Source organism: Lutjanus erythropterus, chromosome 20 (assembly GCF_056507025.1).
Source record: "Lutjanus erythropterus isolate fLutEry1 chromosome 20, fLutEry1.hap2, whole genome shotgun sequence".
Taxonomy (NCBI): domain Eukaryota; kingdom Metazoa; phylum Chordata; class Actinopteri; order Lutjaniformes; family Lutjanidae; genus Lutjanus; species Lutjanus erythropterus.
In genome coordinates this window covers 16490700-16625192 of record NC_139336.1, presented here as the reverse complement: position 1 = coordinate 16625192, position 134493 = coordinate 16490700, and the positions used below count along the sequence as shown (strand labels likewise).

The window sequence follows — 134493 nt, the reverse complement described above, 5'->3', positions numbered from 1 at the left end:
TAAATTAATAAATTCTGCCTTGTGTTTTCTTAGTGACTATTCTAAATTAAATTTTGCGTCTAATCAACAGAGAAATTAGTTGCCATTGAACATCCCTAGTACACACACTCAAGCAAGCACGCCTGTGGTGTTGGTGTGCAGCAGTGAAATGGGTCCCTGCTGAAACAGTTTCCCGCTGCGCACGTTCCAGACGTTGTTTGGGCTATTCACCGGTATGGCGGTATATGAAAAATTCATATCATAACGAAAATAAACACCGGTTTTCGGTACGAACCAGTATACCGCCCAGCCCTAGTGTCACGGTTGGCTTTGTTAAGTTGTGTTAAACTGCCTTTTCTGTATTGGTTTTACACAAGTTTACATTTGGCCCACCAAAAATGTGGACATACTAGCATCTATCCCTGGAGTTAAATAGGGATGCGCGATATTTGATTTTTGACAATATCCAGTGTGCTGATTTTTGGCTCACACTGACATGCACATATTTTTTCCACCTAATTGTAGAGAGGACTGAGAGCAGTTTTTTTCACTGATGCCTGTTTCTCTTTGTTCTTCACAAATTCATCATCTTGATCATGATGGCAGCTCTTAAGATAGTCAATTAAACATGTAGTGTTAAAGGAATGTAATTTGTCTTCACCTTGCAGAACTGACGGAGCAATCGTAACAAATAACAACTTATTTAATTTGGACACTTCAAAAACCCTCCACACCGCAGACATACTTGCTATGCATGCGCATAAGTGTGCATCCGCCTATCCATCCATCCATCCTATCCTAAAATAAATGAAGTTTTAGCACTAAATCAATGCTTATTAGGAATATTTTGCTGGTAATATTTATTTACTTTTATGAGAGAGACATTTTGTAAGCAAGACTTACTTGTTTATATTGTGGCGTTGACAACTTTACAGTTGAGGATTTAAATACTTATCTCACCTACATAAACAGAATACAGTATGTTTTCTCTTCTGCTCACATAGACTCACTTACCTTTCCTTTCCCCTTGATTACTCACTTGTGCAGATATTTGGATGCTTGAAGCGGCTCTTTAAGGTGAACGCCTGAGTGTTGAATCTTGTTAGTTCCATCGGTGTTATTTGTTCAGGAGAGGAGTGTGAACAAAGTAGAGCCTCCACCTGTTCAGAAGAGATATTTGTCTCAGTAAATAGTTCACACTTCTCTGCTGTGTCCAATCACTTTGCTATCATTTCCCTCGTAATGGAGAGGTAAGCCTGAAGGTATTCTCAGGGAGAGAGACACAATTTTCTTAATCCATGACATATGATTACCATAGTCATGGTCCTTAGGTTAGATGTGTTGAGAGAGGTAATGAGAACCTCCTCTCTGAAGCATTTGTACGTCTTGATTTTTGACATCTAATGGACTCTATCCCTTCTCACATCATCTTTAGTGGGGAAATCTACAAAAACTGCACCTTTTTAACATTGCATTTTCAAACAGATGAGCTGCCAGTGTACATTAGAATAAGATTTTAAGTAGACTTGCACCGATTAATCAGCAATACTTCAATGCTTGAAGATGGTGTTAGCAACAGATTTCAAGAACAGGATAAAGAGAAGACAGACAGTCTACAATGAGACAAAGCAGCTGACAATGTTGCAAAACAGCCATAAACTCTCTAGCTCTTCTGGCTGATGTTAGCCAGCAGCAGACTGCTGTTCACAGACTCAATAAAATCTCACCTCCTGTTCTGGCTGAAGAATAAACAACCTGTTGATGCGTCTCCTCAAACATTTTCTCATCCAGACTCGTTTAACTTGTGCGTCTGTTTTTCTCACTGCAAAGTTTTACTGCAGAAAACTGTTGCACCGCGTCAGTCTCTGGTTTGTTTACATCTGCTTCCACAGGAGATCACGTGAAATTGCATCCTGAGAAATCCTTTGATATTCCATGATCTCACCCAATTGATAATCTTAATATAAAACTATAATAAGGCCTGGCTGTAACCTGGAGGACTTTGTAGAAAATTTAAATAGTATTTAATGAATATTTAATAATCAGTGTCTTATTATGAACATCCAATATCAATAACAAGACTGAAAATCGGAATCGGCCAAAATCGGAATCGGCAGGTCAGACCCTTCAAAAAAAAAAAAAAAATCGGAAATCAGAATCAGCCAAGAAAATTGAAATTGGTGCATCTCTAATTGTAAGTGATCACAGTTATATGAATTTGGTTGTAGTAAAACTTCCCCCAATTTTTAATCAACATTTATTTTAGCACTCATAATTAACTCCATGTTTTGATGCACACGACAGTTTTCTGTACCAATTATTCCACCTGACCGCCTTGGTTTAATACCAATTTTCTTCCACTAAACTTAATTAAAATCAGTGCCGTTGTTCTCCAGCTAAGAGTGTTTAAGGTCGCACATGTCAAAAGCAGGGTGCAAAGAAGTGTTACAGCAGTAAAGAGTTTGCACAGATAAAAATCTATTATCCAGACTTCAAACATACCAGCTCGCTTGGTTAAAAAAACATAGTGAGGGTTTAAATTTGTAGCAGTAGAGAGAAGGAGACGACAAGGCTGTTTAGCAGCTATGTCAAACTGCACAGTGTGTGGAGGAGCAAGGGAAGGTTAGCACTGACTTCAGCATATGAACTTCCCGAAGCTGAATTTCATCATTAATTAGAACCAAATAAGTTGGGTCTTTTTGTTCATTACAAGTGGAGTTATTAAAAAAGATGCCCTGTAGAGTTTTCCTGTAAACAAACAAAAGATTTGTTTGAATTCTGTGTTTCTTACCAAAAACCCAAACCAAAACAGGTTGAACTGTAACACACAAGGTGCCTTTTATCAATTAAAACAGCAACAAACTTTTTTTTAGCAGAAATGTCTTAAATCAAAGTTAGGCATGAGTGTTGTAGGTGGAGGAGTAGATTTGGACCTAAACTTGTTTTGTTCTGTTAATCCTGAAGTCCCACTGTCTGGATTTTCCACCTTAAATGTCTCAGATCAAGCAGCTTGTGGTTTCAAATGTTATTTGAGTGAACGAAATGGGTGGAATATGTATACATGGTCCTTTTCTCCGTTTTACGAGTGGTTATATTCCTACGTATTTCTAAAATTCAGTAAAATGTCAGTCACAAAAACACAAACAACAGCTCTTTTATATTCACATACAGTAAGCCGTAACAGCATGACATGTGAGTCAGCATCCTGAACCTGCTAAATTAATTCAGTCATTTGATTATTTACACCTCTGCCTTACCTGCTGTGACATGTCAAAATGTTTTCTGTGGGAAAGGGCCTATTGTTCCACACTCAGTACAATTTTACAAGTAGCCTTTTCTTTAACAAATCTCTGGTATACTCAGAAATCACAAAATATTTACTGCATTCAACAGGTTTAAAACACAAACAGACTGATTTACAGATTGCAAGCCCTTTGTGACAAGTTCAGAATTTGGTTTGGTTTTTTGAGGTTCTTAGTCAATGTATTACCCACTGCAGATGGAGGTCGACATGCCCCCAGTTCGGAGAAGCAGCAGCAGCACAGATGTAGATGTATTGAAAAAGACAGTTCACCCAAAAATGATATTTAACCCAATATCTACTCTACCAAGATCTCCAGTTCACAAAACACTCCTGGAGCTTCAGAGGAAAACAGCATTGCAGCCAAATCCAGTACAATTAAAGTGAATGGTGACCACCTTTTTAAAAAAAAAAAAAGAACAAAAAAAACCACAAAATGTCTCCATACTGCTCACGTAGTGTAATCCAAGTGTCTGTAAGCCAACACATTAATATTTTTGGGTGAACTATCGCTTTAAGTGTACATTATGTTTAAAATATTTTCACTGCTCTACCTTTCCAATGGGAAACTGCTGTAATATAAGTCAAATATCACTCTCTCCAAACCAGACTCCAGTTGGCAAAATCAGTAATTTTACATCACAGAACACAGGAACCGCTGGTCTGATCTGTTTGTTTTTGTTAGTGTGACTTCTGTGAATCCTAACTATCCTTGTAAAACACCAGAGGAGTCTGGTTCAATGCTGGCATTACTATCTGCTTCTACAAAGTGAGAGCGTGCCGACCATCATCTACCATAGGTAATACACAAACTATGGATTAGTACAGCATACAAACCCACTTCATAACCTTAACCTGAACTATCCCTTTAAAATCCATATTGTTTCAATTTTAAATGGATTTGCACAAATTTCTTTAGCACACCTTGTAACAATCAATTTTCTAATTCTTGTTGCTGTGGTTACAGTTTTTTTTTAATATGCTGTCTGTTCAAAGTGGGAAAAAGCAAGAGGTGCACATTAGCTTTTTATTTTACTTTCATGTTTCTAAATAAACAACACCCACCCTGAAAAAAAAAGCTAATAACATAAGTGTCCAGCATGAACTCATCCTGACTTTCATGACAGAGAGAAGCAACCCTAAAACTTGTTTCTGAATAACAAACACTTACCCTCTGTTGTCTTGTAGCTTGCTTTTGCTTCTTGGTAGCCAGTTGTAGTTGCTAGCTTGATACACAGCAGCTAGCAGCATCGCATTTTCATGTCGAAAAAAAAATAGTAATATGTCCAAAGAAACGTCTAAAATCACTACTCCAGTTTTATCCACTGACTTGTTGTCCGTCCTCATGCTCCGTTCAACTCCAAACCAGTTACATATTCGCCAAAATGCGCTAAAATTATCACAGGACTTTGGTTTTCAGTAGAGCGGTTAGCTCGCTAATCAGTGGTGAAGCGCACAGGTGTTCACGTACGTCAGACCCTACGTCACCACGTAGTTTGACGGAGCTACTGCAGAGTTACGAAGACTTTTTAACCTGACATAATGAAACAGTGCTGTTGTCTGTTTCACATCACAATGCAATATCGAAGGTACTGCGCTATTTTATTTAATCTCAGGTTGTTAGATCATATTTACTAATATTTATACATATAAAATTACCATAAATACACTTTATATGCAGGGCCGTACTAGGGGGTAAACCCAAGTAAACTCAGTTTATCCACATCTTTGAAAGGAGACTAAGAGTTAACTCATCTATTTTCAGATCAACTATCAATCAATTAGGGAAAACAACATGATCTATGCACATTATATGTGCATTTTATATATGCATTTTATACAATCAGAGGCATACACGTTATCCATTCATATGTGTACTGTGCAATCATCCATATATACGGTATATCATTTTATATATATATCATATCATATAGTCTCTATATGCTTATATATTTATATAATACATACAGTAAATACTTTAAATACTTTAACTTGTGAATTTCCCATTTGTATGCCGTGCAATGTAATCTCTGTGCAACTATCCATTTGCAATGTTATTTTTTCTACTTTCTTTTTTTTTTCTTAGTATCATGCTTCACACCATGTGCATATTATGAATCAATGTCCAATCAATCAGAGGGAACTACATTGAAAACTCATTTTACACTGTATCCTTGCATCAAAGAATGTGTGCAATTATACCATACAGTTATCCATATATCTGTATAGGTGAATGGTGTATATAGTCTTTTATTTCACTCTTCTCCTACCTCCTCATTTAATTCTTGAACTGCCGTAAAGACTGAATTTCCCCAGTGTGAGGCCAATAAAATTTATCTTATCTTATCTTATCTTATCTTATCTTATCTTATCTTATCTTACAGCTATATAATTAGACAGCACTTGTATTGATTTTGTTTACTTTGTTTATAGGTCTTGTTAAATCTTCACCAGCAATGTTGTTTCCTATAAACAGGCACTGAAGTCCTGTGTCAGGAGTGAAGGAATAAGTCCTGTCAAATTAATCTGATTTGTGAGCATATCACAGCAGCTTCCTGTTACCAACTGAAATATAACACGAGTCATACTAAGAAGTTGTCAGCGGTCCAAGGTCATTTATTGCTCTACAGTGTATGAAACTGGACCGTGTGTGCAGATGCCTCTGGTATACTGTGTCTTATTGGTTTTCCAGATTAGTGTGTACATAACTGTAAGATCAGACAATGTGATGTGACAGTGAGAAGAAGTTTTATCGTCAAACTGTGATCTGATATATTTCTATTTCTAATTGCCCTCCTGCATTAGCTTTTTTAAGAGCACTGGAAGCTCTTTTTTTTTTTTTTTTTTTTATATTTTACACTACATGGTTGTTTTGTTGTATTTAGGATTTATTGTGTCGATGGATGTCAAGGCATGAAGCATAGCACTACATTCAGATTTTTGACACCTTTATCTGCTTTTTCTTTATTTTTGTTACATTGTAGGAAAAAAAACACAATAAAAAATAAGTATAAATTGATGCAGTGAGAACTGAACTGCCAAATCTGACACAATCCACTGATATCAGCTAAATAGGGTTTAATTTGTCAGGATAACTGTCACTGGCTGGAGAGTTTAATCCTCATCCTCTCTGTCTCGTTTGCTTTCCCTCAGACAAAAGCACTTTTTTTTTTTCAGTTGCTCCTTTTCTTTTTCTGTGCACAAACACACACTCATTGCCGTGCAGGATGATTGGCGGCTGTGGCTGTGTGCTGCTGGTGTTGACTGCTGGAGATGTCACTGGATACTCGGACTCAGCCTTCAGCAGTGCTGCTCTAAATATGATTGACAGCTCATGCTGCTGAATCGCCGCCATGTGCTGAAACTCTTCGCAGGCAAACTTGCCAATTATCGCCCATAAACTTGACTGTGTGATTATAGTATGACATAATGACACCTGTATTATCACTAGTACCAGAGGTGTCAGAATGTAGCCTGAACAACGTGGGCATTTTAAGGTGGAACTGTAAAATAAATTGTCAGTGTATCATACAAAACTAAAGCAAAATATTGTGGTTTTGGGAATGGTGCACCCTAAATTATACAGCTCACTAAAAAAAGGACAAATTGAAGACTTGATGTGTTATACAAAATCAGCTACATAATTTACTTTACAAAGTAAATGTTATATTAATGGTAGGTTCTGGGAGAGTTTTTTGATAGTATTTCTAATGAAGACTTCTACTCTAGAATTAATTTAATTTCTAAATTCTCCCCACATTTGCATATAAATATGACACTGAATCCTATTTAGCCATGCTGTCAGTCCACTACTTTGGACTGAAATATCTTAAGAATTGGATGGATTGCCATGAAATTTTACAAAGACATTCATGTTCTCTTTAGAATGGATTGTAGTGACTTTGTTGATTTGTGATTCATTAATCTAACACCATCATCAGGTCAAAATTTTAGTCTAATTTCAGTACGTTGGTTTATGACCTACATACCTGTAAATTTAATGACATCCAATCCAATCATCTTTACCGCTAATTAGCAAATGTTAGCATGCAAACATGCTAAACTAAGGTTGTAAACTTGGTTAATATTATACCTGTTTAACTTCAACATGCTAGCATTGTCAGTGTTAGTGTGCTGACATCAGCACTTAGCACAAAGCACTGCTATACTAAAGTGCCTGTGTCCAAAATCAGTCATTACTCAATAAATGGACCCTTGTATTTTGATTTTGCCATTTTGTGATGCTGTCAAAAGTTTGGTCTATTTACACTGAAAATTATCACACCCTATATAGTGGTCTGAAAGTATCCCACAATGCATTGTGAAAAGTAGTGTACAGCTGATGGTCACTTTCCAAGCACAACATACTATCATGCATTGTGCTGAAAGAAAAACAGACAGCAACGATATAATTCACAGCACAGAGCATATAGTCTGAAAGTGTCTCTTCTTCATAGTGAGCTCACTGTGTAGTTCTCCACATAAAAATTCCCTGATGGTGAGTAGGAAGTAGTAAATGAGTGAATCATTGCAGATAAAACCTTTGTCTACTTTGAAATATTTAGGCTACATTCTAATCATTTGCACTACACCTTTTAAAAATACAATATGATCAAGATAACTTGCAATTTGTCTGATTTCTCCTGATTTTATACTTAATTTTTTTGTTATGTTTTGTCTTCCTGTGTTTTCTGGAAACAATTAAAGGTCCGGTGTGTAAGATTTGAAGGGATCTATTGACAGAATATGGTATAAATTAAATATAATATCCATCAGTATGTTTTCATCAGTGCATAATTACCTGGGAATAAAAATGGTTGTGTTTTCATTACCTGTGTGTTATTATTTCCTCCAGCTCGTTTACATGCTGCTGATAATACCCTGTTTTTTGTAGTCTGTATCATGTCCTGTAGTGTTATGTTGTAGCACAGTATGGTAAACACCCCCAAAGTTACACCCCCAGCGTTTTTATTTAGGGAATCCCCCGAACGTTGGACTACATTCTCACGCCTTTGCTCATCATCATTCAGTTCTGTCACTCAGTCAGTTCATCCGTTTTCAGAGGAAAAAAAAGACTCACATAGAGTTTCAGCACTTTCTCCGATTTATTTTCAGTTCCTCAAGCATAGATTATGTCAAAAACAGTGACAACCACAGATCATCACTGCTGTGAATGTTGCTACTAGTCAAAGCGATCAATACAGCGAGTTCAGATGACCCCTCTCATCTACTGTCATCGTTCTCTGTTCACCTGCGAGACTCTCACCCTGTTGTCGTCATTACACTTCACATAATTTTACTTTGATAATTTCATGGATGTAACAGATTCTGTGGACAGATATCACTTCATAGTTTCATAGGCAGCATCGTAAAGCAGTTTCTTTTACTCCCCTTTTTGTCAAAAATAAAATAAAAAAATCATATTTACAAGAAAAAGTAATCACTCGTCACTCATAAAACGCTACTTTTGTCAAAACATCATAAATAAAAATTGAAAAAGGGGAAAGAAATATGAATCCTAACAGGGTGGATGCGCCCAAAACAGCTCTCACACACAAGTAGTTCAAAAGATATATAGATGTATATATATGTATGTATCCATATATATTCTGTATATATGCTTCTCTACAAAAAAGCAAGTTTACTCTTTCTATGAGTAAATACATTCTACTCTACAATCACTAGAACAACAGTGTACATTCCCAACCAAAATGCTTTGATCATTTATCAGGAGGATATTGGACTTAAACAATCGGTGGACCATGACCAGGACGTATGCAACAACATGCTCAATGCGACTGCAGTATTGTCTGTATTTGTGTGTGTGTGTGTGTGTGTGTGTGCGCATATGGGTGTGAAATAGCTTCCCACCCCCTCTGAACACACAAATGCACACATTTCCCCCCACAACACACATGCACACACACCCAGAGAAAATGATCCATTCAGCAGTTAGTCTGTTTAACTCTGCCACGGCATCTGAAACGTGATCCCGGATCTATTTCTGCAACTTGTGGATGGACTGTCCAGCTCTTTCTGCACCTCTTCTCAAATTTAGCACAACTCCCAGACTCAAACCCCAACTTTCTGTGCTAATGCAATAATGAGCAAGACAGTTTTCCTCCGGAGACTGGATCTACACACAGCAGAGCTATTTTCTTTTTTACCTGACATTTCATAACTGTCTAGACGGTGAATATCAGATCTCACGCCGTATGTTTTCTCACTTCTGAGATTTGCCGGGATGATCAGATTTGTGCAACAAAGGCTTCAGAGTCTTTGGTGTCTGGATAAATCCCAACCCGCAGAACAAACCAGAACCCGCTTTCCCAAAAGCATCTCTGCATCTCTCCCTTTCTGACCTTTTTGACCTGGCAGGGGGATGAAGAGGCGCCTTAGGGAAACTGGGCTCCACAGAGAAAGTCCAAAAACCTGACGTTACCTGGCAACGAAAGCACTCAGAACCCTTTAACCACTGAACATATTGCAGCATCCGAAAAAGCGTGAAGCTCCCGCATTCTGGTGCCAAAAAAAAAAAGTTTTTTGATGACCACACTCCTCCCTCTTTTCTCCTGACAGCAAAGCTCGAGTTGTTCATGGATAACTGCTGCTTCTCCAAAAAAGCAAACGTAAATGTAAAATCCATTATGTACAGTGCTACAGACCGTTATAAAGCACCAAGATAACAGATGAGGGAGGTGTTTTCTCAGCTATACATGGCTCAAATCCTAAAGTACAAACAAGGCCTGACTCTCACTACGTACAGTACAATCTTAAGTGTAATATACGAACCACAGAGCAACGGATGTCATGCTGTCTCAATGTGCTCGGCTGTTATTGTCGGTGAAATATTTACATATATGATTACATGTGTGCTTGTGTGTGTGTTTATCTATCTATTTGCATACATGTATGTGTCAGGTGGCCCTGAGAACGAGTGTGTGCTTTGTGCTTCTTAGATTTACAGGTGTAGTTGCCCAACGAGAGGCAGTGTTTGTGCAGGGGAGGGTGTGTGTGTGTGTTTATAATGGCTGCCATGTTTTCCTGGTTCATAGTGATCTCTTAGAGACATTTCTGGGAAACTGATACAGGAAAAACATCCATCAGAAAACTCAACGGGACCCTGAATCCAGCACAAACTGCTATTACTCTCGAAAAAAGGACATTACCTGTCCAAGCTTTTAAACTCGGCTGTTGTGAGCGTGTTTCTTCAATAATGTTCCCTATTCTTAGACATTTCAGAGTGGAGTGCGGCCGGTATTGTCAGCTTCCTGATGGAAGATGTCGAGCCTGCTTCTGTGCCTCTTTTCTATTTCTCCTTGTACTGAATAAAGCTTTTTTATATGGACCATGAAAGGAGCAGCATTAGGTTAATTTCATTTACATAGTCAATTTTTTCTTTTCCCTGTGATAATGCCTATTAGACCACAAACAACTTGGCTGCTTACAGTGGAGTATATATTTTTAAATCAAACCTCAGGCTGATTCCTCTTTTGCATCTAATCTTATCACATTTACAAGAAACATGGGGATCTCAGAATAAAACTGTGAATGTCTTTCCTCACATTTCACTGTAAACCCTAAAAAGAAACACATCCCAGTGAGCACTAACTGGGATTTCAACATTTATTTCTAGTTGAAAACTAGTTAATATTCAGTCTGAATGTCTCTTTTCACCCTCTTTTCAACCAGGGTTGACAGAAATAATAATATTGATTAGTGTGAGGGCATTACTTTTTAGTTATATTTCACTGGTAGGTTAAATGTGGTCCACAATGTACAAGAATATGTCATTTCAAAGCATTAAATGTTTCATAGAAAATGTGATAAATTAGGAACTATTAAAAGCTGTGTGCCAGGAAGCTTCCAGGACATCACAATAATTGGGCAAACTGGTTAAAACTCTGACTACTCCAAAGGTACATGCACTGGGACTTATGCTATTGGGAAAAGTTACTCTTAAGACTTTTCTGATAGAAAGTTTTCTGCCAGAAGTGCCAGACAGTTTTTGGTGAAACTGCTGTAGGAAGTCAGGTTACATAGCATAAAGAGCGACAAATAAATTCAAATATGCAGAAAGATGTGACACATAAACAGCTTAAACCCAGAACTTTCATCCAGGAGACTGAGGTTTCGAGTCCTTAATTTGGTTGTAGTATTTTTTAGTTTGGATATGGCTTTTAACCTAGGGGCCAGAGTAATGACAGGCTATTATTTACACATAGCAGAGAGTGAAAAATGTCACTATTGCAAATCCATGTTACACATGGTCTAAGTTTGAATGTTCAATCAACATCTTCAAATAATCTGTGAAAAAAAATTCACTTTTGAGCCACTTCTTAAAGTCTTTTTACCAGTGACCATCGTTGTAGTTTTAAGTGTCTTTTCAATGGAAAAATACTCACTGGGATGTCAGACCTCTGCCTAACAAGGATACAACTCCCCAGCCTGCACGGTCCCACCAGACCGCCTGTGCCAGTTTTAGCCTCTAACTCTGCCACCCTTCCTGTGAACGCGGTCGTCCAGCCAACGGACCAAGAGGACGGGGTCAGCAGTCAGGGTGACTCCTCTTGCGTGTCTGTTCAGTCTGAGGGGGAAATGAAAAGGTTGCTCACTGAGGTATGACTGTCTGCCTTATTAATGTGGGCCATCTGGACAGAGAGGACGGGGGCAGAGGGAGAGAGACAGAGAGAGGGCAGAGGGGAAATGAGGAGAAATTCTTAGTTGATAGAGAAGGTCTGTTTCCACACAGTCAAGCTCCAAGTTATTCACCTCCCTGTGAATTTCACATGAGGATGAAAAGTCAGGACAAAGCACAGCCCAGACTTTGGGAGATGAGTCGACTCAATGCACTCTGAGATTTGAATGAAAACCACGGTCAAAAGATGCTGCAAAACCCGCAGCAAAGAAGACACACCGTAAAGATCCAGTCAATAAACACGATCTAGTTTCTACAAGACATCTTCATATGTTAATGCTGCTGCATGTCAGAGAAGTAAGACGATTCTGACACTAATATATTCCTATACATTCCAGCTGGATGTGGTTCTTACATGTAAACAAAAAATAGCAGATGAGATAACTGTATGGCGTGGCAGCCTGGGGGTTCCTACAGGTTTTGAAAAGACAGTGAGACTTGTAATTGACCCCTCCTGAGTCTCACCCCACGTCAACATTGTGATCATATAACAGCTGAGCAAGTCTGGTACCCATCAGAACCTCGGTCAACTTTCTCCTTTCCTGTAAATAGATAAACCATGTGCTAAGCTTGTTTATGTTGAAAAGAAAAAAAAAAAAACATTTTGAACATGGTTCAGAGATATTGCAGGGCTACCTGTAAAAGCATATCTTAGGTTAGCTAATGTTAGCAAAATGCTAGATAACTAGCTTGCTAATCTACAACAGTTGTTCTGTGCTCCAATAACAGTTAAGCAGCTTGGTAAGAAAAACAGATTTTGTTTAAAGACACACACACAGTGATATTTAAGACAGGGCATTAGCTAATGTTAGAAAAATACTAGCTACCTAATGATTGATGTTGATTAGCCAATTAGCTGGCATTTTGCTAACATGAGTTAACTTAAGATGTGACTATATGTATGTCGCTTTTACAGGTTCCCCCTGCAACATCTTTTAACCGTCTTTAAAAAGTAGTTTTATTTTCAACAAAGACAAATCTAACACATGGCATGTCGAAGTACAGGAAAAAGGAGAAAGTTGTCTGGGGTTCTGCTGGGTAGCAAGCTTGCTCAACTGTTATTGGAGCACACAGCAAAAAGGGGCAGAATGACACAAGGGTTGTTAGGGTTGGATACTGAAACCTGGTGCCAGTCCGGTGGTACTGGTTCCTATATGTCTGGTATCTACCAGGCCAAATCATAACACAGATTTCAGTGCCTCATTTCAGTGCCAGTTAAACATGTGAGCTGTCGAATATTTACATTACAGGCAACAGAAGCATCACCATGTGTCTTCGCTAGTCAATATTCCACTTGTTCTGATGGCAGCAGGTAGCCTAACATTAACTAGCAGCTACTATAAAAGCACAGCTAAAATGCCCAAATCTAAATGGTACAAAGGTTGGTTGTATTTCACTTGAAAGGATTCCAACCGGGATGTGCAACAAATGTTTAAAAACGGCTTCAAGGCTTAATTAGGCACAGATACCGTTTAAAAACCTAAATGATACCTAACCCTATGTATAATAAAGATTTATAGATTAATTTCTCTTGGGAAAAGGATACCATATGGACATTTCAGTAAGACTCCTGCTAAGATCATTTGTTGAATTTGAGGAACCAACTGTTCAAACGAAATTTTGACCAAAATCATGTTGACTTCAACACACAAGACACAAAGCAAAGTACACAACAGTTTATATCCAACCGCGCAATCACAGCTTGGTGGCATAATTTCATCCCAAAACTCCCAAATTCTCCTCACTGTCAGCTTGGTGGTGTCACAAAATCAAACTCTAATTTGACTTATTGTCTTGAAAAATGGGCTCTGGGGCCTTCGACTATTGTCTCTTTCTCAGACTTCGCTTTTGTTGAATCAAAGCCGGCACAAACACAGGAGATCAAACTGGTGCCCAGATGAAGGCGAGTGTGAGGCGAATCAAAGCCTTTTGATGCACATTCTGTTTGATTTGGCCTCTGCTGACTGACATCTCGTATCTATTAAAGGCTAAAAATATTTAACAAAAAAAAAAAAACTGATGAAGAGCTTTCAGAAGCATGTAAGCACCACAGAAATTCACATAAATCTCACACAATACAGAGTGAGTGCAATGTGCATGCTGTGACTGCTATCTCAGTGTGTATAGTGTCGTTACACCTATTTGGCTCCAAGAATACCAATATAGAGTATCTCTGCTCTCAGTATAATCATTACTGAATTTACTATGTGCTTTAGCAGGGTTAAATCCACAATACTACAACCACCCAGTCAACTACTACTAAGCAATATATTTGTATTTTTTAGAATAACAATGATGACTAATTCAATCTTCCACTACTCTCTCCTGAGCAGATTAACAACTTTATGATCAGCACTGAGGCCAGTACAGAAGAGCCTTCAAATGCAGAAACGTGAATCGTATTTGGCTTCAAATCCTCAAAAAGACCCAACTTCTGTCTCAAAACACAAAGGCAGTATACCTTTTCTGAAACTAAGATGTTCTGATCTTAAAAGCTAACTTGTGTCTCGGTGGATATGCTGAGAATCACTGTTCAGCTAAGAGCATGTTAATGTGTATGTTCGCTTGATTGACATGTGCCTCTGCCTCAACCCATCACAGGCAGCCACGGTGGCTAAAACTAAGGATGCAACTTTCCAACCTTTTGTCTCCCAATATGATTTTTTCAACTCAGGGTATCTGCCGATACTGAGTACCAATCTAATAGTAAAGCTGTCTTTTTTTCTAAATTTAAAATCTGTAAATCTGATTACTGTGGTCGATACTGATATGTCCATAGCTGAAACTGTCTCAGTCCACCACACATTGGCCAATGGCAGAACCCCACTCCAAGTTTCAAAACATCTACAGGTGACTTCTCGAAACATGGACTACATTTACATGCACAAAACAATCTGTTTTTTGACCTTATTCTGAAAAAGACAATATTCCCACCAAGCTGTTTACAGCTAATGAAAATGAATATTCCACTAATCTTCCCATTTAAATAAAGCCATGCATACTGCTTTTTTTTGAAAAGTGGAGCCACCTGACTCATTTTGCTTTTTCACGGCGAAATTGTATTTTTTTAAGTTTGCCACTGGTAGTGGACTTGTTCAAGTTGTTCACTTGTGCAACACGGTCTTCCTCTTTCATTCATTCAATCACCTTCTTAAAAAGGTCAGCTTTGCAATATTTGTACATATCCAAAAACCTGTTGATATTCTTGTTTCATAATGCTTAAAAGTTGCCTTGCATTGGTTTGTTAACAACACAACGCTGACCAATAACAGGCAAGAGGCTATGGTGCAAACTGCAGTAAAAACCTCAAATGACACGCTGTCCAAAGAAGGCTCCCAGAACCTGTACAATACCATCTATCTATACCACCACCATATATCTCACGTGTATTAAGCAGAAAGCATAACATTCAGAATGAGGCCTGATTAAAAATATCCAATCAGAGTATCAAATTCAGAATATTCTCTATCTATTATTCTGAATAATAGTGGGAAATTAGTGTGCACATAAACGTAGTCAGTCCTAAAATCCTGTAGCATTGGAGAGATCGGTTCCTCCAAATGATGATGGTGATGCTCAGACAGGAACATATAAATCCAGTTCAGGGTCCCACTTTTGTTTGCTGGACTTTAATTAGTAAGCCAGTTTGTGCTGTGTCTTTCCCCTTGTGTAACAAAGCTGTTTCTGGCACCTGCAGCATCACATCCATACAGTAGAGAATTGCCACAGGAGGGCGGAGGGAAGGGTGTGTGTGAATGTGTGTGTTTGCAGACAGTGGGAGTGGTAATGGGTGTGACAAAAAAGCTGTGCTTTTGGTCCCTAAGGCGAGCGGGACAGAGCTGACGACTGTTCTGACTGTTGATGGGTGCGTCCGGTAACGTGTGGTGATAATAGGCGGAGGGGAGGAGCGGGTACATCAGAGTATACACATACTATACACATACAGTACTGTATTTGTAACAACAGTATTCCCTGCCAGCAGTGAGACTATAGAAAATGTGCTTTCTGACAGGAAAAGTGTGTGTGTGTGATTCGGTTATGAGTGTGTTCAGTAGGGAGCACCTCTGGTCCGGGCCACATAAACAAACCTCGGGCAACAGAGATTGTACTCAGAAAGGCTCAGAGAGACATCAAAGATAGAGGGAAAGTTTGAAGGAAAGAGAGGAAGGAAGCATTATTATTCTAACAGCACAGGTTAATAGGAATACCAAAGATAATATTGCATCTCCTAGAACTAGCTTCAATTGCTCAGTGTATATAAAATTGGAAGAAAGCTATACTGTGATATTACAGTTACAGTTATTTCACTTTATAATTCTAAAATAATTTATACCAACAATAGTTATATTTTGTAGAATATTTACATAAATACATCATCATATAGTAATATTATCGTCAACACATCGTTATAGAAACATACACCATACATATATGTGTATATAGTCATGTTATAGCCACACGTACACACACATACAATGAATATACAATCAACATGAGCTATTGCAATGCTGTGTGGGGCAAAACTCCATCGGACATTCACATCTTCTCAAGTAAGTAAGCTCGAAGAGAGGAGTTCAGGTGTATTGCTATAAGAAAGACCAAAGTTCAGCCCAGCGTCGCATCAGTCGCAGCTGAACGTTTCTCGTAAAATCCGAGTATTGCTTCGTAAAATTAAAGTTACTCTCCTCTGAACTGACAATCTGGGCGGAGAGTAGAGAAAACGCAGAGAGGAGCTTTGAGACTCTCGGTCAATAGGTGAGACAGTTTCTGCCACTGATGTAGGGCAAGACGAATTTTTTTTTCCAGAACCAAGAGTTTTGGACCTGTGAGTCCCATCACCTGGATAGAAAGGCGGCCCGCTTAGACGGACAGAAAAAAACAGGTGTCCTGTGTACGCAGACAGGTAAGTGTGAGGAGCGTATCCAATAACCTGCTGCGACTAGAAGTCGGAGAAGAGATCCTGGGGACCCAGATGGATGATAAAAGGAGCGATGGTCCGTGGCTGGTAGAAGGGATTGTCGATAAAAAGACCACCTGCAATGAGATGAAGAGCAGAGACAAAGAGAGCAGGAGTCATTATTATAAACACAACATAAGGCTTCTATACATTCTTCACTTCTTTGACAACAATATGAGTTTGACAAAGATTTAATGCCTGTGAATGTCACACAGGCAATCATGTAGGGACAAAGGACAAGGTTACTTCAAGTCCTCGCAAGTGGTACTTGGAAATGTTCCAGTGAAAAAAAGTATTACCTGGCTGGCATTAATAGCATTAAGTCTTCTATATGGGAATGACGAGATTAAATTAAAGCAATAGTTTGACATTTTGGGAAATATGCTTTTTTTGCTCTCTTACTGAGGTTTAATGAGAAGATAATATGATCATTCAGATTTTCCATATTGTAATTTTGCCATTTTGGTGTATTATATACATATATAAAGTTTTGAGTGTAGATCCAAGACAGTAGAGTGAGAATCACAGAAAAAGTCCCACTGACAAATTTGACTGTGTGATGGATTTATCAATACACAGCACATCACACTGATATTTCAGAGCCATGATCAGGGCCACAGATTCTAACTTGCATCTCAATGAGTCAGGAAGATTAGACAAACATGCTGAACTAAACAACCTCTCAGTCCTGCACTCTATTAGGGGAAGGAGAGTGGGGATGCATTTTGGTCATTTTGCTTACAAGGGGGATGGTATCTTGTTCAAAAGTGAGGGTAAACTGCAGTCTGAGATCAACAGACGGATTGGTGCATGTTGACAGTAATGCAGGCGTTGTGATGAAAAGTTGATCTATGTTCCAACCCCCATCTTTGGTCATGAGCTTTGGGTAGTGACTGAAAGAATGGGTTTGCAGATAAAAGTGGCTGAAATGAGTTTCTTCCTTCGGGTCCTTCAGGCCTTTTCACACCGCCATGTGGTAATCAACCTGACAACTGCCTACCTGCAAGAGCTTTTCCCCCCAAAAGTGGCTGCTGCTTTTGCGGTCCAAGGCTGCGATGACAGGCAGGTGCTTCGGTCATACAACATCATAGCATTGGTACAACCCACTCCAAAGTCCACGACAAATATATTTGTTAGTTTGATGCAAATGGACATTTTTTCCTCTGATTGGACTTGTGCATCCCTAGCCCTTCTTAAGACCTTCTTCTTTTAGACCTCACAATGCCTGCCATGTCCGTGATGCTCACCCACTACTATTTCATTGGCCAAAGCCAGGTGGTTACCACCACAAGTTCAGCACAGCGATTGCTAAGCAGCAGAGCAAAATCTGTGTGCATTCACATTGGCAGCAGCCACTTCTTATCCCTACTGCTGTGATGGACACCGCTTCCCCTTTTCCACAATCCCCTAACTGAAATGACTAGAGGCACTGAGTTCCCGTGCTGTGCTGTTAAAAGGCCTTTAGAGATGGGGTAAGGAGCCCAGACATCTTGAGGGAGCTCAGAGTATAGTCACTGCTTCTTTGTGTCTGAAGGAAAACAGCCTCGCTATCAGTGCCTCTTTGCAGGCCAACGACATCTAACATCAACAGAGCCAGGCTAGTTGTTCCCCCATTCTACTCTTTATGCTAAGCTATGCTAATCAGCTGCTGGCTGCAGCTTCATATATTTAGCATACAGACATGAGTGGTATCAATCTTCTCATCTATTTCTTGGCAAGCATGTCCCAAAATGATTAACTGTTCCTGCATTTTACAGCTATTCCAGTCATGAACACACAGTAGTAGCTGAATGAAACGCCTAATTACAAATATTAAATCAAAGATTTGTGCAGTGATGGTAAGATGCTAGCAGCAAATGTAAAGATTGAGAATGAGATCAGAAACAGGTATTGATGGTTAATACTCTCTCTGGGGCATCAGCTATGAGAAATTAATTTAATCTTGAACAGAAGAATAAGAGAAAAACAGACAGAATGCAACATCTGGAAATTAATCTTCTGTCCTGTGAGATGGAAGTAAAGCTTCGGTAATGTCAGACAGATTTCAAGGTTTTACAACAACTCAATGGAGTTCAACCAACCATTGGACAAGATATTGGGTCTTCTCATCCAATGGCTGCGCCTCATAGCTGTAACCATGGAGACGTCTTCAGTGGGTTATCTCTCGCTGGTTGGATGACCAAGATGTGGGGAAGGGCATAACTCTTGACTGGCACTGATTGCCTGACAATGAAGCATTTCCTCTTTGTAGTCAAGTTCCTCATAGTCTTTTATTGCTTTTAGAATAATAGTTCATTCCTACAGCAAATCTTAAAGGGATAATTCAGATTATCTGCTGTGGGGTTGTATGAGGTACAATACTGCTGTCCAGTTATGCTGTAATACAGCGTATTAAGTAGAGTAGATGGTGGTCGACAGGCCGCGAGGTAGTAGAAGCTGAGAGGGGCACCAGCATGGACGCTAAGCAATGAACTGTTGTGGATGGGGTCAGCAATGAAAGGTTTTCTTAGCCAGTTAAAAAAGGTTCATCTTAAAAATAAAAAGAAAAGTAAGTTTGAGTGTAGGCTACATTTAGAATATTTTCACCTACTAACCACACTCTACAGCTGAAATCAGTCATTTTACCTCACAGAGCACAGGAGTTTCTTGTCTACTGCTGTCTCAATCTGTTAGTTTGCTTGTGTTACTGTGTCACTTTGGTGAATCCGAACGGTCCTTTAAACACCTTTTCAAACACGTCATACCAGAATTGCTGATCTTGCCTGTCGAGTTTGGTTGGTTTGGTGAGAGCGATATTTCACTTATATAACACAGGTCATTGTTTAGCTTCCATGCTGATGCCCCTGTCTGCTTCTCCAAATTTGGAGGGTGCCATCTACCGTAGGAAATACACAGACTATTGATAAGTACCTCATACGACCCCACTTCAAATAATCCAAACTGTCTTTAAGAACTTATTTGAAACAGAGACTAAGTTAAAGGGACAGTTTTGAGCTAAAGTCTCTCAGTTTGTGCTGATTCTTATTTGAAGGCTGAGAAAAAAAATGCAAAAACAATAAATACAGCAATGATACTGAAACAATGAAACAATAACAACAACATAGAACACAGTGAGGACTGAATTCGTGTGAGGTCCTTATTTTTGTTTAGGTATAGTCTAGGTCTAGATAATATGTTTTATCTTTATTATTTTTGGGCCATTTTATGTCATTTGAATTCAATGTATTGAGCTCTGAAATTGCTGTGAGAAGGCTGCAGGTGGCTTATGTTCATCTTCATATGTACTGTAGGTGATACCTCTAATAGCTTTGGGAAACCTGCCAAATATTAATCCACGTGAGGTAATGAGATCGTGCAGCTGAATGCAAGATGCGGGATCTGACAAGAGCTTTCTAAATTCATCCTTTGTCTTCTCGCCTTTCTCTCTGAATATCTATAAGCCGAGGGTCAAAAGGATGTAACAAGACGTTCCAAGGTACGTGGACAGATTGAAATTCAATCTATGTGTGTGCATGAGGATGGAATATTAAAGATAAATGTAGGTTTAGGTCACAGTATCATATGCAGGTTGAATTTTGAATTAGTGGGTATAAATCTGTCTGAATGTTAAGTGACATAACTGTCCTAAAAAAAAAAATCAAAATCCAATCAAGATAAACACCAGACAGTGTTCAGCTTTTATATGAGATAAACTTTATTAATTTTTCCAACATTATTATTTATTTATTCCTATACATCCTTCACACAGCTCACATTATTATTTTCTTTTTACAGAGAATGTGTGTGTTGTGTGTGTTTCATATTGCAAAAGGCTATCGTCTTTCTACAAAGAATAAACACAAAAACAAAAGGCTGATATAGACTCAAAGAATGAGGTCACAATTCACAGTACAAATCCTTCAAGTTTTTGTTTATCTCTTAAGAACTTAAACCTGCAGTATTATTTCATATTCATAGAAGTTTTGGAACAGTAAGAAAACAAAAACAAAACAAAAAAAAGCATAAAAGAGCTTTTACAAATCTTCAGCTCAAGTCCTTAATCCTTTCCCCATCACTGATATCATAGAAAAAAATAAAACAGACTGAGTTTCCCTTCTAGAAAAATCGAATTGTTGGAAATTGGGTTTGGTATGTATGAAAAAGCGTTTGGTATGTATGTCTCCTGTGCTAAAAGAAGTGGTAGTGAGGGACGGGGTAGGCGGGCACTTTCATGACAGGCAACAGAAGCATTCTCTTGGGCAAACCTAGAGGGGAGACACGAGAAGAGCACAGCTCTGCATGAGTCCAGGGCAACAAAAACCATGTTTTTCTATGTTCACTACACTACACACTATGCTACGTCTATGTCCAAGCAAACACCGCTCGCACTACACACAACAAGGCTCCTGGAGGAGAGAGTGTAAGTGTGTGAGAACAGGCAGGAGGGGACACTCCACATGGGTGGTTAGGAGAACCGAGAAGGAAAGAGATTCAGAGTTAAAAAGAAGAAAACAAAAAATGGCCAAAGTTAAAGATTAATTTTGCCTGATTAGAACTTCGGTCTTATTTATGTAATTCTAGCAATCATTGCTCATGAAAACATTGTCCTCAAGTTGACTGCTGAGATGCTGGAACTCAGTGACTTTGCTGCAACAACGTCCGAGGGGACAGGAAAACAGCTAACAGTTTAGCCAGATTATGTGTCACTACATCAAGTGATTTTAAAGTCAGTACTAACCCTGCTTTGCACAGAAAGACGGCAGGCATGCACAGTGCTGCAGGTCAATGTTGGAACATTTGCCTTTATTGGAAATAAGTTTGGCTAATCTGGGGTTTAGTTCTTTTAAATGATGGAACCACATTGGCAGATCTCAGCAATTAACCTGATAAATACAATGTTGTTATTGCTGATACCAGTGAGAAATTTAGAACCGAAGTTGTAATAAACACGTCAGTTCTATGTTCAATGATCTAATGTTCTGTGTTCTATGTTCTTTGATATAATTTCTATGCTATATGATATCAGGTTCTTGGTTCTATGATATAATCTTTTGTGTTCTTTTTTATAACGTTACACATTCTATGATATGACATTGTGTTTAACAGTATGATCTAATGTTCTGTGTTCTATGATATAATATTCTGTGCTCCACAGAATGTTCTAGTGAGCCCAGCAGCATTCTAGGTTGCGTTCTAAGTGTTTGCCAACAAGAAAGCCCAGAGCAGTGCTGGTGCCAGAGCACAGTGAAAAAGCAAGAAACAGGATGAAAGCTTTCCCAGTGTCATGTGGCTTTTTTCTCCCTTGATTGAAATGTAAGTCCCAATGGGGGTCTACCCAAAGATTTTTCTCCCCCTCTTATTCTGGCAAGTAAAAGTCAGGAAAAGTGGATTTAATATTTAAAACAAATATCTATTTCCTGACTTGCATCTCAGAGTCTTATCACTCATCTCACTCTTCTCTTCATCTACAGCTCTGTATCAGAAGTCAGCTGGGTTAGGGGTTATCCATGCATAACAGAGACAAACAGCACCACAGCCAAGTCTCAATATACATGCTCAGTGCTGACGCAAGTCTAGTTTTAATGTCTAACTTTTCCTTTACAAATAACCTGAATTGAACCTGATCTCCTACCTACATGTGGGAGTTTACAGCTCAGGGTCAGCTGACCTCACAATGATCGCCCACTAGGTTACATGACATACCGATGAGTAATGGGGCAGAGATGCAGCTTTTCTTTGGCGGGGCATGAAGCAGCCTACTTTCTCAAATATTTAGGCTGACATAGCCATCAACAAGCCTTAAAGGGAAAATTCAGATGTTTTTAAGTGGGGCTGTATGAGGTACCTATTGATAGTCAGCTATGGTAGATACAGGTTGGCACACCCCCAGTGTGGATAAGGACAGAGATACACCAGCATGGAGGCAATGACCTGCTGTGGACACGGTCAGCAGCAAAAGGTGTTTTAGCCACTTAAAAAAGAGGTCCACCTTAAAAATTCAATATCAGTTAAAATGTAAGCCATTTTTAGAATAGTTTCTCCAGTTTCTCCAAACTAACCAGACTCAATTGATGAAATCAGTAATTTTACCTTGACCTGCCTCAATCTATGAGTTTGTTTGTGTTATTCTACCAACACCAATGGAGTCTGGTTAGTCTGCAGAGAGTTATATTTGGCATGAATAACAGTGGTTTGTCATCAGAAATGGTTGTCTCACATCAAGATAAGGCTGCATAAATGTTCAAAATATGTGTACACTGATACAGTTTTTTTTGTTGCTGACTGTCCACAGCAGTTCATTGCTTAGCTTCCATGCTGATACTTCAAACTGGGGGTGTGCTGATCGGCATCGACTGAAGTTAATACACTGACTATCAAGAAGTACCTTGACAACCCAATCGATATAACCCTACATCCTACATCAAATAATCTGAACAATTCTTTTAAAATAGTAAGTATAACATATTAGCCTGAATTCAAACACTGAAATCTTCTAGTTAGATGTAAGTAAGAAACTACCATTGAGTATTTCAGTTAGCACTGCAGCCACAATAACAAGAAAGGTGTGTGGATGCCAGGGACTGAAACGAAACACCTCAAATGAGCGCAGAGGTCCAGCTCCACCATAAACAGAAAAACTGAGGCGCACTTCATATTCAGGGCTGCTGGGGTCTCAGGGGGGTACTGAACGTCTGCCTCGGGCCCCAGACCAGTTTCTTCCAGCACATAAGACCCATTGAAACTACTCAAGCAGTAGGATGGACAGAGAGGCCTCCCAATACTATGTGCGTGCACTCACTACACAAGGCTGAGTCTGTTGAAGTAAATATGACTGTGTGACGGAGGGACGTATGGGCACCTATGTTGTTAAAGGTCAGATTTTAGCCTATAAGTGTCTATAATTCCTGTGTATAAATGAGGACATGGAAACCCCTCAGCAGTGGCAACATGACAGGAGTACTGCTGCAGTGGCAAAGCTGCCCAGCCACCCTGTCTTAAATAACAGCGCGTAACGTGAGGAACTCACACTATGTGTCCCGCTAATCTGAACAGAAATGAAGATGACGACAGCAGAAGCAGTGGGTCTGGGTTAAAATAAGGCCAGGAGAGCTTGTATAGTTAGTTAAGGATTGGCTGCTCAATGACTGCAAGTGCAGGTGTGCGTATGTCTGTGTCTGTCGTCATGATTATGATGAGTTTCTGGCAGTTTTGAGATAATAGCACTTTACTGACAGCAGCTTTTTACTGACAGAGAAGTGGTCCAACCATAAGAGATGAGGGAGTGAATGGCAACAAGCAGATTAACAAACAAGTGGTGAGCAGACAATTAGCTAAAGCACAGACAGATTAGCTTGAAGCACGTAACAAAGAGGTTTAAAGAGATAATTTGGATTATTTGATGTAGGGTTACATGAGGTACTTATTGATGGTCAGTCTATTACCCACAGTAGATAGAGGCTGGCATGCCTAGTAAGGAGAAGCACAGAGGAGTATCAGCATGGAAGCTAAGCAATGTACTGCTGTGGACAGGTTCAGCAACAAAATGTATTTCAGCCACTGAAAAAAGGTCAATCTAAGAAAAATCAATATTAGTTTATGTGTACACTGTGTGTGAGTGAGTGTGTGAGTGAGTGGGTCATTATTGTGAAATACAACAAAAGGGAGGGGTGGTGAAGGCAGCAGTTGACCAGCGACTCCCATGTTCTGTGATGTAAAATGACTGATTTCGCCTATGGAGTTTGATTGGTTTGGAAATAGTGATATTTGGCTTCTGTAACTGCGAGTCGCTGACCTCACAGCGGTTCATTGCTAAGCTTCTGTGCTTTCTGTGCCTCCCTGCTTTTTCTAAATGGGGGCATGCTGCCTGGCATCTACCGTAGGTAATGCACTGAGTCTCGAGAAGCACCTCATACAACCCTATATCAAATAATCCAAACTATCCCTTTAATTACTATGACTGAAACTCCCAGCAAAACTCTAAAACCTGTTTTGGGTTTTACAGTCACGTTCGGAAAAGGGGAGAAATTGAAACAAAGGAAGTTGAGAGAAAGGATTGTAACTGATAACTGATGGTTAGCAGTTATGGTATGTTGGATTAGGGAGGAACTGAATAGAGAAAAGATAAGGTGGAAGTAGATCAGAGGCAGGGAAAAGAAATAAGCACATACCGTATGCAGGAGCAGCTGCTGCAGCTGGGCTGTAGCCATACGGTGTCCCGAAGCCTGTTGGGGACGAGGTTACAGGGTCAAAATCAATTGCACACTTGTTTAATTCCTGGCTGCACTTTTTAACATCTTCGGTAAGTTTAGAGGAATGTTTTGGCCTCAAAAGACAGCTGTAAGGCTCAGGGTAAGAGACCTGAATGGATGAATGGACACACCGTCCTAACAACATCAACATGAACCTGAACATGCAAATGCTGTACACATGCACATGCCACAGCATCATATATTAATAAAAGGTTTAATTTTCTGTATGATCCGTTACTGAGCTGTCAGATAGTCATGCATCAGTGTAACAACTCTCCCCTGCACTGTATGTTGCTGCAGGATATTTCTGAAAGCCTGTGATATTTCCGATACAACTGCAGGGGAAAAATGGAAGCTTATTTCATTCTAAAGCAGAAGAAAATGTCAGTACTATAGAGCCGACAGCAAAAGTAAATGTCAATGCTGCACAAACAACCATGTTAAATATAAAAATAAAATAAAATACAGTATAGAACTCAAATTCTAAAAGACTATAATGACCCCCAACCCACCTATAAAGAGATAATATATTTCTAAAAGGTATCGGGCCTTCTTTTGATAGTAAAGGTTCATTTCTCCAAGGCAGGACATTGAGAGAGAGGTTTTTTCCAGCCACTGACTGATAGTTGGCTTTCTGGGTTATTACATGTTTAGCGTGAGAGAAAATCTCACACAGTTTACACACAGTTTTAAGTGAATCTTTTCAAAAAATTGTAATCTTTGGGCAATCCAATAAACAGTGAAACAGTGTGCCCTTATCAGCACTGCATTTGGCACATTAATCTGGATTATGGCAACAAAATGGTGTAGTAGGGACACATGAGTATGCACATTTGTACTGCTGTGAATCTAAATCTGAGTTCAGGCCATGTTCCCATTCATCTTTTGTTATCTCTGTATCCAAGTCACTACACCAGGCAAGTCTCCTATTCTCTGAGGACTCCATATTTAGTTTTAAGTTGGTCATAGACTGAAGACACTTTGCCATGACCACTAGAGTGATGTACAAGATAATACATAAAAAAAAAAAAAAAAATCACAGAAAACACTTAACTAAAAACAACAAAACCACACACAACAATCCTCGCACTACCTGGTGTGACATATCCAGGTGCAGCTGCACTGACGAAGGCTCCTCTTGCAAGGGCTGCTCTTCCTCTTCCTCTGGCTACCTGAGCTGCTACTGCTGAGGCTGCTGCTGCCGCAGCCAGGGCTCCTTTAGTCTGAACACAGTACATACTATGTGTAAGTAGTGTGTTTAAAACATTTATGATACACAGTATTAAGATACACAGAAAGACAGATGAGTGTTTGCATAAATGTGTTGCTCAGAAATAAGAAATAAAACACATACAAGACAATCATCAAATTTATTATGGGCTTCATTGTTCACAAATCTGTGAACTGACAACATAAGTGGAGGAGTGGTGATCTGATAACTGTCAATTATTGATCTGATTAGACATGCAGTGCCATTGATTACAGATGGGTGAACAAAGTGGACAAACTACCACACAGCTCTACAGAGGTGATACTGATCAGAAAATGTGTTTTAGACATAGTCTTTTTTAAAGCTGCACTGACAGTTTGGCTCTTAAGGAAAACAGATTCCTTTGATTATATGTTGTTGTTTCATTCTGTGTGTGTATAATGCATGTGCCCTCTGTGTCTGGTATGTACTGCATGTGTGTGTGTCTCCTTACCTGAGGCAAAATCTTTTTTTTCTTGTTTGCAGCTGCGTTGGGACCAGAGAAGAGTTTTTCCAGAGCTGCCAGAGCAGCACTGGCCTTTGCTACTTTTTTGTTGGGGCCTGCCCCACGAAACTTCTGCCCATCGACCTCCACCTGATGTGCACACACACACACACACACACACACACACACACACACACACACACACACACACACACACACACACACACACACACACACACACACATAAATACACTTATCAGTCATCAGCAAGTCAGGCAGTGAGTCTGGCTGAACGGGACAGCTTGTTTAGCGATGCCCTGCTGTCAAGCAGGCCTGCTAATCAATCAGCAGAGCGATGGAGCAGCCAGGCATGTCGGAAAACAACACACCCCACAGAGAACAGGCCAGCTCCAGGAACCAGGTTGACTGATTGACTCTACCGGTGATCAGTCGGTTTCTGAGCATGTGTGGCTTAACCTCTGTTTTCTATATTTTTTTATTACTTTACATTACTCCACACTCTTTTACATGTATATGCATATTTCATAATCTACTTGTGTGCAAATGAAGCTCTCACCTCCATAACAAAGCGTTTGTCGTGGCTTCCTCCACTTTCAGAGATGAGTTCGTATTTGAGGCCTCGTCTCTTTTCGTTTAGCTCCATGACGGGGTTCTTCCCACTCGCCGTCAGTATGGGACCCTGAGTTCGCACCTGTGGGGTGAAAAGATTATTCCAGAAATTAAATTTCAAAACATCTTTATAGTTTTATTAGAAAGCACACTGTGGACAGTAAACCTGGGTGCAGGCTTAACAAATTTTGGAAACCTTTTACGTTCTTAAACGAGAGTTAATGTTATATTTTAATAATTCAAGGTGAGACACTACAGGCAAAAACAGTTTCCTCTCTCTAGTCTATATGGTTCTCTATTCTAATTTCAGACTAGTTTTTAATAAAACATTTATAATGCACATTTAGAAGCTTATTTTACTACACTTTGTTTATTTGTTTGTTGGATTTCTCCTAAATTGACCAAAAGTTGACATCAGATATTGCTTCATTAGCATGTTTAAACACAACATTTCAGAAAGCTTGTAGTAAAAAACACTGTCCTAATATAACTAAACAATTGGAGAACTTTCATGGTGATACCAGTCTGTTAATTTTTTTATCCCATTCAACAGCAATTTGAATGAGCGTATGCATTTGTGTATCAGTGCCAATTCTCAATCCTCACCTCCAGTGTGTTGGAACTGTCCGAGGAGTGTGTTGGGTTATTGCTAGTGTGTGATGACGTTTCGCTCTTCCCCTCACCATCCGACTTCTCGTCTGAACTCATGGGGTCCAAGTCTGAGTCAAACCCTGTCGGATAGCCCATCGCCTGGAGAACCTTGAGGGAAGATGATGATAAAGTGACAGGAATTGGCAGGAAAGAAAAAAGCAAACAAAAAAAAAAACTTGTTGATTCCAAGCATGAAAAATTAAAGCCTTTGTGTGTGTTGAGCCTGTTTTGAACAGACTTTATGGGCATTATCAGCCATAAAAATAGAGAAGGGCAATGAGAATGAAAAGCGTAAAAGAAAAATGAAAAAGAGAAGGCAATCTTTCGATATCGAATCAGGATTGGCTGGATGTGTGTATATTCCAGGCTGTGGAAAAGCACCAACACTCATATGTGGCAGGAGTTTATGTGGAAGTCTTCGTTTCTTTATTACACTGAAGCAAAAAGCACATTTTGCTGGAAATTATGCTGAATTTTGGACAGAGTGTGGGTTTGGGAAGCCAATCACTCGCATATATTTTGTTTAAATTTTCTGTATTTTAAACAAGAAAGAAAATCTTCCAGAAGCAGCAATACCACAGCACACTGTCATCTTGACAGGATAGAACTGAATCTAACTCACACAATGGTTACAATAAAGCTATTACAAGACATGAAAAGTCACATGAGCCTACTGTAAGTCCTCGACAGCACACAGAGCAGCAAAGTGATTCAGAACAATAAAGTAGGCAGACGAGAAAAAGGAGAATGACAAGTTTTTGACCCAAATGGGTGATTGTGTTACAGCTGCTGAACCAGCCCCTCCACTGACGGAGAGAAACAGAAACAGAGAGAGAAGGGGAGATCGAAAGATGAGTAGAAGAGAGAACGAAAAGTGAGTGAGAAGGAGAATGGAAAAGGGGGAGAGAGATGGGGAGAAAGAGCCTTTTATGGGAATGGAGCGGATAGCGGATTATCCCGGCTCTGTGCTCTGGAGAGCCTCTTTGTTCACAACCACTTTGGGATTACATGGATTTGCCCACCTCCATCCCTCCTCACACACACACACACACAAACACACACACCAATAGGCATACACAGACAAAACATATTTATAGACACACACAGGTTTGACTACAGCTGAAGCTTAGAAAGTTCTTCAGGTAACCAAAAAAAGAATCAGCTCTCTTTTTTTATTAGTGGACCTTTCATTATTTTTAGATAGATAGATAGATAGATAGATAGATAGATAGATAGATAGATAGATAGATAGATAGATAGATAGATAGATAGATAGATAGATAGATAGATAGATAGATAGATAGATAGATAGATAGATAGATAGATAGATAGATAGATAGACAGACAGACAGATTAATTTTTAGATAGATTAGATTAACTGTGCCTTCTTACCTTAACAGCAACGTGGAGCTTGGCGGTCTTCTTTGAGGATCCAGATGCCTCATAAATGGTTCCATCCAGATCCACAGACATGGTGAAGACCGGAGCGTGAACCGGGCCCGACTGGGACAGCAGGCGATACTGCAGCCCCGGCCGGATCTGGTTCAACCGCATCAGGGCGTTCATTGGCTGGTTGGAGTCTATGGTTTTACTGTCTAGGACTAATGTAAAGACAAAGATGGGGGTATGGTTACAGTAGAAAGTAGAGCAGATCAGGATAAATTTAATAAGGGTTTGTAGGGGGTGTACCAATTATCCAGCTGGAATTGGACAGACTGGGCCACTTCAGAAATACTGTATGTAATAAATCATATTTTAAAAGGTTCTCAGCACTCTTGCTAGTTGTTGTTTTCATGATGAATAAAGGAGCCCCTCTATTTTCTTTCTCTTTCAATCACTTTCCTCCAGTTTGCCAATATCTAAAAATGCCTCTCTGTCTCCATTAGTCGTGGTTCATCTTCTCCTTGTATGAAGAAAGAGCTGGGGATGGTTGGGTGGCCTACTAAAACGTTAGCAATCAATACTATTGATCTGCCTCCAAGGGATGGAAGGAAGGAGAGGAGCAGACAGGGAAAAACACAGAAAGAGAATAGATACAAGGGGAAAAAGGAGCAAGGCTAAAGCATCTCTAAGTATTGTGCTGCTTTGTTTTCAGTGGTTTTAATAAACATTTTTAAAAAATGTGATGATGAATGAAAATGGTATTTATTCTCATTCCTGCTCTATAGGAGTCACCCTGTAGAAGCTAAGCAATGTAAAGGGCCTGAAGCAAAACAGATTTTAGCTGCCTAAAAAACATGCCAAACTACAAAAACAAATATCAGTTTAAGTGTATGCTATATTTAGAATATTTTCACTGCTTTACCCTGTTGTCAGACAGCTTTTTCATATAAGCCAAATATTGCTCCTTCCAAACCAACCAGACTCTATGGGTGAAATCAGAAATTTTACGTCGCAGAATACAGGACCTGCTGGTCTACCACTGCATTGATCTGTTGGTTAGTTTGTCTTGTTGTGTGACATCTGTGTTTTAACAGGTTAGTTTGGATGGACCAGGGTCACACAATAACACAAACAAACTAACCGATCGAGGCAGTTAGACCAGCAACTCCTTAAATTACTGATTTTGCCCATGGAGTCTGTTTAGTTAGTTTTCTCATTGAAAAAGGCTGTTAGACTGCAAGGAAAAGCAGTGAAAATATTCAGATATCAAGGATAAACTAATGTTAGTTTTTTTTTAGTTTGCTAAAATACGTTTGCTGCTGACCCTGTCTATAGCAGTGCATACCAGAGCTTCCTATGCTAGGACTCCTCTCTGCAAGTGGGGGTGTGCTGACCAGCATCTACTGTAGCTAATACACTGACTATCAATAAGTACTTCGTACAACCCCACTTCAAACAGTCCAAACCATAATAGATTGGGGACAGAACAGAACAGAACAACAGAACAAGAATTACCTTTCCTCAGATTCCTCTTCATCTTCTTGATAAGGTCCTTGTCATCCATTGCTCCATCCTCATATGGCCTCTTCAGCCCTAAGCCTGGAGAGACAACAAGGCAGCCAGGTACAGAGAAAAACATGAAGAGAGTTGATAATCAATCAGTAGCTACAAGAGATGTTTATATGAACACACAAAGCCATTTGTGTGTGACAGAGAGAAAAATGAAGAGAGTTGTCTGGGGGCAATGGCCAATGGCCAATGTTTTGGGGCTTCTGGTGTCGCCAGCAGACATCCAGATGACATATCTGGATCAAGACTTTCTTCTTTTGTGCACTGGTCATCGTTTACAGTCCAATTAGCAACTTGAGACTTTGTCAGCAGCTACTCAGTGTCTTTAAACAGATATCTGTATATGAATGCACATAAATTAAAAAAGCTAATGAAAAGCTAAATACGAATCAAATGATAGCCGCTGGGTTCCAAGATTTTGGCCAATGCTTTCTGTCTCTTTGGTTTCCAAATGGACTGTTAACCTGTGTACAACCAAAGCCCATTCAGATGGAAACCAGAACACTACACTACCAAAATCTTGCCCCTTGCCTACAGATTCTGCATTCATATGCAGATATCTGTTTATAAAGATCACTAATCAATCACTGACTACAGGAGATGTTTATATGAACACACAAAGGCACTTGTGTGACAAAGAGAAGGGGGGGCAAAGCTGCAGAGAACAAGCAATATGAGGGCAAGCATAAAGATGGATAAATGGACAGACAAGATAAACAGGACCCACAGGCAGACCAGCAAACAGTCAAACAATGAGGAAGACATATAAGCTCCTTTCCTACATGCACCCTAATCTGTAAATGCTCTGGCAATTCTCCATGTCAGCATCATGTGGTACTAAAAGGCTTGGGTTGATAGTTTATGAAAGTCGCTTTGAAAATTTGCCAACTTTCACTTGTGTGAAGAAAAGCAGAATAAACCATGCACATTTCAATACATGTCACTATGACATTTCACAAGGCCACTGTGTTTTTGGTGCAAAGCTGACAGCAGAAAAAGCAGGCAAAATATCAAAAAACATCACATCTTAAGCATATTTTTGTGATGTTTCACATGTCAGCAATATTGACAATGTTGTCAGCGCTGGTGTGTAGAAAAAAACAAAGGTCATGTCATGTGTGACCCAGATAACTGAATCCAGAAATGCTGACAGACCAACAGACAAGCCTTCACACAGACAGATTAACAGAGACAGGGTGAAACATGGACACATATAGACAGAAAGACAGAAAAACAGCCAGACGAGGACAAAAAGACAAGACATGTTGGGGATATAGTGGACAGAAGACAGGAAACAGAGACAGACAGGTACACACACCTTCTTTATCAGACCAGGGGTATTTCTGTGATGGTTTATTTGAGGGAAGAGGCTCCATCTCCAACACCTTGTAGATCTGTCCGAATGCCATGAGTCTGAGAGCATGCTGTTGAATACCAAACACACACACACACGGTGAAAGAAAGAAAATCTTTAGAAAACTCTTAAGAAAACTCTTTTAAAAAAAAAAAATTCAAACTGTATTGACAGTATAGACCTTAAAGGGACAGCTCACCCCAAAAATCCAACTTATCCATCTACTGCCAAAAAATACCTCTCTTCTATGAGTAGATGTATGTTTCATTCTGAACGATGACATAGTTGACAGGTGTAGTTTGATAAAAAGAAAATATTTGCTACATTAAACTGCTCATAACAAGGTCTGTGGATTATCTTGAGTAATTGGGTCATGGTTTCTGGAAAGAGAGGCTGGTGTTGAGTTTTTCAAATGTATTTTTGTCGCTTAAGCACCACAAGCCAAGTGCAATGTAGTTCCATTACATTCAAGAGAAGGGAGACATCTCTATGGTATATATCTCCAAATCTCACACCAAAACTATCTAGATGGACAAAATAGTACAAAGGTAAGAGGAAAAATATATATATTTGATTTTGGGGTCAACTGTCCCTTTAACAGAATGAAATTATTTGTTTTTCTCGTGCTATTAAAGAGCTGCTTCAGCAACTTGGCATTGCACTTACTTAAAGTTGGATTTTGCACTTCCCATAATGCAACTTGATAACGTTTGTATCAGCCCTTCCCTGCCTCCTAAATGCCCACTTCTTTCAAACCTCTATGATTCCAGTTTGCAACACAGGCTTTCTGTTACAGACATTTAAGTCTCAAGACCAAGCTGAGAAACTTCTAAATCTAATTAGAAATGTTATCCGTAAGCATTTTATTGTCTAGCTGACTCACTGATCAATTTAACTCATCATGCAGGCTGATGCAAAGAAGGAATCACATTCTGTCTTTATACTGTGAATTTAATTGATTGCCCTGCAGTTTTTTTATGTATATCCAAGATTGATTTTGACAGACATGCGATCACATAAATTCTGTTGTAGAGTTTTTCATTAAATTTGAAGTGAAGTTTCAGTGCTAATGATGCTTGTAAATTATGCTTGAAAAACTGAGAGAAAAGCTAGAATATTCAGGCTGATTCATCCTCACAAATATTAGGGTCTATTATGATGTATTAAACCATGTACAAACATAGAAGCACATGGGCAAGGTACAGAAAGGAACAGAAACTGATACATGAACACTAAAACCCCATTCACACATGCAGTCTATCCCTTCAATGTTCAAGGACATTTCTTGCATGGGGTCATGTGTGAATGGGAGCAAGGATCAATATTCAGGGAAATCTGTACCTCCAATTTCCCACCTAAAGACCAAGTAACATTTCAGGGAAATGCCTGTTTGGCTGTGTTATGTATGAAAGCAGTAACATTGCAGGGATAAGCATGTAAAGGGTTATGTCTGTCTGACAGTGCAGACTGAGGGAGGACAAAAAGAGACCAGAGAAATACATGCATTATGTTCATTCTGAGACAACATTTTATCTGTCACTCATTGCTGAAAGTACATAACACAATGAAAAACTAATATGTTTATACATAATAAAGCCATATAAACTGAGCAGCTTCACTGGTCATGATTGAAGGCCCTATATTGCAGGACATGGCATGTTCAGGTGTTGGTTGAAAGAAAAAGTTTCTTGCCATACCTCCCCTTGCCTGTCACTAATCTTGCTCCCCAACTTTAAACAGAGAATATGCATGCTGGACTATTCCAGCACTGCCATGGCATGTGTGAAAAGGCACAAGACTCAAATGTTTCTGAATGAAGCTGCATGTGTGAATAGTGAAAATAAAAGTAATTTCCTGGTAACTATGTGTGAAAAACGCTGACGCCTAGGCCAAATCTGTGCATTAAAGGACCAGTGCGTAGGATTCAGTGACATCTCGCAGTGAGCTTGCAAGATGCAAACACATTGCATCACCCTTCCCATTTCAGCCGTGTATGAGAACCTACTGTGGCTGTGAAACTGAAAAAACACATGCAAGGCCTTATCTACAGCCAGTTTTTGGTTTGTCCTTTCTGAGCTACTCTAGAAACATGGCAGTGCAGCCCCTGTGGAAGAGGAACCTTGCAGATCTGCAGATATAAAATGCTCATTTTTTACCAGGCCAGATTTGAAAAAGATAAAACAATGTAAACATCCAAAAACTAAGAATGTTAACAGGTTATTTAAATAAAATCTAAATGATATACATTTTTCTCAAATTTATAATTGATCAACAGGCCAGTTTGAGGTAGTTAAAGGGCCAGATTCAGCCAACGGGCCAGCAAATGAATCTGCTTGTTCTAAGGTCACAAAAAAGCGATTCTGATTTTCAGGTGATTAGACACTAATGACAACATACTGATGAATATTATAGTTAATTTCTACCATATCCAGCCAATAAATCCCTCTAAATCTCACACAATGAACCATTAATGAATGTCAACACATATCTATAAAAACCTTAAGTTTTCTTGCAACACACAACATCAAATTTGTCCTAAAAGATAACCGGAGCAGACACTTTTTTCCCCCCTCTTAGCCTCAATGATATCAGCACACATACTGACCAGTGCGTCTGTGTGTTAATTTATCGTTCTTGACCTACTGTACACATCCTCAATCTACACAAACAATCAGAACGATAACCTGAACGGCACACAGTGGCTCTGCTAATATAAATCCATTAGGGAGGCAGAGTGTCTCAGATATTCATGAGGCTCGGCGTAGCTCATTGACAGAACAGCTCCCTCTCTCCTATCTGCTCGTGTATCTGCTCCAATACAATTATCCCCATTGACATTCCAGCCTCGTTCAGGCTGCCTTCAAAGGAAATGGACGGCAGGATTCACTAAGCCATGCGGCTCGAAGGCTGCCCTGCTCACTCGAGTGTGTGTGTGAAGGAGAACATGACAGCACGCACGCCCACAGTGCATGCACGCAAATACTGTCCTCGGGGTGTCAGAGATGGATTTATAGCTCACAATGGCAATAGTTTCCCACACCAATCATTAAAATGCAGCACCACACGGCTCTTGGAGATGCGTGTGTGTGTGCGTGTATGTGTGAGTGTATGTGCATGCAGATTGTGAGGTTGGGGTGGTGATGGGGTCTTTCTGTCTGGTAATAGGCGTGTTGCTTACTGATTCCCACACTCTGACAGCTCAGGGCGAGTACAGCCGGGTGATAACAACGGTGTCTTTAAGCTGACGTGTGAGAGTGTGTGTGTGTATGTGTGTGTGTGTGTGTACCTGTGCACTGTAGGTAATGGCCTCAGCCTGCTGGTCGGTCATGTTGGCGAGTGTGTTTGTTGGCTCTTTCTCACATGGGTCGTGTAAACCTGGACCACCTGGGGGAAGCGACAGAGGATCAAACACACACACGCACAAACACACACACACACAGTCAGTTGCTGTCACTTTATGCGGTGACACTGCCGCTCAGCAACATTTAATTAGGCTTCACTGTCAGAAAATGAGCACCAAAGGAAATCCTGACTATTAAATTGGACAACAGCAGCAAACAGAAAATGTAACTGGTCAAACTGGCTGTCAGCTATTCAAACCAGTCTATTAATTTAAAAGGGAAAAAATCCTCAAACTTTAATTGTGCCACATTTGTCTTAAATTTAATAACTGGGTCAGGAAATTGTCTCTTATCTGCTACCGTCAGTCTGGGTTTTGCATCAAATCAATTTTTTTTGGATTAGGTAAAATGAAAAGCAGCTTTTACATACTTTGGAATAATTGAATTTTTTTTCCAAGGATGCACATAATTTTGTAAAGAAAGCCTTCAGCTGCTCCTAATTAAGATGCTCTCGTAATGACGGCTTTGCTCAGACAGCTGTGCACTGCCGGGTCATTGATCATGTCTTGACCTCTCTTAGAGAAACAGCTCAAAAATGTTCTTCAACGTATCTGCTCATTTACTCAAATTAAGCATGTTCCCTGGCTCTGTACACCGGCAATGCCAATTTGCCTGAAAATACACAATGCTTTCCAACATGTATATTCATGCCTCCATCACGGCTCTGTACCTGGTAGCAGTATGCCTGAGGCCAGACACTCCATGACTCGACGCAGGGCTTCTCCAGCCCCGAGAGGTCTGTTGCAGGTGGCTATTGCCTTCTCGCAGATAAGCTCTAAGGGCTGAAAGAACACACACACACACGGACACAGCTGAACATACAACTGTAAAGAAAACACCATTAAACCTTTTAACACAATATCTGTGGGATAGTGGGTAGGCAGCAGTAAGGAAGTAATATAATAATAATAACATGAATAATAATAATGGGATTTTTGTAATATCATTACATTTACTACGTCATGTAATGAGGTACCAAAGGCACCACCTTTTTTTTAAGAAGAGGGAGACCCACAAAGTGCCTTAAATAGTTGCAAAATACAGCTGGTGTTAAGACATCTAACAGCTATCTCAATAATGGTTAAACTATAAACAAGCACAAAAATGCCAATTACCAGCATGAAACACCATGTTCTGAACAGACAAATTACAAACACAAGCTAATATTTGCATTTTGAAAATGAAAACAGGAAACCTCTTAATCCAGACTAGGCCTGATGGGAAATGTGGGCCGTCTGCTAGATTACAAAACCGAAGCAGAGAGCAGCACACTCTGCTCTGCCTAGGTTGCAAAACGTAGATAAATATCTTTATCCAGGGCATTTTTTATGGGGCTTCAGCCTCAAGTTTATGCATTTATTGTCAAAAAATAGACTTGGAGCATAAATAAAGGTGGTGGTGACTACAACTGTGAGACACAGCTGAAATGCAAGCCTTCATAGCTGGTGCAGATACAAGGTGACAGGAGGAATGATTGAAATGTCTTTCTATTGTCAGTTCTGCAATATAAGAACCTTTACAGAAATACCACTATGAAACTACATTACAGTCCTCCATTCTATGACGTGTAGTCATACATTTTGAAAGTAAGTGGTTTTCTCATTAAACAAAATGAATGTTTCTTCAAAACAAGAATAATAGATAGTCAGGATTTACTGAGACTATTTTATGGTGTACACTGAACTCTGTATCAGAAGTCTTCAGCATACAGCACAATTTTTCACATTTTGATAGAAATATGAATTTCCCATTACAGCAGGGAGATGGAGGACATTTTATAATAATGCACAAATACACATAATAAAATAAACATGTATAAATATTCAAGGGGCAGAACACATTCTTTTTATTTCTTGTATTAACACTTAAACACAGGTAATTACAGCAAAAGACTCACCCATCCCTTGAGAGGCTCCCAGACAGGGTGTCTATTGCACATGTCTCTAAGTATCCTGAGAACGATAACGCAGGACTTGAGCCCATTCACTCGAGCCTGGGAAGGATAGAGGGATGGAGAGATGGGAGAAGAGGGAAAGTCGGAAGGTTGCAAGACGGAAGATTAAACAGAAAGAGGGGGAAAGGGAACAAATTGAGCACAAGAGGAGTGGTATTTGTGTACACAAATAACAGCCTGCTTTACACCACAGAGCCATATAATGGAGTGATTGTATCTGTCTAAAAGTCTGCATGAGCTCCCCACAGTTTTAAGACATTCTGAATTTAGTTTACTGAACATTTTACTAAAAATGTTGTTTCTGTTTTCAGAAAATACCTACATTCTGAACTTGAACAATGTTTTTTGTCAGTAAGTTAAGTGAGTTGGGAGATAGATGGGGAAGGGTATGGGAGGGGAATCAAAAGGGAAGCATTGACATACTGTACAGAGCAGGCAGGTTCACATAATAGCCAAAAAGAAAAACAAGTCTCAACAATTGCTTTTGTAGCCTCACGATACTTTTTACATTCATCTTTTCCCCCAGTTCATATATAAGTGGGTGGAGTGCAACAGCAAAATTCACTTTCTGGGTCTCAGACTGGGTTGCGCCAACAAAAATCAACTAAAATTAGTTCTAATCCATAGCAAACTTGTTTTACAGTGACTTTACAATGGCTTTAACTTTCAATTCTCTGTATTCCTTAACAACATGTTTGCTAAACTGACTAAAAAGTTAGTTGGCCTAGTTAGCCTACTCATGGTGGCTCAATAGAGAAGCTCTAATTTCTTGTCCTTTGGGACAAACCTTTTGGACGAACTATCTACTGGGGTGAAGAAAAGAAGAGAAGCATCATAAAACACAACTGGGCTAAGTCTACCCCTTAAGTCTGTCCCTTAAGGTGCAACAGAAATAAATTTAATCTAAGTTTAAAGTAAAGTCTAAACTGAGGTTTGAGGAGAGGTTTAAATCCATCTTAATTTTAAGCTGGTTAAACAGTTTTGTGCAACATAATTTAAAGTTAAGCCATGATTTAATCTGAGTTAAAAATTAATACTTGTTGGTGCAACCCAGCTTGAATGCATTTTTGTTTTGTTCATGATGCTGTAAAACAACATCCTGCAAACTGAACTGGAGATGAGAAAGCATGAAAACATATGTTAATCAGCCATATTGCCTTCAATTATTAATTGAATAATCATTAACAAATTGAGGCAATTTGTAATACTTTCTGACATATAGATGAAAAATTTGTCAGTAGAAATTTGCAATTTGTGCACACTTTTGTCTATTCTTGATTTGTCTAAACTGAATGGGCATAATAAGCACCACCATGTCATCTGACAGTGAGTAGATTCCCTCTGGCTGAATCGTCAGGCTACAATAAGCATCGGGCAGGAAGACAGGAAGTGAGTGGGTGCCGACCTGGAACCACTTGGCGTGTCGCAGCGCTGCCAGGGCCAACAGACATCTGTGTCTATCCAGCACCTCCCCCTCCTCCTCCTCCTCCTCCTCAGCCTCCACTCTCTGCGCAGCAGCACCCAACACTGCCACAAAACAATAACAACCCAATATAGAGAACGTAAAACACACACACATCATTGTCTGAGTGTGTGTGTTTGAATATTGCGTATGTGAATGTATGCAGACACACTTGGAAATGTGTGTGTGAATGCACACGTACACACACACATGCATGGATATTTTGGTACATACAAGGTGCTTTTCATGCCATAAAGTTGTTTCTCTCCTTGTAGAAAGTGCCAACTCTCTACAGTTCACACATCTGTGATGAATGCTTATTAAAAATGTCCTCACTCTTTAAACGGTGTGTCATTTTCAACACTGTGATCAGCCTAACGTGTTAACTGCATCACATGTTGACATCCTCAGCACGTAGTAATACAGGATGCGCTGTCCCCCGTAGACATATACGTGTTGAAAATTACACACGCAATTCAACAGTGATTTACATCCATCCAGTCACTGGCAAAACCAGTGAAAGGGAGAGCATATGGGGTCACGTGGGAAGAGACAACTTTGTGGGATGGAGAGCTGCCCAGAGACATACACCAAACAAATACCTAAGGAGTGTTTGATTTAATGTGTGGGCATTGTTGGGACACATCTGACTGTGCCCAGCAAGGTAAATCAATCTCTCCTTCATGTATTTGAAGAGGATTTCATTTATTTTGATCCAGTCTGCACCAGGCAGGAGTCAAAATAGGTGTTTATTTTTGTTCTGGATTACTTAAGGTGCACTTGATTTAGAGAAATGGTGCAGAGAAAGCAATTCAACACCTTGTCTGGGCAAACAACAGAATCAAGCGCTCCTAAAGTAGAACTGAAAAGAAAAAAATAATCTAAGAAAGTTTGACCCAGTCTCAGACAAACACAACACAAGAGGGATCAAGGCAGGGTTTAGTCAGAGCATTGTGGTTGGTAAAAGAGGAGCATTCTTTACGCTTTTTTATATGTGAGCATTTGATTCATGCTGCCCAACACACCAGGCTAGTTGAGTTACTACACTCACCCATTCTGCTACTTGAGAATTAGCATGGAGCCGATGATATGCAAGGCGAGCTGAATCAAACGCAGCTGTGTATGAATGAGTGCGGTTATGTGGGGTTTAAGAGGGTTTATTGTGTGCAGGACCTACTGGAAGTGACATAAAACACACCAAAGAGCTCCTTTGGGTCTCTATGAAACACACAACTAGGTAAATATTTTCCTCATCACTCTCCCGTGAACAGAAAATCCTACCCTCAAGAGGTATTAAGCTGAAATGTCAAATGCATCTAACGTGTGGTAGCAGCACAAGGACATCTATCTCACATTATCTCTGAACTCATCTGGCTGTTATTGCAGTGTAGCTCTTTCTCGAGGAGTGATGTACACAGGGGTGTGTATTTGTGTTTCTGTGTGATGTATAATGGTGTATCTCAAGGTCTGTCAGAGTGAACCCAGCTGCACGGGGACCGATCCGCTGCTACTGGATCATTATAGTCGTTCTCCACTTGCTTGTCCTCCCACTGTTCTATCAAAACACTCTGCTGGCCACTTCCTCACTCAGCACTGTTCTTTTATCATTATCTCTTTCTGTGTTGTCTGATTTAAAAATGTCCCTTTGCTGTTGTTGCTCCTCTAACTTACTCTCACAGCACCCTTTGTGACCACACGGAGCAGCAAACTGTATCTGAGCTTAAAGGAGCATGCATGCAAAATGTGTGTGCACAGACACAAGTACAACTTACATTCATAAGATAGCCACAGCTTATTGACACATTACGCACACAGGGCTATTCTAAAGCGGAAGTGGGTAGCTTTTAATCTTGTTAAATGTGGAAGCCCCCTGTTGTGTATGAGTTATGAATGAAACAAGTCCAAAGACAAGGAATTATAGGGGTTGCACTCTCCTGGTTATGCAGCTACATGGAGAATAAGTACCAACACGATCAAATAAATGACTTCAAATCTTCTGAGGCTCACTTGTTGGGTTCCCCAAGGCTCAGTATTGGGACCACTGGTTTTTATTACACATTTATAACATATGTGAGGTCTCCAAAATACTTAGGACTAGAGAGCTGATTATTTATCAACTATTAAATTCATCGCTGACACATTTTTAAACAAAAATTGTCTCAAAAATGCCTGTCTTACCTTTTTAAATGCATCTTTTTTATCTCTTTGTTCCTCTGTTACAGTAAACTGAATATCTTTGGGTTGTGGACAAAACAAGACAAAACAAGACATTTGTGGACATCACAGATTAATTGATTTAGCTGCAGCCTTAAAAGACTATTATTCACAAATGGTACATTTTATTCTGTTGTGGAAAGAATTTGGAACAACTTTTGGTTACAGTGGGAAAAGAACTAAAAATTCTTGATAGGTGGCTTGATATTAATGAATGAACACTGAATTGAAGTAAAATGAAATTTATAATCTTTGGGAATTATCTGATTTCATTTAGTTGTGTATCGTGAAAACTGAAGCAAAGAGAATATTCAAGCTTAACATAAAGTTTATTGATCAAATATAAAAAACGGTAGGATATGATGATTATTCACTTCTTCCTGCTCCTTTTTTTTTTTCTTTTACTCATTTAGATTATTTTTTTAATGTCTGAAATAAAAGTCTAAATCTAAATCTAAATCTAAATCGGATGTTACTAATTAAGTTCTGACCAGGCAGGAGCAGCCATAGTTTTAAGAGAGCCAGACAAGGTGCTGACATTGGACAGCACCACAGGTATCCGTTCCTGTCGATGCATGTGTTAATGTGTAAGAGTATTAGACCCTGCCTTTTAAATATACCACCCTATTAGACAGACTGGCCCACATCCCTCAGCCTCTACGGGTGCCTGGAGAAAACTCAGCAATTAGATAACTGGGGTGTGACAGGCTTCTCTATCCGTCAGGTACAAAATATGTGTGTGCATGGCTTCTCCTCTGTGTGGTCGCATGCCTGTGTGCTCTTTATGGTGCGCACGAGTGAAAATACGAGCGGTCTTCTCCATCTTGCTGCGGCACGTGGCATGATGTACGGCTAACCTTCATGCTATCTCTCATCTCTCTCTGAGACCTGAGTGCCTAGTTGGACGGGAGCCACAGGATGGATGGGCAGCTCTCTGCTGCTCCGTTATTGATTTTGCTGGCCTGCTGGCCTTGCTCTCCCGTTCCCACCTCCCACAACCAATTATAACCAGTTCCTGCTACCCATGAAACCAGGGGGATGGGGAGGGAAGACTGTTATTAGACTGAAAGCTCGCTCCTGTGTGTTTCAGCTTTGTATCTGTCTTGTCCTGTGTCAGCATCAGTTAATGAGGTCAAACCTCTTTTTTAAGGATAATAAAAACAATTGAGTTTTATAACATATAAAAGTACAAAATAAAATGAATTTGTGTGTGTGTGTGTGTGTGTGTGTGTGTGTGTCTGTGTGTTGTGATGTGGACTGAGAAAGAGAGACAAAACTATAACTTGTGTGTTTTCAAATCTCTGTGCTCCTACCTCGTCCGTTCTTCTCCTGCTCTTCCTCTTGCTCCTCTACTTCTTCCTCCTCCTCCACCGCCTCCTCCTCCTCCACTCCTTCCTCCCCGTTCTCCAGCTCTTCTTCCCCTTCCTCCTCCTCCTCCTCCTCCTCCTCCTCCTCCTCTTCTTCCTCGTCTTCCCTCATAGCTGGCGAGGTGAGGGTAATCTTGAGCGTGAGTTTGGGCTCTGTTGTAGTTCGTACCAAGATGGCTGCCTCAGGCAAGGAGCTTGTGACCTCATATTTCTCTTCTGTCAGCTTCTGTCATGTGTCAAACAGACGTAACTAGGTGGTCAGAGGCCAAGGTCACAACATGACTCAGTAAGGATGAAAAAGAAGAAAAAGCAAAATATATCTGAGCATGCTGCTGCTTCCAGACACTGCAACAACATCACATAGTATGACAGCAGAAACACTGAGCAAATAACATGCAAGAGAAAAAATGTGGAGAATCTGATTAACCTTGCAGACACCTTATCTCTAGTTATTTTCAAACGGGGCTATTCTGGATGTTACTGATATCCTGAACAAAACCAGCATTTTGAAATGTGAGAAGTATCTCTAACCTGCTTCTCCATATGGCAAAAACACAGACTTTTTTTTTAAAAGTCACATTTCTACCTACAACACTACATACATATCAATTACACTCACGGTAACAAGCAAATTAATAAAGGACACTGATTTTTTTGAGAAACTATGCTAGAATTTTAAAGTAAAATAACAAAAAGAAAGAAAGAAAGACAATAAAATAAAAACCCAAACATGGAAAAGTGACTGAAATTTTTGCTGATAAATGAATGATGAATATAAAAGTAGGCTTGAATCCTTCAACAGGTATCATTACAGGAAACAACTCTCACTGGACATAAGTTAACCAGTGACCTTAATAGTTTAAAACAGGCTAACTGACCTTTTTCACAGTAGTCATACTGATATGAAATAGTCGGGTAAACGCAGGTGTTACCAAGACTAATTAAGTTTCTGGTCCATTTAGTGTATCAGAGCTGTTCCAGTAAGCTAACATGCACAATAGCAGCACCCTGTTTCTGTTCAACCTTCAAGAACTTTAATTAGTATCATTGCCAATACCTGTGTTTACCTTCTATGTGATGTCAAAATGCTGCCATGAACAAAGGTCTATTAGGTCCAATCAACACAGGTAACATTATTTTGTAAAATAAATATTGTATTAATAAATTATGCAAAGCATACGAGATGAATTTATTGTAAAAAGGATGACAGAGAAAGAAAATCATGAAAAATTATTTAATGATGTGTAGTAAGAAACCTGGTATGATGTGTGTGTAGTTTATGTCTCTACCCATTTGTGAAATTGTCTACCTGTATGTGCACTCTGCTTCATTCAGCCTCCATTCTGAAAGAATCAATTACTGCTGATCTCTGTGGTCAGGACCAAGAAGTACTGATGATAATGAATTCATGTCAGTCCACATGGCAGCCACATTTGTCACTTGATACACACGTATTTATTTTTCTAACTACTTCGACTCCTACATTTTAACACAAATATTTGTACTTTCTATTCCTTACATTTTCAAAAAGGGCTTGTTACTTTAGTTTTAATGTGCTTGAGGGAAAATATTGGTTATTTTTATTTTGAATCATTTCACGCTGCCTTCCCAACAAGACTTATTTCAACCTAAATGGATGGGACAGTTCCACATATAAAACATGAATCACTGACGTATTCATCAGTGCATATCACACACAACAGACACAACAAGACAAAAAAGGGTCATAAAAGACACAACAAGATGAAAAGGACAAGAGAGGGAGACTCAACCATGGGTAAAGGTGAGGTTCAGTTAGCTTTACACATGAGCAGTCAGAAATGTCCTTCAGAGGGCTCGTTTTTACTTTTATACTTTGAGTACATATCAGATTCTACTTTTTCCCTTTAACCTAAGAAAGACATTGAATCAGTACTTCTACTTTTACCAAGAATTTAAATGAGTATTCCTATTTTTATCAGAGTTATTATCTGTACTGCTATTTGAATAAAGAATGGGTGTACTTTTGCCACCTCTGCTCATGCAATAACAACAGAACTCTTCTGCAACAACAACCTGCCAACACTTAAAGAAATGAACTCACACAGATTACCTCCACAGGCAGAAACAGGTACACACAGACTCACAAAAACATATAAAGTCATGAAAGCCTATAAACGCTGGATAAACAGATAATGTGAACTAAAAAACAGCATAAGTTGTTTCTGTTGTACAGTGCTCTTGCCCTATTTGCAAGTGGACTGGGTTTATATATATATATGTGTGTGTGTGTGTGTGTGTGTACTTTCAGTACTTACATGAATATGGAATAATTAGGATTAGGGTAAGTGTAGGGTAGGCAGTTATGGTTAGAGTTAGAGTAAACTTCCTGAAAATTAAGAGAAGTCCTATGTCCTCCTAAGCGCTGATAACAAGTGTGTGTGTTTGTGTGTGTGTTTCCGGCAGTGCCTAAGTGAGCAGTGAGTCGCAGAGGGCCCATCTACATCCCATTTGGCTCTGATGAGAAAATCAGAATCTCTGGTCACTGGGCCGAGACATGAGATTACCTCCCTGCCCACACATACACATAGATGTTTCTTTCCTGCCATTCCCTCTCACACCACTTAACTGCTAAAGAGAACAAGCAGAGAGGAGGCAGGGCCGAATTTATTCATTGAGTAATTTCTGCACTAGCTGGACAGGTTGGGGAGTTTTTACCATGTACATAGTCATTTCTAAATACTTTCCCTGAAAAAATATTTTCAGCAAATGGAAAAATTCATCTGACTGCCACAAAACAAATATATCTATCACATTATTTAAGACATTTACAAGGGGGACTGAAAAGTAGAATACAATTTAATTACTATATCATTTAACATGGCAAGCAAACAAGTCCAAGAGTCAATGTCACAGCATGTGCCAGCACTCTGTGTTTTGTACCCTGTGTGTGTATGAACATCGGGAGCTTAATTTCTGTGCCATGACTTGTTAATGAAGACACATGACACTGACGTAGTGACGAGAGCATTAATCACACATGACTCATACGTACTAAAACACCTCTCAACTTCACACTTGACGACAATGCTGTCACTTGCCAACACTCACAGAGCTTCTCATTACACTTACACGTGAACTTATACACACACACACATGCATACATACACACACACACACACACACACACACACACACACACACACACACACACACAGACAGAAGTGAGAGTTGGCAAATTCAAGCAGAAACGCTCTTAGGCGTATCCAAACAGCTTAATTTCTGACATTGGAGAGGACTGTGCAATCAAACAGAACTTTTTGGACAGAATTTGGCAGACTATGAAGATGCGATGCAAGGCTAGGATGCAATTGTGTGCGTATGTCAGCAGGATGTTTGCAAACAAGTGTGTGAGCAAAAACAAAGACAGAAACTAGGGAGAAGCAGCATTATGTGTCTGCACACATGCATCTGTGTGTGTCTCTAACCTCTATCTGTGTGGGTAAATTGTGACAGACAGTGTCCAGCAGTGTCTGTGTGGGTTTGTCTCTGCACATCAGCACGAGCTCCAGGTCCATGTCGCCTTTGATCAGGAGGCCTTTGGCCACCAGGCCAATCCTCATCACTCCACACAGTATGCCACCGCTGCTGGACTCTCTGTTTATGAAGAAAAAACAAAAACAAATAGGTAACAATCACACCGTGTGTGGTTTTTAACTGTAAGGACAAACACATTACAATTTACAGCTGAACAATTCAAAAGTTACTACAGTACATCCTATTTTTAAATGAAACCTCAACAACTTCATTGATGTATAGATTTAAAAGATAAAAAAAACACACTACCATCACTCATATGCAGGCAAAAGGTCCAATTGATTTTGCCAGTGTCATGGAATATTTTGGTATGTATCATTTTTTATAATCTTTGGTAAGTATAGCTGTATGATTAACAGATTAAAATACAACATGCCAGTTAAGATTGCAAAATAAGATCCGACAAGGCAATTCAAGATCTTAATGAGAAGTAGTGAACCCTTAATAAAAAGATTCATGAAGATAGCCGACCATGGAGGCTGTGCTCAGAGATTGTCAAGTGGTATAAGTTCATTTCCTCTGGATCCAACTCTCTGCAAGAAAGTGAATGAATGAATTTCCCAAAATATTGATATAGTCCTTAAAAGGAGCAATATGTAACACCCTAGCATTCAGCACTGAGTACTGCAGTCCAAATAGTGAGTTGGAGCCATAGATGGCATATTTCGTAGGTTGAAACCCAATTCAATATACCATCTATGGTTGAAAAGCATTGTTTCCCCCATCAGCTCCTCCCCAGACTTGAAGCTCGGGCAGGTTGCTACACTAAGTTGATCAGCTGTTTATAACTGTCAGTGTCTGTCGGTGTAAAGCCCTTTATCCTGAAAACAAAAGCCCACTGCTCCAAAAATCCACACTCTGGAGTTGGAGTTCAGCGACTGCCTGCCAGATTCCATTAACATATTGCTCAGTTTAGCTGCTGTAAATGTCAATGCCTTCTAAAAGATTATCAATGATTCTTATGATTCATAAACATTAACTCATTTGGTGAACAACATGAACATGAAACAGGCAAACAAAAAAAAAACAAAATAAAAAAAATCACTGGTTGCTGTTCTACTATATGTCACTACTGTCACACCTGTAGCCGTCACTGGAATCCTCAGCTTCGTCACTTGGCTCATCACCAGGATCATCCTCGTCTGTGTTGTCTGCTGGTTGGCTATTGACCTGGCTCTGGATATCGCCGCTGCTCTGGTCCAGCCAATCAGAGACGTGTTTAAGGGCGCACTCGACAGTGGACACCAGTGTCTGAACGGCTTCCAGCTCCTGAGAAGAGGGGTAGATGGTGGAGTGTTTCGCCATGACATGGCGGTCATCGTTACTAAAGGAACGGAAGGACCTCTGGAAGAGAGAGAAGGGTGAGAAAAAAAAAAACAAAGTTAGAAAAACTCTCGACATCTTTGTCTACAGCAAGGACACCACTGAAGAGAGGTTTTCAACAATACATGAATGTTTCATCCATCAAATTGAGCTTTGGTCTCCCTGTTGGCAACTAACTTCTCCCCATCACATACTGAAAATTAAAAGACACATAAATGCCTTCAAATGGCTTTTTGTGTGTATTGGGTGTCTTGCTTTCATGTAGATTGGACATGTATCACTTTCATGGGCAAAAAATCAATTCTTAACTCAGTGACAGCTCCCATTTAATGGTGTTGACCCTGTCACACATGCACATATACACACAGCTACAGAAATTAATCTGAGCATCATCCTCACATCCTCTCCACCTGTCCTAATTCCATCACATATTCTGGTCTTGGGAATTTATGTCAGCTCTTCTGTCCTTCTTACTCTCTGGGAGACAAAAGAAAAATAGAAGGGCCACGTCAGAGAAGCCAAGAAGGAAGAGAATAGAGGACAGCAGAGGAGGGCGAGGGGCACAATGCAGAACCTTTAAAATGGAAAAAAGAGAAAAATTGGTTGTGGGAGGGCAGGCCGAATTCAAAGATAAATGAAAAAGGAAGATGAAGCAGAGGAGAAGGTGTAACTGCGGCTTCTGTGATTCACCGTCTACCATTAATACCACCCAGATTTGCCCCTGTGCTTATACACATTCATATGAAAACAGCTTCTAAATTGTATGTCAGCTGTTTACATCTTTTCACGTGTCATAGGATTTCAGTGGGTGGTTGTTTATGTGGCTAAACTTTGTTGGGGTAGAAATTATTCAAACATCTGACCATTAGGTATTAAATAAGAAAATTTAAATGTAAAACTGATATAACATGAAACTTAATTGGCAATATAGGGGACAGATGATGGGGTAACTGCTTTGCAAGAATAATTAGATTAAGATGCATTATAATCTATTATCATAGCAGCAGGACACCTAATGTAACTTCTCTAGGGCAACTGTATAATGAATAACAGAAATACTTGTACAACAGGCAATTAATATATTATAATGCTTGTCATACCATATTATTTCAAAGTAATTCCTCAGAGTTTATTCAGCCAGCGGCAACACTACTTCTGTTGTATTCTTAATCTTAATTCTCTTTTCTAGCTGCATTACTTTTGCATTATTAAATACATTAAAAATATCAGCTAGAAGAGTGTACTCAGTAGAGTGCAAGTCTCCACCAAGCAACAGATGGTGAAGCACCTACTGCAATGGTACCACATCTGCCAGGTGCAACCACCGGAGATTTGTAAAGAAGTCTGCATCTCTCATTGATTTACTAGCAGACCCTGAATGCTCCAATACGCGGACCACACATACGCATAGTGGAGATCATGGCAAAAATAAGAAAACAGGGATTTAGTCATCTTGTATCATGCTTAACTTCAGTGGATCATAACATGACAGGTATGGAATTAATCTGCAGATGCTCCACTTCTGATGAAATTAAACTTTCTGAAGGGTGTCAATTTTTGAACCGCTACAAAGGTCAAAATTCAGCCTGCACAAAAATGTGCACAAAAAATATTAGCCTGATGGTTCCAGTAACGTGTGTTATTAGCTCTGAACAAGGACAGGAGCACCAGCCCCACTGGTCGCTCACACATACAACCTATCATACGATCTCCCCAAGGCTTACGTCTGGTGGAGATAACCAGAATTTTGAAGTCACTGTGGCATTGATGTCTTCAGTTTTAGCTTAATTTTTCTTTGTCTTCCCTTTTATCCCTTTCTCTATTTCTATGTTTCTTTTTTGGCTATATAAAGACATTATATCTGAGAAAAACAATTATGAAAGCTATTGTTTACTGCATCACTTGGGAACCTGAATCTGAAGGATGAGGTTCACTTTTAATCATTAGAGGTTATCACAGCATGCTGTGGAGCCTGAGGTACATAACCCAGTTCAACATGAGGAGGCTGCTCTCAACAAGCTGCTTATCTCCAAGACCCACATTTCCCTTTTCACTGCACAATCTACTCAAAGAGACCCACACACACACACACAAACACACACACACACACACACACACACACACACACACACACACACACACACACACACACACACACACAGGGGGAAGATGACCTTTTCCATGTAGTATGTATAGTGTAGCTTGAGTGCTACTACCAACCTACTTGAAACCCAAGGACCGACTGCACATACATACACACACACACACACACACACACACACACACACACACACACACACACACACACACACACACACACACACACACTTCATCCCATTTCTAATTGAACTGGTGACATTCTCGTTCACCAGAGTGAGTGAGATAAAGCCATTAACAGAATGGAGGACAAGCCCTGCACAATGCCTGCAGCCTCGCAGCCTGTGTAGAGTGTGGCACAAACATTTGGCAGGGCCACACACTCCGCTCCCACTGGGACTGTGATTCTCAAAAACTCTGGCAAGACACACCAGCATGACATTGAGTGAATTTAGAAATAATATGCAAGTAAGTAGCAGTAGAAATCTCATTACCATGACCTGCATGGCTTCCTTTGACATTTTCAGGCAATCAATATTTTAATGTAACTTGAACATTTTTTTTTCAATAGGTTTAGATCTTCATTATGAGGCATCTATCAATAATATTAAATCTCCTTCCCTTTAGAGGGACAAAACAGATGACAGGACGAAGCCAATACAGGTTTAATTGCACTGGTGTAGAAATGATTAGCTGAATCAACAATGACTTTGACTGATTTAAAATATGAGGATTTACCTCTTTCCTCTGTTTTATATCATTAAAAATATCTCAACCAAAACAAAATAAATTTGATGATGCATATTTTCTACATGAAAAATTAAGAGTCGGTTTTAAAATTAAATTCTCATTGGTGCAAAAACAAATTCTGCCAAATATGGCAACCTTTTAAAAATCACATCAATAACAGCGTACTAAACCTTCCCACAAAGTAGCCTAGGTTAAATGCAATTCAGAACAGCACAACTGACCAATTCAACATCCATTTTAACTACACTTAAAGGGTACTGATACTGATACCAGCATTGGGTATTGGTCCGATACTGACCTCATGTACTCGTACTCATACTCATAAAACTATTTCGATATCCCACACCCGATACCACGTCACGAAAAATAGCCGCTCGATACAAGTAAACATCTAAAGAGTTCAAGGATTTTGGCTCGTACATATATTTGAAAAATTCTTTCAAAAACCCACACCAAAAAATCTAGATGGATAAACTACAGGTAATGTTGATTTTGGGGTGAACTTCCCCTTTAACACAAAATCTTTTAAATTTTCCTAATTAATCTGGTCTTAATACATTTTCCCATTGTCTACATTTGAACTGTAGTTGCTATACATTAAACCAATGTGCAATACTATTTTCTTCCTACATTGTAACTCACCTTCAAAAAAGTGATTTGTTTTACTGTGTTTTATTTCTGTTTTTCTGTTTGACTGTTAAATGTATTTGTTTTATCCTCTATCTATTTAAAAGAGAAAAATGAATAGTCGGATTAATAGACAAAATATAAAAAATCTATTTTTTTAAAAAGTGAATACAATAGTCACTGTGTAAGTGTGTGAATCTGAGGAAACCACAGGTGAAATGCGCTCTTAATAAAGTCACACTAGAGGCAGCTCAGTATGTGGTGGTTTATTTTAATACTTACACCTAAGTTGTTTTTGCGACAGACCAGCACTTGATTGCTAATACTGGCTGTGCAGGGGAAGTTCTGTTAATTGGGAAAAAATCACTTCATTGAACCTTTTTTGAGCTATGATTAATTTTAACTGTCTCCAACTGATGTTTTAAAATGTCAAATTCTAGCTTAAGCAAAACTTATGGTGTATACCTACATGCACGTGTACAATATTGTGTGTATCTTTATACTTGTGTGCCTCCTCGGAGCAGTGTTTAACAGACCAACAGTAGCAGATTTTATGAGCCGTTGCTAATGGGAGCTTCTGCAGCCATAAACCACACTGCAAAGCGAGTGTCTATGTATTTGTGTGTGTTTGGGGGTGGAGGTGGGGGGTGTACTACTCGACCATGGGGGAGTTGTTGCCCAGCCGCTCTGATCACCATGTAAATCAGAGCAGTTGAGGACGACTCACTGACAGGAATTAACCTCCAAGGCCAGCATGTGCCCAGATAATGTTGCAGATATTTAGACAAGTGACATGATACGTAAGCTACTGTAGCCGAGGAAGGAACTGATGCATGATATCACAGGTTACACACACGCCTCTGAAAGAAAGGCTGAGTGAAAATCTCATGGTAAATGCTTAAATACTGAATGCTTTGCCCTTTCATGATGTTCTTCAAAAAATGCTGCTTCATAGCGCTCTGTTTTGAAATAGCTACTCTCAAGCCCTCTTCACAACCTGATTATATAATACAAATACACAAGAGTACACTCTCAATCTGTTAGACACAACACCCTGGTTGTCCTCGAATCCACCCTGACCGGCACACCCAGAGGTCAACTGCACGAAATGTTCTCCTATCCAAATGCGCTTGTGTGAGCGTATGAGTGAGAGCAAACTAAATCATAAATGATGGTTAAGTCACAAAGCATCTCTATCTAGATGCCTGCAACAACCCCCAAAGTCACACAAAATTTCAGTGTCCAATTTCAGCACACTGACCTAAAGTTGATCCTTGGCAGTTAAAATGAACTTCAGACTGATATGTGCAAAACGAATCCTGCTATGTCTCCAAACTTAATATATCATGCTCAAATCAAGTTTTGATATTACAGATTAACAGCTGTAGAAAATTTAACACAGCAACAACTTTACAACAAAGTGTGCAGGGATGAGACATGCAAGCAGTTAAGACAATCAAGCAGGTTGTAAACAGGCTAACAGTTAAGCCATGTAGTCTGAACCAATTCTTCTAAATTGGCTATTCTGGGGTTTTGTTTAAAATCCGTCTGGTTGACTCATTGTTCTCATTCCCAAAATAAATTAACGTGGAGAGTGGAATATAAGCATTGAACATGAGCAAATGTATGAATATAATCCAACACCAGAATCCTTTCATATCTACCAGGATAAAATGTACATATATATATATATATGTGTGTGTGTGTGTGTGTGTGTGTGTGTGTGTGTGTGTGTGTGTGTTTCACAAAATTAGCACCACCACCAGCCAAATGTTGGTAAAATATGCAAATAGATAGTAGATTTTCTTCACCCTTCAACCCAACAACAAATAAGCAAACAATGGCAACGTATTAAAGGGTGAGTTCAGTAACCTGGGCCCTATTTATCCATGTTTTTGTGTCTAGGTGATTAATGCTTACAACAATTTTAGAAGTTGTTTCAGTACTGAGGGAGAACGCTGCAGGTGGCAGAAATGAAACTAAGCTACAACGTAATCCCTCCAGGCAATTGTCCACTGTCAAAGTAAGTCCATTAAAAGGGCTTGTTTTTGCCACCGGCAGGGTCAAATTGTTATTGTAAAAGTGTGACGACATTATGGAAAGGATACCTACAGGGATTTCAAAGAGTAAGATAGTTACTTAACCTGAAACCTGATAGTTATTTAACCTGAAACAGCCATTTTACTGCTGTGGCCAAACGAACCAGACTCCCTTTGGAAAACATTGTTATCATCTTCATTTAAATTCAGCAGAAACAGAATAAAAATTTCCAAAACCATGTGAACCAGTGGCTCATCTTTCCACTGATTCAACAATCTCAAACTCTGCTTGTTTGGTCGAAATAAAAACTTTTACTCACAGAGGCAGATGTGGAAATACTCTGGCTGTACATGCTGTTCCTTCCCACTGCTTCTTTGATGTCTGACCTCCCTCTTGCTCCTCTCCTGATATTTTCACATCTAACACGGTGAATAAAGGGTTTGTTTTAACCAAACCATAGTTGGTGAATGTTGGAACAGTGGAAAGACAAGCCAAGACATTTTTGGCGAGTTTTCTTTTGTTTCTGTTTCTGATTTTTTAGAAGGATGACAAGGACAATGTAAGTCAGTTCTGTAAAAGGAGTCTGGTTACCTTTGCAAGAGCAATAAAACAGCTATTTCTGGTTAAACAAAACTATCTTACTCAAAAAAGGTGCATCTATGTAGCGATCCTAATGCTGTCAGACACACCTGGTTGAATAATACATTTTAGTCTTAGAATGGCTGGTAAAATGTGAACATTTATTAGCCATTTGGTTTTGTACTCTGCATGCATATCATTAAGTAACTAAAAAGTGTAAAATAAGCATTATTTTAGTTCACTGTGGAATGAAGAGCTTGACACCGGCCTGTGTATAAGCCAGGTTAGACTGCATACTATTTACTGAGTTTTTGCATGAATTTAATATCTAGCTCCAAAGCAAATTTTTGCAGGAAAGCTCAGACATCCGAAACAACTGATAACTTTGTGAAGAGCCAAATATGAATCATAGAAAATCTGTAAAATTGTATGAAGGAACAAAAAAAAAAAATCTGTTTTCTTCCCCGTTACCAAGGAATCAGAGACAGACATGCGCACATACAACTGTGAAATCCCAGCTGTCTGCAAGCCAGCAGCGCACACCCTGCACTGTGTATCTGTGTGTGTATATATACCTTCATATGCCATTGTTGCATAGTGCTTTTAGACCACACACTTACCAATTACACTCCATTTCATGCTCCAGTGAGGCCGACCGGCTGGCAGACCCATGTTACATAACCACATTACACAGCATTTACAATTCACTGTGTAGTCAACTAACATGCACACACACCAACACAGGAAAACCCTGTACATATCATGGCAAAAAATACAATAAATGTGTTGATACACACACTACACAAGAAGATCACAAGTGACCTATGTACATAAAACCCATGCAATCAATTACACAGTGTCTTACACCCATCACCTCCATCCATCACCCTCCATCCTGTCCTTAATGCCCTGCAGTAAAACCATTTCAGTTCAAGGTGTTGTGGTTAGACACGCACACTGTCAGCAGCGGCTACTTCACTTAAGAAGCAACAGAATCCAATGAATTTCCTCTCCGTCGCGGCCTGTCTCTTCCTGTCTCATCCTGTCTCTCTGTGGCCATCTGCTATAAATTGCATGACCCAACACCAAGGAGTCAAGTGTCCAAGTGTCCACTGGAACAATATCAGCTGTGACTGGAGTGACTCTATACCCATGTCTTTGTTAAAGACATTTTCTTTGTTTTCCTGCAAAGTCCTATCTATTACCTACAACCCCAATTCCAAAAAAGTCAGGATGTTGTGTAAAATGTAAATAAAATCTGAATTCAATGATTTGCAAAAACCTTTTGACATGTATTTAACTGAATAGACAACATATTTTATCTTCAAAACATAAAAAACGTGATTGTTTTTTGTAAATATACACTCAATCTGATGTGAATGCCTGTGATATTTCCCAAAAATGTTGGGACAGGGGCATGTTTACAACAGTGATACATCACTTTTTCTTTTAAAAAAATTCTTTAAGCATTAGGGAACTGAAGACATTAATTGTTGAAGTTTTGAAGTGAAATTCTTTCTCATTCTTGCTTGAAATAAGACTTCAAATGCTCAACTGTCCAGAGTCTCTGTTGTATTTTGTGCTTCATAATGCACCATACATTTTCAGGGGGAGACAGGTTTGGACAGCAGGAAGGCCAGTCTAGTCCAGTCTACTATGAAGCCATGCCATTGTAACACAGAATGTGTCTTAACACTGTCTTGCTGAAATAAGGGGGGATGTCTCTGAAAAAGATATTGTCTGGATGGCAGCATATGTTCCCCCAAAACCTATATGTATCTTTCAGCATTAATCTTCATATGCTTATCAGTTTGAACATTAAATATTTTGTCTTTGCACTGTATTCAATTGAATACAAGCTCAAAATGATTTGCAAATAATTGCATTCTGTGTTTAATTATATTTTTCACAATGTCCCAACCTTTTTTTGGAATGGGTGTTATATTATTTTTAGAGCACCATTGTGGAATATAGCTCTGTAACTATCTTTGTGTGTGTGCTGAAGCAGTGGGCCTGAGATGGTGTTTGTCTACTCTTATTTTTAATAAGTCATGTGCCTAAAGTGTGTGCAGAGAGCACTCACCACTACAAGGTGTTGTGAAGAGAGAATGAAAAAATGAGGGAAAGAAGAGAACAGCAAAAAGGTGGAGGAACCCTCCTAAAGTAAACAAACAAGGAGAGATCGAGTAGAAGGAGGTGCAGGGAAATTGACAAACCGGATTTTAATATTTTTAGCCAGCTGCAGAAACAAAGGTTTGTTTGTAATAAAGATGACAACAAAGGCCAAACACCCTCACAGTAAAAAAATATACCAAAAGCCAGAACAACACATCTCCACCCATAAATGCCAGGCAAAACAATTTTAGAAGGGATGTCACACATCTTTAGTCCAAAACCACGTGAAGTTGAAGGGGAAAAGAGAATTCAAAAACTTCAAAAACCCATCACAAAATAGGCTAGGAGTGATGGGCAACACACACACACACATACACACAAAAATAAAAAAATACTCTGCGTTGTCTCTGTAACATCCAGCAGCCTAGAGGAGATTGCATTAAAAATTCATTCTGTGATTTATCTGCACTCTGCTTGGCAGGCCGGCCCGCCACACTCCGCTATCCTGTTTTATTGTGCTCTCCCTCTTTCTCACTCTTTCAAATTACCACGTGTGCAGTCACACATGCATCAAATTATATCACCAAATCACAATGCATGACAGCATGATCTAGCAGCAAAATAACAAACAAGCTGGACCTCTAAACTGTCCCAATTAACATAAGATAAAATAGAAATATATAACATGTAGCAATATGCAGAACATGTCATCAAGGTCTGCAAAATTCCCAGCCTGTCTTCTTTCAGGAGGGATGATATTCATTTAAAGTCTGCTGCCATCAATAAAGCCTCCTCAAACTACACTACCCAGCCTACTTTGCACTGACGGAAGACTTTTTTTCATCTATGCCCTTCACCCCCTTTAATGTGTCGGCATTGTTTAAAAGGTTTATGGCCTGCCTATAAAATATTATGACCAGACGGCTAAAAGCAGATGAGCGGGCATACAATTACGGTATTGAATACGGCCATCTTTACATGAGGGAAATACCAGCAGACATTAAAATAAACATAAAATGATGTCATATCGAAGACCAGAAAAACGTTCCAATAAAATGTTTTCCTGTTTTCGACAAAAGCTTTTAAACCCTAATTAATTTTTATTTTGTATGTTATGTTTCTACTAATATTACTTTTATATGCCATTAGGTGATACTGCATATATTAGCAAAAAATCAAAGAGCAAATAGTATCAATCAACAGCACTGATTGGGCAAGAGGAAAGACAAGAAAAAAGGAGAGCGGACTTAAGGTGGGTCTAACGGGTTGGAGCTAACCTCCAGTCAGGAAAATGAAACAGACTAAATGGGACTCAGACTGGCCATGCAAGAGGAAATAAGAGACTTTGTGCCTACTAGAGCTGTGCCATATCATATTGTCCATGATAACACCGATATAAATTTTTACGATTAAAAAAGGGTCATTTCGTGATATCAATGACATAGCGATGTGTTCTCTAGTGCACACAACAACACAAGTCCAAACATGTCCTAAATTGTTCTAAATGGCAGAACACGCACTGAAATCTGATAATCTTGACACGCATCAAACTGCCTTGACGTTCGCCCTCAGAAGTTGTTTCTGTTTCGGACCGTCAAATGAGGACCAGAGCTTATTGCTGCAGCTGTAGTTTGTTTGTGGGGAGAGCTAAATGGAATAAAAAGGCATGGACGTCAGGAACGAGAAATATCATGTATAATTTTGTGGCTATATCACGCACCTCCAGTGCCCACTTTTAACAGTGTCCTCCTCCACTACAACATGCCAGATCAAGTTGTTGCACTTCACAAGCTAACTGTGTTCTGAGCGGAAAGGACACAACACGCAAGACTCCTGCAGGACAAGGTTTAATGCAGGTGTTTAATGCAGTCAAAAGTGATGGACAGTGTCTTTTTTCTAATCTCTTTTGGGCTGTAGTGGATAGAAGTGAACACGAAAGACAGAAAACAGGAGAGAGTTGGGGTTGACACATAGTGAAGGGCCTCAGGCAAGAGTTGAGCCCCACCCACTGCAGAAGACTCACAGCTTTGGTACATGGGGCATATGCTCTACCAACTGTGCTGCCAGGCCACCAAAGATGGACAATTTCAATGAGGTTCAACTTTCTGTGTAAAGACGTCTACCATATTATCACAACTATCTTGTTGCAGCGGTATATGTTTACCCATATGCAAATTCCAAAAATTCACCACAAAATATTCCCTTGGTGTATTTGTGTATATGTATATATGTACTGTATATGAAATAATTGTATATATTGTTTTATTTTATTTTATACACTCAACAAAAGTATAAATACAATTTATCAATCTATGACTTTCTGCACGCACATAAAGCATTTATTCCTCTCAAATTTTGTTCAAAAATTTATCAACACTCATCTAGTGCTTCTCCTTTGCCAAAATAATCCATCCACCTATTATCCCACTGATTGGCTAGTACTTGTTGCCTTTCTTGAATAGGTTGGTTAGGTTTAGGGATGAGGACTGACTGGTTAGGGTAAAAGTAGAAGAGGTCTTGGATCTTTACTTCAACTCAAGAAAAATGTAAGCAAAAACATTTTTTGATGACTATATTTCGTCCTCTTCTATTCAATATTTAATCATCTGTATGTAATATATGTGTGCACCATGAAGGGACTACAACTTTAATTTCATTGTGCGACACTGCGTTCTATAAAGATAAATAAATTACACTGATAATTCTACAACAAAGATGATGTAAAGATGGAGGTATTACACAGAAGTGGAACTGAAGCCACAATATTGATCAAACTTTTCCTTAGGCATCCTCCGCAGTGTTTCCCCAACAAACTGAGCAGTGAATTAATGATGACACTTACAGTACAAGGACCAAGCTATACAACATACTCGACAGATACAAAATAATCAACCCAAAATGTGTGTACGGATGCGTGTGTGTAGGCACAAAAAAAAAAGAGGCAGGCAAAAACAGCAGGCATATGTATTCATTAAAAGCAGAAAGCTCAGAGGAAAGTGGATGAAGAAGCCGTTTGGTGTATTGTGTGGTTTACGCGGTGATACCCTCGCCAAGGTCACCCACAGTATTTGCTGCATCACCATAACTCAAGACTAATCACGGTACACACACACACACACACACACACACACACACACACACACACACGCACTAGTCTCATTACCCTTGGTTATTTATGAGCTAAACCATGTGCCCTCTTCTGCAATGTCCAACCTCAGCACCTTCAGCAACATCTTGTTTTCTCTCAATCATTCATTTTTCTCGTCCCCTCCTCTCCTTTCCTCTCCTCTCCTCATCCTTCCACCATTCCCGTCAAACTGCTCCTCCACTCTCTTCATTTTTGCACTCATTTTTCCTCTTTCCTCCTCTTGTTCTGGTTTTTAATAATTCATCTCGTGCCCTTCTCCCCCCTCGGGGGAAAAGCTCCCACTGTCACAGGCCAAGACCATTAATCAATCCCTCGTCTCTCTACCTCCACCTCTCTCAGCTCTTAACCTCCCTTCTCTCCCCCATTTCTCCACTCTGCACATCTCTTTTTGCTTTCCACATCCTTTTGCGCTTTTCACTTCTCATGTTTCTGTCCATCATTTATGTTTTTACCATTTTATCTGCCCCCACTTGTCATTTTCCCCTCTGCTGTGCTCTTTGATCTTCTGAGCCACACTCTCCTCCTCCTAAACACAACACAGTTATTTTTCAGCATCTTGTTCCTATCATAACGTGCCTCTTGCACTATTACATTAGAAACAAACCTTATTTCTACATGAATAAAGGCAGGATGTATCAAATTAATTCCATACATTATTGCCACTTATCAGACTATAGGAATATAAACAGCGCATGGCTGTGATGCTTTTCATAAGAAATTAACATCAACAGTGATTAAACAGATTGTTTTTTTCTCTCTCTTTCTGTTAATAACCACTCTCCTTCTGCTACCTTCCATGTCCGTCTTTTTCTGTTTCCTTTCATTGCTTTTCATATTTTTAAGGGATGATTCAGAGTATGACCTGCAGTAGATGGCGGTCAGCACACCTCCAGTTTGAAGAACCAGAGAGGAGTACCAGCACACAAGCTAAATAATGTACTGCTGTGGATGGGGTCAGCAGCAAAACGTGTTTTAGCCATCTTTCCAACAGGAAACTGCTGTTACATAAGTCAAATATCACTCTCTCTAAAGCCACCAGACTCTGTTCGCAAAAACAGTAATTTAACCTAGCAGAACACAGGAGTAGCTGGTCCACTGCTGCCTCAATAAGTTACTTTGTTTATGTATTGTGGGACTTTGGTGAATCGGAACTAATCCTAAAACAGTGAAGTCACACAAAAACACAAACAAACTGGCCACGGTGAACCAGTAGCTCCCGTCTTCTGCAAGGTAAAATGACTGATTTTGCTTATGGAGTTTGGTTGGTTCAGAGAGAGCAATGGCAGTTTCCCATCAGAGAGGACTGGCTGCTGGCAAAGTAAAGTAGTGAAAATATTCTAAATATACACTTTAACTAATACTGAGTTTTCAGTGGACATTTTTTAAGTAGCTAAAGTACATTTTGCTGCTGACCCCGTCCACAACAGGTCATTGTTTAGCCACAGCACTGGTGCCCCTCTGCCGCCATCTACTGTAGGTAATAGAATGACTATAGATAATTACCCCATATAACCCCACATTAAATAATCCAAACTACCAATTTAACCTCCTCAGTCTGTCTTTCGTCTGTCTTCTCCTCTCTCCCCAATGAGATGAACTTATACAGTAGCCTGTATAGTTCCTCCCCCAAAACACAAAGCTGCACAATCCTTTCCACACTAAGCTCTTATCAGGTATCTCTTTGACACACACAGACTCTGTTGTCATGTCTAGAACGAGTTATCAGATTGAACTCTTACACCCTCCAGTCTGGAGAGTGTTTCCTTACTCTACACACAAACACACAAACACACACCACAGCACCTACAGTACAGACAGACAGAGAGTGCATTACCATGCCTGCAGGAGGAGTGGTCGCACGTTTCCTTCCTTCTGACGCCCGCTTCTGGAGTTGCTGGGCGCGTGATGGGGTGCAGAAGCAAGGTTACCGGTCAGGATGTTGCTGTCACTCCGTTTCCCCTCCTCATGTGCCCCTCTGTCACTCTAGCCACTGCTCTACGAGAGGTTGTACTTCTAAGAGACGAAGGAACAGAGAGGAGAAAAGGTTGATCAGTGCCTCAGCAACTACAAGAGGAAGTGTCAAGGGAAAATCTAGTCCAGATACAAAACACAAAAGAGGAAGAATGTTAGTTCAATAAATCACTAAATTAATAATATAACAAAATACAGATAATAAACACAGCAGCATGTTCATCATCTAACCAGCATCAACCCTCAACCTCACACATACACACATGCAGTTTTCTATGCAAGGCTGCAGTTCCTGTCTGACCTTGAGTAAAAGATCTGACAAAATAGCTGATCAACCCATGTGGACATAGACAAGTGGACACACTCACACACATACTCACACACTCGCGCACGCATACTGGCCTTCATTCATTTTTCATGAGCTGGCAGGGGTCTAAGAGAGGGGGTGTGATACAAACATGTACTTGTTTTCATACACTGGGTTACACACTTAAGCATACACCCACCTCCATTCACACACGCAAACATAAAGATGGACTACACATAAACTGCTCTTTTTTCTGGAAAAGGACATGCAGAAGCATAAATGAGCATGTCACTAGATTCACATTAACATGTTTTACACATACATACAATATATGTTTATAATATAATTACAGGCCTACATAGAATTAGTTTAAGAAGCAGTGTGTAAGATTTAGTGGCATTTAGTGACAGTATCTAAAGCCAGTGTTTGGTTTGGTTCCATTCTGGGCTACTGTAGATGAAGACAGCAACATGCTGGCCCCATGAAAGAGGACCTGCACCTTCTGTAGATATAAACAGCTCAATTTAAGGTAATGAAAACAATTCAGGTGAGTATATGTTAATGAAAACATACTAAAACAATATCACAATGAGTTCCACAACAGTACTGGGACTGGACTGTTGCCAAGCAACCCATAAAGATTTTCCTGCACACTAATGTTAACTTGCTAGCTACTTTGTGTAGGTCTACACATTACTACAGTAGAGTTCTCCTTTAGTTGTCTGAATGGATTAATAAAACAGCTTTAAGACTGTGGTGTTGACCAAATAACTGGACCTGGACCACTTCAGAAGGAAGGACTCAGTCTGCCTTCAAGAGAACTCTGGTGCAGTTCATCTGTGGTCTGAAGGTAAACCAAACAATCACAGAATTGAGTGATAGCAGTTATGTAATTTTAGCATGATTTCAAAAGCTAAACTATGATAACTCAGCTAAATAGCTAATTGTGGAATCTGTGCAGGAAACAATAATATAATTGATCTGTATAAGGCATGTACTGTATATATTCCTGCAAATGATTTCTTAGCCAAAGCATGTACACTTGGATATATTCTCTGATTAAAAGGTCAAAAGCTGTTAAAACTACTGTTCTTGTATCCTACTCAATGTACTTTATTAGATTTAAATGTGTTTGTGACAGGGATCCCACAGCCCCAACTCATTACTGTACAAGATGCCGCCTTTTCGTCCTCTTTTTAGTCACTGCAACATTTATGTAACAGTTAGAACACCCGTAAAGCAGAGTGATAGATGTTGTTATAAGTCCTAGTACTGTTACCTGCTATTTTACCACTCATGGAATGTCTTTTGTCCAATCAAATTACTTGGTTGGAGCTAACTGTTGTATAATTACTCATATTATATTCTAGCTCTGCCATATTGAGCCAAAAATACCTGTAAATCTTACACTGTGTCTTTAAAAAAAAGCCACACTGAGCCTCAAAGTGAGTCCACACCTCAGCAATCATGAATGAATTATGACATTTCCAACCACTTCACAGAAGGAGTGACAAAAGATGTGACACAGTTTTGTGAAATAATTATTATGGGATTTCAGCTTTCCTCTAAAATACTGTGTTTTACTATAAAGCACTTCTGATTCACCCCATGATGAACAGCAGAGAGGGCGGCAGGAAACAAATTGAGAGAGATGAGACTGACAAAACTCAGAGCTGGACTTGAAATCACAGTGTTTAGTGCTTGGCAAGAGCTGGACCACTGTGCACTGTGCTGAGTGCTCCTTCAAATACAATGTGAAACAGTAATGGGTCTAACCTTATCTCTGTCTGGCTTTTATTCCTTTCAGTGAACAAAAACAAGAAAGATGACAGTAAAGTAATAGTGAAAAAAGAAGCAAATCTCAAAATACACAGAATAAATCCAAAAAGAAAAAAACGATAACAGTAAACCAATTAACCTTTGTGGTCTTCCATGTCTGTTATTATGGGTTCATGATTTTATTAAGACAGTAAATTAACTGTAATTACAACCTTGAACTTCACTGCAGTTACTTGTGACTTCTACCATCAGCTCATCTTCAGGCTGCATAAAGTAAACTATGCATGTGGTGTTGCTATGAAAACACGGGCCAGTTTTATCAGTGCAGAGCAAGCCGAGGTGAACAGATACACAACGTTCCTATTCACAACACGAAATGTCAACAGTATCACCACTGACAGTACACAGACGCATCTGGCCACACTCAAACCAGAGCAATGACATTTATAGAGCTGTGCATGTCTGCGTGTATTCACACAAGAGTGTATGAGATGATTTCTCGAAGGTCTTCCAAACGCAGGGGTGGGCCGTTCAGGCAGGTTGGGGAGAAACTGCAGTACTGTGATTTTCATTAATGAAAACTGATAGAATATTTCTGTAACAATGAATATGAGAGCCAAAATGGGATGACAATAAAAAAGACATGGTAGCAAATATAGTTAGGTAACACTGCTGCAAAAAGCAAATGTCTGCCATTTATGCTTGAAAAGTTACTGAAATTATTAATCAATTATCAAAATAGAATCAGGTTGATTCTTTGTCGATCATCTAATCAATGAATCTTTTCAGCTCTAAAACACAGCCTCCAAAATGAACACGAAGGTACCAGGGCCTCATTACTGCACTGAGTTTGATCTCCAAAACCCATAATCTCTGAGAAATATAGATTAAGCAGGAGCTGCATTGATATGGGGACCAATATAGACATTAGTGGAGCAGAATCCAGGAGAAAGTACACATGCATCTATTAAAGCCCATTACACACACCAGACTGTATCTCTGCTGTTGTACCCTACAGAACTATCACCAGCAATTAATCAAAATATTACGGAAATCACAGTATGGCAAATGCAATATCCAATCCCAGAAGCTGCAGTTTTTTGATAAAGGAAAAATGTGTGACAATACAGCATTATTATGAGGTACTGTAGTGCTGCAGAGATACCCTGGCCAACAAATCTTGTTCTTCAGAAGCAGAAAAACATGTTTGCTTGGTATAGACTCGACAACGTATTGATTTTAAGAGATTTTTTTTATGTGAAAATGAAAATTTCTCACTGATCGTGAATCATATCGCCATCACGTCTGTCAAAATAATCATAATATGATATTTTTCACCATATTGTGTGTCCCACGGGTAACCAATGGGTGACCCACAAAACTGTTGTGTAACAGCTAAAATTTTAAAAAATAAATTTATGGTTGTGGGCACAGGTAAAAATTAATTAATTACGGGCGGGCAGAAGGTTATATATATAATAATAAAATATACAATACAATACAAACATATGCTGTTTTCCCCCGGAGAAATAAGAAAAATGCAAATTACTGTGCAACATTTTCAACATTTACATCCATTACCATAGTTCTATCAAGCCTAATCAGCCAGGAGGATTTTATTATGAAAATCTATGACATAACACTTGAACCCACTTCCTGCTAAACAATGGGACATCACTATTTGTTCTGACAGTGATATACGCTACCTGATGGCTAGGATGGATGAGATAAAGGCAAAAATAGCCAGTGGGGGATACAAAATTGTGAACAATACATCATTGAAGGCCAAGTCAGACGTTTGGTTAGACTTTGGTGCGCTCAAAGAGTGAAAATAACCCCTAATTTCCACCAGGTGTGGCTGCACTGTGGCTTTCTTGCTTGTAAAAAGTTTTAAAAAGTATTAGCTTTTGATAGCTGCAAGCTAGGTGGTCATCACTATAAAAGCATTTCAACAGCTGCAGGAACACATGCGCTGTGCCAGTTGAGAATTTAAGTCAGTGACAAGGCAGTGACTTTGTGTGTCTATGTAATCATGGTTGCAGGTCGGGTTGCAGGGCTTATATTCACAGTTCCAGGCAGGTGTGGATATGACTCGCGGGTCATATGATTGCGGGTAATGGCTTGTTCTCAGTTTTGCCAGCACGGGCAGGATTGCAAACCTCGACCCATGCAGGACTCTTTCTTGCAGCCCTACTTGCAAATAACAGTGTGGACAGACTGTATTAAAGATCTTATTTGAGAGATAAATCTGATTTTGCTGCAGTCTGAACAAAATCTATTGTTTAGAGCATCTCTTCACATTGACAGTACATACAACCAGATTGCAGTCAGGAGAACAGAAATGATAAACACACATGTGACTGTTGGTTTCCCCTGGAGTAGACCTGCTGAGGGATGACTTGTGGTGATGCTGCAGCCTCTCAGTGAAAGCTCAGTTGGGATTTGGGGTGAACAAGAACTGAAGAGGAACAGATGCAGTGAGTACTTAGAGAAAAGACAGAAAAAAATGGAGAGAATGGGAAATGAGCATGAACAGGAGCTAGTAGGGCGAGGCGAGCAGGCCGAAGAGGCAAAGAGCAAAACTATAAGGAGAATACAAAGTGGTGCAGGGGGACAGAGGGGAGCCGGATAAACAGCAAGCGTAGATATTGAGCTGGCCCCTCGGGCAAACAGACTCCACCAGAGGCTGCTCCTCATTTTCTCTGCAGCTCTCCCTCTCTAAGCCACTGGCAGCTGGCCGGCCACACTGACAATTACCTCCTCAACACACCTGGCAGCGACAGTGTCTCTGTCTGTGTTCTTGTGTTTTGCCAGTTACCTTACAGCCAGCACTCCGTGCCTGAGGGGGGTGGAGGGGCAAGCTCTCTTCCAACATGGCTCGGCCACTTAGGATTGTATGCACATGATTATAGTGCACGCACACAAACACAGACAGGGACACAAACACCCTGCCAAGAAGCATAATAACAACGTGCCAGCCCCTATTCCATTCTCATTATCAGAGCAATTCAATGATAAACAACAACACCAATTCCCTGCCTTTGTTTCTCTCACATGGCACTTTCCTTCTCATTTTTCTTTAATTAAAATCAAGTGTACGTGAATGAAAAATGCATGGATATCCAGAGCAACAATGTGTGGCCTACAGTATGTCCACCCTCCACTGTCCCCCACTGGGACTGAGGGCGACTAAGGGGACCATGTTTTCACATGCATGGCTGCTTGGTGCCTGTACAAACTGTATATGCCTGTTTGTTCATAAATCCTCCAGTGGCTTTCTCTTCCTTGGGCTTACACTGACCAATTATTACATTTCTCCCCGCATCCACCCTCCATCTCTTTCTGTACGTCTCCCACCGGCGTCCATTCCTCATTTTTCTTCTTCTCTCTTATTAACACCATCCTGGTGGGTCATTAAAGTGTGACTGTGTGGTTTTCCTCCAGAGAAGGAGACAAGAAAGCAGGGAAAAACAGGAAGAAGAAACCCAGCCTCATTAACAATGGCACTGGCTCATGGCTTTAACATGCATAAACACACACACAACGCACACACACACACACACACACACACACACACACACACACACACACACACACACACACACAGAATTGCTCATATGTTCTTAAAAGTGTTAATTCGAACCATATAGGGTTGATTCTCCCACAGGAGAACACTTTTTGATTCTTGGTAGAACCTTCCACTTGGAACCCTTTCAAAGGTTCTACATAGAACCTAATTTAAGGGGCTCTACTTACAACTATCCATGAAGATTCCACCCAGAACCCACTATGACCAGTTCTACATAGAACTCTTCAATGGTGCAGTGGTTGTACCCACAACCCAAGGTTCTACAGAGAACCCTTTTATATTCCAAGGGTTACATGTAAAATCCACCCAAGGGTTCTACCAAGTACCCTTTTTATATTCTGAATGTTTTATGAAGAACCCACCCTAGGGGGATTCAAAAACATATTCCCCATAATCACTATAGAAGAACCTTTTGTGGTTTCTGTTAGAACCTCTTTTAAAGGTTCCACTCAGAACCCTTTCAGAGGTTTCTACCTAGAATTCTACATAAAGAGTTATACCTATCTGTGAAAGGTTCTACCCAGAACCTCCTATGAACAGTTCTACAGAGAACCCTTGTAAGGTTTAACTGTTCCATCCAGAACCCCTATACTCAGAGCTTCTACAGAGAACCTTTTCATATTCAAAGAGTATCTAAAGCCCAAGCAGGGTATAGACAGATCTAATCTTGATCTTTAACAATCTATATTAAAATTAAACATTGTTTAAATTGATGAAATATCTTTTAAAACCAATGTTTTCAATAATGCTTAAATAACTATTTCTTAGAAAGATTGTTTTTTGGATGAAAAGGGTTCTTATTGGAACCTATCATCTTACAAAGAGCCTCTGACAAGCCTTTTCTTCAAAACAAGGTTCCTCAGAAGCAAATGGTTCCAGGTAGAACATCAGCTCTAAGAACTTTTATTTCTAAGAGTGTAACATACACAGGCATGTGCACAAACACCATCATTTCAATTTAGTTATTGAATATATTCCTCCCAGAAAACACACACACACATCTGTGCTGTGTCCTCACTGTGCCAAGAGTTGGTGATTACATCCCGTTTTCCCCACAGAGATGAAAGGAATCAGGCAGAGGATAAGAAACGAGGGATGGAAACTGATTGAAAGATGAAGGAGAGATAGCAGAACTGGGAAATTTGCTGAGACGGCCCTGAGCAGCAATTTACACCTTTCTCATCTGATAACCATCAAATAAGATGAGCAGTGGAAGAGACAAACTGAAGGGAGACAGAGGATTGACAAAAGCCAGAGAGAGTGCACTAATTAGTGTTGGATGAGCTTATTTTCACAATGTATTCCCCTTTAGAGCGTAATGTTGTATTCAGATTATCAGCCTTTTGAATCATTCCGCTTTGCTCAAGACACACCAGTGAAAGGACCTCTGCTTAATATCTGGTACCATGCCAGAATAGCTGGAAGAGAAATTCAGCCACAACAAAAATGTGCTGGCACTTTATAAAGTTATGAATTCTAAAAAAAACTCAATGCTTTACTGTCACAAAATTAGTATCTTTTTTATATTGGAGTTTTAGAGAACCCCCAAACGAGTGATCTGCTATAAAAACCATCTGTAGTGTGATTATAACCAAGAAAGCCTTGGGTCCTGTCCCAGGAAAAAGCCTCCTGCCACAGTATTTGGAATAAGATATAATCTCAAACACAAAGTCCAGACAGAACGTATTTACTTAATACAAGCTTAGATGATCAATCTATGTATTTTGTTTCCATCTTGCAAGTCATCACTGCCCCTTTGTTTCTTTTCATTTTTACTTTTGTGGAAGGCTCTTATATCCACTCTTCCAAAACTGATTCACAACACCGTGTATTGTAAGAGTAGTTCTCATATTATTAAATGTTCTTTAATTATATCACAGTTTTCCTTTGCTCAGGTGATGTATTCAAACTGCTTGGGTACCAACAGTCCACAGTGCACTTAATACGACTTAGTTGACACTTAAATATTGAAATCATAAATTCAAGCTTGAATTAATGCATTGCATTGTTTGATTTTGAGATATGTATGTTTTGACAGATGATAAAGTGCTGCTGGATGAAGTAATGAAATATTTCATGTAGTGTTTGAAGGACGCTCGATGAGATAATGGGCTTTAGTAGGTATCATGTATTTGCAGCTATGCGTGTTAGTTCTAGCTCTCGCCCTGCTGTCACAAGTCATAGCCTTCTTTTTCTAAACCAACAAAAGTGCAGACATCTCTACACACTCCAGTGAAGCAGAGCTACAGTCAAGCTAATCCTTGCAAAGGAATGAGCAGGTGTAAATATGGGTGATGTTTCTGGCAGTTAAGCCTGCTTGTTATTTTAGAGCACGACTGTTGATTTTTCTCTCACATAACTATTCCTAGGTACGGTATTTTAGGTCTCATGAATGATGTGCCCACTAATGCTATTTCTGACCCATCATGTTTAAACATTCATCACACACCTTAACGACTGTTGGAGAGTGTGAGGAGCCTCTATGTTATATCAGTACAGATTTGTGTGTGGCTGGCTCCAGGGTTATTAGTGCCACAATGTTTGCATCTGGTAAAACATCTGCAAAAGTGTGTGGTAATGAGTTGGACAAACACACACACATACACACACATCAGCCCACACAAAAATAATGAAACTCTTAGGACCAGGTGGTGCACAATAAAGAAAATGGATGCAGAATCACGCTCCCTTACACCTCTCTCTAACCACCTCTGTTGTGAAGAAGCGTGCATTGTGTAAACAGGTGCCAGCTGAGATGTCTGTTTGCCTGGCTATTCCTCTGCTGGCAGTGAGACAGCAGGACAGAGACAAGCTGTCAAAAAGATAGACAGTGTTACAGGAGGAGATAGAGGTAGAAAGACAGAGAAGTTTAATTTTTGACTACAGAGAAAAGCTTCCACGTGTTCAAAATAGAGAGTCTGTTCTTCTCAAAAATCTAAAAATGTCCAGATTTGGATGAAAATGGGAGATTCTCTGCATAAGCTTTTTCTCCTCCAACTTTATAACATCTCATTCCCTCATCTGTATATCTCATTATTTCTGCAAAATCTTTTGATATGTTTTTGAGCTGCCACAAAACCGTTTTGATGCTTGTATATCCAGCATAGCAGACTTTCATCGGCTAGACTGAAAACAGGCTGTCTAAAACAGAAGTAGCAATAATTAAAGTGTAATCTGGGCTGGTTAGAGCAGGTTTTTAGAGTACTTTTATTGTCAAAAGTGTAACTGCGTACAAAAATGGTTCCCGGTTTTGCTGATGTAAGTATGACCTTTAACTTTTAAAAAACTTTCTTAATTTATGCTTTGTTTTAGCAGAGAGGGCCCAATGAGATGGAAGTCTCTCTTCCACGGGTGCTCTGCAACAACACAAAAATACACACATATAAACACAGTTACACACATTTATATACATGCAAATACACATGTAAGCCCATACCCCCTGTGTGCACACTTAAGAACAGTTGCAAGTATTCTTTTATAGCAGCTCAGACAACTTGACTCTTAAAAGATGTCATGATACCAAAGCAGACAGCTTGACGTTAGTTTGAAAATTATTATCCACAATGGGTACAGCAATAATGAAGACAGCCTTAGCCAAATCTGTCCTGTACCTTGGTGTTTTTAGAATGACCCAGTCTTGAGATCTAGCCATATGGCTTGAGATGCTGGTTGACAAAAGACTAGACAAAAACAAAGGGAGTTAATCAATTAGTTCTCTATTAAAACAAATAAAAATAGATAAAAAAAAATAGTGTCTGACAGCATGGTAAAGGTCACAGTGATAAGTTTGGAACCCCTTACTTGTAACAAAAAGCAGAGCACTATGATATATAGCATCCAATGGCTTCAAGACAAAGACCGGCACAAAAGTATAGAGTGTGTCTCCATAACTCAAGACCAGCATTGTAGGCCACACAATCCTCCTCCTACTGAGCACAGTTGGGCATGACTTATTTCTATAAAGAAGCCCAATTCTAGGTTTAAGTTACACAGATGCCAAAGTACGTATACTTCTGGACACATTCAGTGTCTACATTGTTAAAAAATTTGCTACTATTTGCACACAAAGACTTACTGCCAGCTGTAGTCTTTGCTGCTTGTGACAATTTAACATTATCAAAGTATATTATAACAACAATACAAGCACTTCAACTATGCTAACAAAACAACAGATTACATTTAGAGAAGCATTATGCATCCTGATTAATTACCAATGTAACTTATCGACAGTGTGATACCATCTAGTCCAGTTACATAACTTCTGAGGGGCTTCTCCTTCTCATAATGAGCTGATTTCCTTTCCTGAAATAAACAATGATTTCCTTCTCAGATAAGACAGTTCTCAGTTTTACATTCAAATACCTTTCTATAATTAAAGAAGTATTTCCTTTGTAGACAAGATGACATGAGAAGAAGAAGAAATAGACAGTAACAGTAACCAGGGTGTGAAAATGGCCAGAATATCAGGAGCTGGATTTGGTGTTTAGTCTAATGAAAGTCTCAGGAAAACCAGAGAGACACATGGAGGAAGAGAGACACTTCAAATGGAAACCTTCTGGTTAGATGCCTCCTTGCCCTCCTTGTAGTTTTAAGACTGGAGGCAAAGGTTGGACACTGTGACCCCCCTGTTCTTGTGGCATTTGGTGTCTATGTGGAGACCATTAATCCAGATCTGAAGAAGGTGTGAGGGGTGGGTTCAAAGGCACTGCTGTGGAGGCTGCAGTCAGCTTGGCCTGCAGCTGAAGATGTTTTTCACTAAAAGATGAGAGACCTGCCCAGATATGCTGCTTGGTGACTGAGTGTAAGGTTGTCTTTGCTCACACAGCAGAGGAAACCATGCCTGCTCTTCTAGACTAGTGGAAATAATCAGCCAGTCATAAAAATATGGAGGGAATGCCTGGCCAGCAGCAGTGACAGGGCCACTACCAAACACCTCATAAATATTAGAGGGGCTCAGAGATCCTGAGATCTTGTACTGATACCACTACTAGATGAATGCAAAATATATGCATCGATGTGTCTACAAACCATTTGATGTTGATGTTAGCTTAGCATTTTTACTTGTGTGTTGGCCAACACTCACAATCACTGGCTGCATCCAAAATTCTTTATCAACATGCCATTTGGACACTTATTAGTATGTTCAAAATCTTACACTTAAAAATCAGTACACTGACTACTTGACAGTAGAACCTGTCATGCCCCAAATACCTGGAATTGCTACAGAGAGATTACTGTCAGTTGCTTACAGGATGTTGGGTGTAAAACAAGTCTTTTGCGACCTCTGATTGATGACATTTGAGGAATCAATGTTCGGGTACCAGAAAAAGCCAACTTTTTTTTTTTTTTTTTTTTTTAAATCAGCACTAACTTACACTTTCAGTAGATTGCAAAGGTGTTTCAGACACAGGAAATCTCAAAGGTGCCAGAGTTCTTCAACTTTAACATACACCTAATATAGTAGAGACATGGCCAGGGGGAAGTGACATGCTGTAGATATTGCCTGCATTATGTCTCATTAATGCAGCGCTATGCAGCAGACTTGACACATGCGGAAAGGATATTAGAACAAAGGACACCCGGGAAATGTTGTTAGGTATGGATGTACTGCATGTGTGCAATGGTGGGGAGGCATATTGCTGTCTTTCCTAATCGCCTGTTATTTCTAAGTTGCACCTCTCTTGAAGAAAAAAGAAGTGTTTGTACACAATGTATATAGAATTTATACTCTTCCTCTCCCTTTCCCCAATTTGTTCTTCCCAGACAGCTTTAAGTATTTTTTCCATGTCCATTCCTACAACACTGCTAATACTGAGCACTTGGCACGGAGAGTAATTAACAGGTGTGACAACAGGCAGAATAAGTGCCAATTGCAACCTGAAAACACTGTCAGGAACTGGCCCATTAAAATATTATGCAATTATTTCAAATTAATGGCTCTTGACTGCAGTCCTGAGAAGAAGGAGCCCTGCTGTTTTTCATTCCAGCTTTTCCATACAATAATCTCATAGCTGGTATAATATGAAACACATTTATCCCGTGTCTTTTATGTTTTATGCAATGGCAGCCTAGACTTTTCATACATTTATTAGGCTAATATTTTCAGAAGCAATCCTATCTTAATGACCACATATTCTGAAGAAAAATGCCAAATATAGATGGATAAATCTGTCTCACAACAAAGTGAAAATGATTCTCCTCAGTACCACAGAAGACACACACCGATGCCACTGAGCACACACACAAAACACGTACTACACTGATTTCCCCTCAGATCTCAACTTATGCTCCCTGCCTGTTCCAATTCATCTTCACTCTTACATTTATCAACTCCTTGTTCAGTCTTTCAGTCAGACTGGTGTTACATTTGCTTTTGTCACATTATTTTTTGTTTGCATACTGATAATCATATATTTGTGGTATTTTTTTTTAATGCACGACATACTTTGGTACAGGAATTGCTGCAGGTTGCTGGCCTGTCAGTCCTTTATTTCCTGTTGTCCCCCATTTTATTCCAAGGACCATCCTAATCTGCTGTACCAGTAACCATTACAATTAGCATGAACATGTTTTGCAACATCTACAACGTCTTTATAAATGGCCCTCATTAAAAAAAGGATGTCTGGTGTGATGACTAAACACTGCAGGTCCACTTCGTCCACAATAACAGTTCAACAGTCCAAAGGCTATTACCTTTAATTACGTCTTTGATTATTTTGAGAGCTTCCAATCAAGGATGGTGTCCCTACAATGCCCACAATAATGACAATGACAACCAAACATACTTTGTATTCTGAAAAGAGTGCATGCTCATGCAGATGACAAATGCAGGTGCCTTGGAAACAAGCTTAAAAAATGAGGATGTGTTACCATGCTCTGGGTTATTGATTCAAATAGGTATTTTATCAGCAAGATGAGGGAGGTCAAGTTTTGCTGAACCCATTCATTGATTTCTGTGACCACAGATGAGCTCCTCTCAGCTACCATTTTCCCTTTTTATCTTCTCTATATTTGTAGGCTTCCCTGTGATCCTGTCATCAAATAAATATCTACAATATAGGTTACAGAAGAAAGGCACTCTGTTACCCTGCATATGTTTTAACAACTTCCAGGTGCAGGCCAGGGGAGGTCAGAGCGCAGAGTATTGATGAGATGGCAGAAAGCTGAGAAAACGCTGATGTTGCTTCTGGGAGGAAGATAGATAACATTGACAGGGGAGTGTTACTCCCATCGGTCGATTATTAAAATGGAGAAAAGCTGTATGTGTGTGCAGTTCCTGCTGACAGTGGGTCACACTGGAGAGACCTGGGGTCACAGACTAACAAGGATAGATGCATGTGCATGCCCATCCATCTATCCATCCATCTATCCATTTTTGATCTATCTATGTCTCCAACTATTCCTCATTTTACCCTGGACAAAAAAAACCCCACCAACATCCACTAACATCCGGCTTTGTCTCCATTGGGAAAGGTTACAATCTGAATTCAGTCCTGGGTCAAATGACTCTGCAGTAGTTACTGGTATTTATCAGCTCTGCCGCTGGAAACATGACACCAGGGTGGACATGTTAATTTAGCCTTTTTCAGGCAGAGGAAAGGATCAGTAAATTGACACTTTTGCCCCTTTTCCATCCATACACATGTGCTGGCTTGGCTTCACTCTTTGCATCTTCATTACACCAGGACACTCTGCATATGTTCTTAACAACTACACAGTGGTTGTGTCTAGACTGGGACCAGGTGCAGGCCAAGGGGGGTCACTCTTTGCATCTTCATTACAATAGGTATCGTCACTGATGATATTTTTGATAACACCAGCTGAAAGCGAACAGTAAAATAAAGGAAATACCTGAAAGTGCAAACAGGGACACAAGAGAGAAACTAAACTTCAAACTACAGGGACTCAGTTAGAAGCTACAAAATAGCTGAGAACTGAGCACACTTTTAAGACTTTAAGAAAAATCTTTCTCTTTGCTTTTCTGCACACTTCCCTGTTGGTTTAGTTAAGTTTATTTGGCTTTCTGTCTACTTACAGTATGTGCTTGTGCATCCACTTCATATTAAAATTCTCTTAGTCATTTCAGGTACACCTCCATGGGTTACCTCACTTTTAACTGAAAACTTAACTGCCACACACACACACACACACACACACACACACACACACACACACACACACACACACACACACACACACACACAATTGAGTACTGTCCTGCGTCAGTGTGGGGAATAAATAGACTATCACTATGCCAGAACTGAAGCATGCTGCAACTGCGTGTGTTTGTGTGTGCATGTGTGTGCGTGCACTGGTAGGCTCCTGCTGTGCTGATTTCAGCGGGAACAGATGGTCCTGCCAGGGCTGTGCCGAGGCTCCACAGTCCATAGTCTGTGAGAGGACTTGTGAATGTGCATACAGTGTGAGTGTGTGTGTCCTGCTGATTTCCCCCTCCGTTTTTTCCTCCATTAATCTACAGCACACTTCCTGGTATTGAACCTACTTTACATACCACTGTACACACACGCAGACACACTGACACTGATTGTTGCAGTGTAAGTGATAGTGGTCTTTGGCCTACTTGTCTGTTCCATTGACACTTAGCAGCTTAATCCTGCATGAAAGGCTCTTCACCGCTAAGCTCATGTTTGCCAACACACAAAGCTGTCACACCCCCACCCTTTTGTGTATGTGTGTGTTTGTCCGAGCAGGTTTGTGCATATAACTGCCTGGTGATAAACAGACACTCACATAAAGACCAGCTGTTCCAGTTAAGTTAAAAAGGAGAGTGGAGTTTTGCTGCATCCTACTAACACTATTTATTGAATATGGAATAAATGGAAACAAAAAACTACAAGAGTGCATTTACACCAGTGCCAGATGCAACCAGCTGAGATCTGAAGGTTTTGAATGAAATGTTTTGGATAATATAGTATAGCTTAAGTTTGTGTAGTACAGTCCCAGTTTTCTTTCAGATGCATAGTATAGTGTAATGGTATTGTAACCAAGTGTCCTGGGTTCAGGACTAAATAACTAAATAAACAGAATAAGGAAAGAATAAATGGGTTGATAAGCCCAAACTTCTGAATTTATACATTGTTATTTATTTAGAACATTACAAGTAACCAGGCAGACTTACAACAATATAATGGAAATAGAAATTTATATTTTTGAAGAAACTCACAAAAGCTAAAACTCTTGCTTCTGAAATGGTGCCTATTCAAAAGTTGGAGCCTGCATGTCCCACTGGAAATTGTGGCAATTTCGAAGATTAATGCTTTTGCATAGAGCTGATTAGACATCCTCCAGTACCTGAATTTAATTCCAACAAGTAACCACTATTATGTTCGATTTTTCAGGTTTCAGAATTAAATGAGTAATGTCGATTTTTTACTGCATCTCTCATTTATTTATTAGTGGACCTTGAACTCTCCAATATGGCAGCAAAGCTGACACAGCAAGGATTTACTTATCTTGTAATGTGTCTAACTTTAGTTAGTCTGACACACCAGATGCACACTGCAGGTTTAAGTCCTGCAATTGGGCGCAGTATTGCAGGTTCCATTTTCAAAGTCCCCGGGAAACAAGACCAATCTCTGAGCTGCAACCTACACACTGAAAACAGCAAATTAGCGCCTGGGACACCGATGGTACGTACACAAACAAGCTAACAGCTGTTACCTTTGTCTATGCAATGAAGCCAGGGCTCGCCTCATGATGTGCAAATGTTTCAACAAAACAAGTTCCCCCTCAACACTATTTGGCAGGAGCATCACTGCATCCTGGGCTTAGCGCTGCTCAAGAAGTTTGTGAACAGGTTTAAAGCAATGCAAGCAAGGCAGGGCACTTTTTCCCCATTCTACTGTAGCAGAATGTGTATGCATGGAGCCAGACCTTTCTCCAGAGCTGAGCACTGTGGAGAGAGATCTGGCTATGCAAGACTAAACTTTAGTGAATCATAACATATTGCATATAGAATTTATCTGATGAAACAAAACTTTTTTGTGGGTGTCAGTTTTTGAACCATGGCAAAGGCCAAAATGTTCATAAAGTAGGTTTTTCTAGGTTTTTCAAAATTTGTGAATCACAGAGCATATAGTCATAAATTGTGAACAAAAAATATTAGGCTGATGGGTCGAGTAGTATTCGAGATTAGGATCACACAGGCAGTCACACACACACATGTGCACGTGCACAAACACACTCCCATTGGATGATCTCCAAAGGCTTATACCTGGCAGAGATAACAAATATCAAACAATGATATTTCGCTATGTGACAATTATCGTCACATAGCAAATTATCAACTTATTGAACTATTGTCTCATTCAGTAGAGTTATATAGAGTCCAGCAGATCAGTGCCTGACTTAAAAACCTCCAAATTGTGACACATATACTGCATGATACGAGCTGTGAGCACACGAGGACAGCTAGGGTTGTCCAGATGTGGACCAATTCCCTAATGGGTTTCTACTCCACAGCACGCACTAGCAGGCAAGCTGGCAAACAAAAACACACACACGCACACATGTATACACACACACATTGTAGTACTGCTTGGTATCCCAGTGTGTCCATTCTCTATTTATCTGTCTCTGTCCATTTTCATTAATAAAAGCAGTAGTGTGATGGATGGTGACAGATGAGTAGATTAGCGAGATGTGTTATGAAAGCCAAATCACACTGATGGATCAAGTATTTTTAAGAAATTAATTTCACAGAATGGACTCTGAATGACATTTTGGGCATTAATGAACACAGAACAACTTCAGTGACTTGGGAGAGTGTGTCCTGTCAGCCTGTCCCTTCCTGTTTGTCAGTGTTTTTCTAATTTTCACTCTCTGTAGCTGGTACCTGCCTGTCTGCCTCTCTGTTCAAACAGCAGAGAAAATCTCTTGAATGCAGATTGCTTCCTCCTTCAGCTGAAATGACTTGAATGAATTCATGCACTTTGCCAACTATTGATTTCAAAAGTCAGCAAGAAAAAGTTATTTTTCTATACTCGTCTATTGTTTCAAATGCAATTCACTAGTAATTGAGCAAAGACACATATAGTGTTGTTGATTTTACCATTAGATTCAGAGATAGCCAAAGTAAACATGTTTGTGTACTCATTCTGTCTGATAGCAGTATTCATAAAATGCGTGCTACATTAGGCAGCTTCATTTTCTCTCCCAACCCCCACCCCCGTACGTCTTCATCTGCACTGCTTTAGCAGGAGCTGATCAGTGACTCCATTCATTCCAGGTCAATTTGGGCAGTGTGCTCGATATGGCCGTTTCATTACACACTTCCTTCCTGTCTGTCTCTCCCAACTCAGGGGAGAAGACGGACGGACCAAGAGGGAGAAAGGAAGGAACAGGAGGAGAGGGAAGGGAAGGGAAGGGGTGGGACTGATGGGGTTTAAAGAGGGAAAAAGGGAGAAAAGACTAAGGGAGGTTAGCAACAAGGTAATAAGAGAGGGTGATAAGAAATGTTTACAGTTTGTGGTGAAGAGAAGGAGATAAGTGTAATATGGTGTGTGTGGAGGGGCAGAGGATGGGAGATTAGGTAGATAGAAATCAGGATGACATGAAGGAATGAGAGATGGTGAAAAGGGTAGAATGACAAGATGTGACACATTTAGAGGGGAATAATGGCGCCATAAGGTATGATGTGCAAGGCCAAAAAAAGGGAATGATGGAGACAAAATGTCGGAATACTCAAGAACAAAGAATAGCATGAGAAGAATAGCAGAAGAAAGCATGACAATGAGAAGGACAAAAGTGGATGAACGGAAAATGGTGGAGCCAGGAAGGAAGGAAGGAGGGGGAGGTAGGGGGATGAAAAGAACAAGGAAGAGGGTGTGAAGGGAGAAACAGGGTAAGAAGAATACAAAGAAGGGATGAAGAGAAGTGAAGGGAGACACAAAATGTTTTATATTAATGCTTAAAAAAACTTTACCCAGCGACAGGATAATGATATGACCTATCATTAATACTGAACAATTAAAAGGATAGATTATTTTAAGCTGAAAGCAACCAGACTGTTTTGGCAAAAATTTTAATTTTACATCACAGAACACAGGAGTTGCTTGTCCACCACTTGCTCGATTGGGCAGTTTGTGTTATTGCATGAACTTGGTGTCTTAAAGATGTAGTTTTCAGATTTATTAGATCACACAATAACACTAAATAACCGATCGTGGCAGCAATAGACCAGGAACTCCCATGTTCCCTGAGGTAAAATTACTGTCTTTGCCAATAGAGTCTGGTTGCTTTGGAGAGAACGATATTTAGCTTATATAATGGTGGTTATCAGTTGAAGATAACCACCACGGAGTCACTGTGCTGCTATTGTGCATGCTGGCTCATTGGAAAGGCTCTGCTAAATGGAACAGGACCTTAATTAGTATAACTGGTAACACATGCATTTACCCTGTTATTTCATTTGAATGTGGCTGCTGTGAAAAAAGGTCTATTATGTATGTCAGAGGGAGCATAAATGCCCAGAAAAACAGAAACAACTCATTAGTAAACCACATGGACACATACACACATTGTATGTGTGAACACACCCTTCTGTAGCTGACATCGAACAGCTCACTCTGTTGATCAGTACCAGACTTTCTTTTTCAAGCTCATAGTTCTTATGAAATTATTCAGCCTCCTCTCTTCATCTTCCTTCTTTTTCAGTAGTCCATCAGACTCCTTGGTGTGAGTGTCTAATGTCCAAAGGTTCAATTGTAACAATCACTAACAGACAAAAGAAGGATCCTCAATTCTGTCCCCAGGTTTAGTGTTTCTCAGCAATTAGGTCACATATATTGCATCAGTGTTTAATTGAACTCAAACCAAAACAACATTGTGACTCACAATGTGAGATTCTGGCGTGTGTGTGTGCCTGTGTGTGTGGTGTGCGAGGGACGCATTAGATTGCAACAAGGCATGCAGACAAAGGGAAAAGAGAGTGAGAAAGAGATTCAGCCTCAACTTTTCCCCTTGGGATTGGTCGCCATGGCTACGAAAGCATTTTCAGCTGAACGTGGGACAAACATAAGGAAGAGTGAGAGATATACACACAGAGACAGGGAAAGAGATGGCAGCACTGAGAGATACTGTCATGAAGTGCACACATAAGTTAATGTCGATATTTAGATGTAGATGCAATGAAGATAGTATAGATAGATAGATTTAAATGGAGATTATTGAAAAGTATCATGGATTACATTATATGGATGTATTAAATAATTAAATAAACACCCAGGATGCAATAACAAAAACACATCTGCCGCATATAGCACTGCAGCTAGGGAACCACAAGACACTTGATCTCCAACAGAAAGCACGTAAGGCGGCAGGAAAAAGCAGTGACCCAATACGCACTCTATGAGCTCTAATGGAAAACAGAGACCATTGAGAACAAACAGCATCAAGAGACTATAAGATCTCATCTTACAACCAGACAATCAGACTCCATCTATATTTCAAAAGCTACGGAAAACTGTGACAATGGCCCGTCATGATCCAAGATTAGTGGAGGGCACCTTTAATGAGAAGGAGGGCACAGAGGGATCCTGTTTCCTTGCTGGCAGGCTAATGGCAGTATCACCTGAGGGCAATTTGTCAGAATTCGGTAACAAACCTTCAGGAGGAGTAATTGAACTTATGCATTAAGTCAAGTTCTCTTAAACATCTCAGAATTTAAAGGGATAGTTTGGATCATTTAATGTGGGGTTGTATGAGGTGCTTATAAATACTCAGTGTGTTAGCTATGGTGGATGCTGGTCAGCACATCCTCAGTTAGAGGAAGTGGAGGGGCGCCAGAACAGAAGCAAAGCAATGTATTGCTATGGACAGTGTCAGCTGCAAAAAGTATTTCAATCACATGAAAAGGGTCCACCTAAAGAATCTGTATCAATTTAAGTGTATGCTATATCTAGAATATTTTCACTGCTTTACTTTGCCATCAGTTAGCCTTTTCTGACAGGAAACCATTATTGCATAAGCCAAAAATCACTGCATCCAAAACAACCAAACTCCATTAGTGATTAGTGATTTTACTATATAAAATAGTAATATATAACAATATATATGGGAATTGCCAGTCTACCTCTGCCTCGATCTGTAACTTTGTGTTATTGTGTGACTTTAGTGTTTTAAAAGGTAAGTTTGGATTCACCAAAGTCACGCAACAACACAGACAAACTGACCAACTGAGGCAGCAGCAGAGCAGCAACTCCTGTGTTCTATGAGCTAAAGTGACAGATTTTTCCTATGGAGTTCTGTCATTCTGGAGAGAGCGATATTTGGCTTATATAATGGCATTTTCCCATCAACTCATGAAAGACGGCCATTTAAGTGGCTAAAGTATCTTTTGCTGCTGACCCTGTCCATGGCAGTGCAATGCTTAACTTCCATGCTTTACCAAACTGGACGGGGATGCCAGCTGGCATTTACTGTAGCTAATACACTGACATTTAATAACCCATACAATCCCTTTCAAAGTCTCACAATTTAAGTGAATTTAACCGAAATCCTGAATTACTGGTTGTCTTTTGAGGACAAAATGCCATCTTTTTATGTTACACAGCATGTCATTGTAGTGTCCTATTGAAAAGCAGCCACAAGAGTTAATAAAAAAAAATAATCTATTAATTTATCAACAACAACAGTACGCAACTACCTATCCTTTTGAGCAACTCATTTAGGGAAAGCTCTATTGTGCAATGACTTTGAGATATTTTTGCTTGTATCAGCAGTTTGTTGATGATTTACTATACGTTTCTGGAAAACAGTAAGTTGGCAGAAATTGGGCTCAACAGAGGAAACGAGTGTCTCAATTTTTCTCTGCAATAGGTTTATCAATATTTGCATAAAGTACAGCCAATGTTACTGGTGATGAATTATTTATGGAGACTAAAGGAAAGAGACTTGTAAGGGCTGGTTCTGCTTGACAGTGTTGCCATGGACCTACCAAATGTGTGAGTGTGTGTTTGTGTACGGGGGGTTGAGTGAGTGTCAGTGAGAATGTGTGTGAGCAACACATACAGAGAGAAAGAGAGAGAGTGATGCGCTCTGCTGCGCTCACCGGCAAAGTCACTGCTTTCTCAAGGACACTGCGGCTAAGGGGCAAGAAAGAGAGAAGGAAAGACACACAGGAAGAAGAAGAAGAAGAGGCGAGAACCAGGCAGAAACAACTAAAGACATTTAATGATAGAAGGCTAAGTGAGACAAAGAAATAAGCAGAGAAAACTGAAAAAAATGAGAGTGGAGGAGGCAGCAAATGAGAAAAGTGTGAATAAAGAGGAGGAGATGGAAAGAAGGGGGGACGTGCTTCAACGTGACACATTTGTTCTTGTTGGAAAAACACAACAAGGTGTACAGTATGTGAAGTAACCAGAAAACATCGTTTGACTTATTGACCCAAGGATGTTGAACACAATAAAAACTAGGGCTACAACTACCCATGATTGTTATGATCATAATTGCAAGGCAAGAATTACATCAGAATGTGGTCATGATACCATTTTGAATTAAAATTAACCATCCACATGGTTACACCAAAGTCACACAATAACACAATAACCTTAACCCTGATCGTAACCCTGTTTTGAATTAGGCATTGTGCCCTTAAAAGAAAGTTAGGATTTCCTTCTTTAAAACTACATACATCCCACCAAATAAAACAACTTACATTTCCCAGTGTCACATTGAACATTAAAACTTATGCAAGATTTCTTCCACTCCCACAAATATATGTAAACATGAACAGCTAACCCACTAGCTAACATACCCCCTCCAGTGAAAATCATGTTTCTAACCATTTTAACATGTTCATGTAGTGTTTTTCATGTGTTACAAGACATATCAGGGGTGAAGTAAGCAGTAAATATCTAAGCATTTCTTGCTATGCTTACTTTGAAACTTTAGTGTGGGGTGTATGGAGAGGGAAGGGACAATTAGCATATTCATGAGTCATTGAATCAAAAATGAAGATCAATGAAGGCATTATTTTGATAATGGTTGAAAAACTGTTTGGACTGTGTCTGATTCACTAAGTAGCACATTGTTTAGTGAAAAATCTTTTTGAAAGTTCAGCTCTTATTCCAAAGGTCTTCTCTTATTGAAATATATTATTGTGGGTCGTTGAAGAGATAAAATCAAAAATGTTAAGTTTTTATGGAAATAAATGTTATTTTTAGGGATTATATTGATGCCAACATGATAAGAAGACTGTTGACATATAATGCAGTTTGGTTTTGTGTTTCTAGAGTTATGTGCTTTTGCAGAGATGTAAGGAATTGTAAATATGTCATATTTCTTCATGGGAGTTTGGTGTAATATTTTCCTAGGGGGAAGGCAGAGAAGTTAATTCAAACTGCCAGTACTGTATGTATATTTTTTTAATGTTTTGTCCCAACAGAAAAAAAAATAATTTAATCAATTTATCATTTAGTCTAAATAATGGCAGAAAATTGTGACAAATGCCCATCACAGTTTACTAGAGTTCAAAGGGACATTTTCCATTTATAGTGATATAATCATAGAAAAGCAGCAAATTTATCAACTAATCCTTTCTGCTGCACTCATATAAACTGAAACTGACTCAATACCAACAGGTCACCCCAGACGACATAGAAAGCCCAGAGAGCAGCAGCAGACATGGTAAAGTTAAGTTATGCCCGCTGTGGAGCAGAGCGGTGAAGCAGCCTTTTCTGCCTGCTTCAGTCTCACCAGCGAACCATTAAAACCTCTACAGCAATCAATTATTTACGCATAAACACACACACGCAGACCCCAAAACACTCCCACTGAGATGATAGTGGGGAAGGCCGCTGGCTGAATTGCATAAAAACTACTTTGCATACATAAGTAGGCAGTTTACCAAAGCAGTGAGTTAACTGTGCAACCGCTTGGACCACAGCCCCTGACCAACTATGATCAAAAAACACGTGTCCAACCTAAAAGCATCCTCAGGGTATATTAATACTGAAGACCAGACCACAAGATGACTGTGGGTCTTTTGTTTATTCAGATGGTTAGAGAATAAATGCAAGTGAGCACACAGACATACAGTAGGAGGGCATGGGTTCCATACTCGGGTTCAACCGATTATCAGCCTAATATTCATCATAGTTATGATCAACGGAATCAGTGGGGGGTTTTCCAGATTGCAGATAAGATCAAGTTAAGTTTGAATGGGTTTACTTTAATGTTTGCTCAAATTATATTCAAAAAATATGAATACAACACTTTTGTTTTTGCTCCCATTTTTCATGAGTAAGTTAAGTAAAAATCTAAGCAAAAAATGGTTAATTTCTCTCAAATTTTCTTCACAAATTGGTTTAAATCTGCATGGGTGGATGAATTAACTTGACAAAGGAAAAGTACTCACACAGATTTAACCGCTTTAAGATCTCTTTTGTCCCCTTGTCCATAAAAGCCTTAAATGGGAAGCTAATTGTAGCTTAACCATACATACACATTTATATATATATATATGTTGACTATGTAATGCGTGTAATTTGTTGGCTGATGGCAGTCATGTACTGTACATGTACTGTAGATACTGAGTGTGTGACTGTGAATAGCGACAGCTCTGTGTGTAGATTGTATATATGCAGGAACTGTATGTAAAAACTTTGTCTTGGATACATGTGGTACCTGAAGTTAAACGATACAAAGTCTATCTTATCTCATTTCATCTCATTTCATCACATCTCATTTTATCTTATCAAAGTTGTGAACACAATTTGAGAGAAATAAACATTTTGTGTGCATCAAAGTCATCTGACATCATTTACTTCTACTCTTGAAAGATGGTCAAAAAAACAAAAGTGTTGTTTTAATATTTTTGCTGAGTGTATTTTATAAAACACTGGGGAGCTATTTTGCTTATTAAACTTTTCAGTTAACTTTAATAAATGCTGCTGGCAGCTGCCTGCACTTTTTATTTTAAGATAATGTTGAAAAGTTGTATTTTAATTAAACATATGCTTTAAGGCATTTCAACAAAGTTCTGTTAGAGTTTGTATTAGTCCATTTTTTTTGACAGAAAGATTTTAATTTTTACTGAAAAGGTATCTTTTCTAAATATCTGTTATTTGCTTCCTTTATTACTAATAATTGGTATTGGCCCTGAAAAAAAACATCAGTCAACCCCTGATATATCCAGTAGGTACACAGAGAGACGGAGGACTTAAAGTTAAGCAAAAATTAGAGTCACAGGCATGTAGATATGTAGTCAAAAACACATGGAAATTGCTCTACACTCTCCAAGTTGTTGGACAAAAAAATAATCCCTTGTTTGATGTTTTTCTTATTAGAAATTTAGCACAAAGTAGAGAAGAATTCATACCAGTCCAGAGTGAAAACCATCGGCTTCTCATGAACATAATAATCTCAGCTCTTTCCATTTGAACTCAGGCAGGCAACAGAGAACACTTTAATACACATACACACACACACACACACACACACACACACACACACACACACACACACACACACACACACACAAATCTTGGGCTCAGCAGGGGTGTGAACCAACCTCTCTGCTACGGGGCTTCTCTTGTTTTCTGGCTGATTGGGCAGCTCTGTAAACAATGAGCCACCAATCCTGCAGCAGCCCCTCATGTACACAGCGTAGACAGACAGACAGAGATATATCGACTGAGAGATAAGACTGGATTCCGTTATTCATTTCACTCACCTCCCTCTGTCCTCCCTATCTGTTTATCTGACCACTTTATTTCAGCGTTTGTCAGCCACCGTGTCTGTCTGGAGTCGCGGCGTCAGAGCAGGCAGGGTTCACCACCTGAGAAGACAAAAGTTTAAAGGTCAGTTAACATCAGTACGATGACACTTAAGGATCATGTTCAGCTTGACTTAAGTCACACACTGGACAGCTGACATCAAAGCAGGTAGTAAAAAATGAAGTGCAAATAAAGATATGCACTGACAGAAAAACACAAGTGTATGCACAAACACACTCCCCTGCTATCAGTCATCAAGGAAAGAGGGAGCTAAAAGACTAAAAACTCCATTACGTACTCTGGCAAATGCATCTTTAATCTCTGTGCGATAAAAGTAATTATTTGCATTGAAGTATTACCGATTCCCTTATGTGTACTGAGAACCATAAAGTGATAGAGAATGTTGCCGTGTTTTTCTTTGAAGACATGTTTGACTTCGATAAAAGCTGCCTAGTAGCTTGTCTGCTGAACTTCATCTACTCCCACCATCCGCATAAGTGAGGAACCAGTGGATTAACTTAAGTTTTGATGGAACTGTCCCCAAAACAAACTTGAAAAACCATTTTCCTCCACATTGCTTTCTCAAAAAGGGCCAGTACAAAGTAAAAATCACTTCAAAACTGAAGCTCAAGGATGGATCGGTACTGACTTCTTGGTGGGTTTGTGAACGCAACATCATACCACGACTGCTCTCATGGTTTGAAGAAACATGCTGGAGCAACATCACATTTACAGAGACAGAGGAAACTTAAAGTACATTTCTGTCATTTCTCACACTTAACTTTCTTAACATTAGCAGATCACTGTGTCCTCTTTCTTCAATTAGTTAAACCGTCTTTAGTCACTATTCATTGATGAACTAGATACATTTTGTTGTTTTACTTTTGTAATTCAATAAGAACAAGTTTGATTACTGGACTACTGGGAAATATAAAACTATCTGCTCAGTATTTATGAAAAATTCAGTGAAACAGCTATAATCCATTTAGACCATGTACAATGCAGTGTATCACAATGTTTAAAATAAAACCCAGTGACACACTACGCAATTACATGTCCCTGCCCTGTGTAGTGAAGACTGACAGTGATGATCCTGACAAACTGGATACAACAAACAGACTGCAGTGCACCCTCCAGTCACACCACCAAGAAAATCAAAGTAGAGCAAATCTACAGTGTTTGCTTTGTGTTGTTTTGACAAGAGGTCACACCTTGTACAAAAGAGAATAACTGAGTTGGGTGTTGGTTGGTGTAATGGATGTTAATGCCATCGTCCTGCAAGACAAACTTGTTCCCAGTCACATTCTGATTGCAAGTACATTCACAACTCTGACACGCGCACACATACAAAAACCACACACCTCAGATTTACGAGTATGGTAGACTCACAATCACACCCAACCTTCCTGTAAAACTTGAAAATGCACTTTGAACCTTTACGATATAAGCTGTGTAAAACAAACATTTTATTTCTTAAAATACTTTCTTTCTTTCTTCTGAACTTTGTATTTATCTATATGTATTTGAGTAACGTTTTGACTGTCACTGACACATTCCACTTCATCCCACCATTTTTTGTTTTGTACGCTTTATTTGGAAACACTCTGGACAGTTGGACAGCTGGCAAACAAGATGTGACAAGTGGGGGACGGCATAAAAAATTGAGGTTGGTGAGAGTTGCAGAAGGTGTCGACGTCTGTCTCATTTTTGTTGAATGCTTATATTTCATACACTAAACAACAATACACTATTCAGCATTTTGTGTCTTGGACAGTGACTCAAAACTATGACTGGTCCTTCATACTAATATGGATCCTTGAAAAGCTAAGCAGGAAGTTAAACAGGACGTACAGCCTGTGTTTTCCTTGAGTGCAGACAGAACAAGAACAAGAACCAGACAGACAGCAGGTGCAAAATCAATTTTTCAGGCAGAAGGCTGATCATCATAAAAACATGTTAGTGAACAATCTATTTTAGTAAGCTGGATACTAAAAAATATTACAAACTGTGCATCATATTCAACATGGAATTGTCATATGAATCAGATCATAAACTAATAAAGTGCATACAACCACACCAATTTGAGAGATGTTCATATTAAAAATAATCTTGATATATCTGTTTTTCACAGAAAACTGGGCACATGTATTTGACAGAGGTAAAGTATGGCATGTAGATTAGGCTTGTAAATAATTTCTCACACCTCTAACTAGCATGGTGAATCAGTTTAAAGATGGAGAATATTTTAAAAAATCATATATGGCAGAGCACTTCTACAGAGGTTAATGGAAACATACGGTACTGTCAGATAGTGGTCTCCTGTGACTGACATGTTCCCAATAGAGAGCTCATGAGAAAAATAAACCTTCAGTCGTCTACAGCGATATTTAATTTGCCAATCCTTCACATCTCATTTGCAAACCATTACTGATAGTGAGAAATAAGAAGCTAGGTGTCAAACTGAGAAGCAATGGTGCAGTGAAGCATAAACAAAGACATCGTTTTAGGCTACAGTAGGTGGTATAAGAACCTGACGCATAAAACACAACCTGTGAGAAATTAAGCTTGTTAGCGACAGATTGCCAGTGTCACTGATTGTCATTTTTAATCACAGGCCAATTAAAAAAAAAAAAAACATTTTTGAATATATAACACACACAGACACAGAAATCTAGACAAACTCTTGGGTACACAAAAATGTATGTCCTTCTGTACACCTATCAAGGTCAGGGTTGTGCTTTCTGGTCTACATGATGCACAAGACCCCACTGCTTGATGACGTGAACAGAGTGCTCTCCACAGTATCTGTCTCCTTGAATAAAGCTCTATGAGTCACCCTCACCATTAAGAGATTCACTTACACTTAATCAAGTGTAAACACAAAAGAGTGGTAAATATTTAAAGCAAACAGGAACTTTTCAATGATTAAATGTTTTCAAATCATCTTAAGAAAGAATACTTACATGGAGAGTTCAGATTATTTGAACTGCGGATGTATGAGGCTTTTGTAAAAGCAGCATGAGTCCCTTTGTAGGAGGCCAAGCAATGTACTGCTGCAAAATCTAGTTTAGCTACTTAAAAAATGCCAGCCTTAAGAAAAAAAAAATATTAATATCAGTTTAAGTGTCCACTATATTTAGAATATTTTTACTGCTTTACCTTGCCATCAGACAGCCTTTTCCATCAGGAAACCAATGTTACCTAACCCGAATGTAGCTCTCTTCAAATCAACTAGACTAGACTGCCCTTTGTTTGTGCTCTTGTTTAACTTAAGTGTTAGTTCATATTCACTAAAGTCGCACAATAACACAAACAAACTGGACAATCAAGCATTAGACCCACAACTCTTGTGTTCTGCAAGGTACAATGACTGATGTTGCAAAAGAAGTCTAGTTGGTTGATGAGAGAGATCTGACCTATAAAACAGCAGATTCCCATAGGAAAAGGCTGTCTACAGCAAAGTTAAATGGTGAAAATATTCTAAATGTAGCGCACACTTAAAGTGATAGATATTTTTTTAACAACAACAACACATTTTGCTGCTGCCTCTTTCCAAAGCTGTGCATTGCTTAGCTTCCATACTGGTACTCCTCTTTTCTTTTCCAAACTGTGGTTATGATTGCCATTGACTGTAGGTAATATACCGACTATGGATAAGTACTTTATACAACCCCACTTCAAATCCAAATGATCACTGACTATCCTCGAATACTATAAACCTTTCCCAAAAGTTATAGCCCATATCATAACACGACTGCCATAGTCAGCTCTGCAATGGTAGACATTTAAAATAAATATTTACAAACATTACATAATTTATTTTATGTTTAACAAAACCCCCCAAAAGTAATTAGTACTGTTCTTTTGGTCCAGTTTCATTTTTTTGCATAATTTCTATTGTGCTGCACAAATTTCTAAACATCATTACAAATGAAGCTGTGCTATTGACAACAATTCCTCTGGTTTCCTGTGCTACTTAAGTACAGTGTGCTATCTAGTTGTTACGTGCTGTTACTTTACAACATGGCGAGGTGACATTTTAGTTTGTGCTGTCTCAAATCTTCATTGGATTATATTTGATGCTGTGCTCCAGGCTTATTTAGTAAGTTTATTAATACTGAAGTCAGTTCAAATGTGGTCACTGAGGTTTTCTTTTGCTTTGAGCCTAAGTGAGATTGACATGTCATGGGAGGCACATTAGTTGATCTCACTGTGAAGCACCAGTGTGCTTTCATAAAAATATAATAGACCATTCCATTTAATTCCAAATTTGTTTCGCTATTCAATTTGTGGAATAAAATTAAAATGACAATCCTTTTTTAATATTCATGCACTCTAATAGTAATTATGATGTGAGAGAGTATCCCTAACCTCATTCTCAATTTAAAAATATTACATGTAATCCTAATCCAGATAATCTCCGTTATAAATCATTTTCATTACAGTGATGCGCTTGCATACACGTGCCTAATTTGTGTGCATTTAAAATATAAAGGACAATTTTCTGAATTAATTCAAAGACCGGTGTGTGTATGTATAGTGTGTGTGTGTGTGTGTGTGTGTGTGTGTGTGTGTGTGTGTGTGTGTGTGTGTGTATGTGTGTGTGTGTGTGTGTGTGTAATTTAAGAGCGCATTTTCTAGCCAGAGGTGCAGGTAACCAGACAGTTCAAAAAGACATGAACGCACACAACTATGAACGCTGTACAGAAAGACTGCAATACATAAGAGGAACAAAATCCTCTCTTAACCCACAAATGTACACTTGTGTACTAGCACATATACAAGGTTACGCACACATGCGCACGCGCGCGCACACACACACACACATACAGACACACACACAGTAGAGGAGGAACTGGAATTGGTTCTGTTTTTATATTTCCTCAATATATGAGGCAGGCCAGTCCATAGATCTCCACTGATTTAGCCTTGGCTTTGGTATTCCAATCAGGAAACAACTAGAGTGTGAAGGGTGAAATGGGTTATGGCTGGATGGAGTGTGGGTCGGGGTTGCCATGTGAGAACAATATGAATACATGGATGAGCAGGAGATAGAAAGACCTGGCTTGTATACAAAAGATATTGATTGAATCCATGTTTGCATCTGCTCCAGAGACACTACAACATGGTACAGCATGCAGCAGTGAAGCAGGAGGATGGAAGGTGAGAGATGAAGATGCTAATACAAGCCTGATGCACACTGACAGCGGCAGAGCATGAGGCTGGGAGAAGTGTGAATGGAAGTGAAGACAAGAGTGAGAGGTGCCAGGGTGTTTCCATGCTCAACCTGTTGTTCCTCATTCTTGCGGGTCAGTCAGGAGGGTTTGCTGCTCTGCCTCCTTCCACTCAACAATAAAAGCAATTTAAGATCATACAGATGAAGTCTGCCTGAGCAATTTACCGCTGACTGCATTTGTTTATTCCCACGAGCAAGTGTTCAGGGAAATCAAATAGCTTTCTCTCTTGTAAAAGAAATGATCTAGTGACCAGCTGAATCACAAGTCTGAGAATACACCACTTATCTATTCTACTATGCATAAAAAATAAATAGGCTTCAAATGATTGGTGGCAGGTTTGATGCAAGAAACATCATAGAGAATTTCATAGAGTGCTATCACTGCTAACACACACACAAAAAAACAAAAGGACACACTTAGCTTCTCGGTTGAATTTGAAACAAAACCTATAAAATTCTCTAAAGGCCCAAAGCCCAATTAGAAAAGGAACGATTTTAATTGAGAAAAGAATACAATGTAATGCTTTTTCAGCATTGTATCTTTCTACTATTAATCAAAGGGTTCCTCACCCCTTTGTTCTGCAAAAAAAAAGAAGTTAGAAAGAACATCTGTCCTAAGTGAAATTGTGGTGCAGCACCCTTTTACTCAAATTTTCCTTAAGGAACATGGGCAACCATCTCAGTGCTGTGCAGTTTATTTAAGCAAAGCCGTTTGGTGTGACACTGAGCCGGGGCTTTAATAACAGCTGAACGCAAACACTGTTCTCAACTACACACTTATTCACACATGGATTCATGCACAAAGTCTGCACACACATGCACACACAGAGCGAGCCCCAGTCTTTGGTTGTGATCTGATATAAAGACCCTTCTGTTTCAAACGTCACTAAGGACCCCCTCTATGTTATCCATACAGCTGCAGCAATTGGTGCTGGTTTGTGGGCACACTTGTAGGCGTAGGTCCCTAAAATCACACTACTCACAAATTACGTTCAGTGCTGAACAGGGGCTTAAATGTTTAACTGTAACCCATTCTGCAGCTGAATACACATATGCACACACACACACATATATACACATAGGAGCCTATAGACAGTACAAAGTGTCTTTGACTCTAACACAGTGTAGGGGGCATATCGTACACATCCTGTAAGGCACAGTCAATATAAGTTGACACACCAAGAGAAGAACATGGAAGACATCTCCCAAAGATACTTTGACATGCTCTATTTTGAAAATGTGCACTTCATGTTCTGATGTAACAGGAATAACTAAGTTTTGGCTGACAGCACTGTCACTATAAAGCAGGACTGCGTGATACAGAAGAATATTATATCATTATTTTTCCAAGCTGTAATGATATCTGACAAGTTGCTTTGTATCTGCGGAAATTAGACTTAGGAATTGTCTTTCATGTGGTGAAGTAAAACTGGATTCTCTATGCAAGTGCTTCATACAGAGCCGACACAGCTGATTGATTACTTGATTGAAAGAAAACTAATTTGCAATTATTTTTTATATTCAATTAATTGCTTCAGTCAGTTTTTCTAGGTAAACTGCCAAACATTCATGGTTCCAGCTTCTCAGTTGTGAGGTTCTGCTGCTTTTCTTTGTCTTATGTGATCATAAACTGATATCTTTGGGTTTTGGATTGTTCAGGCAAAACAAGCAATTTAAAGATCACCTTGGGCTTTAGGACTTCAGTATGAAATTTCTCTTTTCTCAGTTTTTAATCAAATCAGGGATAGAACGTAATATTTTTAAACACCAGTCCTATGAGCCACCAAGCCCCTAAATTTGGTGGTCAAAGTAGATTTTTGGTGGCCCAAATGTAAACTTATGTAAAAACAATACAGAAAAGGCTATTTAAAAGGCAACTGACAATTTAACACAACTTAACATAACCTTCCTTAACTGTGACACTTGTGTTGTCCACTTTTATCATGAATTGTGATGTGGTGTTTCCTAAAAGCTCAGAGTATGGGGATAAACCTTGCTGGCCACATGGGGCCACCTATATGCAATATCTGATAGCCACAGAGTAACCTTCTGCTACCACAAACCATTGGGCCATGATTGATCTCGAACTCTGAAAATGATTGATTAATCAAGAAAATAATTGTCAGATGAGTCAATAATGAAATCAATTGTTAGTATTATTCTCTTGTCACCACACAAATCATTTATAATTCCCTCAATGCAGCATTTTAGGATTACTGAATAGAAGAATGAAACAGTATTATAAATATACAGCATTACTGCAGACCATTAGTAATTAATTTTGCATCAAGGTTACATGCCTAGTTTTAGTTTATTAAAAGATGTTAAAAACCCAGATTTTCATCACCTCTTCTTAGTAAAGCAGTTAACATATTCATGGAAGAAATAATGTAAGCTTCATCAAATCTGTAACAAAGCACAAATTGATCATAGATAGATAGTGAGACAGGACCTACGAGTGGAATAAAACTGTCAATGTCACATACAGACTAGGACTGCTTCTCTACAGGCAAAATATGAACACATGCCTTCAGTCTTTGGGCTTATATGGTCTATTTGATGTCACAGTTCCCCTGCAGCTGCTTTGTATCTCCCCTGTGAAGTGTTTCATTTCATTCAATTAGGCATGCAAGTGTATGCAACTGATGGATGCAATTCACAGCCCTTTTTTTCAGGTTTATAGACCGTGCTGCAGTGAATAAATGCCATGCTCACCCAGATCTATCATATCAGCCTGACAACTGACAGAGCGCTCAAACAGAACATGAAAAAGGCAGACAGACAGGAAGGAGAATAAGGATGGTGGAAGTCTTGACTCCTTTTGCTCCTCTCACCCACTCTTGTATCAACACACACAAGCACACATGCACCAAATGAGAAAGAGTGACTAAGTCTCGCCCTAGGCTTCATACAGTAGCTCTTAACAAATCCAAGCCTTGCCCAATCATTTCCCTTCTCTCTAGGTTGCCATAGCTACAGCCTGCCTCCTTGTCTGTACTTTGAGAAGGGTGAGACTTTACCACTCTGTGTGTGTGTGTGTGTGTGTGTGTGTGTGTGTGTATGTGTGTGTGCATGTGTGTGGTAACCCCACCAGATTGGGTCTTAACACATCCTATCTGTCAACCTTACATTCACACTGACTCCTATTGGACGTCTGAGACGAAAAGGAGTGAGATAGCGGAGAGGTGAGCCACACAGGGAGAAGAGAGCTCTGTGAGGAAATAGCTGTAGTGTGGTGGATGCGACTGTCTGTGACCCCACACGTGTCTTCCCATTCAGCTTCAACACAATGTCTAAAGAGCACCAGTTTGGCTTCTATTGTGGAGGCAGCGTACGGACTGTGCTCCCTTTTTTCCCATACATCAAAAAGAATTCTTCAGTATCAGCGGCTACAGCAGAGCTGGTTTGATCAGTAATTTCTCAGACAATGTAACATTAGTATACACCTACTTAGTTCTGAAATGACTAGCGCATGAATCGATTAGCTGAGCCACAGAAAAGTCTTTATTTTCCTTTCTTTATCCCTCCTCTTTTTGCTTTCTGCTTGTATTGTTACTTTATTTTACATAATTTTGGTTTTCATTAGCTTATGGTAGCATATTATTATGACAACCATCTTGTTGTAGTATGTGAAATCAAAGAAAATTAATCTTTTTTTTGATACTTTACTAAAATTAGAACTTTTTGAAACGTACAAGTTTGTCTAAAACAGTGGCTTTACCTAAATAAAATAGATTATAACTGTCATTTTTTGACTGAAATCTTTAAGCAAGAAATGATTAAACAAGACTATTAATTTGACCACAAATCTGATGTTAGCTTTCAGTGCTTGACCATTTATGAGGCTCTATGGTACAAAAACACGTTAAGGTTTAATTTCTGCATTTAAAGCTACTTGCTTCTTAAATGTGGGTATTTGTTGTTTTTTCCGCTTTCTAGGCTCAGAAATCAGATATCTTAAGGTCTGAGACTGCTGGTCAGACATAACAAGCAATTTGAATACCTTACCATGGGCTCTGGAAGATTATATTGGTCATTTATTTTATTTTCAAAACATTATGGACAATGATAGTAACAATAATCATCAGTGCATTGATAATATCTGATATTTATTATCTTTTTTTATTGAGATCTTACAGGTCTATTCAATGAGCAACCAGTGGGTCAGTATGGCCCTTTTGAATTTGTCTATGGCCTGGTCTGCATTTGTATGATATGATAAATATAAAGGTACACATCTCTGAGCTACTTCGAGACATCTTAACCATAGACTGTATAATCTGAACCAAGAAGGTATTGGTCACATCTTTTTAAAGCACCTACAGTGTATGTGCTGTGATTGGCTGCAAAAGGATTACATCCACTTGACACAGCACTCAGTTGAGCCTCACACTGCACTCTGGGCTGGAGGGCCACAAACAAACTCATTCACTAGCAAGTATTTATTTGCTTTGCCAGCTGCAAACAAGCATTAAACCTGTTTGTGTTTACTGTATGACAGATGCATTGCTGTAATGAAAGAATACAATGTGAAGAAGCGCTACAAGTCAAATTATGGCTCATTTTCTACCAGTTTTGGACTTGGAGGAATATATCTACTAACATTATACTGATTTTTTTTTTTAAACACCATTAATTGAAGTATTCTATGTGCCCAAAGAACCTTCATTGACTTTCATATTTGGCCTACTTGCTATTGAAGTCGAATAATCCTGTCTTAACTCATATACTCTAAAAAAAAAAGTGTGAGATTAATCCTTTTATGTACTTGTCTGTCAATAGCCTCTATCTCTTAGAGTGTGTGTTTGCTATGCATTGACGATTCTCTTTATGATAAGACAATATGATAATCTGCAGAGCTAGGCTTTGGTCATTTACTGTTTATCAAACAAACACTGACAATCTGTAAAGGGAGATGATGCAAAGATCTTAGAAAATTAATTACTCCAATAAAATACAGCAACAGAGTAAAGCACTGTTTGCGCTTAAGCTATCAGTGGAGATGGCAAGAAAATGCGTGTGTGTGTGTGTGTTTGTGAGGAGAGTGTGTGTAAGAACGCCCCAAGAGATTGCAGCACCTTCTCCTACTTCTATAAACAGGACAGAAAAGTCAGGACTGACAGAGATGGAACTCTGTGGGTGTGCATGCATGCTCAGCCTGCATGTGTGTCTTCAGAAGGGTGCTTCTCAGTGCACTACAACAGATGTCACCTTGTGAGCACAAAACACAGGTGAACGTGTGTGTGTTGATGTGTGTGTTTGCTTGCTATCAGGTAGATGACAAGAATGATACAAACACTTGAGGATCAACATATCAGTAAAACTCCCACCATCTGCCCGCCAGCAGACAAATACAAACACAGTCTTCTCTTACTCTGCTATTTCTTTATCCCCCTGCATCGCTCCACTTTTCTCTCTGTTCTCGCGCTCTGCAGTCCTGCCATCCATCATCATTAGGAGGCAAACAGATGACCTGTCTACACCTGCAACCATTCTCTGTCCCTGCTTTACTCTCCAGAAAGAGGAGAGGAGAGGAGAGGAGAGGAGAGGAGAGGAGAGGAGAGGAGAGGAGAGGAGAGGAGAGGAGAGATGTAGATATAGTGAATGCGTGCTTGATTTATTTGACTTAAATTACACAGTGTATGTGAAGAATATACAATCGCCCCTCTCTGAATTAGAAGTGATAATAATCAATACAGTATTTTATAGAAATACACTGTATTCTCTTGCAATACATCGTAGGTAATATATCAATACAGATCATATTACAGATGAGCCATCTATTATAGTCAATTCTGCAACTATTTTTCTTTCTAGCAATGTGTACTGATTAGACAGTTTTGATCACTCTCTCTGGGAATATTTTTGTAGTGAACATAAAAACAAGCGTCTATGGTGTGTACACTCTGCAAACAATGCCACAGTGAAAGACCTCGAATAATTATTAAATCATAAAACTATAAAATTATATATCTTACCATATACACTATTAAATGTTTATTACATAAGGATTACTGAATGAGTTAATGAGAGCGTGAATTTGGACGTAGCTTTAGTGATGTAATGGTCAAAACACATGGGACATGAACACAGCCCAACAGAAATGCCACAGCATGCCTGCATCAGACCATGGCCATTATAATCAGATGAAGCTGCTCCAGCCATGTTCACACCAGAACTATAAAGTTGTGATCGTGATTCCTCCATCCACCTGGTGTTTTTACATGCACATTACATTAAATCAATCAAATCATTGTGTATCCACGATCCTGCAGTTAAAGTGATCGAGTTATTTAATTCACTACCCAGGGTCCAAAACTAACACCAGCCAACGGCTAAATGCTGATAAAATATGCAAGTGGCTGGTAGAATGTATAGCAGGTAAAAAGAACACGCTCTGCTCCATCTATGTGAAGTGCTTCATCTACACCCTGTGTTTTTCAGCTGTAAGACAAAAAATCCAAGAACGGTGGGATTTCCCCCTTGCTGAGGGGCTAGGTGAGGTTCAGAGGACTGAAACTGACTGTATGTGGTTTAAGTTTGTCATTATCTTGGTATGTCATATCATGCTAAATAGACCCTTTTACAGCTGTCATCATTGAAAAGCAGCTTGTGCATTTCGGCAACAGGAGCAGCAGTCTCCCCCAGTCATCCAGACGAGTTATCAAGTTGCAAATGTTGAATTAAACATTTACCGGCACCAAAATCAAGAAAAGTTATGGTTGTTGCATATGCAATACTTCAGAATCGATGTTCCAGTTTTCAGAGCAATCAGTGGCGACTATGTCTGTGAGCTATTAAATGTGTCGACTGGATTGGGGACACAATCCAACTGCTCATGTTTGTAGCGGCCCATTGACAAGCTGTTGTAGTCCTCCGTCCTTCCGTTGCCAAAATGCATGCACAGCTTTCTCATTGTTTACAAACTGTAAAAGGGTCTATACTGCATGTATATTTGCAAGGAAATACAAATTGTGCCACATCACTCTTTCTCTAGTTGTGCTGAGAGAGAGCAATTAGCCACACTAGAAACAATATTTAAAAAACAGCCATCAATTTAGGATTTTGTTTTTTGTTTATGTGCGTGATTGTATGCAATTTTGCTCAACATATTGTGAAAATATTGAACCACTGAGCCATCTTGTATCAAACAAAGCATGGAGTTCCTCTACATCCCAAAATGAGGACAAAGGATCAAAGCCAGTTGAGGCAAACATAGAAAAGGGGGGAAAGAAGGCAGCACAGGATGGTACGAGAGGAAAGGATGGGAGCAACTAAGATGGAGGAGGAGAAGAGCGGAAGGAAGCATATGGATGAAGGGGAGGACGAGCAGAGGACACAGTATTGTCTCCTGTTAATATGTAAAAATAACTCTGCTGCTGCCTGGTGGAGGAGCAAACTGGGTCAGAGAATTCCCACAGAGAGACAGAGAGCGAGGGAGAGGTATCGCATCAATTCAGTCTGTGGTATCAGTGTGAAGCAGAAGTCAGCCTCTCCCTTCACCTTAGGCTGTGAAGGCTCTTTGTGCACATCCCTTCCATGTATTTGTTCATCCATCTATCCTCCTAATAGTCTGTCCTCCTCATCCCACATCTTTTCATCTCCCCCTGTCCTCCATCTTTAGCTCCGTCGGTTACACACTCATCCTCTTCTTCCTCTGCTAAAAAAGATAGCTTAGACTTTATCACATACACTTGCTAGCCCTTCAATCTGCTCCTGAGTTCTTGTAATTAACCCTCCTCTCTGTCTCCCTTTCTCTTTTGTCTCACTGTAAATACACACATCTAATGCATGCCACCAAATGGGTGAATGAAACTTGTATGTAATGCATTGCAAGATAATATATTAATAATACAGCATTTAATTACCCAGCAGTTAAGCAGTGTGACCCAACTTGAACCAATGATAATGATGGTGAACTCAACTGATAACCTTGTAGGAATACGAAGAATGTATTAACTCAAGTAATTATATTGTAATCTGTATTATCAGTGGAACAAAATCAGCCTTACTACGCAAAAATAATTACTGGTTAATGTGATATTGCGCTCTTAAAACTTTATCTGGCAATTTAATGCTCGCTCCCAAAAACATGATTTAATTTTATTCTAATTTAGCTAATTTACAAATTAATTTACAGCAATATTGTTGTCAAATTAGTCAATTATTTTGTCCATGGTCTTTTGTCACACGCTGCTGTGCACAACAGACCTTTTTCACGGCAGCCATTTTGACATGAAGTATTAGGGTAAACCACTGCCAGCCACACGGGGGGTTAATGCCAGTTCAAATGTGCTTTTTTTCTTTGTGGTTGAGAGCAGTATATTTTGCAAATGAGTTGCTAGCTTTAATTGAGTGTATCTGCACTGTAAATCCTGTGTTAATGAGACACCATTGAATTTATTGTGGTGTTGGTTTTGAGTGCTCATGTACTGCAAATTGTATTGAGATGCAGGTGAATATATGTCTAATAACTCACACTTGCTCTGTGCTGTTTGCTTTGCATTAACTGGACTAAGTTGGCGCTAACACAACTATAGGAGCGGACACAGTAAGTATTTATGGTATTATTTAAGTGCAGACGCTGCGATTACACTCAGTCTGAAAAGACAATGCGACTCATCATGGAAATGACATTGTAAGATATGCAAACAAACTATGTAAAAGGGAGTTCCCACCTCTGAAAACCCTGTGCCCCCTTACTGATAACTGCCCTGTGATGGCACTGGTTGTGTTCCATTCAGGTCAGACAGAGTCGAGCTGCTGCTATTGTGCATGTTGACTCACTACAAAGGCTCTACTACACTAAATGGTACGGTATCATAGTAGCATTATTTAATTGGTAACACCTGTGTTTACCCTACTATTTCATATTAACCTGTTTTCTTCGAAGGTTCAGCACCTTTTCAATTTTGGTCCACTTTTTGCCCCATTTCCATCCATTAAATCCATGTTACTTCTATCTCAGCCATCTCAGTATTCTTTTTCTCTCCAATGTCTATGCAGTTACTGTGGGTTAAAATCTGAGGATTAAGGATTATTTGTTTACATAACTGTACAAAAACAACTATTTCAAATGCTTTTAGATATTTCAGATGGACTCTAAATTACAAAGGTCCTGTGAAGCTTTTTGCTAGTTTGTTTCTTACATTTTTTTAAACTATAAAATGTAATCCCATGTGCCAAATATTTCATGGTCTGTGTTTTTGGGTTTTTACCATTGCCCCAGTCAACACCACAGCTATAAGAGTAACCCATAAAGCACACAATGTGCAGTGGTCAGCAGGTCTGGGCAGTAATTAAAATCTTTATTGATGAAGAATGCTGTAAGCATACTAACTATTTTGCTGCCTATTTATCAAGCTACTGTACTGTACACCCTGCACTAACTGTTGTGCGTTAGCCAGAGCCATACATCTAGAAGACAAATCAATATAGGAGCACTCTTGCACTGGGGGATTTCCCACCTGTGTATTTCCTTTTTAACTCAAACAGCAAGAACATAACAATTACTCTAGCAAAGGTAAGCAGTAATGTGAAAAGGAGCATGGAAATAACTTCTCACTGAAGGTCGGTCTACTGCAGAATAATTAAGCTAACCTTTACCTCTTTGTTCCTTTTACTTCTGCTAATTCATAATCTGTCTTGTTAACAACGTGAATACCTAATCTCTACTATGAATCCAGGTATGCAAGTGCCTGGATAGAGCTAAATTTGCTTAAAATGAGTCCGGAGCTTACAATGATTAAGGACTCAAGGCCTCGCTGGATTAACCTGCAGGGCTGGTCCGAAATGGGCAGGGCTGGTTCTTGGCTGGCTGACTAGAGGCAACAGAAATAGCCTGAGCTGACTACAGCATATGTAATGCACTGCAGCAGTCCTCCAGGGTTCCATGTTTTTGCATCTAAAGCCCCTGCTGGATTTGTGTTTGTGCAAAAGAACGGCTTTGTGTATTGGAGTGTACATGTGATGGTGATGCAGGGCGTTGACGTGGTTACATTTGTAACAGAAGAAGAGAAAACCTAATGGATTAAGTCCCATACATGTTAATGGTGCAGTGGCACACTGCAGTCTTTAAATCCAGGGCCCAAAGAGAAATTTTATCCTATCCCAGTGAGCATAAAACATAATATTATCCTTGTCATGTAGAGGCCTTTAGTTGAAGAAACACTGTACTACTGTGTTGCTACAGTAGCTCTTTGAAAGCAAATAACTTCTCGGGGTCACTGAGAGAAAGCACTGTGTAGCTTTTGTAAGACTGTTTCTGTGCAGTGGAAAACTGAAATTGGTGGATTGTGTGTTGGCCGTGGTGTGAAAATAATTGATAGTACACTCCTAAACTAGTTGGAAAATAATTAAATTTTCAAGTTTTTGGATTCATACAATTATTTGGATAGGGAAAGATAATACTGTACTTTATAGAGCTTAAAAACGTTAAGGTCACTGTGAACTTAAAGTCAAGACTTGTCACTTGTCACACAATTTCATTCCAAGCTATTACAGACATATATTTCTAAGTAATGCTATATTTGCAGATTGTATTACTTAATTTTGATACTGAAGAACACTGTATTTGATCCTTTTCATTGGTGTTTTGTATCAGTTAATATTCATAGACAATGGTCTTTCAATGTATTTGAATACTGAGAGCACTGCGTTTTTTACTATTTTTGACTAACAAATACGAAATATGCAAAAGCACAAAACTAGGTAGAATGTAATTTTCTTTTTAATTACTTTAACTGCAATAAAATATATTATGAGAGTGTGTCCATGATAATTCTGTACAACTCCATTGCAACCACAGCCCCATAACTGTTGACATTAGTGAAAGCTTTACTCCTCAAGAACTGAACATGTGTTGGTCCATGTTTATTATATATGTTGTTTCATTTCAACATATGACTATGCTGCTGCTGTGTGTTTCTTACAGAAAACAGTCATATCCATTGTTTAGAATACATTAGCTGCAAAGTGTAAAGTCCACAGGCATTAAAACAATAAAGCCATTTAATGACTGACCGACTGGCAAGTAGCAAACCTTCCTTCAAAACTTTCCTTCTTTCCTGAGACTTTGCGCTTTTAGGAAACATCTTGCTTAGATGATTCAACACACCATACTGAAACCACCAATTCTGACATATATTGCACGTATAGACCTATGTGTGTGCATTTACCTGATACAGCTTAGCAAATAGACACAGATAGGAAAATAGCCTACACATAGTCCACAGTCAGTCTGACGTCTGAGAAGAGCTGCACACAGTGAGAAATAGTTCTGTCCTCTGTGATAAAAAGCTCTATTCATTCAGCAGTTCGGAAACAACCACATGCCTTAAAATGAGGCTTACATTACATATGAGGCAGTGTGGTTAACCTTATGAGAAAAGGAAACAGCTTCCAATTTAGCAGGGATTTATGGTAACAGTGACATTTGTATTGTGGAGAACAAATGCTTTAGAAACTAACAATACAAACACTGATGCATCTATGTTATCTGTTGTTCCTGTCTAATTCTAACAAATTAACAATAACAAATGCATACGCTGCAAAAAAGCAAATGCATTATTAACCTGCTGACAGCTGTGTGACTGTGTGAGTCCTCTGACTGATTTGTGTAAACGTCCACAACAAATTCAGTCTTCAAAGTTAAAACAGTGATATTCAACAGTTTCATTTACTGCTGCTAAGGTATATAGGTAAAAAAAAGCAGAGCATCAGATGAACATGTCTATTCTGACACACAGGAAGTTCACAAGGCTGCAACTAACTATTTTTATTATCGATCAATCTGTCAGTCATTGTCTGGATTAAGTGATTAGTTATGTGGTCCATAAAATGACAGAAAAAGGTGAAAAATCTTGATCATTGTCCCCAAAGCCTAAGGTCACATCTTCAAATGTCTTGTTTTGTCCACAGCAAGATATTCAGTTTACTGTCACAAATGACAAAAGAAACCAGAAAATATTCACAGTCGAGAGGCTGAAATCAGAGAATTTGGACATTGTTTCTTCAAGAATTACTCCAAGAAACTCATCAATTATTTAAAAAGTTGCTGATTAATTGATAATTAAAATAATTAATCAATAATTAAGTTTTTTGACATTATTGGTTACTCGTTGCAGCTCTGATCCTGACTTACATGAGGACCGTACAGGAGCAAGCAGCAGTACAGGATCATTATTAAAGCTCCTCTCAAAGGCTACAGTTGACCTGGCAGGGAACCATTAATAATATGCCAATACATACTTCTGAACTGCCAATATCACCACAAAACACGCAGCACCCTGGCTAAAGGTAGTGCCACTCATTAAATGGAGAACGAGCAAAAGGTCACAAATCAGTGCTGTAGTGATCAAAATACAATGAATAATGCAGAGTGATGAGAATAAATGAAACAACTATATTATACAACTATATTATACACATTACAACATCAATAATTAACAATCTCAAAATATTTCTTCAAAAAAAACATCTCAGATCACCTCAGAGCTGTTTCTCATTCAGGATCAGCCCACCTCCCTTTGCCAAAGATCAGGGCTGGAAGCAGCATGTACATTAAAACAAAAAAAAAACAAAAAAAAAAACAATAGAGTTAAGCCACATGCTCCATATTAAAGGAGAGCATTCTGTCCCAAAACTTTATCATTTCTTACAACCATCACAAGTCACCAAACGCCTCATACTGATCCAAACAGGTGAGCCCTGCTCCGCAAAGAGGAGGACCCGCCCCCCTCTGATACAGCCGAACATGCTCTCTGCTCCTCGGGGTGCTGCTGTCTCTTTCCCTCTCTAATGACCGCACTCTGCTGGACTGTGAATTTATCCAAACTGCTTAACCTCAACTCGCTAAAGCTGATTAAATCAAGATCCCAGTGCAGGAAAAGCGCTGCAGGAAAATAACGAGTATCCTCGCTCAGGCAGGATGAGCAGGGACCTCACGCGCCTGCTACACACACTGTGATCTCTGTTTCCATGCACCTTTAATTTCATGTAGAAAACCAACTCGCCTCTCGAGTTTTCTGCTTGTTTAGGTCGCTCCATGACAGTGAGCAGGCACACGCCTTGCAGACGGGTCTCGAAGGAGGTGATGTTTCCCTCGAAGTGAAGGGCGCTCAGCTCTGCCGGTGGAGGGACAAAACATCTCCACACTTGATATTTTGCTTTTCCCCTGAAAGTCGTTTGGTGCCTCTCTTTGCGGGCTCCATCTTCTCGTCATCATTAAGCGACCTACAGTACCGCGGATTGATAGCGGTGCATTCCAGCAGAGATAAAACCTGGCATGGATTTCCAATTAACTACAGCCTCCCCCTGCAGCGCACAATGCCATATTTGTCTTATTTATGCAAACCAACTCTGAGTTTCTTTCTCTCGCCCTCCGGCCTGCATAAAACACTGCTTAAATATCTTCTTATGGGAGAAGTTGTGAAGAGTTTCATAACATAATCCATTATCTTTATAATATCCACCGTCTGCCACTCACCAATACATGCAGGTAAATGGCACATTAAACACAAAGTGCATGCAAATTAAACTGGAATGCCCTTAAACCTAGGGAAGAGAATTAGGGCCAAACATGAAAGAAAGAAATGAGAAGAGGGTGATTTTTTTTTTTTCCATTTTGAGAATAAAGTCGAAATGTCAAGAAAAAAAGTCTAAATGTTGAGAATAAATTCAAACTAAATCAGAAGAGAGAACTTTTTATTCTTAATTTTGCATTTTGAGAATAAAGTCAAGATACTGAGTATAACATCGAACTAAATCAGAGGAGAATTTTAGTTTGAAAGAATGTTAGTATTGTTTGATATATTCTCAATAGTTCGACTTCAATCTTCAATTTCAACTTTATTCTGGACTTTTTTCTCGACAAGTCAACTTTATTCTAAAAATGCAAACAAAAAAAAAAACATCCTCTTCTCTTTTTTCTTACACTTAGTCCTGACACTCTTTCACACAATGACAAGCAAAAACAAAACAAACCCATCTCAAAAAAGAAAATGGAGTGTAAAAAAAATCTATGCATTTACACATTCAATTGAGAAACTGTTTTTATGAATAAATAAAGTGGCTCAATAAATGATCACTAATGATATAAAATCTGTTTAATATTCAAACTTCCTAACTAACTGATAAACAGCAGCCATGGCCTAACGCAGGCCTACTCAACTACTTTTCACAAGAATTTAAACAATTCGCCTTTTTTGTCTATTTTTCTCATTTGTTTTTACAATTGGAAAAGAAACTTACAATGTACAAAAGTAAAGGAGAAAATGCACTTGTGTAATCTATATTAGTGATAGGATTTAGTGGCATTTGCAGATGGCAAATACCTGGTCTCAGCCTTCCTGCCCAACCTACAGTGGCCACACAAACTCATATAAAATGTGAAAAGCTGTATCTTCTGAGGTAATTAAAACACAACAATTATTTTTTTCAGGTGATTATACTTTATAACTTTATACTTATACTTTAAAACTTTGCACTGCAAACCAGTGTTGGTTCTGTTGAGTGGTCACACTGATGAAAGTGAACTGACATTTCTGTATAGCTGTGTCAATAGCATGAGTGATGAAGGGGAATAAATACATAAGAAATTTCTTTTAAGAAATGAATTATTTATACATGTTTTTCATCTTTATAAATTATCAAAGGCTCAGATTGAGGTTTTTAAAGGGTCGGATTTGGCCCATAGGCCAACAAATGAATAGGCCTGGTCTCAGGTTTGGAATCAATATACTGCATAAAAGTCCTGAGGAGGATGGAAATGCATGGATTAAGGTCTGAGCCATCTGGAAAACAAGCCTGACGCTACAACAGAGAGAAGCAGATCAAGGAGGACAAACAGCCTACCTTTAATTTAAAAAACTCAGGTTTACAATGAGTTTATCACTGTGGATTAACATGACAGGACAGCCAACAAGTCCATGTACCAGCCAATGAAACACCAACCATTAATAATACCTGAATAATAAAAAAAATGGAGGTAGGGTGTTTCATTCAGCTGCCACAAAAGCAATTCAAACAATTATTAGTCACTTCTGAATAAAACAGAGAATTTCAGCACCATGGAGAGCAAACACTCCAAACTAAATATACAGCAAAGTTCTCTACAGATCAGATCAAAGTTTGTCAAAAAGAGCAAATAACAACTGAGCTACACAACACACATCATTTTATATGGACTCCCTGGCAGCTACAGTACTAGAGTCTAAGAATAAGTCTCAGCACCTATGCACATTTTGATCAAACAGTCCGTGTTATGAAATATATTACAACTCAAATTATATCATTACATCACTTTTCACACACACACTTCAAATCTTACAGGAAGTACTCAAAGGAAACCACATGGGAAGGATAATTTTCTCTGCTTTGGAACATCTTGTTGTAAACTCAGCACAGTATATTACATGACTTTAGGGAGAAACAGCTTCTTTTCCCACGAACAGCAGTGTCAATAGATTATAAAGCAATGCAAGCCATATTTCTCTTTGATTAAAGGGAAAGAGTCACTATCATGGTCTTTGTATTGTTATCTTTCCCACATGGTGCTCATTGAAACCGCAGCACCAAATCATATCAGCCCTGCTCTACCGTGGCTGCTGTTTTAGATTTCATTTTAAATTTACTGAATAAAGGCCCCTAGCGACATATCAGACCTCTTTTATCACTAATGAGCTGAGGCACAGCTTGGTCTTCTCAGCAGAGCCCGGCTGCTTGTTCCACACACTGAGCTGGTGCTGTAACAGAGGTGACTGAGCCTTGACTATCAGAGCTCTCAGGCTTTGCAAACTTCCTGCAAAGAAGAGCTGATCCTCACACGATATCAGTGCGATGTGACTGGGTCTGTTGAGACTGGGAACAGAAGGGGGTGTTACAGGGACGCTTGCAGACACTGCTCAGCCTTCTTGGGGTGTCGTGTCTCCAACTCAATGAGTCATTTGTGAAGGAAGGTGCCCACTTGGTAACCACAATGTCATGCCCACACTCACTCAGCCTGAGAGCTAGAAAAAATACTGCAAGCAGTTAGTGTCACTGCCAGCATGATGGCACCATAGAGCCTGAAGTATGTTAGCTGTAGTGTTCGTCTACATGGTATCATGACATTCTGGGGATTTGGATTTTGGATTTTAGACAAAATGAAACATTTACAGACATCGTCTTGGACTTTGAAAAACTGGGATGGACTGTTTTTCAAACATTTTATAGATGTTGTAGCCCTAGATGATATGATAAAGATAAGTTAAATGTAACATGAATGTAACATGAAAATTAACATTAGTCTTAGTAAATATTAAATTCAGACAAGCAGATTTCTGACCTGCTTGCCCAACTGGGCTGGCTGCGGCACTCTCCCTCAATACTGAACCAGTTTCAAAAATTGTTGTCCACATTAGTTACTTAGACAAAAAAAGCATGGAAAAATGGGGTCCAGCTTCAAAAATGTCAAAGTTATTCTTTAACTCTCTACTTGACTTCTTTATGAGTACTCCCCTATACAAACTAAAAATGAGTTACATGTGTCGGTCCAGTCAGTTTCCAATCACAGGTGCACCCTGCATGCTCAAGCCAGCATGATGGGTGGTGGTTTCAACTATTTTTCTGTATTTTGGGCTGGCAAGACAGGCTGTTTGGAGAGAGCTGTGTGGGAGCTGTCGGACTATAGCTCTAACGAGCTGGGGATGAAAAGCCAGTGAGTTGGACCAGCATACCATTTTCAGTATAAAAGGTACATCCTGTTGTAGCCTGGGTATGGTGCACTCGACAAAGTTGTGGAGTAAAGTAAATGCTTTACAATGTTCTTAACATCCTACATATATACAAAGTTCTTTTGCTCAACATCTTTATTTTATTGTGTATATTTATTTATGTGTTATTCGTGTGTATTCATGTGGCTCTTGCTCTCCCCACCTACACATAAAACCCACAGCTGAGTACAAAATATTTGAGAGGCATCCACTGGGGCATTGTTGTTAAATGGAAATGTGGTAAACCACTAACTTCTATCAGGTTCAAATTATTGCAATAAAATAAAAAATGTCATTACCAGAAAAGGTCCAAAATACATGCAACATCACAAGCATATAAACAATTCAGTAACATGGAAGTTCATGTAATTTTTCTACATTTTTAACATTTCACAGTTGCAATATGTTGTCCAGCACTAAGAAGACTAACAAACACATGGTGTAGTTACATGATACAGTCCATGTGTCATATAATCAACAATTATATGATACATGAGCCAGAGAAGGATACTTGATTTTAATTAATGTCCCACACGGAGGATATTCACACCTTGATTCTGTTTTGTGTCCTCTATCTTTTCATGTTTAATACCCCAACACATAATGAGCTGTAAACTATCAGTTCATTTCTGCACATAAACACATCTCTCCCCGTCCTGTCCTCTCCTTTCACAGCCACACACACACACACACACACACACACACACACACATACATGCTAAAAGGCAGCTGGCTGAGTGGTGGCTGTGCGTACCTAAGTCAAGCTGAGTCTGATGTGTGTGCTGGAGTGAGACAATGATATGCCTCCAAAAGATCTCTGGAGAAATATGATGAAGCTTCCCTGCAAGTGCTATGTGTCTGCTCACAGGCATGTACAGTATACGTGTGTATGTGTGTGTGTTTTTTTTTTTTTTTTGCTCTGTTGAATCCTTTGCTTTTTATCCCCATCCTCTTAGCAAGCACAACAAACACGGGTGGGTACACCTCAGTGGCTTTGAAGCAGATGACACATGTACTGTATGTGTGTCTACTGTACATTGGTATCTTTGACTCTACACTAAATGTCGCGCATATACACATACAGACATACTAGCACATCTTTGTATCAGTTTACTGTCACTGATACTGTAACTGTTCATATTTTATATTGTTTCTTACCACATTTAAGGATAAAATCTGTAGCTTTTGGCATGTTGTTTCACTTTGTCGTTGGAAAGCAATGACGAAAGGAAAGTATTTCCAACCAGGTAAAAAGCTGCACATAATAATCTATAAGTTTGGTTTATCAATCATTTAGTCTAAAAAAAAACAAAAAAAACAAATACCTTACTGTAAGTTAGAGCTGTGATTAGTTGTCAACTATTAAATTAATTGACAGATATTTTGATAATCGATTAATCAGTTTGAAGAAGCCCTACTGTAAGTTATGAGAGCTAAGAATGATGTCTTCAAATACCTTTTTTGTCTGATATTCAATTTTAACCCCTGCATATTTTGTTGTATGTATATGTAACTGTGTCCATATGTGTCAGAATTCCTAGTCTGTCATAGAGTATTAATATATAAAATATATATTACAATATGATTTTGTAAATAACATGCATTCTGTTTGCGATCCACATCCACTGCGTGTCAGTGTGCACCGGTGTGTAAGCAGGGGAGAGACACTAGAATCCCATAAATCCTACTTTATTAGATAAACTTCCTAATCAGATAAAGAAATCTCCCACACCCCACACACACACACACATATACAGGGACCCACACAGCATCTCACTGATAATCTCCATTACCAATTACGGGTGATATGCCACAGATTAACATGAAAGCAGCAATTAATCTGTTCACACCGGTCAGTGGGTCATCGTAGTAGAGAGAAAATATTGCCTGCAGGCACGCATACTGTATGCACACACACAAAGTATCATTGACATATTTTTTTGTCCTCGCTTTTAAGTGGAGTATAATTTTTCTCATTTCGTCAGAGATGTAATTTTGTAGTGTTTGTTTGCATACTTATTTCCACTTAGTGCCTCTGTTCTCAAATTGTGGTGAAGGACTCAAAATTGGTCTAGAAGACAAATGCCTTCTATCGGTCTAATGGAGACAGACTTGCCGACATTCAGAGAATAGCCCATAAAGATCCAACACATATATTTATTCAGGCAAGGCTCAGTGAGTGACCAAGCTTGCTGTTTCTTAGCACTTCTCTACTTCACACTTGTACGCACAATTTATGAGTTGTGTGTCTGGCAAAAGAAGTAATTCTTGAATGTTTTACCTTTTGATAGTCCTCAACTCTGCCTCCCTCCTTTGTTACTGGTGTTTCATTGTCGCTTCTGTTATTTTTCTGTCATAAAGGAGAGAAACACAAAGGATTAATGGTGCTAGGGTGGCTAAGTCATTGTTTTTTGGATCGAAAATAACTAGCTGATACATGCAATCTTCAGCGTTGTTTCTTGTCAACTGCTGATTAAGGCAGATTGAGCTGGATAATGTTTTTCAAAGCACTTACGATTACCACAAACAGACATTACAAAACTACAAGAGCTGGCAATATTTTTCATGTTTGTTAACACAGAGGGTAGCCAACAAACCCTCATCTGCTATGTCTAATGTATTATAATTAAGAAAGATGAAAGGAGACTTAACAGTGACAGATGAAGCTCATAAACTTAGCATATCGCTCTGTGGTAAAGAGACACAGCCTTTCACTATCACAAAATCGATTTTGATAAAACATGCTGATTTGATATTTCTGTTACAGTTCTTCTGACTTTAAAAATAAATGACGATGTCTTAAATCAGGGTGTGACAATTCATTCACAATTCATCCATCTGGATCGATGTGTTGATTCAATAATGAATTCAGGTCTCAAGATTACATACTCAGCAAATCTGACTAATTTGCTACAATTGCTCTGTTTCATCAATGTTAAGGCGAAAAAACATGCATGGAGACTGAAATTCAACCACTGTTTACAGACAGGGGATGCAGTGACATAACCATGCATGTATTTTGTAAAGTAGAGGAAAAGTTGCTGCTAGGCAAATTTATCCAATGCAAAATGCCATAGGCTTAAGTTGACAATGGTGGCTAGCAAACTTTTTTTCTGTGATGGAAGTCATTGAGCCAAATTTCAAACGTATTAAATGTTCTTATTATTAAGCTATGTTTTATGTGTTAGTGCAGTCAATTTAAGTAAACTTGATAACACGTTATAAATATTTAGAGTTATTTATGTGTTGTTTTTTTCCTTTTATGGTCAAAAGAAGAAAACATTGACTGTTAAGTGGGTATAAGATATCCTCTCATATGAATTGCAGGTCCCTGAATTGAATTGAAATCTTGGAAGACTTTATGATATCACCAAATATTGTACTGTAGTCCAAAGAGCCAACAGACTATATTGTATCATGATAAAACTTGTGATTTACACCCCTTGTAATAAATCACAAGCATACACAAGTTATCATCGTATAATGACAAAATGTATTTTTACATTTGTAAAAATATTTCCAGTACAACCACAATCTTCAATAGCTTGTTGGAGCACATGGGGGGCCTGCCTTGCTCTATGGCACCTAGTCAGTGACTTTGTTTCATTCACAATTTGTTAATCCATACTGGGGTTCAAATTGGCAACCTTCCAGTCACAGTCCAAACATGGTCTGCTTGGTTTGAATAAATAGCCCGATCTTCCAGGAAGTCTGAATGAGGGCAAGCTATGGTTTCCCTGATCTAAGCTCTTTTTGACACAGTAAGCAGAGCTGGGACATTAGGAGACAGGGATAGGGGAGGGCTGTCTGTGTGTGTGTGTGTGTGTGTGTGTGTGTGTGTGTGTGTGTGTGTGTGTGTGTGTGTGTGTGTGTGTGTGTGTGTGGTGTGTGTGTGTAAGTCAGAGAACGAGAGCTCTGAGTTCAGTTGGGGTTTGTGTAAATGGGAAATCAACATGTGTATGCTGTATGTGTTATATGTGGCTGTCAGTGTGTGTGTGTGTGTGTGTGTGTGTGTGTGCGTGTGCGTGTGCGTGTACTAGGCAGAGCAGTGAGGTGACACTCAGTGAGCCACAGTAGCTGAGTGATGGAGCAGATGGGCCTCCCATATCAAACTGTCAAACTGTCAGAGAAGACATTCTCTTCATCTAATCCATTCACTCCTTCAGTAGCTGCTAAAGCCAGAGACTGCTGTGTTCTGATTATTGTCATAATAATGTAAGAAATATCTCATCCAGGTTCATGCTCTAACACTGGAGGTGTAGTGATGTTCAATCTTGGAACTGCTCCTGGCATGTAAGCAGCTTTCATGTCACACCACAAGTAACAGAGCTTGTATATAAGCTTCAATGCATCAGTGACTGTGCCTTTTCACCCCACAAGTCAGAGCCAGTGTATACAAAAATGATGAATTGGACCTTCATCATGTTCAGTGAACTAATCAAATTGAAAACAATAAACCACTTCTCTATTTTACTACAACGTATCCATGTCTTAAAATGTTTCTTTAAAACCCAATTCTCTACATTATGATCACCTGTAACATTTATTTAATACAGTCTGTACATTCCTAACAACTAAACCAATTGGATGGTGAAATGTAATGGATGTAAATGTGTCCTGTTTATGTTCTAAATTAGACTACTTCTTGCGTTTTAGTGATGATGACTGAGTGTGAGCCACTGCAGATGGACACAATCCAACCACCACCCCTTAGATTAACAGCTTAAAATTTTGATGCATGAACACGCATCTGTAGTCATTTTAGAATTGCATTGTTGCCCTCTGAATCCAAATCACATTGAATCGTGAGGTGCCAAGCGCTTCCCACCCCTAGGAATCAGGTTATGGGAAAGCGTATTCTTCTATATAAGATAATGCAGTACAAAGTGGCCATTAACAGCAAAAATACGAGACACCAAAGGGTAACAGCAAACAAGATAAATTGAACATGAACAAATAAAGATTAAATATTTGGTTGGCTCCTAAGAAGCCCTCAGGATAACCTTGACTGTGCACTTCTTCTACACCTTATCTTCTTTCCCTCTGTGTCAGCACCCACTCCATCTACACTCCCCAATCATGTTCACTGTCTAGCCTCATCAATGATGTTAAAGATGTGGTATTAATAACATGTTGAAATGACACATAATTAATGTAGAAATAAGTGTTGTGGTAATGCTAACTGCAAACCCAGCAATGCAATAAAAAGGCACATTCTTAACTCTCCTCGCCCACATGCCCATCACAACAACCACTTTTCTGGTAAATCCATCATCCCATCAGCAGGTGAAATGGAATATGCAGAGAGTGGACTTCTGAAAGCTTGGCCTTCACCCAGTGACACTATAGTGCAGTGATACACAAATAGCTGAGCAACATGTGGCTCGGAAATGGTCTGAACTCTACAAGAAAAATGTTTGACATGCACACTTCAATCAGTCAAATCATGTTTACACTCATTCCTCATAATGTCACCTGGCCATGAGGTTTGTCATGTGTATGATCATGAACAACTGTGTGTGACATTAATTAGATCGTTCATAGTTTTTGAATTTATGTAACTAAGAAAACACGCTGGCTAGACAATTACAATAATAAAAAAAAATCATGACATTCCTGTAGATGCATTTGGATTTTCCTTGGGGGTCAAATTGTTTTTTGAGCTTCATCTCACTTTGTAGAACAGAAATTCTCTGTAAACCCACATTAAGTGGTTTACCATGCCGTCTGGTAATAAAAATATTTGATTTTCAATTTGTTTTTGCTTTTTGCAAAGCAAAGATGATAAACACACTTGGCTGCTTGTAATTTGTTCTTTGCTGGCGTCACTAATTAAAGAAACTCAACTGAGTCTCTGAGTAACCAATGTATGATAGATTGAAAAACTTATTGTGTTAACTCTGCCTCTTTATTTATTTCACAATTGACCTTTTAGTACATGAAGTTAAATGAGTGCTGAGGTTTCTGATGCCTGTGTGCAGCAGCTGCAATAATCCAGGTTAGCAAATTTCATTAAGATGCTACCAAGACACTGTTCACTTAATAGAGAACCAAAATAATAAATCTTATTACCAGTTGGTTCTCAATTGGAATGCAAAACAGCACTCGTCTTAAAAGTCTTAAAATTGACATGACCAAACATAAAACATTAAATGTAAGGAACTGATGCTTTTCTTTAATGGTCTGCAGAGTGAGAGCCGCTGCTCAGAGACAAACTCACATTCAAGCAATTAACAAGCAAATATAACTGGGATTGTAAATTTTGTGCTTTTTCTTTAACCAATTGTGGAACATGTTAACAATCGATTAGATGATTATCATGAATAATTAATAGATACAAAACGCATGTCTTTGTCTCAATTAAAGGCTTATTGATATGATTCTAGCAGTAAATTAGTGAAAAAAAATGTGGAAAATAGGTGTAAGAATGTTCCCTTTCTTGACACCTGGTGGACATAGCAAACGTACATAGCGTAAATAGTGAACTCGCTGCTTGCACACATCTCCAGAGACTTGGGAGGACAGGATGGGAGGGGGGGCACATAAAATATATGAATATATAAGCAATCGCTGGCTAATAGGCTGTCAGTGGTAAGTTGGAAAATAAAAAAATAAAAAAATCACCAAACTTTTCATTGGAAAAAATGTAATTTGAAATTTCATAGGTCTTATGGGAAATTAATTCATCATATACAGTACAATAACCACCAACACTGTGATTGTACAATTAAATGAGAATGCAAACAAAACAAGCCATTCCTCAGGAGGAATTTTTACTTCGAGTTCTCTAATGCATCTCATGGTGAAGGCGGCCTTTGTCTCATTGTCCAGCAGCCACACAGAGCCAAAGGTCAAGTTAACAGTGACTTGAGAAACCAAACCCTGAACAGTTCATTTCAGGTTCAGTGTTTGTGTGGAGTGGTGCAAGCTGTGGTGCAGGAAACCTTACATGGCCATCTCTCACACTCTCTGCCTCTGTCTCACTGTCCCTCTTTGTTTTCCTCTCTCTCATGTCTTGTCTCTGTCACTCGGAGCTATTCCTGGATTCCACACTGAGGTGAAAGGAAACAGGAACGGCTGCAGCAGCTGTTGGTAGCAGCAGTTTTCTTTCTTTGCAAAGAATCACTCTTCCTCTTGTAATCCACACACACAGAGTCAGTATTCCTGTGTTAATGGCTTTGTTCCACAGCCAGTTGGGAAGATGCTTCCTCAAACATGTTTGTGTGACGAAAGCCATTCCTGTTCCTGCAGATGGAATGTGTGTGGGGGTGTGTGAGTGTGTTTGCATGCGTGCATGGGTTTATTTGCATACATGCTTGGCAAACAACACAGTTGAAAATGAGATATGGTCATCTGGATGGATCTGAGTCAGCAGGGTGCAGATGGGTGCTTTATAATTGCCATGTGGAGGAATATTCAAAACAGTAGCTGCACACTGACTCTCTGCTATCTGCCCTTTGTTCAGTCTCTCCTGCACCAGAGCACCATTGGGACTCTCCCCAACTCCCTGTTGTGCTTACTGGAACCTTGGCAGCCAAGTACCATATCGGCCAATTAGAAAAGCTTTTACTAAAGCTCCAGCCAATTGGATTAGTGCTACATTTCCTTGCCAGATGAGACTCTAAATGTGCTGCTCTATGCTAGAATCTGAGAACTGGTGGGCAGACTCCTGTTTCGCTGACAGGCACTGGGCACCAGAATACACGCACACACACGCTGCTGAGGCCACAGCATGAGAAAGAAACATCCAATGACACAACCATGTGTCCTCTGCTACTGAGTGTGTGTTACTACTGACATTCTAAATTGTTTAAACCAAGAACATAACATAAAACAAACCAGAACCCAAGTGGCAGAGGGACCGTGATGCTGCTCCCAGGCGTACATAAAACAGACACATACGGCTGGGCATGCAGAAAAAAAGAGCTGAAGACATACAGAGGTGACAGCACACACACAATGGGAAGAGACCAAACTTAAGACTGAAAAAGGACAGACAGCTCAAGCATTTTAATTTTTTGGAATAAAACTGATCATGTTCTTCTGTTTTTTTCCCCATTTTTTCCCTTGTTTAACATGTTTTAGGAAGTTTTTCCTTATCAGAATCAAGGATCTGAAGATAGGTGCTTTATGCTGTACAGATTGCAAAGCCCTTTGAGGCGAATTTCTGATTTGTGTACAGTGTAAATAAAACTAACTGGACATGAAAACAAACTCAATACTGATTGTTTACCTGATCGAGTGTGGAACAGATTAGAACAATTTTACCTGACCAAACTGTGATTTTCTTGTTTGTGGCTGTTATTAAATTGTCTCTCCACTGTGTCTGTGTTTGTCTGTGCCATGCATGCTCAGTAAGGGTGTCACAATTTCAATATTAAATCAAAAAGCTATCGAAACAAGCTTTCAATTTCAATAATCAGAACCAAAGGCAGGATCAGCAATTCAAATAAAATCATGGATTTGGAGAATCATGACACCCATAACGTTCAGTGTATGTGTATCTTTGTTTTGCCAGTTCTCTATGTGTCCTTAATCTGGGCCCAAGTAAATTCCATTAATGAAGATTAAATCCATTTCCAGATCAACTGAAGCAACCCAAATCCATTTGTAGTGCTTCAATCACCTGTTTGGTACTTGAAAAATCAAACACAAAGGCTAAATATAGAATTGTCATAAGCCCTAATTTATAGGGCTAAAATCAATTATTTTTTTCATTACTGATTTATCTGCCAATTATTTTCTTGAAAAATTGATTAATTGTTTGCAGACTTGGGCAATATGATGATTCATTTCAGTCAATATTGGTCATTTTTAATAAAGACTGGGAGGAAAAAGGGTTCAATTCAACGATGATGAAGTGTCTATTGCAATGTTTGCCAAAATTCAAGGGGACTTCCTCAATCGTCTTGTTGCAACCTAAATATATTTAGTTTACTGTCATGGAGGACTAAAGAAACCAAAAAATATTCACGTTTGAGAAGCTGAAATCTGAAATTTGGACATTTCTTCTTAAAAAATACTCAAATGGATTATCAAAATAGTGGTTGATTAATTTAACAGTTGACAACTAATCTATTAATTGACTAATCACTGCAGCTCTGTCTATATAAAAAGTAACCCTATATTTCTTTTTTTTTTATAGATATTTAGGAATGGTTTATTTAACAAAGTCATTTGAAATAGGTCTTGAATTTATCATGTCAATATCATGTTGTCTACAACTAGGCTAAACATGCACTAAGACAAAGACTAAAATCTGTGTCTGCATTATCTGCATGTGTAAGAAGACAAGAAAATTTAAAAAAAATGGCTAGGGATGCCAGACGATGAAATAAATCAGAAAAAAAGAAAAACCAAGAAATGAATAGGAGGGAAAATAAGAAAAAAAAGCTGTTCAAGAAAAACAGTGCACCACAAGAAATAACAAAACAGAACAGCCCAAATGAATGTCAATAGAGAAAGATTTGCCGAAAGAAATGAGGAGCAAAACAAAAAAAGACCAGGGGAAAACAATCCTCAAAGACAGAAATACTGAAAGAGACAAATACAGATTGTGCATTGCGATCATATAATACCAGCCCGCTCTCCTCCCTTCTCATCCTCTTATCTCGTCGATATTGATAGAGAGTTCACTGCCAAGTCAATGCTTACGAGAAAAGAGTCTGTGAAAGTGCTCATGGGGGCCTGGAGCATACACACTCCACCACACAGGTATACACACGTTCTCAACCTTTGAAAGGCTGCCGCTGGATATTTGTCCATTACATTCCACTGCAGAAAAGAGACATAAATAAACACATACAAGTAAAAAAGCACAAATGCAAAATCACAGCCTGGATGTAAATCTCGATCTCCCCCTCACCGCTACGCATTCACAAAGTCCACTGTATGCAGCACATGAGCAGCATTATAAGGCTGTAACAAGCAACAGCTAAAGAAGTATATTTTTCCACTCTATTAATCAACTCTATCTGGGCAAGTGAAGTAAGGGCTGGGCATTAAGACAAAGACACCCCACATTTCTATCTAACCATGGCAGGTGTGGCTGAGTGTGTTCGCAGGGACTCCTCTCGTACATGAAAAAGGGTGGAGCAGGGTGGAGCAAACAAAAATAACCCAAAGGCAACAGGCCATTAGTCAAGCCTGGAGACCACCAGGCACAAAGAGCTGATACTGAACTACTGAAACCAGCACAGACCAATGACAACCACTAGAACACAGACAGCAGAGACCAATTACAGCTCAATTAGTCAGTCAGTCAATTCAGAAATAAAACCGTACACACATTTAAAAAAAATGACAAGATAAATTGCCAAATCTGTAATACTGCTACTGTTTTAAGTTTTTTACATGATAATGCACAGTACAGGCAAGTGTGTGTGAAGACCTTTGTACACTGATAAGCTGATATGCCTGTTGTGGTCTTTCCAGTTGCTGGAAGAGACAGAGAAATAAGGTGTTACTTTACGATTACTTCAACAGGATCAGGTATGCCAACAAGCAGGTTCAGCAAGAAGAGAGAGCAGTTCAGCATTTCTTTCTTTCACTGTCAATCACTTGAGCACACACGCGCACATGCTCGCGTACACAGGAACAGACACATTCACACACAAAACAGACGAGGTATATTCACTACTGGAATTAGTATTAACATTTTATGCAACTTTACACTTCTGCTCCACCACATCTCAGAGATACTGTTTACTCCACTACTTTTGTCTGACAGCTTCAGTTACTAGTTACTTTACAACATATTCATACCCTTCCTGTCGAGTGAAATTCATATATCTACATCTTAAGCTTCATAAACTAGTTAAAGCCCGTCTTTGATCAACTGGAAAATGTATTGTCACAAAGCTGAGAACAGGGCTGTTTTTCTGACACTATGAAAAGTTGACATTTTAATGATAAGGACAGCAATAGTACGGTTGTGTACTGAGAAGAATCTGGTAGCATGTATCACAATGCAGTGGTTATGAGTCAATATATTGTTATACTTTAAGTCAGGTGATATATTATATAAATATAATTTTTAGATATATTCTTAGGAAAACTTTACTCATGAAAAATCACGCATAAAATTTAAAAGTTAACTTTATTTGCATTCAGAACAGTGAACCTAGATAATGACACTGCTATCAAGTGGTCAGGGGTTTAAACACAACACAAAATGAACCACTGTCACAAATCTTTGCATGTGTCATATCACGATTCAAGCTGCAACGATTAATAGATTGTGAAATGAAATTAGAAATTAAATTAATCACCACATATTTTAATAATTGGTTAATCAGTTTGAGTGTTTTTTCAAGAGAAAAAAATTCTGATTCTGGCTTCTTAAATGTGAATATTTTCTGGTTAATTGACAGTAAACTGACTATCGTTGGGTTGCGGGCAAAATAACACAGGTTCAGACATTGTCTTAGGCTTTTGGAGACACTGATTCACATGCTTCACCATTTTCTGACATTTAATAGACCAAACAACTAAACAACTTATCAAGAAAAAAATCAACAGATTAATCAACAAAGAAAATATTTGTTAACTGAAGTAGTTAAAATGAGCTCAACTATAAATGTCAATAGCAGTAAAATGCAACACAGGCTACACATTTATGCAGCAGTAACATTATTTAAAAAACATCACACTGACACAAGGACCACTTTACTGCACAATGAGTACTACAACTTTTGATACATTCAGTAAATTTTGCTGATGCCTGAAGCTGGTTTTGAAAGGAGTATACCTGTAGTATTTTCATACATAGTGATATTTGTACTTTTACTAGAGTAAAGGATCTAAAAACTTCTGCCACCACTGGGTATCTCATGTGAGGAAATAACCTCAGAGATGAAACACAATGCTTCATTAACTCACTTTTGGTTCCCTAAAACAATGTTTCGTGAAGGAGAAAAAAGGGGAAAAGAAACAAACACTGAGACCACAAACGTTGAATACTAAAAACAACTGTTAGCCCTCACTTCTAATAATTGAACAAGGCTTGGAGAAAATATTTCAGATAAAAAAAATTACCTAAACGTGTTTACATGCGATCGGTGTCTCGCGGTGCAGTGCGGAAGTATCAGACACCTGCTATAAAAGATGAGCTCCAGTTAAACCGCCACCTCTGCTCGTCTCCTCATCTTACTCTATTGTTCTTCACAGAATGATTCAGGTTTACTGAAACATTGCAACGTTAGACTCAAACTACGTGAGGAAAGTTGACGTTTCAACACGTGTGGAGTTCCTCTTTTTGACCACGGAAAAAAGCGAAAACCAGGTCGCACAAATTGAGAACGAAAACAATAAAGGGGAAAGACAAGTAGTCTCTCGACCAAGAGCAAAAGAGAGGCTTATAAATTAAAAAAATAAATAAATAAATAAGAAAAAAGAGCCCAAACTTCTGCTAGTAGCTAGACGTTTGTCTCTCGGGATGACAGCGTTGAACATGAAATGTAAAGCCTTCATAAAATACAGGAAAAACACAACTAGATAGAAAATATCAACCAACTTACGGTGTTAACAACAAGTTGTTGAGAGTCCGTCGCTGCCACCAAAACATAGAAATCCAAAGAGGCAAAAAATCCGAGCGAGAGAGCCTTTCTGAGCTGTCACCGTCCAGCCGCAGCGAGGAGAAGTCACTACTGTAGGTGCCTTGACAACCGGACCAGCGAGGAGCGCGAGCCCGGAGCCGCCTGCTGGTGTCTCTTCTCTCGCACGAGACAAGATCCCTACAGATGAATGGCGGTGGGAGTGCGCATGCGCGGACTTGCTCGATTCATTCCGGTGGAGTAGGGCTGTCAAAAAAAAAAAAAAAAAAAAAAAAAAAAAAAGAGAAAAGAAAGAAAACAAGCAGAGCGAATGCGCTGCTTTTAGTTATTATTGGCTATTTTCTTAATTTATTTCTATTTCTGTCTTTCTTTCTATCTTTATTTATTTATTTATATTTCTGAGGAGGAATTTTTAGACAAACAGAAAAAACAATCACAGATATGTAGACACTAAAAGGGCTGTAGGACAAAACGCCAAAAGTATATACTTCCGACTAAACTAGCAGGTAACGGGGCTGTTATTCACGGGCTTTAGTGCATCTAATTTAATTAATTTAGGACTAACTATTGATTATTTTCATCACCGATTGACCTGTCCAAGCGCACAGGTCTCACTTGAGCGACACATATAAAGCAGGGATCCTCTCCCAGGAAATCCTGAGTGTGAAACGCCTCACTTCATGCATTCTGGTGTATTTTTTATGCCTTTTCTGAACCATTTTATAGTGGTAATGTATTTTTGTTTTATGTAAAGGGAAACAAAATTCAGGTGCTAGGTGACAAATCAAACTGTAATGAAATATAATGCAGTAAGGCTCTCACGGAAGTGGTTTGTCAAAATAAAAGTCCTCTCCTACTTTAATGTTTTTAAGGGGACAAATGCACATGTTTTAAATATGGTGGGAGACCTGCACCCTCTATTCCCCCTGAAATCTATGTCCATGAACCCGCCTGTGGACTGATGAAACGCGACCATAAGAAGTTCATTGGTGACGTCTTCTAATTTACGGTGCAACCTCAAAGGTAGAGTACGTTTGTCCTTTTTACAAGATACAGCAGTTAATGATTTAAATATCTCGTGTTTGTTTGCAATTCTCCTCTGCAACTGTTGTTCTGTGTGTATATTTCACCACTTCGCATGTGTGTATTGTGTGCAGTCCTGCTTGTTTGCATATGCCACTACTGCTTTTAACAACTGTATGTCCTTTTCCTGTATTCTAACTGTATGTCCTCTTCTGCTTTTGCGTTGCTGTATTTTGGGAAGTCTTTTAACACCTTGACTAGGGACTACAGATGAAAAACAGCCTTTTGGCTAGTTCTGTTTTTTTTTTTAACCATGTTTATTTATTAATTTGCCCTGTCCCTCTCCAAATAAACAATTATCAAAATAAATTTCTGTTGGTCTACTGATCCCGTCAGCAATTAATTTGACCTTTTTGCTACAGTAATAATAAAAAAAAGAAACACTTGTTGTAGCTTAACTGCACAAAGTAACACATACAGTGGGCTGTGCATTTATGTAAAAATTAGGAGTGATCAAAATTAGGTAGAGCTTATATCTTGACCATGACTCCCCCTCCATCCAAGAAAGACATTACTCTCTCCTCCCAGACAGTCTTATAAATAATTCAGTAATAAAAGCTTGCCTCTGCTTGCCTGGTTGCATGCAGCACCATAAGACGCCCCTCTCTCTCTCTCACGCACACACCCCCTCTGCACGGCGTCAATCTATGCCTCCGTTACCAATTAAAACAAATCTCGAAGCGAAATAAAGTTCAATCAACATTGTTTCGCAAATGGCTGCGGCCGGTCAGCCAGATCAGTCAGGGATTACAAGGCTTCTGTCAACTATCAATAGCCTCGTGTGCCTGCCTGCCTGCCTGCCTGCGAGAAACAAGGGGGAGAGGAGGTGGGAGGGGAGGAGGAGCGGGGTGGAGGAGTTTCAATGCGCAGACGGTGCGGAGCAACCAGCCGATGATGCTGTTTGTCCTGTCCGTGGATCGGAGGAGAGCACAGAGAGAGAACCGCCCGCAAGCGACCGCAAATTTAATCCAACATTGTCCCACAGCCCCGCATCAGACCCGCACACCATCCCGACAGAGCTGCTGAGAGGGATGGAGGCAGAAAAAGTGGAGGGAAAAAAAAAGAAAAAGCAATTTACCTGCACAGCGCTCCCGTTCAGCCCGCCGCCGTTATTACTTCCACTCAGTGAAGCTTTCAGCGCTGCCGCTCACTCCGAGCTGCTCGCCGCTGAACGGGAATTTAGACAACGGGATTTGTTCACGTGGTCACGCTCCGTGCTCCTAATTGGCGGAGAGGGGCTCGAGCCGCGGCTGGCTCGCACCTGTACGGTGACTGGTCCAACGGTGCGGGAGGGAGAGACAGACAGGCAGAAGAAAACAGACTGCTGCAGGAGATATTCATGTACCTACTGGTCCAAAACCCACTGGAGCCTATGTTGGGGTCGTCCCAGCCGTGTGGGGCCAAAATGCTGGACCTCACAAGTTTAAATAATTGTTTGAGGGTGAAAAGATGATTAAGCATAATCTAGCATTGAGGTTGCATATTGCAAACACCTTCTCTACTCTTGACATCCAAGTATGTAGGACATAAACAGGTCATTGCTGCTCAGCCTACCTTCCAATTTGTATCTGTGGCCACTCATGGTATTACAATGAAAAATTCTCCAGTGATGCCTCTAAAACTGTTGCCAGGACACTTCAAACTGTAAACAAGGATTATTATAACTCTTTCTATGATTATTTTTTTCTCCATGGAGTATGCACTGATTGCACAATTCTCACTGGACCGAATGGGCTTCCTTTTTGCATCCTCAGTTCATTATAATACATCTATGAAGAGAACCTGTGCCCTCTAGATATAAACCTTCACTCTAAAACAGAAACACCACAATTCTTATTTTCAGGTAACACTAATGAAAACATAAATTTGTGAATGTTATATTCAATTTCACCCATTAATCTTACACACTGGACCTTTAAGACTTAGGGTTAGAACTGGGCTTTAGGGTTAGAGTTAGGTTTAGGGTAGGGTTAGGCACTTAGTTGTGATTGGTATAGGGTTAGGGTACACAATCAGAGCAAAGTACTGGACTAAAAACAGTCAGATTATTGTTTTTTTTTTGTAATGTGCAAGAATCTTATCAGCATATCTTATCTAGCATGATAAGATATCAGGCAATTACACATGTGCAGTACTTCACAGTAAGTAAAATTACACTATTGTAAATCACTGTACTTCGGAGATGAGTAAACTAAGTGTTGGTGCTCTGCTAAATCCCTGTTTATGTAAGGAATCCTATGCAAAGTCAAAGTAAATGCAAAGTACTCAGCTGGTAGAATTGTTCCAGTGAAGATTAGAATTTCTGAAGGGTGAAGGGGAATTTTCAAAATGCAAACAAACCTCTTATGCTTTTTAAATATAAATGTCATTGCTTATAAATAAAACCTAAATTAATAGATTTCTTTTACCATTTTTATACTGTGTACTTTTGTGCAGGTCTCACAAAAAATAACATATGGATGAATTTCGGAAATAAAAAATATTGTGCTATAACCTACATTTTTAACAACACTTCACCATCTGTGTAACAAATTATTTGCCTCTTGAGGCTTCCTGAAAAAATAAAGCTCAACCCCTGTCACAGCAGCTAGTTTGACATGAAATGATTGGATAAACACAGATGTTACCAAGGATACTAATTAAGGTCCTGTTCCATTCAGTTCAATAGAACAGAGTATCAGTACTGTAGTACTGTTAACACCTTTGTTTACTATTTCATATCAATATGGCTGTCATGAAAAACATTTGTTGTAGCAAATTGGAGATAAAGATGTGAAAATCTTTAGTTTGGGCTTGAGTGGTGTCGCTACTGTACATCATGGTTAATAGCAATGACAGACTTGCACTTGAAGCCAGTCTTTACTGTAACATTAACAACATTAGCAACATCTGTCGCACATCTGTCATTATGACAGAGGGATTGCCATGACCCTTTAAATGGCATATCCACTGACATATTCACAAACTCACCAGTTCATCACAGGGCTGACACATAAAGATGAACAACCACTCACACTCCCATTCACCTACAGGCAATTTAAAGTCACTAATGAACCTGCATGTCTTTGGACTGTGGTAGAAAGCCAGAGCACCTAGAGAAAACCCACACAGACACACATAAAACATGCAAACTTCAAACTCAGAATCTTTTTGCTGTGAGGTGACAGTGCCAACCACTTCACCACTATGCTTACCCCCCCCCCCCCCCTTTTTCCTTTCCCTTTTCTTGCCGTTTTGTCAAAATCTCATAACTTACTGTAACACTATATGAAAAACATCATGTCTCCCATAGGAAGCCTGCAAAGTGACAAGTTGTTAATGAAGGCTAGTGGCAAAATGGTACAAACAGTGCATTGTTGGGTATTAATATCTGTTTCTTTGTCCTGAAATGCATCATAGTGCTGCACTCCATCTTCTCTGATACATGCGATCAATGGGAGTACTGTGAGTACAGTAAATTATGATAATACTTACAGCAATAAGCCATGAATAAACTAGATGTACATCCATTTGTGCCTCTCAACTTTGAGTGTAGCCCGCTGATCTGCGTATCGCACACAAAATATACACACAAATACACAAACACACACTTTGCAACATAATTGAAAAGAGGTTTTAATAGCGTATCTGCGGTCGAGGCTTGTAAACGAGGCAGTGGCAAACCTCAGTATACAGCAGCTCGTACCCCATTCCCACTTTAACACATGCACACAAGCATACCATACACACGCAGTTATTCATCTACCTACTGAGGCCACGGCATAGTAGCAGTCAATGGTGCGGGAGTATTTTTAGATTTCATGTGGGTTGCAGATGCTGCTCTACTGAACCAGGTCACAGCAAATAGAACAGTGTTTTCACTGTAAAATCCAGTGCCTTTAAGTTCCTCGCAGTTTACCCGTAAATGTTTGCAATGTTTTCCATATTTAGTGTCGATTTATTAAAAGAAATTTGAGAGCGTTTGAGAGTGGACATTGCGATTATCACGTCACCACCTGCATTGTGGCTCTTCTCTTCTCTTCTCTTCTCTTCTCTTCTCTTCTCTTCTCTTCTCTTCTCTTCTCTTCTCTTCTCTTCTCTTCTCTTCTGTGCTCAGATTTCAGTTCTTCTTCTTTGGTCCTGGCAGGCAGATTAGGCCAAGACACTCAACTGGCCTCCAGGCTGTTGGCAGTGATAAGCTCTATGTTTTCTCCCCACTCGATTTTTGGCCCAAATTAAAAGCATGTTGGATTTTTTGGGGCAACGTAGGGCATTTATAATTGACTGCTAGAAATCTGACACAGTTGCAGTACCAACTGTCGAATATTTAGGGTGAATCATCTTGCAAGTTTACATATACAGTATATTTTTGAGACAATCAAATTCAGTCCACTTAAATAAAAAAAAATGCCACTTGATGTATGTTGGTATAACTCGTCATAATAACAACAGTACAATCTTGGAAGTTACTCCTGTATCTATATTGGAGGGGTTCCCTTCGTTTTTGGAGTCAGGGGGAGGAGAGTTATTATCTAGGAGAACAAAAGCTGAAGAGCAGAGAACAGAGCAATCTCCCCCTCCTCCTGTTTCCCTCTATCCCTTCCTTCATCCGCCCCCATCTTCTCTCCTTCCCCCATCCGCACACCAACACAAACGCCTGCCATCTGACACCCCTCTAAGGAGTTCCTCTTTAGAGTTGTCTTCTAAAACACACAGCACACACATACACATGCACACATAAACACTGTTTGGTGATTGCGAGGAAGAGATGCTATGTTCTCAATCCAAGGCAGATAAGCAGGCCAAATGGCATGGAGAGAAACAGACGGAAGGACAGACACACGGACAGACAGGCAGACACCCTTTCGGCGCATTAATCAGGCCTACGTGCACATCAAGAAAGAGGGAGAGGCAGAAGGATTGAGGGACTTTCTGTTGGTAGACCAGAGTGTACTGTAGGTCGCAGCGTGTGTGTATCAACCGTTGGTCATTTGGTGTGATGCCACCTGGCTGTCTGACCACGAGCAGGACACAGGGAGTGTGTGTGTGCTTGTGTGTGCGAGGGGTCTTGCTGGGCCGGACAGAACTTCGACGGGCAGCAGATGGTGGTGCCAGCGTGGCATGGGCAGAAGAGCAAGGTGGACTCACACACATTGATGCACACACGCTGCCCTGCCTGTGGTCAGACAGCAAGGATTGGCAGGAATAACTTCAGTAGATATTAAACTGTGCCCGGTTGCCTAAAACACCTTAAGTTTCAAACTTAAGTTTGTCCCTTAAACCTACTGCAAGGAGTTTTTAACTGGTTATGAAACTGTCTCAGTTTAATACTGATGCCAATCACTATATGACGTACATAATCAAACAAACCGTGAGCGAGAGGATCACTGTGTTTCTATATAATTATTCTCAATGGCTGCTGCTGGATCACATTCTCTCTGAAATCTAATGACACAAGCCTGTGTTTAGAGCAAGAGGAGATTTTCATTTAGATAATATATTTTTGACGTTTTATTTTGTGGTTATTATCTCCAAAATCAACAAAATATAAAAGTTCAGGGGAATAGCTTCGGGTGAAATATTTCTGTAAGCTGAGAGGATCACTTAGGAGCATTGCAAAAAAGCCTCTAGGGTTGTGTCCTTCCGTATGTGTTTAGACTAAGGCTTTCTTGGAAGTTACCTGTTGCATGAATACACACCTGTGCATGTGCACCTGTCTAACTAAGGCTTTTTACAGCAGTTACTGTCATCATGCAGCCCATGTTCACTTCAGTTTCCCTGGTTATGCTCCACTCACATCATTCTTTAATACTACTAGACAGATGCTGCATCTGAAATTGCTATTTAGAGGGCTTAGCATGTATGAAACCTTATGAAATCAGTTGTACAAGAGATCTTGTGAAATATTACAGTATGCAAGCACTGGAAAATATGCTGGCACAAATATCCCACAATGCAATACAGTATTGATGACAACAACATAACAGACAAAGGTGGAGAGGAGCCAGGGCAGCTCTGGTGTAATGTCAGTGTCAGTGTCAATATACAAGTAAAGTAACTTTGCTAGATATAATGTATTTTTTAAATTTGTTTGGGATGCCATGATAATACATCTCTCAGTTAGGAGGCTCTTATTGTGTCAGAAAAAGTACATACTATTTTTTATTTACAAAAAACTATATTGTACGATAGTAGATTTTGGATATGTTGTGTGCTGTATATGTTTTCAGATGCAATGAGCTTTATTGTCAGTTGTTAATTAGCTTGGCTAACACACTCAGCCTGGGTTGGCTAGCTTCTCCAAAATGGACAACAAAGAAAATACAAAAAGAAAAACAAAGCCAAACTAAGCAGAAATGAGAGTGTTGCTCTTATGTGACAACAAAAGGCTAACAAAGAAAATTAATGTGAGAAATCTTGCTGTGAAATGAACCGTATGAAGAAATATGAAAATATTAGTGCGATAGAAAGAAAGGAGTTAGTTAAACATAGATGAAAACAGATGAGTTTTGATAAAATGATATCGCTAATGTAAATATATGAGGCGGAATTATGTTCATGTTTGAGTAGCTAGTTATAAAGTTGCTATTACTAATGTCAAATCTCTACTCTCTAAAAAGTTGGACTTTACTCATGGTGTCCAGTGAGTGAAAAATATGTCATGGAAAGAGGAAAATTAGTTGAAAGTCAGTGAACATGACTAAAGCTAACGTGAATAAAACGCCTTCTAAGAGAGAGCCTTAGTGGTAGAATTGACAAATTGTTGAGGTAGCTCAGGGTAAACAGTTAGAGATTAATTAAGAAACCCTTACGATGAGTTTATGCTCATTTCAACTCATTTTTTCCAAGGCATCTGAGGATTAAAATTCAAGGTAAAACTTAGTGTTTTTGTGCAACTTGGAACTGACATATACACCACCACCCACCCTTTGTACTCTTATCAACCAAGTAAAGATTTATCCTTCTAGTTTTGTTTCTTTTCACTTTTCTCCTTGCTTATTAATACTCATGATTATGCAGACCACCGTTCTAATTTCTTTTCTAATTAAAATAGTTTCCTTGATGTATTATGGAGGAGAGAACATGTCACTGTCAACAAAGGAATAATCAATCTGTTTAAGTATCTATAGATGAATTCCATTCAACGCAGTACAATACTGGTGTCAAACAGGTATTTGGAGATTTTTGCCAGCCTCTTTTGTTTTAACACAGAGCATGTATCGCTTTTTAAATAAGATCGTATTGTAATATTATAGGTCTATTATACACACAAACAAACTCAGTCGTGTTTACACATACATAAGAATACAGATGCACACACACACACACACATGCACACTTTCATGGGGCTGTGGCTGAGCAGCTGTCTGGGGAGTAGACGACATCTCTATTGTTGGAGTGTGATGGATGAGACGGGAGCTTGGACGATGGACTGTGGGGGGAAAATTTCCTCTGCCCACACTGTGTACCTTCATTATTGCAGTTGATGGAAAAAGATGTTTTGGAGAGGCTTTTTGAACAAGGACGTCCTCCCCTGATGTCCTTTTCCATCTCATGAAAGGTGAGGACAGGAGCCGTCAAGTTAGGAAGACATGGAATGATCGGATGGTGACATGACACCTCCACAATACCACAATGTTGTATGTAGGAGGTGGATTTGCTTTGAGAGCAGGTATTTATGTGGTTTGGAAGAGTTGCTTCATATCTGGGCTTTAGATCAGTAACTCATTTCCCTCACATACACACACACACACACACACACACACACACACACACACACACACACACACACACACACACGCACACACGCACAATGCGGCTGGGTGGTAAATAAGCCTGTTGGGTGAACATCTGTTGTCAGTGACAGGTGATTGTAAGGTGAGACTACACTGTTGCCCCCACCCAAAATCTCACACAAACAACCAATACAGACACACAGACACACAGTAATGTTGGGTGCAGCTCAAGCCTTTGGCTGTCAGACTCAATCTCCATCTGTACTGGTGGTGACATACACACTCATCTAAAGAGTTGACACTCGCCTTTGTTAGCCGTAATACCCCAGGATCTTCAGACCATGGACACCATGGAGGGGTTATGAGACAATGAGCCCCTGGAGGGCACATGTAAAAGGGCCCATCATCTATCCTGCATAGCAGCCAGACACACAGACTTTGTAGCCATTTTGCCTCTTTTTTTGTTGTTGCTTTACATCTGTTTGTAGTCGTTTTGAGCCTTTTTGGGGTCGTTTTGCATCTCTGTATTTGTTGTGTGTCTCCTTGTGGTGACTGTGGTCTTGTGATAGTGATTTTGAGGTGTTTGCTTCTCTTTATGTTTAATATCTCTTTGTGGTGTTCTGTGTTTATAGAATTAAACTCATGATTTGTGTTATAAAACACACATTTGATTTAGAAACCAAAATCACTGCCTTCCAGCCCCAACACTGTTCCACAGCTGACCCTGACCTCTGACCCCCTGCCCAGGGGTGCAATTAAACAACAAATTTATCCTTTGGGGTCCACTGAAATATCATGTCATCTAGGCATCCAGCAAGAGTAATATTCTCATAATCATACTAACTTGTCATTTCATTTCAGAATTTCAATTGTGGGTCAAATTAGAGTAATGTTCAAAAAGTAATGTGTGGTGCACACTTATCCTCATTTAAAATAACAAGTACAACACAAAAAGACAAGCCTCTGAATACCTGATTGATTGATGGTATTTTCCCCACATACCAACAATAACAAGGTGACACAACTTTACAATCTGACATCTGATTTTCCATGATTATGTTCTGCTTTGAACGTGCATAAAGTTTTGCATTACAGCTTTTTTAGAGTAAAAGGCTAACATTTACATTTAAAGAGTGTTGACATTTTTGTTGTGAAGGGACCATGTCATTTAGTGAGTAAAAGTACAAATTGGCACAAATTAGGTCTCGACATTTGCCTGCAGTGCAGCACCTGCCTTTTATTCTTGTCACAGAGCGAGTGCGATACTTCAATAGGCTGCAAAGAGCTGAAAATATGCTTTTACATTATTATCAAAGCATTTCTACATTTTAAGGGCCTTCAAAGAGCAGAAAGTTGAAATGGAAACACATGCAGACACACTCACAGTTGCATGACTACACACCTATACATGCACATGTACCTGCCCAAACACAGAGGCTTTAAAGGTGAAAACACATAGAGGCTGATTGAACAGACTTTGACTAAAACAGACCGTTGGGTAGATGATGCAAAGCAGTGAAACCAGCAACTCCTGCTTTAGTCACTGTTATATCAGTCAGGGTAGTGTGAGCTACTCTGAAGGTGTCTTAGCTTGGCTGTTCAAAGTGTCAAAGCCATACAGAATCCCATCAAATGTACAATGACTTTACGGTACCAGCTGTGAGTTTGACAAAGGAAGGAGAGAGAAAAAGAGACAAAGAAAGCCTGAGAGGCAGAGATAAAGAGCAGAGAGAAAAAAAAGACAGGACTTTCTAAGTATAAAAGATGGAGAAAACTGTTAACTGTATTTCTTAACACTGTTTTCTAGTTAGCAAAAAAGTTGTCAAAATTGTTTACTTGCTAGCGAAAAATTAACAAAACATTTCACTGTTTGTTAGCTGTATACAATGTTAACTAAATGTTACACTGTTTGCTAGACAGACAAAAAGTTAAAACAATGTTACATTGTTGGTGATTTAAGTAAAATTTTAACTAAATGTTGCCTTCTTTGCTAGCTAGTAAAATGTTAAAATATTTTATTGTTTTTGAGAGATTTAAAATTTTAACAAAAGGTTACTCCATAGCTAAAATGTTAAGAAACATTCCATTGTTTGCTAGACAACTAAAAAGTTATCAAAAGGCTACATTGTTTGCTAGGCAGCTTAAAAGTTATCAGAAGGCTACATTGTTTGCTAGGCATCTTAAAAGTTAACACAATGTTTAATTGTTTACTAGCTGCTCAAAAGTTAACAAAATGTTGTATTGTTTGCTAGACACTACTTTGTTTACTAGCTTGCTAAAAAGTTCAGAATATTGCTTTGTGTACATGACTGCCAACAAATGAACAAAATGTGTCATTGTTTGCTAGCTAGCTGAAAGTTAACAAATTGTTACATTGTTTGATAGTGGTTAAGTAAATGTTTCATTGCTTACTAGCTAGCTAACAAAATATAACAACAGTTGCTAGACATCTTAAAAGTTAACAAAAGGTTACTGTATGCTAACTTGCTAAAAAGTAGTTTTCCTAGTTAGCCTACTCATGATGGCTCAGCAAGCTGTAATTTCTCCTCCTTTGAGAAAAACTTGTTTGCCAAATTAATGGAGCAATATGGCCTAATATTAGAAGATTAACAACAGACAACAGCAACTATGCCGCCGTCTGAACAAAGAGACTGCCTGGCAGCAACTGGCAGACTGTTTTAACAGATTGACTGGAGAGAAAAAAAAGTAAATTGGGTTGAGTTTGTCCCTTACTTTCTTCAGGGAAGAAGTGTCAAAGTCATACACCATTCCATCAAATGTACAATGACTTTTCAATACCAGCTGTGGGTCTGACACGCAAGGAGAGAGAAAGTCAGAGAGGCAGAGATACACAGAAGAGACAAAACAGAGCCTATACAGGGCAGCTCTGATTGCAGCATTGATCTCGACCTTGACGAATATTGCTTACTTTACATCAGCGAGGGAGATCAATCCAGTCTGTTCAACCTCCACCCCACATACTCAATCATCTCTTGTCAACCACCTGCCCGTTCCGTCCCTCCACATCCTACGTAACATATCAGCACTTTCATCTTCCCCCATCTTTACATCCTTCCTCTCCATCTCTTGAGATCCCCTCCAAACCCCTGTATCTATGTTGCTGCTGTAGCACTTCAAACGCAGCAGAAACAAGCCACCAGGGAGGAGAGCGATTCACTGAGAGGCTGCCGTATCCAACTATCTATACAGCCCCCATTTCCTACATTCTCTTTCTATTAATGCCTTTTTAATTAACTAAAATGAATAATTATCATTTAAAGCTGATCATACTTACTATTGGTAATGCTGCAGTAATTGTTGTAGGGAGCAGGTGTTGGATGATGGATTATTACCTGATATGTGTCAGGATCAGAATTCTATATGATATTCATAATGGCAGAAGATGTGCCGAACAAAAAATCTTGCATCTGTCTTGTCTGTGCATGCATGTGCGAGTGCATGTGTGTGTGTGTGTGTGTGTGTGTGTGTGTGTGTGTGTGTGTGTGTGTGTGTGTGTGTGTGTGACAGCAAGTGTCTGCCTAAATCCTCCCATCTGTTGAGCAATAACAGACCTCCCATTAGATCAGGCTGAATGGAGAAAATAACAAACAACAATATTCCAGATCACTGATTTCCTGTAGAGACAAAGACGGTGCATCAAATCAATATTTTGTTTCATGCTTCTCCTGCTCCGCCCTTTACCACATTGCTTATCAGGTACAGTTTTGTTTTAACTTTGGCTTATTAGGGGTTTTTATGCACAGTTAATAATGTTATATGTGTAATATTTGTACATTGATAGTGCAAGGAAGATTGTATTGTGTCTTTCTTCACATTATTATTACTGCAATATTGTTTACATGACATTCATGCCAGTAAAGCCTGTTGAAATGAAATTGAATTGAAAGAAAGAAAAGAAAAATCAAATACATCCTAAAGCAAACAAAAACAAGCAAAGATGTCACAGACTTCACTGTATGAAGCCCAGTATTTTCCATCATCATCATCATCCCTTGCTAAGGGAGCCTTTGCTCTCAGTGAAAACTGAATTTCTTCTAACTCTAGGTGATTCATCACATCTTTCAGCAAGGTTAAGTGCGCTAGTAGATGCTTCTGTTTCCAAGTTAAAAAAATATCAGTCTTTTTGTCATCAATGTCACAAAATGTATCATATACTGGTTGCTCTAGCTGCTTTTACAGCAAACGCTGCCAGAACTGGGTCTCATTTGAGTTGTTTTTGGAAAACCTCAGTTTGGAATATTTTAGTGCAATAAATAAAGATGCTTAAGCAGTTCCAAAACATCTGTGCTAATGAAATCAGTGCAGTCACAAAAACAGGTTCATTTTTAAAGGTAAAATGCAGTTTCGCTCACTACAATTAAACCTAATCCACCTAAACATTTAAACAGACAGAAGTTATAGTCTATATTGGAAACAAGTTTTGCAGCAAAAATTGCTTCTTCTTCTCTAAATACTGTCTATTTGCAAAAGCTATTAGGTAATAAGGCTTGTTTGTTTCAGATAAGGGCACAATTAGCTAATCAACCTGCACTCATAAATCAAAAGTCATTACTTTGGAAAAAAAAACTGATGATTTCATCCTCTGGAAAACGTTTTTGTAAGTAAGAGTGATGACTTGACTCGTCAAATCTACCTATGTGACTTTTGACAGAGAATACTACACCATTTACCAAACAAGGTATACTGTGTATACAGATTTGCTCTTGAAAATCATATTATATTTAATCACTCAAGATGTTTTTTCCATGTCTTTTTTCCCTCCTTAAACGCTTGTAGGGAAAGCATCAAGATATAATTTTTGTTATAATCTGCACTTACAACTACTTAGCTTATATAATGGTGGTTTCCCATTGGAAAAGGAAATTCTAATGGCATGGCAAAAGTGGTGAAAATATTCTTAAAATAGCATACACTGATGTCAACTGTTTTAGGTGTGTTTTTTTTTTAGGTAAATGAAATACGTTTTTGCTGCTGACCCTGTCCACAGGAGTACATTACTGAGCTTCCTACACTGGTACTCTTGCTAATTCTACAAACTGGGGATGTGCCGACAACCATCTACTGTAGGAAATACTGACTTTATAAGTACCTCATACAACCACACATCAGAAAATCCAACCTGTCCCTTTAAGCTGTATCAGCAAATACTGTTGATGATCCTCCAAAAATACAATCATCCATTGCAGCAGTATCAGATCACAAAGTGTTTGATATGAACTCATCAGCTAAATGAATGATTTGGTTACACTATTACGGGCAAAAATGCAGCTATGTATTGTATAAAATTGTATTTATTGCTGTCTGTCCTGTTGTATAGTGTTTCCTAAACAAATGATGACTGTTAGGTGTAAATTCACACCGTACGTGATGACATGTCAGCTCCACGTTTAATCAGCATAGTACAGATATGTTGTCGTCAAGAGCCATGTTGAAGAGAGTACATGTCGATTGTAGTACACTCCTTCCAACTGAAAATATTCCAGGGTTTTCTTCCAGTCTGGGCTCTGATACACAGTCAAATCAATTAAATATCAGGGTGAAGCCATCTGGTGAGGCTACTGTATGCTAAGAATGCAATGCTGATATCATAAAACATGGTATGGTCCTTTGGTTACAATACAATTGCGATGGTGGGATGTAATGTAGACACATA

At 39.2% G+C, this 134493-nt stretch overlaps 1 protein-coding gene across 6 annotated transcripts; it reads right to left on the bottom strand.

The window, feature by feature from the left end:
• Window positions 1–15317: 15317 nt before the first annotated feature.
• On the bottom strand, window positions 15318–122291 carry strbp (spermatid perinuclear RNA binding protein). Of its 6 annotated transcripts, none has more exons than XM_084745420.1 (21): window positions 122183–122291; window positions 119986–120267; window positions 109749–109817; window positions 85438–85542; window positions 60932–61110; window positions 47500–47762; window positions 46310–46478; window positions 42789–43068; window positions 39205–39326; window positions 37743–37838; window positions 36516–36627; window positions 35731–35828; window positions 32409–32514; window positions 31037–31120; window positions 29531–29739; window positions 28094–28246; window positions 27435–27569; window positions 26867–27007; window positions 26257–26386; window positions 25083–25136; window positions 15318–17012 (listed from the first exon to the last, which is right to left on the bottom strand). In XM_084745420.1, the coding sequence occupies exons 5-21, from the start codon at window positions 60932–60934 to the stop codon at window positions 16918–16920; spliced, it is 2250 nt and encodes a 749-aa protein (XP_084601546.1). In that variant the 5' UTR covers window positions 60935–61110; window positions 85438–85542; window positions 109749–109817; window positions 119986–120267; window positions 122183–122291; the 3' UTR covers window positions 15318–16917. The 6 variants fall into 6 exon arrangements, with proteins under 6 accessions (XP_084601546.1, XP_084601548.1, XP_084601547.1 ...); XM_084745426.1 differs by lacking the exon at window positions 15318–17012 and adding an exon at window positions 20606–21179 and having other exon boundaries at window positions 122183–122288; XM_084745422.1 differs by lacking the exon at window positions 109749–109817.
• Window positions 122292–134493: the final 12202 nt, after the last annotated feature.

Excerpts from the sequence above, each read along its gene's own strand:
- strbp (XM_084745420.1), bottom strand. Across the intron at positions 46,479-47,499 it reads GATTCCAGTGACGGCTACAG|AGAGTCCAGCAGCGGTGGCA; the intron begins GTGTGACAGTAG and ends CTTCATAAACAG. Across the intron at positions 35,829-36,515 it reads CTCAGGCATACTGCTACCAG|GTGGTCCAGGTTTACACGAC; the intron begins GTACAGAGCCGT and ends CGCTTCCCCCAG.